This window comes from Suncus etruscus, chromosome 9 (genome assembly GCF_024139225.1).
Source record: "Suncus etruscus isolate mSunEtr1 chromosome 9, mSunEtr1.pri.cur, whole genome shotgun sequence".
Lineage (NCBI taxonomy): Eukaryota > Metazoa > Chordata > Mammalia > Eulipotyphla > Soricidae > Suncus > Suncus etruscus.
Genome location: NC_064856.1, coordinates 33,938,522 through 34,082,700, shown reverse-complemented (window position 1 = coordinate 34,082,700; position 144,179 = coordinate 33,938,522). Strand labels below are relative to the sequence as shown.

The 144,179-nt window shown below is 40.0% G+C and overlaps 2 protein-coding genes across 2 annotated transcripts in view; both read right to left on the bottom strand.

Moving 5' to 3' along the window:
* Positions 1-57,951: 57,951 nt before the first annotated feature.
* GCC2 (GRIP and coiled-coil domain containing 2) lies at positions 57,952-112,195 on the bottom strand. The gene is made up of 23 exons (XM_049780552.1): positions 112,175-112,195; positions 112,002-112,058; positions 111,086-111,170; positions 109,213-109,277; positions 102,590-102,694; positions 99,445-101,823; positions 98,605-98,674; positions 96,110-96,210; positions 95,912-96,010; positions 92,735-92,854; positions 90,379-90,543; positions 89,439-89,543; positions 87,774-87,936; positions 85,691-85,791; positions 85,530-85,607; positions 84,819-84,956; positions 79,373-79,494; positions 76,871-77,047; positions 71,234-71,448; positions 69,906-70,097; positions 67,905-68,044; positions 63,928-64,129; positions 57,952-59,443 (listed from the first exon to the last, which is right to left on the bottom strand). Exons 1-23 carry the CDS (start codon positions 112,193-112,195, stop codon positions 59,373-59,375), a joined length of 4,971 nt encoding a protein of 1,656 aa, XP_049636509.1. The 3' UTR covers positions 57,952-59,372.
* A 22,523-nt stretch (positions 112,196-134,718) lies between these two features.
* SULT1C4 (sulfotransferase family 1C member 4) overlaps positions 134,719-144,179 on the bottom strand; it is a 14,108-nt gene continuing 4,647 nt past the window's right edge. Inside the window, exons 2-7 of the mRNA XM_049781353.1 lie at positions 143,930-144,055; positions 142,384-142,481; positions 141,414-141,540; positions 141,113-141,207; positions 136,248-136,428; positions 134,719-134,882 (exon numbers count right to left, since the gene is read on the bottom strand). Of these exons, the coding sequence (XP_049637310.1) occupies positions 134,776-134,882; positions 136,248-136,428; positions 141,113-141,207; positions 141,414-141,540; positions 142,384-142,481; positions 143,930-144,055 (734 nt within the window). The 3' untranslated portion in view covers positions 134,719-134,775. The remainder of the gene's footprint in view (positions 134,883-136,247; positions 136,429-141,112; positions 141,208-141,413; positions 141,541-142,383; positions 142,482-143,929; positions 144,056-144,179) is intronic.

Below are 144,179 nucleotides of genomic sequence, written 5' to 3'. Positions count from 1 at the left end.
GGAAAGAAAACAGTCCCTCAAGTATGGTTTTGATCTCCATTCCCTCAAAATAATAAAAAAGGTCAATTAAGCCCCCTACCTAAGGGCCTGGAGAGATAGCATGGAGGCAGGGTGTTTGCCTTGCATGCTGAAGGATGGTGGTTTGGATCTCGGCATCCCATATGGTCCCCCAAGCCTGCCAGGAGCGATTTCTGAGCATGGAGCCAGGAGTAACCCCTGAGCACTGCCGGGTGTGACCCAAAAAAAAAAATATATATATATATATAAAACATATATATTTAAAGGCTGTAGAGGGGAAATCATATTTTTTTTACTATATAGATGTAATTAATGATGAAATTAAAAGTTTCAGTTGACATGTATCACTGGTACCAAAAAGTGTTAATAGAGTATTTGGGGGATTTGAAGAGAAACGGAAGCAGCTTACCTATTATGTATAATTATTTTGCTCCTGAACTTTATTATTACCTGGTAGTTCTGAAGGATCACTCCTGGCTCTATGCTCAGGGCTCATACGTAGTGCCATATGTAATAGTGAGATGGAACCAGGGTCAGCTGTATGCAAGGTAAGGGCTTTAACACTTGTACTATTTCTTTGCCCATCTTCTGAATTTTAAATATATTGTCTATTCAAAAACAGAGAGGATTATAGAGACGATACAGAAAAGCTCTTGCCCTAGCATACAGCAAGCTCAGGGTCAGTCCCTGGTACTACATTATCCCCGGAAGAGTGATACCTGAAAACAGAGCTAGAAAAAAATCTTGGCTCAAGTGTTTGGAACCTCACAACTTGGATGCAAAAATCATGCGCTCCAGTCCACTTAACTATCTCTACAACCCCTCATCCACATTTTTCAACACAGCAATAAAACAATCTGACTGAAATACAGCACATTGCTTTAATTTTGTCCACAGAAAAGCGTTCTGAACCCAATTTAAAATAATATAGGTTTTAGATTATTTTTACAAAAGGAATGGTTAGTACACAGAAATGATCAAATGCCAATATGTTCAGTCTATTGACTAATTATTAGAAATAGTAGCTGATGTTTAGAACCAAACACGTGTGAAATGTCACATTTAATTTTCATTTCTATTTTTCCTTTTTTTGGTTTTTGGGTCACACCCAGCAGCGCTCAGGGGTTACTCCTGGCTCTATGCTCAGAAATCATTCCTGGCAGGATCGGAGGACCATATGGGATGCCAGGATTCGAACCACCATCTTTCTGCATGCAAGGCAAATGCCCTACCTCCATGCTATCTCTCCAGCCCTGATTTTCGTTTCAATTTTATGAGGCTTCATCATTATAATCCCCACTTGCAATTTTCTTTTTGTGGAGAGTCACCATTTGGTGATGTTTGGAGCTAACACAATGTCAGCATGCAGTGCCAGGGGCTCTCAATGTAAAAGCTTTTATTTGGGATTTGGGGGGCAGCATCCAGCCATGCTTGAGGCTACTCTGGTTCCATGATCTAGGCCGGGGACCAAGCTGGAACGTCTGTATGCAAAGCATGAGTTCCAATCCTTTAAGCCACCCCCCTGGAACATTACCACTGTGCAGTTTTGAAGCAATTAAATGTTGTTTTGGGGTCACACCTGGGACTCAGAGACTTCTTTTGATGATGCAATCTCTGGGTTTGCTTGGGGAGCCATGCAATGTCATGGACTGAAACCAGACCTCCTGCATTCAAAGCATCAGATAATCTAGCCCACAGAGCTATCTTTCTGATCATGGTTCACAATCAATGAATGATTCTTAAGGCGCCAGGGAAATGGTTCAAAGGGCTGGAGTAAATATTGTCCAGGAGAGAGGTTCAGTTCAATTTCTAACACCACAGGGGTTCTAGGAGTAAGCCCCAGCACCAACCAAGTATCAAAAAAGGGAAAGTATGGGGTCTATATTATTCTATGTTCTGTTTTCACAACTTTTCTCTGAACCCCAAAATACTTTCTCCAAATATTATCAAAAGGTCCACTCTAAATAAGGGTCAGAAACAGTACAAGGCACTTGCAATGCATTCAGCAACTTTAGCTTCTCATTTCTAACCATGGTAAAAAATCCCAAGCATTGCATATGGTCCCCAGAGTACCATAAGAGTCATTTCTAAGCACAGAATCATAAATAGCCTCACAGCAATTTTGGGAGTAGTTACAAAATCTTTCCCCCTGACAAAAATAAAATAAATAAATAAATAAATAAATAAATAAATAAAAGAGGGCTTATTATATACCATGGTAGAACTCCTATGAACACTTTGCATGTGTTTATTAAATTTCATTTTGTGATGATCCAGTGAAGTAATGTTAGTAACCCATTTTAATAATAAAACTATTATTAGTTTTATGAGGAACTTGTCCTTCCTCATCAGCCAACGATAAGACAAAATCAGAAAACATGTCACCCTTTGATCTGTGCAAAAGCCAAGATCGCTATATACAGATGACTGGCTGTTACAACCAGGACTGGACAGTACGCATCCAGGGACCAACAACAACAGCAGCAACAAAAAGCTCTAGCCTAGTTTTTGGTCTACAATCTGTACGGATCTTCCGGAAACATAACGAAAGACTTTATCCCAGGCTCCAACATAATGACCAAGACCATTAATTACAAAAGATGGATTAAAACGACACTGAAGAAGCAAAACTGCTAGAACCACAAAGAAAGACTTCATCATAAGCTCCATTCCTTGAGCTGCACTGTCACCAAGAGCTCTAGATAAAGAGATCTGATTTTATCACCCAAGACAAAGCAGAAGTCTTCCATACATCACGAAAGCACCGAGGGGAGAGTAAATGATCATGCAAGGAGTCTATAGTTAATCCCGTGACAGTATACTTCAGGGGTGGAGAAACCATGTATCTCCTAGGCCAAGGGAATTCCCTCTATAATATCCCCAATAGTTACTGTGCCTATGCAGGGGGAAAAAGAAAAAAAAAAAGCACAAAACAATCATTTCCCACATATTTATTTATCGATTGATCGATTTTTTTTGACATCTTTATTTTGGTGTAGATATTAAAGTTGTTGTCTCCAATACTATTTTATTTTATTTTATCTTTTCTTTCTCTTTCTTTTTGCACTCCGGCATGATTTGATTTCAGAACCGAGACTATTGTGTGGTGCTTGTTTTTATTGCTGTAGTGCTCACTGGATATTTAATTTGATATTTCTTTCTGTATTGTTGTAATGTTTCAATTACCTTTTCACATTCTCTCTCAAACTGAGGTTGAAAGCCTCTAGAAGGACTCTGCCCATTTTCAGCGTATTTGACTTTTTTTTTCTTATTTTGTACCCCAATCTATTGCTTTTCTTTCCTTCAAACAAAACCACATAACTCAATTTATCTAGCTCTGTCTCTTAAATAGAGGGGGAAACAAGGGAGGGTACCAGGACTAAACAGATATATGATCACTAATAGTAAGCTAGACAAAGAGGGGACCACCTACTCTAGCAGCCCGGGGGGTGATGGTGGGGTATATGGATTGCAGAAAGGGAACTGGGATGGGGGAGGACAAATTTGGTGATGGGTATTCCCCTGATTAAGTGTTAATATGTACCTAAAATACTACTGTGAAAGATATGTAACCCATTATGATCAAAATAAAAATTAAAAAAGAAAAGGAAACAAAACTATTAAGTTTAATTATGTTAGAAACCAACATTATAACTTATTATGTGATTAAGTAAGAATCTGAAACCTTGGGGTTGGAGAGACAGCAAAGTGGGAGGGCATTTGCCTTGCATGTGACTGACCAGGGAGGGATCTGGTTCGACTCCCCAGCATCCCATATGGTCCCTCAGCCTGCCAGGGGTTATTTCTGAATGCAAAGCCAGGAGTGACCCCTGAGTGAAACTGGGTGTGGCCCAAAAACCAATCAATCAATTAATAAATAAATAAAGTTTAAAAAATTATCTGAAACCAAGTCCTAGTCTTAGTTTTAATCACACTTTTATTTATTTTTTATTTTTTTTTGGTTTTTGGGCCACACCCAGTGATGCTCAGAGGTTACTCCTGGCTATGCGCTCAGAAGTTGCTCCTGGCTTGGGGGACCATATGGGAAACCAGGGGATCGAACCGAGGTCCATCCAAGGCTAGCGCAGGCAAGGCAGGCACCTTACCTCTAGCGCCACCGCCCGGCCCCCACACTTCTATTTTTTAATTTATACTGAGATACTCATAGTGACAGCATATTGGGATGAATGTTTCAGTATTAAGGCTCAGTGATGTTAGGGATCAACGGGGCCATCTGACAGTGCTTGTGATTCAACAGGGACCTGGCAGTGTTAAGGGAAACTACAGTTCAAAATCTGGGTTTGCACATCTCTCTGTATATTGCCAGAAAATGAATTTTCTTCTCAGCAACATAAGAGAGCGTATGGTTAAAAAATATTTAAAATTTGAATAAAACTAAACACAATGTAGTATCCCAGATTTAAGGATGGAAAGAAAAATATATAATGTAAGATATTAGTGAGAAACATAATGTAAGATATTAGTAAGAGAAAATTCTCTATCTCATTACTTCTGAAATAAACATTATTTAATAATAAAGTTTATTTTAGAAATTCAAAACTAAAAATCTGCATAAAAACAGAACTAGTAGGGTTGAGCCATAGGACAGCAGGTAGGGTGTTTTCCTTGCATGCAACCAAGCTGGGTTTTATCCCTAGAACCCCATATGGTCTCCTGAGTACTTCCATGAGTGATTTCTGAGCACATAGCCAGGAGTAACCACTGAAGCACTGCAGGGTGTGTCCCAAAACAAACAAACAAATAACTAGCATCTAAAATAATAATGAGAAATATAACGAAAAATACAGGGGAGGTGTTGGTTTTGTTTTCACCTTAAACAAAACTGACTTCAAGTCTCTTTCCTTGGCTTCTTTACATGTCAAAGACTCAGCTGGGTGGGATTAATTCTAAAATAGGCCTCTTTGTCTACCACCACCACACTCACATGGGGGTGGGTGGGTGGTGGGTCACAGAATGGTGGTCTTTTTCTTTTTTTTTTTTTTTTTTGGTTTTTTTGGGCCACACCCGGTAACGCTCAGGGGTTACTCCTGGCTATGTGCTCAGAAGTTGCTCCTGGCTTGGGGGACCATATGGGACACCGGGGGATCGAACCGAGGTCCATCCAAGGCTAGCGCTGGCAAGGCAGGCACCTTACCTTTAGCGCCACCGCCCGGCCCCAGAATGGTGGTCTTGATGTTTAATAAAAATTGCGGTTTGGGGGCTAGAGAAATAGCACAGAGGTAGGGTGTTTACCTTGCACGCTGCTGACATGCAAGGACGAACTTGGGTTAGATTCCCGGCATCTCATATGGTTCACCAATCCTGCCAGGAGCAATTTCTGAGAGTAGAGCCAGGAGTAACCCCTGAGTGTCACCCAGTGTGACAACCCCCCCCCCAAAAAAAGGCAAACAAAAACCATGGTTTGGGCAGGCATCTTTCTTTCCCTCTCCTCTTTTTCCCTCCCTTTCTCTCTCCTTCTTGCTCCAAGAGGTTGAAAGCTCCTGACCACATGAATTTCCCCTCTCAAACTTATTCTGGTTTATTTCCCATGGCAACCTCTGCTCCAGATCCATTTTTTTTAGGGTTGTATTATGGTGTGTGGAGCCCCACATTGAGAAAACTTCCTCAAAAGGAACTTAAGGAACATAATAAATCAAAGGTATTCCTTGAGACTTTAGGAACTAAGGGATAGACTGACACTTCCCATGTGGGAGCCTCAACTTCAACCCCCAGCACTGTATTTTCTCTTCAAACATCATTGAGTATAAGCTCCCTTCTAAAAAGTGCAGGCTTTATTTAGATCTTTTATCAAAAAAATCAACTGTAGAAAGATAGGAAGAAAAAAAGGGAATTTGATTGCAGACTAAAAATTAGATAATATCAAATAATTATCAATTTTTGGTGTGATACTAACATTGTAAAGAACACATAAATATAATGAATGAATAAAATGTGCACAAAAGTGATGTAGAGCAAATTTAGAAAACTGACTTTCATCATGGAGAAAAAAACTAGAAAATAGAAATTAATTGGAAAAGGAAAATGGACAAGCTGTGTATGTGATTAATTTATATGCATATAATCATATATGTATATGTACTGATCTTCTTTCTTTTCTTTTCTTTTTTTTTTTTTTTTTTTTGGTTTTTGGGTCACGCCCAGCAACGCTCAGGGGTTACTCCTGGCTCTATGCTCAGAAATCGCTCCTGGCAGGCTCAGGGGACCATATAGGATGCCGTAATTCGAACCACCGACCTTCTGCATACAAGACAAACACCTTACCTCCATGCTATATCTCTGGCCCCTAATCTTATTTCTTAAGCTAGATGCTAGATATTTGGTAGCCCCCATAAAATACATATATACATATATACACATACATACACACAACATACATGAAATAAAGATAAGACATTACTTTGGTGCTTTGTAAGTCTACAAGGTTTAAAGCACTGTCTGCCATCGTGTGGCTCCTAAAGATATTGCACACTTAAGACACTCCTAAAGATACACAAACTTTTCAGAACATTAAGGCACTGCTAATTTTCAGGTATCCTATGTCACGAATGTAACCCCAGTAAGACTGAGATGAGAACTTAAGTACCCTAAACAAAAAACAAAAACCATAAGGACAGGTTTGATTCCTGGCACCATGGTCTCCTGAGCCCTATCAGTCCCATCCTTGAGCACAGAGCCATGAACAAGCCCTGAATACTGCCTAGCATGGCTCCAAAACCAAATAACAAACACGTTTTCATATAGACATAAAGTTAAAAGTTAAATGGTAGGGGAAAATGCTAAGTTTGTGTCTAAACAAAGAGTTTAGAGAGTTCAGCTTTTTAAAATTATGGAGATGGTAGCATAATATTGATGCACTTAACATCACTGAAAGACATGCCAAAATATATTTAAGATGGTAAATTTTGTTCTGTTTTGGGGCTATACCTGGTGGTGCTTAGGGACTACCCCCAGCTCAGTGCTTGAAGAGAGTAAAATTTCAGGGATGAAGCAGTGACTCCCGCATGCAAAGCATGTATTCCATCCTTTTGAGCTATCGCCCCAGCTCATTTTAAATGAAAGTATAATGGAAATAAACTGAAAGAAATTAAGTGGGACAAAAAGAACAAATTAAAATTATAAGAAGGAGGAAAATGATGGGGAAATTCCAAGAACATTTTAATACTTTTCTTTGCTGGAACAGAGGTCTGAAACTATTATTTATCTTATTCCAGGAAGAGTAATAGTCAGTGGAAATTACCACACAGGAAAGGTTAATTTCATTGCAATTCCCTGATGCAGACACTACAACTGCTATTCTGAAAAAGACATTAGGCATTTGGGAGGAAAAATTCTTTGGCAATGACATATGTTATATATACAACAAGAGCTGTGGTTTCCATACTTAATGACTAATAGATTTACCAAGCCACATGGTTCCCCTGCCCAAATATAGTAGCTTGTAATAGTCAACACCAACAATATTTTTCCTGTGGATATTATTTGCTGTGGTGACAGAGGTCACCATAAAGTCAGTATGACTCTACTTCTCTACATAAATGGACTTTCTATCAGCAGTCCTTGGTATGGAAGTGTCTTTCTTTCATGGCGGGTCATACCCAACAATGCTCAGACAGACAAGTCTGGTACATTGAAAAATCATTCCCAGTGATGCTCCAGGGGTCAAGCAGTACTGGAATAGAGCGCAGGGATCTAACAAGCAAAAAAAGGCACTCTTACCATTTGAGCCATCTACCTAGCCCCTCTCTACATATTTTTAATTATTATTTTATTATTTTGTTGTGGGGTCATACATAGCAGGACCAAGTGGTGACAGTGATCAAACTTGGACTTCCTGCATTCAAAGAAAGCATTAAGCTCAGAGCCACTGAGCTATCTAACCTGGTGCTCTCCTTATTGGTTTTTTTTTTTTTTCTCTCCTTGTTTAAAGAACAGATCTGCTATTTAGAGATGGTTCATTTCTTTCATAAAGTTTTCCAAGGGAGATGCTCTCTTACCCTACCACAATCCCTCTCAATGGTCTCAAAAGGCATTTTCTACCTTTGGCTTTTTTCCCTACTTTTTTAAAAAATGAATCTACCTACAATCTGTGCAGTCTAAGTTAGTAACCACTATTCAGATGTAGCATTTCATAATGTACAGTTCAAAATGAGATGTGCTTTAAGGATCAAATACATTTGGGGGCTCAAAGTGTCCTAACATGCAGAAGGTCCCAAGTTTGATCTGTGGCACCAAATTCTTCACACAATACCACAGGTATAGCTCTGGTGGCTGTTGAACATCATGGGACCTGAGAACACTGCACTGAACCTTTAGGCACACACTATCCAACTAAGCATCGTCAGAAATGGCACCCTTGGTTTGTCTCAATAGCCCTGAGGTAGGCTCTACTAAAGAAAAAACATGGGATTTGAAGTCTAGTTCACAAAAACTGTAAAGTATCTTAGTGATTTTTGTCCTTCCCAGTGTTTTTCAAGGCTCAGAGGGCAGACCATGTAGTTTGGGTGCCTCTGATACATCAATGTTTGAGGCAAAGGGAATGTGATGTCAGGCATGAAACTCAGGGTCTAAGGCATGCCAGAAATATGTAACAGTCCTTTAAGCTCACCTAAGCATCCTTAAATTTTTTTGTTTGCTTGTCTTTTTGGATAATACCCAGAGTTGCTCAGGGGCTACTCTCATCTCAGTGCTCTTGTGCTGTTTCCTTGTGTTTTCTTGTGCTGGGGAACATGAAGTACTATGAATCAAACCCCAAATCCCATTTTGCAAAGCATGTGCTCCAACCCTTTGAGCTATCATCTCAGTCCCACATTTTCTTTTTTTTTTTAGTCCCACATTTTTATAATAGTTTGGATGTGATAGTCTGGCATACTAAGTAGAATGTTTAGTAAAGTTAATTATTGTTTCTTTATTACTTGGATATTATAGAGTTTGAAACTAAGTAAATGGCTCAGTTTACAAATTTTTGGATAATACCATTTAGATAATATACTAATACCTTTTAGTTTAAAAATAAAAAGAAAAGAAGAATCCAGAGGATACTTTAATGAGGAAGTACCAAACATTCAGACAGATCCTCTCCACATATAGGGTTTTGAAAATAAATTCTTATATTTTTTTGTTTCTAATTCACAGCAAAGGGAAGTGGTATCATGAATTAGAATCATGGGGAAAATTAATTTTTGTTGCTCATTTTTGCCATACCCTTAAGTAGTATCCAAGGACTACATCAACTCAGTATTGCTAAGGAAGTACTCCCACTGGTTTAATGCTTAAAGGACTATGTAGTATAGGGTTAGGGATTCCAACATATAAAACAAGCAAGTACTTCAATCCTCTAGGTTATCTTTCCAGATATCTGAATATATTTCTTATTAACTCAGGGCAATCTTTTTTTTTTTTTTTTTTTTTTTTTTTGGTTTTTGGGCCACACCCGGCAGTGCTCAGGGATTACTCCTGGCTGTCTGCTCAGAAATAGCTCCTGGCAGGCACGGGGGACCATATGGGACACCGGGATTCGAACCAACCACCTTTGGTCCTGGATCGGCTGCTTATAAAGCAAACGCAGCTGTGCTATCTCTCCGGGTCCAGGGCAAATTTCTTGACCTATTGATTTAATCCTTTGTTTTTTTGGTTTTTGAGCCACACCCGGTTACTCCTGGCTATGCGCTCAGAAGTTGCTCCTGGCTTGGGGGACCATATGGGACGCTGGGGGATGGAACCGCGGTCCATCCTAGGCTAGTGCAGGCAAGGCAGGCACCTTACCGCTAGCGCCACTGCCCGGCCCCTAATCCTTTATGATTGGACACAACAAATAGCCATCATGGGCTGTCATAGATAAAGAACAAGAAGGAAATCATTACAACATATAGCAATATAAATGTTACTTCCCCTTATCTAGATTCTTGTAGCCTATTTAGTCATCTTGGGACTTTCCATGAAAAGTTTAGATTCCAATGTTCTTTTCCTTGCTCTTCACTCTATTTCCACAGAACTTGCCCTATATTCTGCCCATAGATGCATTATCTATTCTCAGCATTTGTCTTCCATATTCTTCCTATTTTCTCTCTGCAGATCTATATGTATTAACAAAATATTAAAAGTAATTTCAATTTGGGTTGCTGCTGATTTTCTCCTTAGAAACATGCTCAAGGGGCTGGCAAGGTGGCGCTAGAGGTAAGGTGTCTGCCTTGCAAGCGCTAGCCAAAAAAGGACTGCAGTTCGATCCCCCGGTGTCCCATATGGTCCCCCCAAGCCAGGGACAATTTCTGAGCACTTAGCCAGGAGTAACCCCTGAGCATCAAACAGGTGTAGACCGAAAAACCAAAAAAATAGAAATTAAAAAAAAAGAAAAATGCTCAATAGCTATTTCTTTTTTTTTTTTTTGGGGGGGGGGTTTTGGGTTTTTGGGCCACACCCGGCATTGCTCAGGGGTTACTCCTGGCTGTCTGCTCAGAAATAGCTCCTGGCAGGCACGGGGGACCATATGGGACACCGGGATTCGAACCAACCACCTTTGGTCCTGGATCAGCTGCTTGCAAGGCAAACACCGCTGTGCTATCTCTCTGGGCCCTCAATAGCTATTTCTTTGTCAAAATATACACATAGGGTGCTGGAGCGAGATAGCACAGTGGTAGGGCATTTGCCTTGGATGTCGCTAACCCAGGATGGACCTGTGCTCGATCCCCGCCATGGTCCCCCCAAGCCAGGAGTCATTTCTGAACATCCACATATACATAACTTTATTATGACTTTACATATTTTGAGTGTGCATACTTGTCTTTATGTATAACAAGTGTCATTCTTAAACTTTAACTTAACAAAAACAAATTAATGTTTACTTTCAGGAACAGAAAGAAAGTTCATGAGGTTGAGTACACATTTTGTTTGTAAGAAGTCCAATCCTCAGCACTGATGGTCTATCCAACACTACTAGGAGTGACCCCCATGCACAGAGCCAGGAGTATTCCCCAGCACTGCAAGTAGGAGCTCTTAACAAACCAAACAAGACAGCATTTTTATGCATGAAAGTAAACTAGCTTCTTCCTTTTTTTTTTTTTTTTTTTTTTTTTTTGGTTTTTGGGCCACACCCGGCGATGCTCAAGGGTTACTCCTGGTTGTCTGCTCAGAAATAGCTCCTGGCAGGCACGGGGGACCATATGGGACACCGGGATTTGAACCAACCACCTTTGGTCCTGGATTGGCTGCTTGCAAGGCAAACACCGCTGTGCTATCTCTCCGGGCCTGTGAACTAGCTTCTAATTCTCACTTCACCTCCAGAATCCATTGTAAGGAACCATCACTCCTGTTCTTGGTGGGGCTGGGGAATAGAGAAGGACCACCAATTTCTGCCAGATTTCCTATTTGGCATTCCGTTAGAGAAGTTGGGAGATGGTGAAACATAAAGAAAACAGAAGGAGAGAATTATTGAAGTACAAAAGAGAGGAGATTTAAGAAGGAAAGAAGAAAAAGGAGAAAGTCATAGAGTAGGCAGTGATAGATTTTGAAGAAGTTAGCAAGTTTTGGAAGTAGAGAAAAATCATAAGACTATCAGATTCTTTTTTTTTTTTTTTTTTTTTTTTGGTTTTTGGGCCACACCCGGCAGTGCTCAGGGTTTACTCCTGGCTGTCTGCTCAGCAATAGCTCCTGGCAGGCAGGGGGAACCATATGGGACACCGGGATTCGAACCAACCACCTTTGGTCCTGGATTGGCTGCTTGCAAGGCAAACGCCTCTGTGCTATCTCTCTGGGCCCCGACTATCAGATTCTTAATAAATCTTAGTTTCTATCCTTTGTTCTAATAATTGTTGGTTTAATTCTTGTAGAAGCCACACCCAGGGATGTGGGTTACAAGCAATAGATCTGTGTGACATAGCAGCTGCTGGCTGTGCCAAAGAACAAACTTTGGCCAATCTTTGGCCTGCATACTCGAGCAGGAGGCCACTTATGTGGCCACAAGATAATCTGTTACCCACATAAACTCTCTTGAGACCTCCCTGACAGTGACACAGGAAATCAGCGCAAAAACTCACCACACCTTGTGGGTGAAGACTAATCCTGCAAGCCCAGTCAGTACTAATTCCAAATATAACCTGTCTGAAAGAGTTCAGAGTAAAATACTCAGGATGTTCAATGAGCTGAAAGAAACAATAGAATGTTCTGCCAATGAAACACAAGAGGACACGAGAACAGAAATGAGAAAACTACAAACAGAAATTTCAGAACTGAAAAAAAATTTTTTTTTTCGTTTTTGGGCCACACCCAGCAGTGCTCAGGGGATACTCCTGGCTGTCTGCTCAGAAATAGCTCCTGGCAGGCATGGGGGACCATATGGGACACCGGGATTCGAACCAACCACCTTTGGTCCTGGATTGGCTGCTTGCAAGGCAAACACCGCTGTGCTATCTCTCCGTGCCCAGAAAACTGAAAAATTTTATAAGTGAAATGAAAAATTCTTTGGAAGGTCTCACCAACAGAGCAACAGCTGTGAGCTTAAAATCAGTGAGCTTAAAGATGAAGTTCAGAAAACCTCCAGACAATAACAGAAAACACAAGAGGACCTGAGAACAGAAATGAGAAAACTACAAACAGAAATGTCAGAACTGAAAAATTTTATTAGTAAAATGAAAAATTCATTGAAGGGTCTTGCCAACAGAACAACTGCTGAGGACCAAATCAGTGAGATCAAAGATGAAGTGTAGAAAACCTCCAGACAACAATAGAAGATGGGGGTGGAAGGGAAAATAGAGCCTGAAAATAAATGAACAGGTGATGAAAAAAATTCCTCAAAATAAATACACATATGGCAATACAATGTTGAGTAGATTCAACTGAAACAATGTAAGAATCATTGGGGTTCCAGATTCCTATAACCTTCCAAAGCTGAAACAAAATTATTTTGAATACCTGAACAGAACTATCCCTAATAAGGCTATAGAAATGTAATCCAAGCCTTTCCAAAAACAAAAGCCCAGGCCCAGGGAATACATTCAGATCTTTAAAGAAGATCTGCTAATCATTCTCTAGCTCTTCCAGGAAGCTGAAGAAACAAAAACACTCCCACAGTTTCTATGAAAATAACATAACATCACCCTATACTCAAAACAGAGACCATACACACACACACACACACACACACACACACACAGAACTACAGACCAATATCTTTGATAAACACAGATGCAAAGATCCTCACACCACACACACACACACACACAGACACACACACACACAGAACTACAGACCAATATCTTTGATAAACACAGATGCAAAGATTCTCAACAAAATACTAGCATATAGAATATAACAATTATCAAAAAGATCATATACCATGACCAAGTCGGATTCATCCCAGGGATGTAAGGATGGTTTAACGTATGCAAATCCATCAACATAATATATCAATAAAAGGAAAAATAAAAATCATATGATCATATCAAGAGATGTAGAAAAAGCATTTGACAAGAGCCAGGCCCTTTCATAATAAAAACTCTCAACAAGATGGAAATTAAAGAACTTTCCCCAATAAAATCAAATCCATTTACCCACAGCAAACATTATACTCAATGGGAAAAAGATAAAAGACTTCCCTCTAAGATCTGGCACAAAACAAGGTTGCCAACTCTCACCACTTCTATTGCCCACTCCCGCCATTTTTATTCAAAATTATACTGTAAGCATTTGCCATAGCAATATGACAAGAAAAAGATCAGAGGGCTGGAGAGATAGCACAGCAGTAGAGCGTTCGCTTTGCATGCAGCTGATTTAGGATAAACGTGGTTCAAATCCCATATGGTTCCCCGAGCCTGCCAGGAGCAATTTCTGAGCACAGAACCAGGAGTAACCTGAGCGCCATTGGGTGTGACCCCCCAAAACTAACCCCAAAATGAAGAAAAAATCAGGGAATTGGAGCAATAGGGCATCTGACTTGCATGTGGCTGACACACATTCTATCCTTGGCATCCCATATGTTCCCTAGAGCACTACTAGGAGTGATTCATGAGCACAGACCACGAGTAACCCCTGAGCACCACTGTGTGTGCTCCCCCCACCAAATAAAATAGGAAGGAGGGAAGCAAGAAACAAAGGAAGGAAAAGGGAAAAAGAGGGCTGGAATGATAGCACAACAGTCAGGATGTTTGCCTTGTACACTCTTGACCCAGTTTCAATCCTCAGCATCCCATATGAGCCTGTCAGGAGTATTTCCTAAGTGCAGAGCCAGGAGTAACCCCTGACCACTGATGGGTGCGGCCCCAAAAGAAAATAAACAACAAAAAAAGATATTAAGGACATCAGATAAGAAAGGAAGAAGTAAAACTCTCACTATTTGCAGATGTCATAATAGGATTATTTAGAAAATCCTTGAGACTCTACAAAAATGTTTCTGGAAACAATAGATTTGTATGGCAAACAGCAGGGTACAAAATTAATATGCAAAAATCTATGGCTTCTCTGTATGAAATTTGAAAGAAAGATATTACAAAAACAATCCTATTCACAATTGTGTCTCAGAAAATCAAGTAACTTGGAATCAACTAAAGAGGTGACAATTTGGGGCCGGGAAGGTGGCGCTACAGGTTAGGTGTCTGCCTTGCAAGTGGATGGACCGCGGTTCAATCCCCCGGTGTCCCATATGGTCCCCCCAAGCCAGGGGTGATTTCTGAGCGCATAGCCAGGAGTAACCCCTGAGCTTCAAACGGGTGTGGCCCAAAAACCAAAAAAAAAAAAAAAAGAGGTGACAATTTATGTTTCATGACTATGTTTATTCATATGTATATGAAGAGATTCCTTTATATATCATCTCATTCTATACCACTGCAATATCTCAAGATTATCATATTAAATTCCCAAGAATTAAATGTAAAATACATGTTTTCATAATTTAAAGTTAACAGTATAATGTTTAAGGGACAAGATTCTCTTAGTGTGCTAATAGAAATAGATTTGGTGTATTAAAGTCTAAGGGGCCGGAGAGTTAGCATGAAGGTAGGGCATTTGCCTTTCATGCAGAGGGACAGTGGTTCAAATCCCGGCATCCCATATGGTTCCCTGAGCCTGCCAGGAGTGATTTCGGAGTAATACCTGAGTGCTGCCGGGTGTGACCCAAAAACCATTAAAAAAAAAAAAATACCATGCCTGGAGCTGGAGAGGTAGCACAGCAGCAGAGCGTTTGTTTTGCACACAGCCAATCCAGGACAGATGGTTCGATTCTGGCATCCCAGATAGTCCACTGAGCTTGTCAGGAGTGACTTCTGAGTGCAGAGCCAGTAGCAAACCTCTGATCACTGCTGGGTGTGACCCAGAAAACAAAACAAAACAAAAAAACCCACAAAAAATAACCAAAAACTACCATGCTGACTTTCAGAATTATACAGGCTAGTAAAATAATAATAACAACAACAATAAAAATAATGCAACTAAAGCTAGCCAACAATATTATTAAATTATAAACATTTATTTAAAGATCCTAAATAGGCCAGAGTTATACCATAGCAGTAAGGCATTTGCCTTGCATGCAGCTGATCGGAACAGGCTTGGATTCGATTCCCAGCATCCCATATGGTCCCGCAAGCCTGCCACAAGTGTTTTCTGAGCTCAGAGCTAGAAGTAACCAGAAAGATAGCATAGAGGTAAGCCATTTGCCTTGCATTCAGAAGGACAATGGTTCGAATCCAAGCATCCCATATGGTCCCGTGAGCTTGCCAGGAGCAATTTCTGAGCTTAGATCCAGGAGTAACCCCTGACTGCTGCTGGGTGTGACCCAAAAACCAAAAACCAAAAACCAAAAAAAAAAAAAAAAAAAAAGTAACCCCTGAGCACTGCTGGGTATGGCCCAAAAACCAATGTATATTGGTTTATTTATATTTTTATATATATATATATATATATATCCTAGACAGAATTTGGGCTGGAAAGTATTTCATGTATAAAAATCCCCAAAAAAGCCTTTCTAAGAAACTAAGTTTCTATAAGATCAGAAATTAAATAACATGAAACAGGAAAGTTGTCGCTGTTTTGTAAACTTAAAGAGTATAGCCAGGGGCTGGTGAGGTGACGCTAGAGGTAAGGTGTCTGCCTTGCAAGCGCTAGCCAAGGAAGGACCACGGTTCAATCCCCTGGCGTCCAATATGGTCCCCCCAAGCCAGGGGCAATTTCTGAGTGCTTAGCCAGGAATAACCCCTGAGCATCAAAACGGGTGTGCCCCCCCCAAAAAAAAAAGAGTATAGTCAGACTCGTTTTCTATCCACTTTTTTCCAGACTCATGAAGTTTTTAATAAATTTTTAGTAACTAAATACACATCAATAGGAAATAAGAACCACAATGATAATCATTTGTAAAAGCAAGAAAAAAGGAGGTGGCGGGTTGTCTACCAAGTTGTAATCATGGACCTAGGGATACCTGTTGCATAGGGTCCAGTACTGCTGGGGGACAGTATAGTGATGGGACGCAACACTGTTGGGGGGCAAGGAATCAAACCCAGAGACTCCACTTGTCAGGTATATGAGTTCTGCTCTCTAACACAGGAGCATTTAAGCTTTTTTTTTTTTTTAATTATTATTACTTTTGGATCCATTTCAATGAAATTAACTTTTTTAAATATCTTTATTTAACACCATGATTACAAGCATGTTTGTAGTTTAATTTTAGTTATAAACATATAAAGAACACCCCCTTCACCAGTGCAACGTTCCCCCCACCAATGCTTTGTATTTTTTGGTTTGATATTGCCAGGATTAAGTCCAAGGCTTCTTCACATATGCAAGGAAAGCAAGCACTTCACCACTAAACTATAGCTTAGCCCTGATAAATTTTCAATTAGCATGACTAACAGGCCGTAGTCCTTTTCTATTGTGTTGTATATGTAGTCTTATACAAACATTGCTTAGATTTACTTTTACAAAACCAAGAGCCAGAGAGGTAGTACAGGGTTTAAGGTATTTGCAGACAGGGAACCCCAGTTTGGTTCCTGGCACCACATGGTCCCTAGAGTACAGAGCCAGCAGTGAGCCATCCACCCTGCAAAAAAACAAAACAAAACAAAATGGGGCCTGAACAATGGCACAGTGGTAAGGCTTTTGCCTTTCATGCAGCAGACCTGTGACAGATCTGCGACGGACCCACGTTCGATCCCCAAACATAGGGACATCCCATATGGTCCCTAAGCCTGCCAGGAGGACTTCTGAGCACCGAGCCAGGAGTGACCTCCGAGCACTGCTGGTGCAGCCCCCAAACCAAAAGCAAACAAGCCAACAAATAAAAAAACTAACACCCAAAAGATAGGTCATAAAGAAAACAACCCTTCAGTACATATAATCTAGGTTAATGTATTCATTTCTTAGACTTCTCGCACTTTTTTTTTTTTTTTTAATTTCTGGGTTTGGGGCCATACCAGTGTTCAGGAGTTACTCTTAGAAGAGCTGGGGGACCATATGGAAAGCCAGGGATCGTCAGACAAGTAGAAGGCAAACAACCTACTTACCCTCTATACTATCACTCTGAACCAATTTCTCTTGAACTTCGACTCCTTGGTTTTAATTACTCCACCCTCCAAAAGTAAATAAATATTACAGATATTTTACCTGGTCTGTTTCCGTGTTTCCTTCTCTTAACTGAAGAATAAAGTCATTCTCTTAAGGAGAACTTGGGAAGTCAGTTTCACATCACAATGTATTATCTTTAAAAGAGTCTGCTTCCTATACTGTACAGAACTTCCTCATCTTAACTTTGTATCTGTTGCCTTAAACTATATTTAAACCAACTAAACTAAGTTGAGGCTTTTTTCATCCACTGTAGTCAGATCATGTGACATGGAGTATTGCACGATAATGCCACAGTTTTGAAGCAATAACCCCAAAATGTCATAACTCATATCCTGTTGAGTATATATTTATAAATTAAGAAATAAATCTACACATTTATTAAATATATTTGTAATTTTCAGAAAAAGTAGAAAAATGAAATATTACCAATAGCATAGAAAAAGGTGAACTTTCATAAAACCATAGCCTCTATCCTTTTAGATTTTGAAAATAGTCACATGTTTATAATAATAGAATTTGACTTCCAAGTCTCTTCTGAATGCTTTACCAGTGCAGTGTTGAGCAGTTAATCTGTATTTTATCTTTTGGTGTCATGACCTACCTTAGAGACAGACATTCAAGTTGATTGAGCATAGTCTGATGCCCCAAACAGTGCAGAAGAGGAACACGGTAGATAACTGCTGAGGCCTCATCGACCTACCTGAGTTACATTCTAGGAAACCTTGATTCCAAGTTTTCAGTGAAATAATGATACACATATCTTAGTTAAAAGAGGAAGAACTCATAGTCTTTCTCTTCCATAAATGATGATTCAAGATGCTCTGACTCACTGTAAATGCAAACATCCTAAGTCAATTTCCTTATAATAGAACAGTAATTTAAAATTTTTAATTAAATTAAAATTTTAATGGCACACACATCTTTGGTTAAAATAGAGGAAGAACTCAAGAGGAATAGATAGTCTTTCTCTTGGGCAGGAGTGATAGCACAGAAGTAAGGCATTTGCTCTGCACACAGCTGATCCAGGATAGATGGTGGTTCAAATCCCGGCATCCAATATGGTCTCCTGAGCCTGTCAGGAGCAACTTCTAAGTGCAGCATCGCCGGGTGTGACCCCCACAAAAAGTCTTTCTCTTCCATAATAATTCAGTAATTCATATAATTCAAGTTGCTCTGACTCACTGATATTGCAAACGTCCTAAAAAATTTATTTTAATTATAAAAATTTAATTTAATACATGAATAAATAAATCAGTTTAAATTGTTTAATTCAAATTTAATTAAAATTAAAAAATTTTTAAATATAATTTTAGACACTGACTTATGAATAAAAGCATTTTTTAGTTTTCTTTTCTTTTTTTTTTTTTTTTTTTTGGTTTTTGGTTTTTGGGCCACACCTGGCGGTGCTCAGGGGTTACTCCTGGCTGTCTGCTCAGAAATAGCTCCTGGCAGGCACGGGGGACCATATGGGACACCGGGATTTGAACCAACCACCTTTGGTCCTGGATTGGCTGCTTGCAAGGCAAATGCCGCTGTGCTATCTCTCCAGGCCCCATTTTTTAGTTTTCAGTATTTGGGGTTGACCTTTAAAATTAAGAAAACAATTTATGGGCCGGAGAGATAGCACAGCGTTAGGGCATTTGCCTGCAAGCAGCCGACCCAGGACCAAAGGTGGTTCGAATCCCAGCATCCCATATGGTCCCCCTGTGTCTGCCAGGAGTGATTTCTGAACATAGAGGCAGGAGTAACCCCTGAACGCCGCCAGGTGTGGCCAAAAAAACCCCAAAAAAGTGAAAGAAAAGAAAAGAAAGGGAAGGGAAGGAAAGGAAAGGGAAAAGGAAAAGGGAAGGGAGGGGAGGGAAGGGAAAGGAAAGAAAAAGGAAAAGGGAAGGGAAGGGAAGGGAAGGAAAAGGAAAAGGGAAGGGAAAGGAAATGAAAAGGAAAAGGGAAAGGAAAGGGAAGGGAAGGAAAAGGAAAAGGAAAAGGGAAGGGAAGAGAAAGGGAAGGGAAAGAAAAGGAAGGAAAAGGAAAAGGAAGGGAAGGGAAGGAAAGGGAAAGGGAGGGGCAGGGCAGAAAGAAAGAAAGAAAGAAAGAAAGAAAGAAAGAAAGAAAGAAAGAAAGAAAGAAAGGAAGGAAGGAAGGAAGGAAGGAAGGAAGGAAGGAAGGAAGGAAGGAAGGAAGGAAGGAAGGAAGGAAGGAAGGAAGGAAAGAAAGAAAGAAGAAAGAAAGAAAGAAAGAAAGAAAGAAGAAAGAAAGAAAGAAAGAAAGAAAGAAAGAAAGAAAGAAAGAAAGAAAGAAATAAAGAAAGAAAGAAAGAAAGAAAGAAATAAAAAAAGAGAAAGAATGAAAGAAGAAAGAAAGAAAGAAAGAAAGAAAGAAAGAAAGAAAGAAAGAAAGAAAGAGAAAGAAAGAGAAAGAAAAAGGAAGAAGGAAGGAAGGAAATAAAGAAAGAAGGAAGGAAGGAAGGAAGGAAGGAAGGAAGAAAGAAAGAAAGAAAGAAAGAAAGAAAGAAAGAAAGAAAAAAAGAAAGAAAGAAAGAAAGAAAGAAAGAAAGAAAGAAGGAAGGAAGGAAGGAAGGAAAGAAAGAAAGAAGGAAAGAAGGAAGAAAGAAAATTTATTAACTTTGCTTGGTATAGCAACACTACATTGAATACTAGCATTTAAAAGACAGTGACAGCACTCCCGGACGTGGTACCATCTTCCTCGAATCCTCCGCACCATGCGAGCTAAGTGGAGGAATAAGCGAATGCGTAGGCTAACGCGCAAAAGAGGAACGGTGAGGCAGAGGTCCAAGTAAACTTCCAGACTTGTGCACCATGGAGGCCACAGGTAGCAGAAGCAAGGAAGGACCGATGGAGGCCGGGGATGTTGGTACAACAACTAATCAGCATGGGCTCTCGAACTCGCTGGATCTGAAAATCTGTCATAGGATCACCGCCACTTCCTTTTGAGACAAACCCTCCAAAACTGTCCCTTGGCGGTCTTTTGCCCCTACCTAACATCCTAGACTAGTTCTGTTCTTGACTGGCTAAATATAACATACACAATAAATCATCCCATCTTGCCTGAAGATAAAACAAACAAAAACAGTGACAGCAAAAAGAGCAGGGATCAAAATGCCCCAGGTGGCCTTCCATTTTTCAGAGAACACATTTAGTACCTAGAAGCAATCTAGTTCCTTTAAAACAAAACAAAGACACAGTTCAATATAAAAGTCTAAAAATTTTAGAGAGGCTTTGCCTTCATATTGCATTCTGAAAATCCAACCATCAAAACTAGTTTTCAACTTCTCACACAATCCTTAATTCAGGAAAATTCCAGCCAATAATTTTCTGGGCTTGATTTAATTTCTTTTGAGAACTGAGAGTGGAATATGGAAGGAAGTTTAAAGTACAAAGGTCCTCTGTGGTTGAAAAAAATCCCTCTTCCTTTCTCACCAGAGTCAGTCTTAAGGCACACACTGAAAATCCTGGAGATTAGCCAGGACTTCTTTTGGGAGAAGGAAAATAAAACAGAAGCCATCTGAGCTAGAGTCCCGGGTCCAGAAAGAAAGTTCTGTTGTTGAAGTTAAAATCAAAAAGAGGAAAATATCTAAAATGCTCTTCTATTACAATTCCATGCTTTGTTTTGTTTTGGTTTGGTTTTTGGGCCACACTCGGCGGTGCTCAGGGGTTACTCCTGGCTGTCTGCTCAGAAATAGCTCCTGGCAAGGGGGACCATATGGGACACCGGGATTTGAACCAACCATCTTAGGTCCTAGATCGGCTGCTTGCAAGGCAAACACCGCTGTGCTATCTCTCCGGGCCCAATTCCATGTATTTTGAAGGCTGTAAACTGAGTGTTATGACAAAGCATATATATAAGTTTAGGCAGGCCAATCAAGAGTCCACTATTCTCACTCCGAGACCTGTCATCATCCCTCTCCTCTCCAATTTTTTCTCATTATAAACTCACTTCACTTTTACTCATTATAACACATGGAGGGCAGAGGGAGGCTCTTAAAAACCTTAGAAGGCTTTTTTTAAATCCTTATCTTATATTTGGCATTTATTTCCTGATCCCTCTGCTTCCAGACCATCACAGTTGTTTCTTTCTTTCATTTCATTTCATTTCCTTTTTTTTTTTTTTTTTTTTGGTTTTTGGGCCATTTCCGGTGACACTCAGGGTTTACTCCTGGCTATGTGCTCAGAAATTGCTCCTGGCTTGGGGAATCATATGGGACGCTGGGGGATCGAACCGTGGTCCGTTCTAGGCTAGAGCGGACAAGGCATACACCTTACTGCTTGCACCACTGCTCCAGCCCCAACAGTTGTTCCTTTCTAATTATACCATTCTTGGTTGTCTTCTCTGTAGAAATCATCTTCCTTTCACTATCTTTAATGTATGACAATTCCCATTTCTCACCCTGCTACCCTGCTCCCATTTGATGACCTTATCTCTCATGGCTGTTTCGTCCATGCTAGTAACATTGATCTGATCTTTTATTTATTTATTTATTTTTTATTTTTATTTTTGGGTCACACCTGGCTGTGTTCAAGGGTTACTCCCAGCTCTGTGCTCAGAAATCGCTCCTGGCAGGCTCAGGGGACCATATGGAATGCTGGGATTTGAACCACCGTCTGTCCTGGATTGGCTGTGTACAAGGCAAATGCTGTATCGCTGTGTTATCTCTCCAGCCTTCTGCTCTTATTTTTGAAAACTTCAGATGGGAAACTTCACAGACAGCCTTCTCAACAAGTGGTATTAGGACAACTGGTCAGCCACATGCAAAAAAGCGAAATCAGATGCCTAACTAACAACAAGCACAAAGGTCAAACCCAAATGGATTAAAGACCTTGATATGGGGCTGGCGAGGTGGTGCTAGAGGTAAGGTGTCTGCCTTGCAAGCACTAGCCAAGGAAGGACCGCGGTTCGATCTCCTCCCCCCCCCCCCCCGCATCCCATATGGTTCCCCCCAAGCCAGGGGCAGTTTCTGAGCACTTAGCCAGGAGTAACCCCTGAGCATGAAACGGGTGTGGACCAAAAAACAACAACAACAAAAATAAATAAATAAATAAATAAAGACCTTGATATTAGACCCAAAACCATAAGGTATATAGAACAGTACATAAATAAAACACTCCATGACATTGAAACTAAAGGCATCTTCAAGGAGGAAATAACACTCTCCAAACAAGTGAAAGCAGAGATAAACAGATGGGACTATATTAAGCTGAGAAGCTTCTTCACCACACAGGAAATAGTGACTCGGATACAAAGGCCACCCACAGAATGGGAGAAACTATTCACCCAATACCCATCAGATAAGGGGCTAATATATATACAGTACTGACAGAACTTAATAAGAAGGGCCCGGTGAGATAGCACAGCAGCGTTTGCCTTGCAAGCAGCCAATCCAGGACCAAAGGTGGTTGGTTCGAATCCCGGTGTCCCATATGGTCCCCCGAGCCTGCCAGGAGCTATTTCTGAGCAGACAGCCAGGAGTAACCCCTGAGCAATGCCGGGTGTGGCCCAAAAACCAAGAAAAAAAAAAGAACTTAATAAGAAAAAAAACACCTAACCCATCAAAAAATGAGAAGAACACTTTCTCAAAGAAGAAATACAAATGGTCAAAAGACACATGAAAAAATGCTCCACATCACTAATTATCAAGGAGATGCAAATCATAACAACAATGAGGTACCATCTCATGCCACAGAGACTGGCACACATCACAAAGAACAAGAACAACCAATGCTGGATGGGATGTGGCGAGAAAGGAACTCTTATTCACTGCTGGTGGGAATGCCATTTAGTCCAGCCTTCAAGTAAAATAATATGGAGATTTCTCAAAAATCTGAAAATTGAGTTCCCCTATGATCCAGCTATTCCACTCCTAGGAATATATGCTACAAACACAAAAACACAATACAAAATGCCTTCCTACCTATATTCACTGCAGTGCTATTTACAATAGCCAGAATCTGGAAACAACCCAGATGCCTGATAGCAGATGAGTGGCTAAAGAAACCATGGTACATATACACAATGGAATATTATGCAACTGTCAGGAGAGATGAAGTTATGAAATTTTCCTATACATGGATGGACATGTATAATCTAATCTGCTGAGTGAAATAAGTCAAAGGAAGAGAGACACGGAATAGTCTCACTCATCTATGGGTTTTAAGAAAGATAAAAGACATTATTATAATAATACCCAGAGACAATAGAGATGAGGGCTGGAAGGACGGCTCATGATATGAAGCTCACCACAAAGAGTGGTGAGTGCAGTTAGAGAAATAACTAAACTAACAACTATCATGATAATGTTAATAAGTGAGAGAAGCAAAATGCCTGTCCTGAATGCAAGCAGGGGATGGGGAAGGAGGGAAATGGGGACATTGTGGGAATGTTGCACTGGTGAGGGGGTATTCTTTTTATTACTGAAATCCAACTACAATCATGTTTATTATCATGATGCTTAAATATAGTATTAAAAAAAAGCATATAACCCTCTATTACCTGTCCCAACTAAATGCCCAAATCCTCCTCTCTTGAAACTCCTTATCATTCACTTTATGCAAGCCAGCAGCAATACATCCACACCACCAAGACCTCAGTTCAGCATTGTAGCATATACTGAAACTGTAGGAGAACTTGTCCCAGTTTTGTTTGTTTTTCAGTCTTGTTTAACTGAAGTGCAGCATTGGATTTTCAACTATTTTTATCTGAATCTGGCAATCTTCTTCAGGACACCTTTACCTCAGGCTAAAAGAGCCTCTTTCTCTCACTTCCTTCACTGAAGTAGATGGTTTCTAAACTGATATAATTTGTGCTAGCATCTACACTAGGCATTTAATCAAGTTTAACTATACTGTATATGTAGGAAAGGAACTGCTATCCTCTTTATAAAAAGAAATAAATACAAAAACAAGGACCTCATCCAGTGATGGGTAATATGTGACATAAGGGAGACATAGTGCTGGGCAGGCAGGTTCATGGGTGAGCAAAACCAGAACTTTGCAACTTGGGGGGATATTTAGTGTTGAGGATCAAACTCAGAAACTCAAGAGCTTAATCCATGCTAGCCATTTTCCTGGTCCATCTTTGTCATTATTATTTAAAAGCAAAATGATGTGCAGAGAGAGGTTACATAACTTTTCAAAAGTCATCTAAAGAGAAGTCAAAGAAGGGAACTTAAAATGCAAAAGCACACTGGTTCAATTACAATCCTTTATTCAGAAGCAAAATTTTTTTCAGAGTTAAGCTTGGTGGGAACAAAGAATCTGTCTAAGTTTTGACTGGCATCCAAAAGCACAATGAGCTATTTGGCGCACAGAAGATGTTTAATAAATATTTAAAAAAATTATTTTCATCTGTATGGTGAGCTGGACTGGGTTTTTGTTCTCCAGCAGATGGAGCTATATATCTGTATTAGCTCCACTGAAAGCTTGATCTCCCTGATAGTACTACCTTTTTTTCAAGCTTTTTTGATGGCTAAGCTTCTTTGTTTTCCTTGATAAAGCCTTCTTTGTTTCTCTTGAAATAATAGAATCAGGATAAATGTTTTATATAGTTATTCTCTGAATGGATACAGATTTTTATTGAAACTAGGTCAACCTCATTGCATAATTTCTCACAGGTCTTTCTTTTTTTTTTTTTTTTTGGTTTTTGGGCCACACCTGGTGGTGCTCAGGGGCTACTTCTGGCTGTCTGCTCAGAAATAGCTCCTGGCAGGCACGGGGGACCATATGGGACACCGGGATTCGAACCAACCACCTTTGGTCCTGGATTGGCTGCTTGCAAGGCAAACACCGCTGTGCTATCTCTCCGGGCCCACAGGTCTTTCTTTTACACATTTTGGAGTATTTTCACCTCCTCTATTGTCCTTATGCCACATCAAGTTTAACTCTACCTCCCTCCCACCTCCACAACCCCTAGACCTCCCCCACCACTTGGTATATGCTTACCACATATGAATGAGATACAGTATTTTTCTTTCTCTTTTATTACTTAATACAACATCCTCCTAACTATATCCACATTGCAACAAAAGGCAAAAAATTCATCTCTTCTTGCTGAGTTGTATATATGCTTTATTTTAGGGGAGTGGGGGAGGATGGGCTCAGGAAAACTAGAACCTCTCCTAACTGGGCCAGCAGTTCAATGCAACATACTGAGTCTAAAGTGTTGCTCATGCCCAGTGGTGCTGGAGACTTCTGACCATTCCAGCAGAGCTTGGAGAACTTTAGGACTGTACCTAGACATGGTCAGGGTACCATGTAGTACCTGGGATCAAACCAGGATTGGCTGCATGCAAGATGTGATATGTCTTAAACCCAGTACTATTTTACCTCTCTAGCCCCTAAACCACAATTTATTTATCTGTGATCTCGACTACATTTGAACATAAGTGTGTATATCTCTTCAAGTTAAATGCTTTTGTGTTGGGACCGAAGAGATAGCATGGAGGTACGGCATTTGCCTTTCATGCAGAAGGATGGTGGTTCGAATCCTGGCATCCCATATGGTTCCCCGTGCCTGCCTGGGACGATTTCTGAGCATAGAACCAGGAGTAACCCCTGAGTGCTTCCAGGTGTGACCCAAAAGCCAAAAAAAAAAAAAAAAATGCTTTTGTGTTCTTGAAATAGATACGAAAGAATAAAACAGCTGGATAAGATGGGAGCTCTTTCTTTAATTCTTTGAGAAATATATATACTGTTTTGCATAACAAAAAAGTGAAAACAACCTATGTTGGAAAAGAGTTAAAAAAAAACTTTGGGGGGCCGGAGAGATAGCATGGAGGTAAGGCGTTTGCCTCTCATGCAAAAGGTCATCGGTTCGAATCCCGGCGTCCCATATGGTCCCCCGTGCTCGCCAGGAGCGACTTCTGAGCATGGAGCCAGGAGTAACTCCTGAGCACTGCTGGGTGAGACCCAAAAACCAAAAAAAAAAAAAAACAAAAACAAAAAAAAACAAACTTTGGGGCCGGGCGGTGGCGCTAGAGGTAAGGTGCCTGCCTTGCCTGTGCTAGCCTTGGATGGACAGCGGTTTGATCCCCCGGTTTCCCATATGGTCCCCCAAGCCAGGAGCGACTTCTGAGCGCATAGCCAGGAGTAACCCCTGAGCGTCACCGGGTGTGGCCCCCCCCCCAAAAAAAACTTTACTCACTGTTGTTAATGAGGAAAATAATTTAATTCAATCAATATGTGAATTTTTCTTTTCTTTTCTCAAATATTGATATAATTAAAAAGCAATGAGTCTGAGTTTCAAAGACCCATATCGGAACTCTGGGTCAGAGATGGTGCTCAGTGGCAGAGAACATGCTTTCATATATGCAAAGCTCCGGATTTGACCCACAGTACACACACACACACACACACACACACACACACACACACACACACACACACACACACACACAAAACAAAACAAAAAAATACTTTAAAAATAAAAACCGAGGGGCCGGAGAGATAGCATGGAGGTAAGGCATTTGCATGCAGAAGGATGGTGGTTTGAATCCCGGCATTCCATATGGTCCCCTGTGCCTGCCAGGGGTGATTTCTGAGCATAGAGCCAAGAGTAACCCTTAAGCACTGCCGGGTGTGACCCACCCCCAAATAAAAACCAAAAAAGCCAGATCTGAACTCAGGCAAATTATGTCTGTTATTTTGTGGTTTTAAACAAATTATCTTGAATCGATCCATCCATAATATATACTTTAAAAAGTTATCTGAAATTAGATGAAAATTGCTCAGAAAAAAATGACACTCAAAGATCTCCCTAATTGTATCCTAGAGATTATATTATCATCATTCATGTAGCAAATACCAATCAAAGTCTTAAAGGCCTTGTACTACCTCTAAGTGCTTAACCCAGAATCCACATTTATTCCTCATAGAAAGGGAAACAGGAAGGAGTGTAATCTCTACTTTATTTAAAGATCATGAATTACATAGTTGACATAGTTGATCATAATACCTTTATTTCTAAGTGGGAACAAAATTATTAAAAAAGAAGATGGGGGTCGGAGAGATAGCACAGGGGTAAGGCATTTGCCTTGCATGCAGAAGGATGGCGGTTCGAATCCCGGCATCCCATATGGTCCCCCAAGTCTGCCGGGGACAATTTCTGAGCATAGAGCCAGAAGTAGCCCCTGAGCGCTGCCGGGTATGACCCAAAAACAAAAACAAAAAAAGAAGATGGGGCTGGAGAGATAGAACAGCGGTAGGGCATTTGCCTTGCAAGCAGCCAATTCAGGACAGACAGTGGCTCGAACCCCGGCATCCTATATGGTTCCCCATGCCTACCAGGGGCAATTTCTGAGTGCAGAGCCAGGAGTAACCCCCCCTCAAAAAATAGAAGAACAACAAGAAGAAGAGGGGCTAGAGCGATAGCACGGTGGGTATGGTATTTGCCTTGCATGTGGGTTCAATGCCCAGAATCCCATATGCTCCCCTGAGCACCACCAGAAATGACCCCTGAATGTACAACCAGGAATAGTTCCTGAGCACCACCCAGTATGGCCCCCAAACAAACAAACAAACAAACAACACAACACAACAAGAAGATAAACCCACAAAAAGGAAAAGAAAAAGAAGAAAGAGGGCCGGAAAGATAGCATGGAGGCAAGGCATTTATTTGCCTTGCATGCAGGAGGGCGGTGGTTCGAATCCCGGCATCCCATATGGTCCCAGAGCCTGCCAGGAGCAATTTCTGATTGTAGAGCCAGGAGTAAACCCTTAGTGCTTCTGGGTGTGACCCCCCAAAAAATAAATAAAAAGGTCTTGTTGGCAACTTATAAAAAAAAAAAGAAAAGAAAAGAAAAAGAAGAAAGTACAGTGAGAAGAAAATTTGTGAAAATTATTATATCTTGCAATGAAGTCATGTAGTCATTGTCAAAGATTTTTTAAGCTCTTATCATTCTGTTACTTCTTTTGTTTCCGAATATTTAGTGAATTCAATACAAGTGGCATCTAAATTGGCATTCTTCTACAGGAATTACAGTATTAAAAAATTCTGAATGGTTGCTGCACAGTCCAGAAATTCTAATCATTGTTGCTGATACTACAGTTTTTGTGGGGTGTGTTTTTGGCTGCCAAGCCTTCTGAAAATATAAGAAGGTGGGATGTAAGGGAGGAGGTAGGGTACTCATACTCAATCCAAAAAAATCTATGTGATGTCAGCCCATATACCAGCATACCTGGAGTTTTGGTCAGGTTGTGTCTCTGCAGATAGCCATAGAAAAGTGATGAAGCAGGGCCATTGTCAAAGCAGCGACTATGGATGATGGGGACAGATGGCATGGCTTCAGCAGGATGAGAACTTGGTCCTCTTTCCACCAAGATTGCCAACTTTAAGCTGTGGAGCCAGTGTACCCATAATTTATCATGGCTTGATTTATATCTATTTTGAGAACAGAGTGGGTCTATGAAGCTAGATAAAGCAGACACATGGTGACTCCATTCATGAGGTGTAGTCCATTCTAAATTTTTATAACAACCATTTTATCCAAATTTTTCTAAAAATTCTCCATTTGTATTTTGACTTTCATCCCATTTGTCCAGTTAATCTCTAGTTAAGCTTCCCCCTGAGAAAACATGATGACAGTTTGAAGAAAAGAAAACTTCCTTTCTCAAAGTCTTCAAGACCAGAGTTCCCATTCCCCTCTTAATCACTCTTATTCACTGCAGCCTTCACATTCCAGAATCTATTATTATAACTTCCTTCACTAATGCAACTTTTCTCAAGTAGGGGTCATATGGTCCCCTGTGGGCTCACAGGTTATTTTAAAAGAACCACAGATGAAAATAGCACAAATGGGAGACCATAGCATGAGAGTAGGGGGCTGGCCAGTAGGATGGGGAAAGAGGAGTAGGCACAGGAAATAAGAAATGTCAGAGGAGGTCAAGGGTAAAAAGTTTAGAAACTGTCCTAAATGACAAAATATCTCAGAAAGAGATGTGTTTATTTTAACATCAGAAGAGCTAAAGCTTAGAGAACTCTTAAGTTTGGTTTCACACTCCCCAAATGTTCTTTGTAGGATTAAAAAAAATAATAATAATAACTTTGATTTTTGAGGGATGCTGGAACTTTTCCTTTTGTCAAAATCAATAAAGCTATATATTAAAATTTAGCATCATTTTCAACATTTCACCAGTTTTTTTCTGTTACCACTAATATTACTAAAGGAACAAAAACTGGAAAACCCAAGACTTCAGTAGTGAAAAAAAAAGTAGCTTTTATAGCTAAACATTCTATTATACAGCATAAAGTTACAATAAACAAAAAATCTGTAGATAAAATATCTAAATATCAGGCATCAAAAAAAGAGTTTTAATGCTAGAGTATTTGAAAAAAAGAACACCTATTAAGTCTAGCTTTTAAATTATTTTATTTGGATGGAGTTGTTTTTTTTTTTTGGGAGGCACAACAATGATGCTCAAGGACTACACCTGAATCTGGGCTCAGGGTTCACTCCTGGGCTCAAGTGACCATATGGAGTGACAGGAATCGAACCCTGGATAGCCACATGCAGTGCAAGAGTATACCAACTGTATTATCTCTCTGGTCCACCATTCAGTTATTTTAGCTTTGCACCCACTTCAGAATTATGCCATTGTAATTTTGTTGTATTTATTTATTTAAATTATACCTTTATTTAAATATCATAACAAACGTGATTGTAGTTTGCATTTCAGTCATAAAAAAAGAACATCTCCCTTCACCAGTGCTTCATTCCCACCAATGCCTCCTATCTCCCTCCTCCCCCAGCCCCTGCCTGTCTTCGAGACAGGCATTTTACTTCTCTCTCTCATTAACATTGTCATGGTAGTTGTTAGTGTAGTTATTTCTCTAACTGCACTCACTCCTCTTTATGGAAAAAAGTATCGTTGTAATTTTGGACCAACTTTTAAAAATAGGTAACCTAGCATCATATACCATATCTTCAAATACATTTTTACTATAATCCAGTCATATAAATATATCCAATTATCTGGAATGTATTAAGACAACTTTCTAGATGTCCATTGTCATAAACTTTCTTAAAATCAATTTAAAAAGAGAAAACTGGCCTATCGAGGTAACTCAATAAACTGGAGCATGTTTAGCATGCAGAGGGCTCAGATTTAATTCTAGTCATTAAGTGGCCACTTAAGCATATCCAGGAGCAATTTCTGAGCACTAAGCCTTGAGTTGACCCTGAGTACCACTGGATATGATCCAAAAATGAAAGGGAAGAGGGGAAAGGAGCAAGGGGAGAGAAGAAGGAAAGTGAGGGCAAGATAGGGAAGGAGGAAGAGAGGAAGAGAGGGAGAGAAGGAGCGAAGGAGAGAGGAATGGAGGGAGGGAGGGAGGGAAAGAGGAAGGAAGGAAGGAAGGAAGGAAGGAAGGAAGGAAGGAAGGAAGGAAGGAAGGAAGGAAGGAAGGAAGGAAGGAAGGAAGGAAGGAAAGAAGGAAGGAAGGGAGGGAGGGAGGGAGGGAGGAAGGGAGGAAGGAAGGAAGTGAGGGAGGAAGGAAGGGAGGGAGAAAGGAAGAGAGGGAAGAAGGAAGGGAGGGAGGAAGGGAGGGAGGGAGGGAGGGAGAGAGGGAAGGAAGGGAGGGAGGGAGAGAGGGAAGGAAGGAAGGAAGGAAGGAAGGAAGGAAGGGAGGGAGGGAGGGAGAGAGGGAAGGGAGGGAGGAAGGGAGGGAGGGAAGGAAGGAGGGAGGAAGGGAGGGAGGGAGGGAATGAAGGGAGGGAGGGAGGGAGAGAGGGAAGGAAGGAGGGAAGAAGGGAGGGAGGAAACAAGGAAGGAAGGAAACAAGGAAGGAAGGAAGGAAAGGAGGGAGGAATGGACCTGTCTCTAGCTAGGCTTACAATTAAGTTTATTTTAAAAATATCACTCTCCACATGCTGAAAATCTGCTCTTTTGATGGATGAATTATTTTATCTCAGAATCTAATAAGGGAGCTGGAGAGATAGCATGGAGGTAGGGCATTTGCCTTGCATGCAGGATGGTGGTTCGATTCCTGGCATCCCATATGGTCCCCCGAGCCTACCAAGAGTGATTTCTGAGCGTTGAGCGCTGCTGGGTGTGACCCAAAAACCAAAAAACCAAAAAAACAAAAACCTAGTAAGAACTACTCTATATTCACTAAAATAATGTTTCTCAACATTTTCTTACTATGATTCCCTTCCTATAGTACCCCATTTATACAATGTTCACCTATGATCCCCTTGGATTTTCCTGGAGATCCACAGGTTGACATATATTCCCTTGTTTAGAAACACTGTCTAAAACACACTTCACTTTGACAAAATTTACATGTATTCCAAAGAATCACTCTGATAGCGGTCCACTTAGCCCCAGTTAAATTGATATATTCTATTGTGGTCAATAATTGTAATATTCTGGATACTTTTCTCAAACCTTCTCAGAACAAGAAAAATTTGAGTAGTAATATAACATTTATTTTATTCCAGAATTTTTCTTTTTTTTTTTTTGGTTTTTGGGCCACACCCAGCGGTGCTCAGGGGTTACTCCTGGCTGCCTGCTCAGAAATAGCTCCTGGCAGGCACGGGGGACCATATGGGACACCTGGATTCGAACCAACCACCTTTGGTCCTGGATCGGCTGCTTGCAAGGCAAACGACGCTGTGCTAACTCTCCGGGCCCTATTCCAGAATTTTTCATTACAATACAGACAGAATAGGGACCAGAGAGATAGCACAGCGGCATTTGCCTTGCAAGCATCTGATCCAGGACCAAGGTGGTTGGTTCGAATCCGGGTGTCCCATATGGTCCCCCCTGCCTGCCAGGAGTTATTTCTGAGCAGACAGCCAGGAGTAACCCCTGAGCAATGCCGGGTGTGGTCCAAAAACCAAAACCAAAACAAAACAAAACAATACAGACAAAATACATTCAACAAATCTGAATAATCGGGCAAAAATTTTGCCCACATATTTTTTTTTTAGCTTCTAGGGCATGCAAATGACAAATTATACTAACAGGAGGTTTAAGTCAAAATGTCAAGTTCCCATCTGAATTATATCTGGCTGCTTTTTCATCTGTTTCTCAAATCCCAGGACTAAGATAACTACTATATCCAAGAAAAATTCTGGCAACTTGGAGACAGCAAGCTAACCTGTGTAGAATTTTTTTTGTGTGTACTTTAATTGAATCACCATGAGACAGAATTACAAAGTTGTTCATAATTAAATTTCTGTCATAAAACACCCATCCCTTCACCAATGCACATTTCCCAGTTTCCCCTCCTACCCTTCTGCCTGCCCTCTCCCCTGCAGACATTTTTTTCTTCTCTTCCCTTTCTTATGGCAGACATTTTTTCTTCTCTCTTCCCTTTTCTCCCTGTTCCCCTCTCAATTCTCTTCTCTCTTCTTCTCTCTCCTCCCCCCTTTTTTTCTTTTTTAAATACTGTAGTTTGCAATACTGTTACAAAAGGAGTATCATGCATATCACTTTTTTTTTTTTTTTTTGGTTTTTGGGCCACACCCGTTTAACGCTCAGGGGTTACTCCTGGCTATGTGCTCAGAAATCGCCCCTGGCTTGGGGGGACCATATGGGACGCCGGGGGATCGAACCGCGGTCCTTCCTTGGCTAGCGCTTGCAAGGCAGACACCTTACCTCCAGCGCCACCTACCCGGCCCCGATGCATGCATATCACTTTATCTCCTTTTAGGACCCAGTTCTTACCCAGTGATCATTTCCAACTATCATTGTCATAGTGGTTTCTTCTCTAGCCTAACTGTATTCCCTCAATTTGTGGTATCAAAGTAATCTCTGATTACCCTGGAATTTCTGTAGTACCTGCTGTAACACCCCCTTTTCATTTCAGATTCAGCTCATTCAAGTTCTCTTTCTTTGTGGGTCTTCCTAATGGTTTATCAAACTTGTTTATTTTTCAAAGAACCAACTCTTGCTGTCATTATCTTCTGAATTTTTGGTGGGAGGGTGTTGTGTGGAAAGTTTCTTACAATCAGGTTCTCAGGGCTAAAAAAAAGGCAATCTCAAGGGTGAAGGAAAAAAACATAACTGACTAATGTAGCCATCATTCTTCTTATTTAATTAAAATTAGAATTCTAAATCAAATATTCTCTTTCCTCAGCCATATAAATTTAATTACAGTAAGGTCTGGGAAACAACATAGTGAAAGGAGAAAATTATAATTTAAGTACAAGCATCATTAAAGAATTTTTGTTTACTGTTAAAAAGACATCATTAAGGGCCAGAGACAGAACAGTGGGTATGGTGTTTGCCTTGCACACAGCCAACTGGGGATGGATCTGGGTATGATCCTCGGCATCCCAAATAATCCCCCGGACCTGCCAAGAGCAATTCCTGAGCAGAGCCAGGAATCACTGGGTACAGTTGGGCGTGTTCCCCAAAAAGACATCATCTATCTGATTTTCATCATCTATGTTTTTCAGATGCTTTATAAATTCATAAAAATGTATTTTGCACTTGAGAAATTTTGTGGGGTTTTTTTGTTTTTGTTTTTTTTGGGCCACACCCAGTGACACTCGGGGTTAATCCTGGCTATGTGCTCAGAAATTGCTCCTGGTTTGGGGAGACCATATGGGACGCCTGCGGATCTAACTGTGGTCTGTCCTAGGCTAGCGCCAGAGGCAGACGCCTTACCACTCTGCGCCATTGCTCTAGCCACAGTTTTGTGGGGGTTTTTAATATCACTGAACAACATCTCAAACTCTACATGTTATTTAGTACAGTAAACTCAGAATTGAACTGCCATATGACCCAGCAATCCCAGTTTTGGGTTCCTATCCCCTGAACAAAAAACCACTCATCCAAAAGGGTGTATGCACACTGCTATTCATTGCAGCACCCAGTACAATAGCTAAGAGTTGGAATCCGGGCCCGGAGAGATAGCACAGCGGTGTTTGCCTTGCAAGCAGCTGATCCAGGACCAAAGGTGGTTGGTTCGAATCCCGGTGTCCCATATGGTCCCCCGTGCCTGCCAGGAACTATTTCTGAGCAGACAGCCAGGAGTTACCCCTGAGCACCGCTGGTGTGGCCCAAAAACCAAAAACCAAAAAAAAAAAAAAAAAAGAGTTGGAATCCACCTAGATTACATGTTCATTCCTGACATTAAAGTGTACCTCATAATGGAATAAATATAACAACTTGGGGTCGGCGAGGTGGCGCTAGAGGTAAGGTGTCTGACTTGCAAGCGCTAGCCAAGGAAGGACCACGGTTCGATCCCCGGCGTCCCATATGGTCCCCCCAAGCCAGGGGCAATTTCTGAGCGCTTAGCCAGTAGTAACCCCTGAGCATCCAACAGTGTGGCCTGAAAAACCAAAAAAAAAAACAAAAACAAACCAACAACAGGGGCCGGGCGGTGGCGCTAAAGGTAAGGTGCCTGCCTTCCCTGTGCTAGCCTTGGACGGACCGCGGTTCGATCCCCCGGTGTCCCATATGGTTCCCCAGGCCAGGAGCAACTTCTGAGCACATAGCCAGGAGTAACCCCTGAGCGTTACCGGGTGTGCCCCCCCCAAAAAAAAACAAACAAAAAAACAAAAAACAACAACAACAACAACAACAAAACTTAACTGTTTGGATCAGTCCTTTTGACTTCATAGTGAAAATTTTAGGTTTTGCTGGGTCTGTTTTTTCTTGGCAGTGTATTTGGACCAATTCCAGTTGTGCTCATGGCTTAGGGAATCTATGCTCACACCTGGTGGGAATTGAGGGACCATATATAGTGCTAGGGATCAAACAGTGCTTATTCTGGTATAAGGAAAGTACCTTAATCCCCAAACCATGACTAAAGTCCAACAAAGCTTCTTAAACTTCTTAAAATCACAACCTTTTATTGCCCAATAAATTTCTTGTGATTGTAGGTATTCAGTTATGTATAAGAAACCAAACATATACAGATTATAAATTAGAACTATTTAAAAACAAGCTTTTAAAATTGGGGGGAACCTCAACATTTAGTTACAAGGCTCCTTATATGGTACAACCCGCAGCACCTGAGTCAACAAAACCAACAAAAGCTATAAGTAAAATATCAAAGAAAAAATATTCTGAATAGAGTTAAAATATTAGCATTGTTAAAATGATTATCCTAAGATAAAGATAAGTAACTGAACAACTAAAATCATACATTGGATTATCGGTTTATAATGTTATCAAAATTTTATTCTCTTTTGAAATTGTTTTGGAGGTTTTTTTTTTTTTTTTTTTTTTTGGTGGGGGGTACACTTGGTGGTGCTCAAGGCTTTCCCCTGACTCTGAACTCAGAGATCACTCCAGGCAGATTTGGGAGACCATATAGGATGCTTGGCATTGAACCTGAGTTGGTTGTGTGCAAGGCCTACCCACACTGTACTATCACTCCAATTCCCTCATTGTACCTTTTTAAGAACATATAAGAAACAGGACTAAAGTTTGGACCCACAAATCTTCCTTAATAGCCAAAACAATTCTGAGAAAAGAGAGGGACAGTATCATATTCCCCAACTTAAACCCACAACATTATAGTAATAAAACAGTAATATATATAACATAATATAGCAATAAAATAAATAAAAACAGACACTGTACAGAGGCACAGAATTAAAAATTCAGAAACAAGCTTTTAGATATGTGGAGAGTTAAGACAAAGAACTAAGAGTATTAGTGGAGAAAGACTGGTCACCAACAAATGATGGTGGTGAAAGTGGATAGCCATATGCAAAACAGTGATTGGATCCCTATTTTATACCATGCACAAAATTTAATTCAAAATGAAAAGGTTTAGATATTAGACCTAAATCCATAATATTAATATGTTAAATAGAAATATTTTATGAAGAAAAGTTTCCTGCTTTTGTGCCTAAACTAGTTAAAAAGAATTTCTTCCCTAATTTCAGAAGGTGTAGTCTTCTTTTTTTTTTTTTTTTTTTTTTTTTTTTTTGGTTTTTGGGCCACACCCTGTGACACTCAGGGGTTACTCCTGGCTATGTGCTCAGAAGTTGCTCCTGGCTTCTTGGGGGACCATATGGGACGCCGGGGGATCGAACCGCGGTCCGTCCTAGGCTAGCGCAGGCAAGGCAGGCACCTTACCTCCAGCGCCACCGCCCGGCCCCAGGTGTAGTCTTCTTAAAGACAAAGATCTTTAAGCAATTTAATGTTCAGTGGTTTTGTGCTGGGAAGTCGCTCAAAGACCTGGAGTACATGCCTGGTGTGTGGCACTGACAGCTCCTAGTAACCCTGGGTCCAAGCATTGAACCATTAGATTGGCACAGCCAAGAGTGCTGGGAGTGTCTCCCAGGCCCCTAAAATAATTAGTGTCTTAGCACAATAACGCAATATAGTTCACAAGATATCTTGCCAACCTTTAATCTGTGTAACCGGAGCTTTTGAAAAATGCTTTTAAGAGCACTTGTTTTAGGATTAAATTTTAATAGAATGTAAAAATCTCAGCCTTCTGATTCCGGGCTGTGGAGATAAATCAAAGGTCTAGAATACTTGCTTTGGAAATAGGAAATAGGAAACCCAGTTCTGATTCCCAGAACTGCATTATTTACCAAGCCCTACTAGGAGCTACTTCCAAACATTTCTGAGAGTAAACAACAAATTGTACTGGTTTGTTCAAAAATAATATATGGAGGGCCAGTGCGGTGGTGCAAGGAGTAAGACATCTGCCTTGTCCACACTAGCCTAGGATGGACCCGGAGTCCCATATGGTTCCCCAAGCTAGAAGCGATTTCTGAGCACGAAGCCAGGAGTAACCCCTGAGTGTCACCGGGTGTGGCCCAAAAACTAAAATAAAAAATTTTATGGAAAGGGACTAGAAAACATGGCAGGTAGGATGCTTGCTTTGCACATGGCCAATCTGGGTTCAATCCCTGGCACCACATATGGTCCCCCAAGTATCACCAGGTATGGTCCAAAAAAGTCCCATGATAAGGCATTCTATTATTTTGAAAAAAGGGGTATTATGACCAAAGTATGCTTTAGAAAAATCTGAAACCAACCAACATGGATGACATAGAGTTAAGTGGAAAGACTCACAGGAACAGAGACCATATTTTATTCGAATCTCCTAAGCTACACCTGCTCTATGATTTACACATAAAAATATTTGTTGGGCTGGAAAAGATAGTACAGGAAGTATGGCAGCTGATTTGCATGTAGGTGCTTCAGTAACAATCTTGGTTCGATCTTCTGGCACCATATATAATACCTGGAATACCATGAAGTAAGATCCATGGGCAGAGCCAGGAGTAGTGCCTGATCACCACCAAGTGTGCCCCCCCAAAATCTGTTAAATCTAGAAACTAGAAAAGAAAAATCAGTTCCAACAAGGGTTTGTTTTCTGTTTTGTTTTTTTTTTTTTGGTTTTTGGGCCACACCCGGCAGTGCTCAGGAGTCACTCCTGGCTGTCTGTTCAGAAATAGCTCCTGGCAAGCATGGGGGACCATATGGGACACCGGGATTTGAACCAACCACCTTTGGTCCTGGATTGGCTGCTTGCAAGGCAAATGCTGCTGTGCTATCTCTCCGGGCCTGGGTTTGTTTTGTTTTGTTTTGTTTGGGCCACACCTGGCAGTGCTGTGGGTTACTCCTGGCTCTGCACTCAGTAACTTAGGGGTTACTCTGGCAGGCTTTGGGGACTATTATGAGATGCCAGGGATGGAACCTGGGTCTTCTAGGGTCGGCCATGTGTAAGGCAAATGCCCTGCTGCTGTGCTACTGCTCCGGCCCCTAACAGAGTTTTTTTTTTTTAATTTGATAACCATGATCCCTCTTTTCCTATCATTAAGATAGATTCCAAATAGGAAATAAGGGGCCAGAGAGACAGCACAGTAGTAGGGCATTTGCCTTGCATGCAGCCAATCCAGGACAGATAGTGGTTAGAATCCCAGCATCCCATAAGGTCCTCTGAGCCTGCCTGGGCCGGGGGCGAATTCTGAGAATAGAGCAAGGAGTAACCCGAGCACTGCTGGGTGTGACCTAAAAACCAAAAGGAAAAAAAAAGGCTCCAAATGGGAAATAAACACACACACACACACACACACACACACACACACACACACACACACACACAAGGAAACATACTATTTTCAATATAAAATAATATATAATCTGTTTAAGCAATTGGTAATATTTATCATTTAACCAATATAACAGTAAAGACTCTCAGTAGAAAGGAAACCTTCCTACTGAAACAGACGGCACTAGAGGAGACAGAAGACATGGAGAAGATCAGAATCAGGTCTCTGAGTAAGAAGAAGAATAATCATGAGTCTAGGGGAATATCATGAGGCCTTCGAGTCCTTGCCTTGAAACCATACAGTCATAAGTTCAAATCACTTGTGACTCATATGTATGATCCCAGCAACTATGCTGCATGCGATAGCAGGTGGTTTCTGGTTGCCACACAGGCAGGTGCTTGTGAGAACAACAAAGTGTTGTGTCCTAGGGAACACCTAAATGTCTGTTGACATTAAAAATCAACCCTGGGGGGGCCGGGAAGGTGGCGCTGGAGATAAGGTGTCTGCCTTGTAAGCGCTACCAAGGAACGGCGGTTCGATCCCCCAGCGTCCCATATGGTCCCCCCAAGCCAGGGGCGATTTCTGAGCACATAGCCAGGAGTAACCCCTGAGCGTCAAACGGGTGTGGCCCAAAAACCAAAAAAAAAAAAAAAATCAACCCTGGGGCCAAAGAGATAGCACAACAGCAGGGTGTTTGCCTTCCACACAGCAGATACAGGAGGGACCTCCAATATGGTCCCCCAAGCCAGGAGTGGATTTCTGAGCGCATAGCCAAGGAGTAACCTCTGAGCCTCGATGGGTGTGGCCCCCCAAACCAAAAACAAACAAACAAACAAAAAAACAACCTCAACCCTTAGCAACCTTCTTCCCTTTTCACAAAGAGCATGCTCCTCAGAGCCTGATTTATCTGCAGCTTCTCTACTCCTATGTTAAATGTCATCATAGATTCATTCGGTTCCAAAGTATGTTGTACTATTAAAAAGGGAAAAAAAACAACAACAGTAAAATTCTTGTCTTCCTCCAGTGTGCTCCAGTGTTGAAAATTCTGATCTTTAAAAAAGAATGAAAGAGGGCCTGGAGAGAGAACACAGCGGTGTTTGCCTTGCAAGCAGCTGATCCAGGACCAAAGGTGGTTGGTTCGAATCCTGATGTCCCATATGGTCCCCCGTGACTGCCAGGAGCTATTTCTGAGCAGACAGCCAGGAGTAACCCCTGAGCACCGCCGGGTGTGGCCCAAAAACCAAAAAAAAAAAAAAAAAAAAGAATGAAAGAAATAACATGACAATGGGAATGAAGGGTAATAAAATCTTCACTACTGGAAAAAGACAGTATGTGGAAACAGTTGGTACAGTTTTTGCCTCTCAAGTATCTTAAAATGAAACCTTTTGAAGAAAACATGGCAACAGCCCAGTATGTAATACAGATGGTATTCCTGTGGGTGGGAAACCACAGTTTAAAGAAAAGCATGATGGGACAGGGCAGGGAGAGTAGAAAAGAAATTTTAAAAGCAAAATTACAAGAAATAGTATGATGGCAAATAGTTGGAGTTTTTTCTCCCTTTAAGTGCCAATCTAGTTAAGAATATAATCTAGGGGGGCCCGGAGAGATAGCACAGCGGTGTTTACCTTGCAAGCAGCCGATCCAGGACCAAAGGTGCTTGGTTCGAATCCCTGTGTCCCATATGGTTCCCAGTGCCTGCCAGGAGCTATTTCTGAGCAGACGGCCAGGAGTAACCCTGAGCAACGCCGGGTGGGGCCCAAAAACAAAAAACAAAAACAAAAAAAGAATATAATCTAGGGACCAGAGAGATAGCATGGAGGTAAGGCTTTTGCCTTTCATGCAGAAGGTCGGTGGTTCGGATCCCAGCATCCCATATTGTCCCCTGAGCCTGCCAGGAGTGATTTCTGAGCAAAGAGCCAGGAGTAACCCCTGAGCGCTGCCAGGTGTGACCCAAAAACCAAAAAAATATATAAATAAATAAATTAAAAACGCTGAAAAATCATTAAACACCTTAAATTTAATGGCTTTTTAATTGTTTAATAATAATAATAATAATAATAATAATAATAATAATAAGGGCCGGAGTGGTGGCAAGGAGCGGTAAAAAGTATCTACCTTGCCGGCACTAGCCTAGGATGGACCATGGTTTGATTCCCTGACGTCCCAAATGGTCCCCCAAGCCAGGAGTGATTTCTGAGCGCATAGCCAGGAGTAACCCCTGAGCGTCACCAGGTGTGGCCCAAAAAACCAACAACAATAAAAAATAATAATAGAAAGAGACAGCACAGAGACTTAAGCTATGATGAATTCTATTTCCATCTAAGCACTACAGATGGGCCCCTGAGCACAGGTCCAAGATTAAGTCTTAGAGCATTGCAGGGTATGGCCCACTCCCCCCGCCCCCAAAAAAGTGATATTAACAATTGCTATTTAGTGCTACTGTGTCATGATATTTGTTAACATTTGGAAAAACTGCTTCTCTAAATCAGTAGTTTCCAAATGAAATAATGGGTGGGGGGAATAATGCATTCAAACTGAGACTAATGAATTAAAAAAAAATTAGGGGGCCAGAGAGATAACACCGCAATAGGGCATTTACCTTGCACTCAGCTGATCCAGGAGAAATGGTCGTTCGAATCCCGGGCATCCTATATGGTCCCCCATGTCAGGAGCAATTTCTGAGCGCAGAGCCAGGAGTAACCCCTGGACTCCACTGGGTGTGACACAAACCCTCCTCCACAAAAATTAGGGGCAGTGCCGGGGATTAAACTCTGAACATCCAGGCCGCGCGGTGGCGCTGGAGGCAAGGTGCCTGCCTTGCCTGCGCTAGCCTAGGACGGACCTCCGTTCGATCCCCCGGCGTCCCATATGGTCCCCCAAGAAGCCAGGAGCAACTTCTGAGCGCATAGCCAGGAGTAACCCCTGAGCGTCACAGGGTGTGGCCCAAAAACCAAAAACAAAACAAAACAAAACAAAAAACCTCTGAACATCCTCATATCCGAAAAGCAATGCATTACTACTGAGCTACCTCTCTGGCCCCACCTAAAGAATTTGTGTGTATGTATTTTTAGGCCACTTGGGGAGATGCTCAGGGGCTACTTCCTCAAGAGGACCATATGCAACAGCGGAGAATAGAACCTGGGTCTTTCGGACACATATAAGACAAACACCCTACATGTTGTACTATTGTTCAGGCCCTAATAAAATTTAATGTAATGGATGTGACAAGTTCATTGCACACCCAAACTAATCTTGAAAGAAATTAATTACCATTCAATCTAGTTTGGGGATAGTGAGAATACCCATAATTACCTGCAAATACTTTAAGACATTCCTCCTTCAAGTACATAACTATTTTTTTTTAATTTTTCTTTTGGGGCCACACCCTGCTGGGCTGGACCTTACTTCAGGCTATGTGTTAAGGGCACACTCTGATACCAGGTGGTTTGCATTTAAGGCAAGATCTTTCACCGCTGTAATGTCCCTCCGACCTCTACCAGTATTTAGACCACATTTTCTTCTCACCAATAGTTCTAAAACACAATCAGTATGAGTGCAAAAGACAAGAAAATCCAGTTATCTAGTAGGTAATACTAGAAAATATTTAGAAGCATTCCATTTAAAGGTATGTCAGCACGGATTTACTGCATGCAAATTTTAAACCGTCTTAGTGTCTATGTATAAAGGTAGTTTCTACGTCTAAGTTTCTATGTCTAAGTTAAATATATAGGCATAACCATTAGAAGCCACTCTTTGTCTCTTTAAAATGGGAGCTGGTCTGCTACATGACAGCTGCTAGAATTCAAAGGCAGAGTCAACACTCGGTGTTAAGTTTTCTGCTACTGGGTGGGAGCCGCCCTTCGAGCCCCCAAAAGACTGGGCTGATAGCAGCTGCGATTCTGTGATCTGGATCTGGAAGGCGCCCGCGAACCAGCGCGGATGCTGGGCTGGGCTGGGCTGGGCCGGGCCGGGCCCGGACACGCGGCCACTTAGAGAACAGACTAAGGCCGCGTTGCCGACGAGGCCGCTGCACGCCCACGGCCGGCTCCCGGGCCTGGCCCAGCCGGCGACTCGCAGCGCCCGGGCCGGCCTGCAGAGGTGCGGCCTTACCTGTTGGTCATCCCTGCAGCCACGCCCAGCATCTCTCCGCAGGAGGCCGGTCCAGTCCCGCCGGCCCTCCGCTCCACGCCGCGCTCCGGTCACAGCCGCCTCCGCGCTCAGTCGCCCAGCGGCCGGCAGCTGGCGAGCGGCGAACGGGCAGGAAGGGAAGGCGGGCGAGCGGGCCCCGGAGCGCCACCGCCTCTTCCCCGGATCCGGCCCAAGGCGGGGCGGGGCCCGCCGGAGGAAGCAGCCGGACCGCCCCCGACACCCTCCCGCTTCCTGCCGCCAGGCCCCGGGCCTTTGGGACCTGCCCGGCTTGCCCGGCCTGCCCTGACCCTCTCCGCACCCGGAGCTCCCCGAGCCCACCTAGCCCGGGAAGCTTGGCCCTAGAGAGGCCGGGCAGGTTCCCCTTCCCCGGGCCCAGCGCCTGGGGTTAGGTTCGGCTAAGCTCAGAGATCTGCTAATGTCACCAAGCTTTTTGACCCATTGGGGCCCATTCCCTTTTGGAGAAAGATCTTGTAGAGCATTTTTTAAAATAATTATCTTTATTTAGACACCGTGATTACAAATATGATTATAGTTGTATGATTACAGTCATGTAAAGAACACCCCCCCTTCACCAGTGCAACATTCCCACCACCAATTTCCAGATCTCCCTCCTCCCCACTCCCACACCTCTATTGGAGACAGGCTTTCTACTTCCCTCATTCATTCACATTGTTAGGATAGTTTTCAGTGTAGTCATCTCTCCAACTGCACTCATCACTCTATGTGATGAGCTTCATGTCATGAGCTGCACCTACCGGCCCTCATCTCTATTGTCTCTGAGATACTGTTAAAAATGTCTTTAATTTTTCTTAAAGCCCATAGATGAGTGAAACCATTCTGCATCTTTCTCTCTCCCTCTGACTTACTTCACTTAACATAATAGATTCCATGTACATCCATGTATAGGAAAATTTCATGACTTCATGTAGAGCATTCTTTAGAAGGTGGCCATCAGGGCCCGGAGAGATAGCACAGCGGCCTTTGCCTTGCAAGCAGCCAATCCAGGACCAAAGGTGGTTGGTTCGAATCCCGGTGTCCCATATGGTCCCCCGTGCCTGCCAGGAGCTATTTCTGAGCAGACAGCCAGGAGTAACCCCTGAGCACCGCCCGGTGTGGCCCAAAAACCAAAAGAAGGTAGCCATCAGTTAGTTGCTGGTTGGTATTGTTTGGTTTGGTTTGGTAGTTACAGGATTTTTGCTTGTTGGGCTTTATTTTTTTATTTTATTTTATTTTATTTTTTTGGTCTTCTTCCAGCAGAACCACACAACTTAAATCATCTTGTTCTACCTCATGAATTGAAGGGGAAAATAAAAATGAATGGTACCAGGACCATATGAACAGAGTGGAAATAAAAAAAAAAAGATAAGACTTAAACACCAAACCCAATGTCAACAATAGAATCGATACCCTCCCTATCTACAACCTATACACAGAGGGGAACAATTACACTGTTTTTTGTTTGTTTGTTATTTTGTTGTTGTTTTACTGTTGTTTATTGGGTTTTTTTGTTATGAGGTTTTGTTTTTTTCTGTTTTCTGTCTTCTTCCAGCAGAACTACATAACTTGAATCATCTTGTTCTGCCTCATGAGTTGAGGGGGAAAATAAAAATGAATGCTACCAGAACCAAACAGCCATATAAACATTGAGTGGAAATAAAAATGATCAGACTTAAACACCAAACCCAAAGTTAACAACAACAGAATCGATTCCCTATCTACAACAAGCTATACACAGAGGGGAGCAGATACACTATCACTCCAGGGGGCAAAGGAGGGAGAGATGGGACACAGGTAGGGAAAAGAGGGTGAAGGGAGGACAATCCTGGTGGTGGGAATGCCCCTGATTCATTACTGTGAGGGGCCAGAGAGATAGCATGGAGGTAAGGTGTTTGCCTTTCATGCAGAGGGATGATGGTTCGAATCCCAGCATCCCATATGGTCCCCAGTGCCTGCCAGGGGTGATTTCTGAACACATAGCCAGGAGTAACCCCTGAGTACTGCCGGGTGTGGCCCAAAAACCTATATATATATATTACCGTGAAAGATTTGTTATTCACTATTCACTTTTGGGTCAATAAAAATTATTAAAAAAAAAAAAAAGAAGAAGAAGATGGTCATCAGTTAGTTAATTGCACACTTCCAGGAAGAAGTGTTTGCGTTTGTGACTCTAGAATGCCCAGTGCAGAACTGACACATTTGAGGGTTCTCGTTAATATTTTCATGTACTTATAAATTGTTTCAAGAAAAAGAAGGTGAGTCTTTTGGGGAGGGCACATCCGGTGGCTCTCAGGGGTTACTCCTGGTTCTGTGTTCAGAAATAACTCCCGACTGGCTCAGAACCATATGGGATGGCCAGGATTGAACCCGGGTTGGTAAGTGCAAGACATACGCTCTACCCGTTGTGGTATTACACTGACCCTCATGAGGTTCTTTTGTTTGTTTATATACACTCTACATAATTTTCTTCTTATTTTTTGTCACTTCTGGATTCCCAAAACCTTAAATTAAAACAACCTTTAATATCAGTTATTAAACTCAGACATAAACTGTCTCTTCCAGTACATGTAATTTAAAATTTTTTTAAATTTAAAGGGGCTGGAGGGGTGGCACAAAGTGGCATGGCATCTGCCTTGCTGGTGCTAGCCTAGGATGAACTACAGTTCGATCCCCGGCATCCCATATGTTCCCCCAAGCCAGGAGCAATTTCTGAGTTCATAGCCTGGAGTAACCCCTGAGTGTCACTGGGTGTGGCCCAAAACAAAACAAAACAAAAAAACAAAAACCAAAAAACATTTTTTTAAATTAAAGAACAGTGGTTTACAAAGCTACTGATAGCTGAATTTTAGGCATGTATTTCAACATCAGTCCTACTAACAATGTCAACTCCCATCAGCAATATTCCCATTCTCCACTACCACCCACAGCCCAACCAAACTCCCTCTCTCCTTGTCTGCCACCTTGGCAGACACATTTTTAAAGTTTAGTAATTTCAGTTTAGATTTCCTTATATTTTCAGAGTTGTTTATTTTTTGTTTTTGGGTCACACCCGGCAGCATTCAGGTTACTCCTGGCTCTATGCTCAGAAATTGCTCCTGGCAAGCTCACGGGACCATATGGGATGCCGGGATTCAAATCACTGACCTTCTGCATGCAAAGCATATGCCTTACCTCCATGCTATCTCTCCAGCCCCAAAGTCTAAATCTAATAGATTTTTTTCCTTTTTTTTTTTTTTTTGGTTTTTGGGTCATACCTGGCAGCAATCAGGAGTTCTTCCTGGCTCTACGCTCAGAAATCGCTCCTGGCAGGCTCAGGGAACTATATGGGATGCCGGGACTCGAACCACCGTCCTTCTGCATGCAAGGCAAACACCTTACCTCCATGCTATCTCTCTGGCCCCCTAACACAATTATTTTGCATGTCACAGATAAGTGAAGTAATCCTATATTTGTCTTTCATCTTCGGGCTTACTTCACTCAACATGATCTCTTCCAATTCCAGTAAGGTTGCAGCAAATTGCATAATTTCACAGTTCCTTTTGTGTGTGTGTGTGTGTGGTTTTTGGGTCATACCCGGCGGTGCTCAGGGGTTATTCCTGGCTCCCGGCTCAGAAATTGCTCCTGGCAGGCACAGGGGACCATATGGGATGCCAGGATTCGAACCAATGACCTTCTGCATGAAAGGCAAACGCCTTACCTCCATGCCATCTCTCCGGCCTCTCACCGTTCTTTTTTTAAGCATCTTGGTTACAAAATTGTTCATAATTTAGTTACAGTCATAGAATATACACCAACTTTCACCAGTGCACTTTTCCTGCCACCAGTGTCCCCAGTTTCTCTCCCATCCACCCACCCTCGGCTTTCTCTGGGGCAATATTTTGCTTATATTTCTTTTTCTTTTTTGATAATTGGTTTGTACTATTGTTAATAAAGAGGTACCATGCATTTCACTTTGTCCCCTTTCAGCACCCAGTTTTTTTCCAGTGATCAATTCCAATTATCATTGTCATAGTGAACTCTAACTGTACTCACTGCTCTTTGTGTCAAGCTTCCTACCATGGATTAGTCCTCCTGGACCTCATTTCTATTGTTCTTGGTATTATTACCATACTGTTTTATTTTTCATATGTCCCACAAGTGAGTGAAATTATTCTATGCCTATCCCTTTTCCTCTGATTCATTTCACTAAGCATAGTAATCTCCATATTCATCCATGTATAGGCAAATTTCATGACTTCATTTTTTTACCCCCCCCCACTTCATTTTTCTTAAAAGCTGCATAATATTCCATTGTGTAGATGCACCAGTTACTTTAGTCACTCATTTGTTTTTGGGCACATGGGTTTTTTCCAGATTCTAACTTTTATAAATAGTGCTGTGACAAATATAGAACTGTGTGGTGATTTTGGGGACCTTAGAGTTTTCTTAGGTGTGGTATTGCTAGATCATTTGGGAGCTCAATTTCTAATTTTTTAGAGTAATATCCATATTGTTTTCCAAAAAGGCTGGTCTAGTTGGCATTCCTACCAGCAGTAAATGAGCATTTCTTTCTCCCTGCATCCATACCAGCACTGACTGTTCTTGTTTCTTGTGATGTGTGCCAGTTTCTGTGGTGAGATTGTATCACATTGTTTTGATTTGCATCTCCCTGATGATTAGTGACGTGGCGCATTTTTTCATGTGTCTTTTGGTCATCTGTATTTCTTCTTTTTCTTTTTTTTTTCGGGGGGGTGGGGGCACACCCGGTGATGCTCAGGGGTTACTCCTAGCTATGAGCTCAGAAATAGCTCCTGCCTTGGGGAACCATATGGGATGCTGGAGAATCAATCTGCTGTTCATCCTAGGTTAGCATGTGCAAGACAAACGCCCTACTACTTGCACCACTGCCTTGGCCCATCCTCTTTGATTTCTTGAAGCAGTATATTGTAGTTTTCTTTGTATAGGTCTTTGACCTCTTTAGTTGATTAGGTAATTGATTTTCTGAGGGCACAATTGTGAATGGTATTGCTTTGTTAATGTCTCCTTTTCTTTCCTTATTTGTAAATAGAAAAGCCATATTTTAATTTTTGTTTTCTGTTGTTGTTTTTGGTTTGTGGACCACACCGAGTGATGCTCAGGGGCTACTGCTTGCTATGCACTCAGAAATTGCTCCTAGCTTGGAGGACCATATGGGATGCCGGGGATCAAACCAAGTTCATCCTGGGTCAGCTGCCTGCAAGGCAAATGCTCTACTGCTGTGCTATCACTCCAGCCCCCAAACCATGTATTTTTGCATATTAATTTTGTAGCCTGACACTTTGCTATACAAATAGTTTCTAAAAGCTTTTTGGTAGTCTTTAGTCTTTTTTTTCCTTTTTTTTTTTTTTTTTTGGCTACACCCAGTGACACTCAGGGGTTATTCTTGGCTGTGCGCTCAGAAATCACTCCTGGGGCCGGGAAGGTGGCGCTACAGGTTAGGTGTCTGCCTTGCAAGCGGATGGACCGTGGTTCGATCCCCTGGTGTCCCATATGGCCCCCCAAGCCAGGGGCGATTTCTGAGCGCATAGCCAGGAGTAACCCCTGAGCGTCAAATGGGTGTGGCCCAAAAACAAAAAAACAAAAACAAACAAAGAAATCACTCCTGCACTATTGCTCTGGTCCCTCTTTAGGCTTTTCTAAATATAGTATCATATAATCTGTAAACAATAAGAGTTTGACTCTTAGAGGAGACTTTTTAGTTTTTTTCCCCACTGAACATATTTGCCATGAGTTTGTGGTAAATATCCTTGACTATATTGAGAAAAGTTCCTTCAATTACCATCTTGTTGAGAGTTTTTATCATGAACGGGTGTTAGACCTTGTAAATCAGACCTCTTTCTAATACCATGCACAAATCAAATTAAAATAGATTAGACCTATTTTCATGTGCCTTTTAACACCAGAAACATAGAAACAGAGTAAAGCTATGAAGAACTCTCAATGATTTTGTGAGGTGATAAAGGCATCTTCAATGAGGAAACATCATTAATCAAGCAAGTGGAAGCAAATATTAACAAATGAGACTACACAAAATTATGAAACTTCTGCTTCTCAAAGGAAACAATCACCTGGATACAAAGAGCATCCAGAGAATGGGAAAAATTATCCATTCAACACCAGACTGATATAGAGTTAATATCTAAGATGTATGCATTGGAGAGCTTAAAAAAAAATCTAGGGACCAAAGTGGTGGCACAGGGAGTAAGGTGTCTGCTTTGCGTGTGCTAGTCTAGGACAGACCGTGGTTCAGTCTCTCAGAGTCTCATATGGTTCCCCTAGCCAGGAGCGATTTCTGAGCACATAACCAGGAATAACCCCTGAGCATCACCAGGTGTGGCTCAAAAAACAAAACAAACAAACAAACAAAAAAAAATCGGGGGCCAGGCGGTGGCGCTAAAGGTAAGGTGCCTGCCTTGCCTGCACTAGCCTTGGACGGACCGTGGTTAGATCCCCCGGTGTCCCATATGGTCCCCCAAGCCAGGAGCAACTTCTGAGCACATAGCCAGGAGTAACCCCTGAGCGTTACCGGGTGTGGCCCAAAAAACCAAAAAAAAAAAAAAAATCCAGCCTATCAAAAAATATGAACAGAAATTTCAAAGAAGTAATGACAGCACACATGTTTCCAGTTCATGTATGTGGTGACTGTGTGCATGTATATATTGCCTGTCTCTCCTTTCTTTTTCTTTTTTTTTTTTTTTTTTTTGGTTTTTGGGCCACACCCGGTAACGCTCAGGGGTTACTCCTGGCTATGCGCTCAGAAGTCGCTCCTGGCTTGGGGGACCATATGGGACGCCGGGGGATCGAACCGCGGTCCGTCCAAGGCTAGCGCAGGCAAGGCAGGCACCTTACCTCTTGCGCCACCGCCCGGCCCCTGTCTCTCCTTTCTTGATATGGACTTTCATATTGAATTCTGGCATGTGTACTGAGGCTGGCTCTCTGTACCTTTGAAGGACCCTGTACTCTCTTGAGCTCTTAAGCACATTACTCTTTTTTATCCTCTTCCTCCCCTGCCTCAGTACCTCTGAATAAAACACATTTTTACTTGAGAGAGAGAGAGAGAGAGAGAGAGAGAGAGAGAGAGAGAGAGAGAGAGAGAGAGAGAGATACAGATAGTTAAAAGGCACATGAAAAAAATGCTTTATATCATTAATCATCAGGGGGATGCAAACTGAAAGGTCAATGAGGTATCATCTCATAACATAGAGACTAGCACTCATCAAAAAAAACAAGAACAACCAGTGCTGGTGAAGAAACGAACCTTTATTCACTGCTGGTTGAATATTCTGACTAGGTCAAAGCTTTGTGAAAAACAATATGGACAATTCTCAAAAATTAGAAATTAGGCATCCATTTTACCCAGCAATACTATTCCTGGGAATATATCCCAGGAACCTTAAACAAACAAACAAACAAACAAAAACCAAGGGACCGGAGAGATGGCATGGAGATAGGGCATTTGCCTTGCATGTAGAAGGATGCTGGTCCAAATCCCAGCATTTCATATGGTCCCCCAAGCCTGCCAGGAGCGATTTCTGAGCATAGAACTAGGAGTAACCTCTGAATGCTGCCAGTGTGACCCCAAAACCAAAACCAAACAGACAAAACCCCACATAAAACAGCACAATGCGGGCCTGGAGAGATAGCACATCGGCGTTTGCCTTTGCAAGCAGCCGATCCAGGACCTAAGGTGGTTGGTTCGAATCCCGGTGTCCCATATGGTCCCCCGTGCCTGCCAGGAGCTATTTCTGAGCAGACAGCCAGGAGTAACCCCTGAGCAATGCCGGGTGTGGCCCAAAAAAAAAAAAAAAAAAAAAAAAAGAAAAAAAGAAAAAAAAAAAAACCAGCACAATGCAGAAAAGGCATCTGATTCCCATGTTCATTGCAGTCCTATTGACGATAGACAGAATCTGGAAACAGCCCAATGATGGTAATGGTACAATGTGAATGTACACAATGCTGTGGAATCTTTCATTTTAAATAATTTAAATGGCATTGTTTTTGCTTATGTGTATTTTACCACAATTAGGAATGATGGTAACACCTTTAGTGCAGAAACACTGAAAAAGACGTAAGTGAAAAAAAGCCAAGAATGATACTAATTATTAGATGCCATAGTTAAAAAATGCAGATCAAGGGCCCGGAGAGATAGCACAGTGGTGTTTGCCTTGCAAGTAGCCGATCCAGGACCTAAGGTGGTTAGTTCGAATCCCGGTGTCCCATATGGTCCGCCGTGCCTGCCAGGAGCTATTTCTGAGCAGACAGCCAGGAGTAACCCCTGAGCACCGCCGGGTGTGGCCCAAAAACCAAAAAAAAAAAAAAAAAAACCAAAAAAACAAAAACAAAAAATGCAGATCAAAATAATATAGGTATATTCTTTTTTTTTTTTTTTGTGGTTTTTGGGTCACACCCGGCAGTGCTCAGGGGCCACTCCTGGCTCCATGCTCAGAAATTGCTCCCGGCAGGCACGGGGGACCATATGGGACGCCGGGATTCGAACCGATGACCTTCTGCATGAAAGGCAAACGCCTTACCTCCATGCTATCTCTCCGGCCCCAATATAGGTATATTCTTTAAAAAAAATTTAGGGGCCGGGCGGTGGCGCTGGAGGTAAGGTGCCTGCCTTGCCTGCGCTAGCCTAGGACGGACCGCGGTTCGATCCCCCGGCGTCCCATATGGTCCCCCAAGAAGCCAGGAGCAACTTCTGAGCGCATAGCCAGGAGTAACCCCTGAGCGTCACAGGGTGTGGCCCAAAAACCAAAAAAAAAAAAAATTTATTGACTGATTGGTTTCTGGGCCACACCCAGTGGTGCTCAGGGGTTACTCCTGGCTCTGCACTAAGAAATCACCCCTGGCAGGCTGGGGGACCATATGGGATGACAGGAATCGAACTGGGTCCCTCCTGGATTGGCCACATGCAAGGCAAACGCCCTGTTGCTGTGCTACCTCTCCAGCCTATGTCTTCACATAGGGAAAACGTTTTCTACCACTTGAGCTACATTACTAGTCCCTATTTAAAGTTTTTCTGGTGGAGGAGCTCTGGGTTACTTTTGGCTCTGATCAAACCATTGGCTGAATCACAAGCTTAATCCCTGAACTATCTCTCTGGTATACTTAATCTAATTTTAAAAATGACTTACTGTAAACTTTCGTACCTAAGTATTCAAATGCATCTTTTAAAAACAATATTTACCATGAAATCACAATTTTATACCTTGTAGAAACAAAAGATTTCAATGTTATATAATATCCAGATCATTCAAATTACCCATATTGACACAAAAATGCCTTTTACAACTAGTTGGTTTAAATCAGAATCTATTAAGAAGCATTATTGTATCCTACTGATGTAACGCTAATAAAGTTAAAAAAATTAAGTACAGTACATGGTTTCTTCCTTCCTACTCCCCTTTCCTATCTCTTTCTCTCCCTTCCCTTGAAACTTTACATTGCACTATAAAATACTTAAGGGGCTGGAGTTTATAATACAGCAGGTACAGAGCTTGCATTACACATCACCAATCCAAGTTCAATCCCTGGCACTCCCATATGGTTCCCTGAGCACAGCATGAGTGATGCCTGAGGATAGAGCCATGAGGAAGCCGTGTGCATAGCTGAGTGTGACCCAACAACCAAAGGAAAAAAATTAAAATTTGAATATATTTCCCTTCCCTTTCTTTTTTCTCATAAGTATGTGGGGGTGGGTCTCACACTTGAGTGAGTTGTGGTGCTTGTTGGTTGGGGTTGTGCATGTAAGCTCTATGAGTTGCTCTATGTAGCATGATTAAAACTGTAATGTAGCATTTGGGATGAGGCTGGAGATACTTGTTGAAAGACATATTAACTATTGAGTCCTAGATGGAGGTGGATGACGGTGAAATGGAGGAACAAAGAGAGAGGCCTTTCTCTGCCAGCCTGGGCCACACGCCTGCAACCCCTTCCTTCCAGCTGGCGGGTCTTAGGGTGGAGGCGAGGAAATGATCCATGGACAGTCAGGTTTCAGAAGACATGAAGCTTTATTAATAATACACCACATGTGGCTTCTATCATAATCTTTTAAGCAGCATATTTCAGCTGCCCAACATCTCCAACCTGTTTCTTATCTCCCATGCTGCCTATTCCAGCCTTGCTGACCCACCTCAATCCCCTTTTATGGCCCTCCTGCAATCCTTTCCAAAGTAAGCAAAACAGAAAGTTGGGGGAGGGGAGTAACAATACCAAACTCAACTTCACACTTTAAGACTGGTCTTTCACTGATCTTTCTCAATCTTCTACCAGATCTTGAACCATTGGAAAGACCTAGTCAGTTCTTTACATTTATCTGATTATTGAATGTGCCCTTTAATTCTTTCTTTTCTTTTCATTATATTAGACTTTTAATCTAATCTAAAGGTTGGAATACTTTTATATAAAGGAGTTTTTTGGGAACAACAATTCTTCAGTTAATGTTCTTTTTTTTTTTTTTTTTTTTTTTTTGGTTTTTGGGTCTCACCCGGCAATGCTCAGGGGTTACTCCTGGCTCCATGCTCAGAAATTGCTCCTGGCAAGCACGGGGGACCATATGGGACGCCGGGATTCGAACTGATGACCTTTTGCATGAAAGGCAAACGCCTTACCTCCATGCTATCTCTCCGGCCCTAATGTTCTTTCTTAAGGCACATGTCTAATGTAGATACTAAAATGTCTAGTAATTCTAAGATCACAGGACTAAGTTCTATTGATTCGAATCTGCCTTCAGTCCATTACTACCCAATTTTGATTATCATAGTAATGATAAGTTAAAGTCAGAATTGGGAAGATTCCCCATATTTTAGGGTCACATTGAAAAATGCTCAGGCTTTTTCCTGGCTCTGTGCCCATAAATCACTTTTGTTGGTGCTTGTGGTGGTGTCAAATATTGAGTTGGGACAAGCAGATGAAAGGCAAGTACTTTAATCCCTATACTGTCTTCAGCCCTTCAATGTTTATTTACCCATATACATTTTAGCTGTTATATTCCAAGAATTAGAAAAAAATTCTGATGGGAATTACCCTGAATCTGTACAGTGCTTGGGTAGAACGGTTATTTTTGTTGTTGTTTTTGGGGGGGGCCACACCCGTTTGATGCTCAGGGGTTACTCCTGGCTAAGCGCTCAGAAATTGCCCCTGGCTTGGGGGGACCATATGGGACGCCGGGGGATTGAACCGCGGTCCTTCCGTGGTTAGCGCTTGCAAGGCAGGCTCCTTACCTCTAGCGCCACCTCACCGGCCCCAGAATGGTTATTTTTTTTTTTTTTGTTTTGGTTTTTGGGCCACACCCGTTTGACGCTCAGGGGTTACTCCTGGCTATGTGCTCAGAAATCGCCCCTGGCTTGGGGGGACCATATGGGACGCCGGGGGATCGAACCGCGGTCCTTCCTTGGCTAGCGCTTGCAAGGCAGACACCTTACCTCCAGCGCCACCTACCCGGCCCCAGAATGGTTATTTTTAATGTTATCTAATCTATGAAGAAGTAATGAGTTTCCATTTTGTGGTTGGCATGAATTTGATTTAAAAGTGATTTATACTGGGGTCGGGCAGTGGTGCTAGAGGTAAGGTGTCTTGCCTTGCCTGCGCTAGCCTTGGACGGACCGAGGTTCGATCCCCCAGTGTCCCATATGGTCCCCCAAGCCAGGAGTGACTTCTGAGCGCATAGCCAGGAGTAACCCCCGAGCATCACTGGGTGTGGCCCAAAAACCAAAAAAAAAAAAAAAAGTGATTTATACTTCCCTTGTATATGTTACTTGTTTTTATTCCATTATGACTTTTATTCCAGATATAACTGTGAATGGTATTTAAAAAATTCCTTGTCCAGGGTCGGAGAGATAGCACAGCATAGGGCGTTTGCCTTGCATGTGGCCAACCCAAGACACAGTGGTTCAATTCCAGGTATCCCATATAGTCCCCCAAGCCTGCCAGGGGCAATTTCTGAGTGCAGAGCCAGGAGTAACCCCTGAGCGCCACGGGGTGTGACCCAAAAACAAAAAAAAATTTTTTCCTTTGTCCTACCTTATTCTTTGCTTATAGAAATGCAACAAATTGGGGAACCAACCACCTTTGGTCCTGGATCGGCTGCTTGCAAGGCAAACACCGCTGTGCTATCTCTCCGTGCCCCACTTTTTTCTTTAAAAAATTTTTTTATTGGTCCTCTCTCTCTCACTCCACATGGTAAGGAAACAGACAGTTATCTTGGAGATTCCTGTACCCAGAATCAGGCCATGAGAACATTCGTCACCATGTGGACTACTGGACTTCATGCATTTTGTACACTCTGGAGACAGGTGAAAAATCACAGCATTTTTGCAGTGCCAGGATACCCCTACAACGATCTGAAAATTAAAAGGCAGGAACTAGGGGCCGGAGTGGTGGTGCAAGTGGTGGTGCATTTGCCTTGCACATGCTAACCTCAGACAGACTGCAGTTCGATCCCTGGCATCCCATATGGTCCCCCAAGCCAGGAGCGATTTCTGAGTGCATAACCAGGAGTAGCCCTGAGCATTGCTGGGTGTGGTCCAAAACCAACCAATCAACCAACCAAACAAAAAACAAAAAGGGAGGAACTAGACTATACCTGTATGACCCACTGAATTAGCTTGACAAATTAATGGAAATAGTCCAAATCAAAGAGCCATGAACAGTAAATCTGTCAGTGACCTGATAGCACATCAAGTCAGTATTCAGATCAGGCATATACAAGCTCCACTGTCAGCACTTACAAAACCTTAAGAACAATGAAAAAACCAAGAAATTCATCTCTGTTAGTGGACAGAGAGAGAATTCCAAGTTAGTTTGCAAATTCATTAAAACTTGTATGAGAACTTCAAATCAACACTTCAAGTGATGACAATGAAAATTAAGCAATCACTAGAAGAGAAATTAAATTAACTTAAAGAAGTTAATCAAAGTATGAAAGAATCAATACAAATGGAATTTAAGGGCCCAAAGAAGACAATAATGAGCCAAGCAATGAAATTTATATTGTGGAGAAACAAATCAATGAATTTGAAGACAACTTATCAGTCACAATGAAGCAGCAAAAGTGAAGTAAAAGAATGAAAAAGAATCTATCTATTGAGCATCAGTAAGAGGGATAACCTCTGAATTATAAGAATACTAGAAGAGGAAAAAGAGAAAGGTGAAGAATGACTGGTGGAAGACAGCTTCTCTAATTTTTGGAGGGAATCTTCTGTACAAATTTAAGAGGCCCAAAGAGTACCAAACAAAATAGACTCAAACAAAATACCACCAAAACACAGTTATCAAAATGGCAAGAACCAAATAGAGACAGACAACTTAAAGTATCAGGAGAGAAATACCTTAACTACAAGGAACATAAGAATCAAGATAGACCAGACCTGCCACATGTCTCATGCAAGTAAGAGAGTATAATGAGATTTTCAAAGTACTGAATGAAACAATCTTTCAAAAAAATGAAAAGAAATGATCTGGAGCTGGAGTGATGGTGCAGCAGTAGAGCGTTTGCATGTGGCTGACCCAGGACAAACCACAATTCAATCCTCTGGCATCCATGTAAATCCCCCAAGCCAGGAGTGATTTCTGAGCGCATAGCAAGAAGTAACCCCTAAACTTCATCGGGTATGACTCAAAATAAAAAAAAATAGAGGGCCAAAATAGCATGGAGGTAGGGCATTTGCCTTGCATGCAGAAGGAGGGTGGCTTGAATCCTGGCATCCCATATGGTCCCGAGCCTGCCAGGGGTGATTTCTGAGCTTGGAGGTAGGAGTAACCCGTGAGGTCTGTGGGATGTGACACCAAAACAAAAATAAATAAAAGAAATGATCTTTCAACCTAGAGGCCAAAACCCTGAAAAACTATCATTTAGATTTGAGGGAGGGATAAAGCCACTTTCCAATTTAAAAAAAATCCAGAAAACCAGCACTACATACTATTTGTCTCAACTTAACCAACCCAGTAAGAATTAAAGGCCACCTAAAAAAGGGAATAGCCAAATGCAAAAACAGCTAAGCTCCATACACTAAAAAATAAATAAATAAATAAAATGACAAGAGTCCTTTCTAATCACTAGTTTCTCTTAATGTTAATGAATTAAACTCTCCCAACTAGAAGGCACAGACTGGATAGATTAGAAAATATTATCTTTTAGGGCTGGAGAGATAGCACAGTGGCATTGTTTGCCTTACAAACTGCAGACCCAGGACACACCTGGGTTCGATTCCCCGGGATCCCATATGGTCCCCGAGCCTGCCAGGAGCGATTTCTGAGCAGAGAACCAGGAGTAATCCCTGAGCGCCACTGGGTGTGACCCAAAAACAAAAACAACGAAAATATTATCAAATATTATCTATCAATTTACTGCTTACAGAAAACATAACTAAACTCACAGGATAAACACAGACTCAAGAGTAAAAAGATAAAAAACAATCATATAAGACAATAGTAGCAAAACACCCTCCCTCAAATACCCTAAACATCTGGGACAACATATTTGGCATAACAGACCAAATAGAATTTTAATCTAAAGAAAGCAATTAAAGCTAGGAAAGGACACTACTTATTAAGGAAACAGTAAGTTCAGACTGTTTAAGATCACGAAGTATCGCTTTTGGGATGAGAGTGATAGTACAGTGGAGTAGGGTGCTTGCCTTGCATGAGGCTGATCGAAGTTTGATCACTGGCACCCATATGGTCCCTTAAGCATACCAGGAATGATCCTGAGCACAGAGCCAGGAGTAACCCCTGAGGAATATCTGTATTTTTATTAAAGTTTGTTTAAATTTTCAAGTCTTCATTAGAGCATGAGCTCATTGTATACAGTGATTCCGAGATGTTCAAAGGCTGTCTCAGCTGGAAGACAGATATCACAAGTTTGGTGCCATGTTTTAAGACATTATATATCAAAGTTTAATCTGTATTCTTTCAAACACCTGATAATCTAGATATCAACTTAATTATAGATAGTAGCAAATGAATTTGAAGTTTACACATAGACCAATTTCAACCCCATGGAGATAGTGTCAAATAGAAAAAGTAGGCATAAAAATGTATTATAGTTAATTTAATTGAAATACTAAAATATTTCCTCATTACTAAAACCATAAAATATTCATTTTGTAGTCAAAGTAATGTATCATGCAAAAATGGTTTTGTTATTCCTTTCCTAAGTAAAGATGATTTTTTTCTCAAGACAAGGTTATATAGATCACAAAAAGACATAATGAGAACAATGAAAATTTAAAAATACTATTACTTACAATGTATTTTACTGATATACTCATATTCCAGTTTATACAGTAAAAAAGCTAAACAAAGTCAGCCCTAATAGATCCATTTTCATTAATACATTCACAAGTTAGGTCTCATCTTTTAAAAGAGGAGGACAGATAAATGTATGGGACATTTTTAAAAGAATAAACAAACACATCAGCAGCAAATTCAATTAAACTAAACATTAAATTAAACTGAACATTAGTTCGCCATCTGAGCCTCAAAAACTAGAATTGGGAATACTTAAGAGAACTTCAGAGTATATATATACTGTACATGATTTTCTAACAAAAATTGAAAATAGAATAATCAAATTTATGATTTAAAGTACACCATTTTGATCTACTCAATAAAATATAGAGATTTTCAATGCCACCATTTCTTCTAGTTACTCCAAAAAACTGTTAACATGTAGCATTGATTTCTAAAGATATTTTTCTGGAGTACCTTCTGATGGAAAGCTTATGATACAATAAATGCTGAAACATAGGAAGCACCAGTTTCACATTTAGATACAATGCTGAGTAAGAGAGTCTGCAGATTTTCATTTGAAGAGAGAATTCTTAAAAACAGAATCAGGCTCAGAAATACCTGAATTTGCACCAGAGATGCAGGCCAGTAGCTAGAGAGTATGCTTCATATGTTTGAGGCCCTGCGTTTCATCCCCAGCACCACACACAAGTAGTTTATTCCTAAGAAGAGCCTAAAAGGATACCATGAAAGTATTCCAGACATTGGGAGTCCCATCTGTTCAGACAGAGTTACACATGACAATACTAGGTCTTCTAAAATTATACTGAGTTTTGAGATACTCTGAAGAGTTCATTTTAAAGTAAACAGTTATATTTGAACTTAGTTTCAAACATCTGCAGCATATTTATAGTCCCTAAATGTCAGCTTTAGCAGTAATATTATTTTTCTTCATAGGATAACAAAAATGTAATATTTATTACAATGTAACTGCATGTCTGACCTTGTAATAATATTATGCGATTATTTTAAAGCCCAATTTTTAGATGGTGAATACCAGAAGTTAGTTTAACTTAAAAACTTATATATTTCACAGAAGGTGGAGCCTGAGATTCTGGAGGAGGGAGTAAATGCATTCTTGGTGTTTTCACTTCTAGCAGCATGCTTGGGAGATTAGAGAAAGGACTGTGGATTAGATCAACACTTCAGACTGTTAAACTTTTACTTCAACTGGAGAGCTTTTACTGTACCTGACATATGTATGCACAAATATATATATGAATATATACATGTTATAGATGTGACTGTATATATATATATATATATATAGGAAAAAAGTGTCAGTCATAGATGTGAACCATTTTTTTTTTGCCAAATGGATTCTATTTGATTCAATAAATAATGTTCTTTCATAAATCTATCGAAGTCCAGACCAGCTATGCAAATAGGATGTCCATCCAGAGGAACGAGACGCATTTTCTTCTTCTCCTTTGGAAAATTAAGCAAAAATAGTATTAATCATTAATTTTACCCATACTGCACTTTGATGTTCAAATATTTTTTCCAAGCTTTCAGAATGCATTGTCCTTCTTTATTAGACAATTTTATTTATTTTTGTTTTTAATTGAAACACTGTGAGATACAAAATTATTCATGACCAAGGTTCAGTCATACAATGCCCAGAACCAATTCCTTCACCAGTGCACATTTCTCTGACACCAATGTCCCCAGTTTATTTCCCTTCTGCCTGCATCTATGGAAGAAATCTCTCTCCTCTCCTCCCTCTGTCTCTCTGTCTTCCTCACTTTCTCTTCCCTCCCTCTCTCACTCTTCCCTCTTCCTCTTCTAAACTCTGTAGACTGCAATGTGGTTACTGAAGGACGATCACACATATCACTTTCTCTCCTTTCAGCACCTAGTTCTTAACCAGAATGATAATTTCCAACCTCTATTTATTTATTTATTTATTTTTGAGCCACACCTGGTGGCGCTCAGGAGTTACTCCTAGCTCTGTGCTCAGAAATCACTCCTAGCAGGCTCAGGGGACCATATGGGATGCAGGGGATTGAACCCAGGTCAGCAGCGTGCAAGGCAAATGCCCTACCTACCAGCTGTGTTATGGCTCTGGTTCCTCATTTTCAACTATTATTGCCATAGTGGTCCCTTCTCTGCCCTAACTATACTCCCTTGCTCTTGTGGAAAGCTTCCTATCATGGACCAGTCCTCCTGACCCTCGATTCTATTATATTAGACAATTTAAAAATAAAGTTTACAGCATGGGGATTGTTGAACTTGTTCTTATGGCCCCAATATGTGTTGATAACACCACGTGGCATTGTTCCTTGTTTGCATAGGCACATTAAAATGGAAAAATACTATACATACAAATAAGATCTTATCTTTATAGAGATTGGAACACACAAATCTTGTAGTGCAATGGGACCTAACACCCTGAACATTGACATAATGACCTGGCACAGGCCTCAGAAGAATGGGCATTCTCCATTAACCCCTGAAACAGGGAAGCCATCCACGAAACATCCAAGTTTGTCTATAATATCACCTGGAAGCAATCCTATACCAGGGAGACTCTACCGCTGTCTGACATTGACCTGCTCAAAAGAGACTTTCCTTAACACTGAGAAGACTTAAGAACATTAATGATCTGCTTACAGGACAGGGCTCTGCATTGCCCTTTAATTGTAAGGTGAAACTAGAGGACGCTCCACATCCTGATTTCAATGTAGGATATGCAGATTCCAGGATCTTTAATACAGAAACATGATACCAACAACAGAGACTGTGTGAAAAATAAAAGTGTGTTGGCACTACAGACAACGTCTTGGATTGGACAAACTAGCTTCCCTAGAGCCTAGAGTTGGTCTTATGCCAGAAAACTTCAGGGGTAGGGTCTCCTTGTATTTAGGCCAAGGTTTTTCCTTTCCAAGTCCCCCATATTTTGGTGGGCCGATGCAAACAATAATTGCCACTCTAACACCGTTTTTTTTTTTTTTTTTTTGGTTTTTGGGCCACACCCGTTTGACGCTCAGGGGTTACTCCTGGCTATGTGCTCAGAAATCGCCCCTGGCTTGGGGGGACCATATGGGACGCCGGGGGATCGAACCGCGGTCCTTCCTTGGCTAGCGCTTGCAAGGCAGACACCTTACCTCCAGCGCCACCTACCCGGCCCCTCTAACACCGTTTTTACTGTGCTCCTTTGACTCTAACCCTAAAAAAAAAAAAAAAACCACTTAAAATTTTGAGGTTAGGAGCTGGAGAGATAGCATGGAGGTAAGGCGTTTGCCTTTCATGCAGAAGGACCGAGGTTCGAATCCCGGCATCCCATATGGTCCCCTGTGCCTGCCAGGGGCGATTTCTGAGCATAGAGCCAGAAGTAACCCCTGAGCGCTGCCGGGTGTGACCCAAAAACCAAAAAAAAAAAATTTTTTTGAGGTTAATTTAAACTAATATGCATGTGCAAGGAAATGTAAAAAAATACTATGCCTTTAATGTTTAAGGAGTTACATAAGTTTTATGGCTTTACATTGCTTTGTGTGCTGCTAAGAAATATTATAATGTATTACAATCTGCGGACGTGAGGGACAAAGTAATTGTACATGGGTTCTGTTTTATTTATCTTAATGTTCTTTGGCTGAAAGTACAAAGTTAAGATATCAGCAAAGAGACTTCTTCTGAGAATTTTGTTTATGGGTGATTGTCCTTCCTCTGTAACTTTACCTTGTCCTCTTTCTTTGCATCTTTGTTCTCATTATTAAAAATAAAAAGTAAAAAAAAAAATAAAGTTTACACACAAAAGGATAATTAAATAAAACAAAAAATTATTTTAAAAAGACCACAGATTAGAATCTTAAGCTAACATATTTAGAAAAAAAATCTCAAAACTAAATCAATTAACAACTTAGACTTTTTTTTTGGATTTTGGGCCACACCCGGTGACACTCAGGGGTTACCCCTGGCTATGTGCTCAGAAATCACTCCTGGCTTGGGGGACCATATGGGACGTCAGGGGATCGAACCATGGTTCGTCCTAGGCTAGCACAGGCAAGGCAGACACCTTACAGCTTGCACCACTGCTCCGGCCCCAATAGAGTCATTTAAAAATAAAATTCACTGAAATTATTTCAGTAACACATGGTATGCCAGGGATCAAACCCAGGTTGGCTGCATCCAAGGCAAATGCTCTACTTAAAAGTTTTTTAAAGTTAGCCTTTCCCTAACTCCTAAGCAACCAGTGATGTTTTCAATATCTTTTTTCTCAAATTGACTAGCATATAGTTCTTTGAGCTGAGTTTTTGTGGGGCCACACTCAATGGTGCTCAGGGGTTACACCTGTCTCTGTGCTCATAAATTGCTCCTGGCAGGTTCTGGGGATCATACGGAATGCCAGGGATAAAAACCAGGTCAGTGGTATGCAAGGCAAATGCCCTACCTGCTGTGCTATTGCTCTGGTCTTGAGTTGGCTTTTTTCACTCAGTACAAGGCATATGAGATCTATCTTATTGTTGGGGTTTTCAGTAGTTCAATGCTTTTTATTGCAGAGTGCTATTCCATGTGAGATTGCATGATTTTATTAATTTGCCAGTGAAGGATAGGCTTTATATTTTAGTTTTTGGGCCATATCAGGTAATGCTCATGGATTACTTCTAGCCCTGTACTCAGGAAATCACTCCTGGTAGGTTGGGGGGACATATTGAAATGCTGCAGATAAGAGTCCAGGTCTGCAACATGCAAAGGAAGAATCTTACCTGTTATACTATAGCTCCAGCCCCAACTGTTTTTTTTTTTTTTTCTTTCTGTTTTTGTCAATGCTTGAGGAACCCTATGAGATTCTGGGGATAGAACCCAGATTGGCTGCTTGTTAAGTGCCTTACTTGCTATACTATCTCCAGCCTCTTATATTTTATTTTAAATAAAGTCACCATAAATGTCTATGTACTCTTTTTTGTTTGTTTGTTTTGTTTCTTGGGTTTTAGGATCACACCTGGCAGTGCTCAGGAATCACTCCTGGTGGTTTAGGGGACCATATGATATGCTGGATATCAAACCTGGATTAGCCACATGCAAAGCAATCACCTTTCCCACTGTTCTAGCTTTCTGCCTCCCCCACCAGGTTTTCTTTATAAACACAGAACTTAAAACATTTTATTTTATTTTATTTTATTTATTTTATTTATTTTATTTCTACAGTTTGTTGCTATGATGACCAAGGGTCACATACTTGGCTCTGGTTCTGGTGATCATACACTGTTACGATGTCAGGAATTACCAGTGTCAGAGTTAATAGTAATATAGTACATGATGAAGGTAGAGATGAAGAGCAAATACTCAGCTTCAAAACAGGTACTGTACCACTAGCCTGGTATACAGGGTTTCAGTTTAAAAATTGTATTTGAGGGCCCGGAGAGATAGCACAGCGGTGTTTGCCTTGCAAGCAGCCGATCCAGGACCAAAGGTGGTTGGTTCGAATCCCGGTGTCCCATATGGTCCCCCGTGCCTGCCAGGAGCTATTTCTGAGCAGACAGCCAGGAGTACCCCTGAGCATCGCCGGGTGTGGCCCAAAAAAACAAAAACAAAAACAAAACAAAAAAAAAAGTATTTGAGATATGATACAATTTTTTCCTTTAAAATATTTTAGTATTTTTTGTTTGTTTGTTTCATTTGGCCATGTCTGGTGATGCTCAGCAATTACTCTTGGCTCTACACTCAGAAATTACTCCTGGAGGTGCTTGGGGGGATGTGGGGATGTGGGGAATCAAACTTGGGTCAGCTGCATGCAGGGAAAATGTCCTCCATGCTGTACTACTGCTCCAGTTCAGTGATTAAATAAAATGTTCATAAGGCTTGTGTAACATGTGAACAAAATTTTCCTGGAATGGGACTGTTATACATGTGTATGTTTATCAATATGCTTTAATTATGCAAACCGAAGTCTAAAATTTTCCTTAGCCTACCTTGAGCTATTGCGACCAGCTTTCCTTTTTCTTCTGGGCTGAGCTGCAGCATTGTATCGATAACAGGAAGAAGCCGCTCCCTTTCACTACCGGGTTTCAGGAAAATAAACTGTAGTAAAACATTCTTCAAGTATTCCAGGTTAGCTACCGACTTCTCCCGTTCTTGATTTCTTTCTAGTCTTCTTATTTCACTTTTAAGAAGCTGGTTTTAGGGAAATGTTTAAAAGAAGATTTTAAGAGTTTTTATACATGGTTGACTGAATACATGAATTTCTTATCTTATCTTAGAAATGCCCCCAAAATGAGAGTGATAGACTGAGAAAATAAAAGTACATAAAAGAGACCAATAAGGGGCCGGAGAGATAGCATGGAGGTAAGGCGTTTGCCTTTCATGCAGAAGGTCATCGGTTCGAATCCCGGCATCCCATATGGTCCCCCGAGCCTGCCAGGAGCGATTTCTGAGCATGAAGCCAGGAGTAACCCCTGAGCGCTGCTGGGTGTGACCCAAAAACAAAAACAAAACAAAAAAAAAGAGACCAATAAATTCCTAGAAGGGCATAGCAGATGAAATAGAGATGACTTGGTTCAGAAGCTTACCAAGTACTACTACAATCAAAAAGTGAGAATGTATTCCACAAAAATACATAAAAGCTCCTGCCTTAGGAGTACAATATATCATCATGGCAACTGGGTCTGGAAACTGAGGACTGAAGTATCTATAGGTTGGTTTCATGATACTTTTACTTTCTAGAGAAATGTAACCTGGTGTTTTTAAGTCTGGAATAATAAATCAGGTTGAAGCAAACTCAAAGGCTCTGCTTCCAGAAACTTAGGTATTTAAGATATCTATAGTAAACTATGTTTATATGATTAACCATAAGAGGTCTGTGTAGTCCAGGATGAAGTGAAAAGGCAGGAATGTAAGACCATCTAAAATACTACCAGGAAAGGGGCTGGTGAGGTGACGCTAGAGGTAAGATGTCTGCCTTGCAAGCGCTGGCCAAGGAAGGATCATGGTTCGATCCCCCGGCATCCCATATGGTCCCCCAAGCCAGGGGCAATTTCTGAGCACTTAGCCAGAGTAACCACTGAGCATCAAACGGGTGTGGCCCAAAAACCAAAAAAAAAAAAATAAAATAAAAAAATAAAATAAAATAAAATACTACCAGGAAAATGGAGTAAAAGATAGCAATTAAACAATTCTTGCATTGAAACAACAAAAGTGATCATCACATTTCAGCATTTTATGTTAATTCATCATTTATGTTAATTCAGGAAAATTAGAAAATTCTATCCTAAAGTAAATATAGAGGTTCTTAAAAATAAATGACAATAAGACCTAAAAAATGAGAATATAAATTTGCGGAAATGTGATCTTTGATTTTTTTGTTTGTTTGTTTTTGGTCACACCCAGCGGTGCTCAGGGGTCCAGGCTCTGTGCTGAGAAATCGCACCCGGCAGGTATAGGAGACCATACAGGATACCATCTGTCCTGGATCGGATGCGTGCAAGGCACACACCCTACTGCTGTGCTATCTCTCCGGCCCTGGAAATGTGATATTTGAAATCACTTCAGTTTACTAGTGATTTATTAGATATGATTAATTCTATTATGTGGGGTGAAATGCTATTACATAGAATAACCAGGGATATAGCCTGGCCTGTGGACTGACCACAAACATACCTGATTCACTGGGCCTGTATTTTCAAGCATTGTAGGGCACAACCTCCAAGCACAATCAAGAACACTGAATACTTAATTATTCAGTGATAAGATATTATAAAATATACAATTTATACTAAAAAACCAAAACTCAGTGTTTAAAGAATTGAGAGGCAAAAGAGAGAATGAGAGCATAGCAGTGTTTGCCTTATATGTGGATGATCCGGATTCAATCCCCAGCACCGCATATGGTCCCCCAAGCACAGTCAGGAATGATCACTGAGCAGAGCCAGGAATAAGCCATAAGCAGAGCCAGGTATGGACCCCAAATCAAAACAGAGCAAAGAAAATTAATTTGAGAAAGACAACTGGGATGCTTACAAAGAGATAAAATTGATTTATATGGGAACAGAATTAAAAAAACATGTGTTTAGGGCCCGGAGAGATAGCACAGCGACGTTTGCCTTGCAAGCAGCTGATCCAGGACCAAAGGTGGTTGGTTCGAATCCCGGTGTCTCATATGGTCCCCCGTGCCTGCCAGGAGCTATTTCTGAGCAGACAGCCAGGAGTAACCCCTGAGCATCGCCGGGTGTGGCCCAAAAACCAAACACAAACAAACAAACAACAAAAAAAAAAACATGCGTTTTTCAGACTAAATGAATTAAAATTTGCTCCATTAATTTATCAATTTTAATTATCCCATCCAGTAATTATGAAAATTACATATAATTATGTGGAAAAATTCCTAGGGCCTGAATAATGTCTTGCAATAAGGGGTATGACCACATTCCAAGAGGTAATCTCTCAGTGAAAGAGGGTTTCTCACCTACATAATTAATTGTACCATAATATATCTATCACTGCAAGTTTCTGGTGTAAAACTTAAATAAAGCTCCCATGTCACTATTAGTTCCTATATTACTATTGTTTATAAATATTTCTGTGTCATACATATTAGCCAAATGAACTAGAAACCTCATAGTTATCTTTAGAATTATTATTATTTGGTTTTTGAGTCACACCTAGCAATGCTTGTGGGACCACATGGAATGCCAGGGATTGAACCTGGAATTGGCCTTGTGCAAGGCAAATACCCTAACTCTATACTATCACTGTGCCCCCCCAAATAATATTTTTGCAGTGTTGGGGGTTCAACCTAGGATCTCACCTATGAGATAAGTCGGATATGTGAAACATATCCCTGGTCCCCCATTTAATTTTTGGAGGGTGGTGGTGGTATGGTGCCAGCATTTAGAGGGTTCAGCAGCTACACTATTGCTGATACTTGGTCAACTGGCTAGATAGCTCAAGTGGTGGTAATTGGGCTCAGTGGATAGGGAATAAAAGCAATTAAATGAATTTGGATAATTTAAGTTTTAATTAATTATTTAAATGTGGGCCCGGAGAGATAGCACAGCGGCGTTTGCCTTGCAAGCAGCCGACCCAGGACCAAAAGGTGGTTGGTTCGAATCCCGGTGTCCCATATGGTCCCCCGAGCCTGCCAGGAGCTATTTCTGAGCAGACAGCCAGGAGTAACCCCTGAGCAATGCCGGGTGTGGCCCCCCCCCAAAAAAAAAGTGAAATAATTTCTTTCTTTCTTTCTTTTTTTTGGGGGGGTCACACCCAGCAGCGCTCAGGGGTTACTCCTGGCTCTATGCTCAGAAATCGCTCCCGGCAGGCTCGGGGGACCATATGGGATGCTGAGATTCGAATCAATAACCTTTTGCACGAAAGATACCTCTATGCTATCTCTCCAGCCCGGAATAATTAATTTCTAAATATATTGGTTTATTTATTTGTTTTTTGGTTTTGGAGCCACACCTGGAGGCCTCAGGGGTTGTTACCTCCTGGCTCTGCGTGCAGAAATCACTCCTGGCAAGCCCGGGGGACCATATAGGATGTCAGGGATTGAACCCAAATTATCCTGGGTCAGCTCTGTGCAAGGCCAACAACGTACCTGCTGTGCTCCGGCTCCCTATATACGGTATATTGTTTTTTAAAAGCAATTATTATGGAACAAAGGGTTAATACAGGGTTACCTTAATGCTACTGTCCCCAGTACAAAAGTCAAGCACCACAAATAGTCCTCCAAGCACCACCAGCGATGTTCAAGACCAGAGTCAGGAACAGTTTCTAAGCACTGCTGTGTGTGTCCCTGTGCCCCTACAAATGAATTTATCTCAACTTCAGGAAAACAATGTCATAAGGAAGATATTATAAGCGTGTGATATATAAAAATTTTAATTTTAAATGTGTGTATGTCACAAATTGAGTTGTACCAATTATTTTCTTGGTGGCAGTTTGTTGATCTTACCTTAATTTGCTCCATGAGTATTGCATTGGTTGCTTCTGTTTCCCGAAGCAGGCTGTTCAAGTGATCAGCACTTTTTGTGGTGGAACTAAGCTTTTGAACCAATTCTTCTTTGGTGAGTTCAGCCTGCCACAGAGGAGGCTCTGCAAAATATTGTTCCAAATGTTCGTTTTCAAAATTGTATGTTACAGATGATATTCTAAACCATCTAAGAATAAATATTATCTATTTTTTATTCTTTAATTTAGATATCATCTAAGAATAGATATTTTATCTGTAATATCACACAGATCTGTTTTTCTCAATTCTTCAACATTTAAGTGTTGTTACATGCTGAACAAGATAGAATTTCTGTTTTAAGGAGTATAATAAACATCTTCCATATATTTATTTGTGAAATCTGTTAGACTTATTAGGTAATCTTATTAGTCTCATTGTAAGAATTCATGTCATTTTACTAATCAATGAGTGAAATCTTTTTTGGTGGCTCCAACCTACGGTCTAGTACATGTGAGAAATAATATACTCTCACTTATCATATTTTTCATACCATAAGATGAGCTCCATGCCCCCCACTCCCAAGTATGTCTTATGGAGCGAATGCCTCCTAGAGCTGAAGCCTGAGTGCAGGGGAGGAGAACAACTAAAAACTATGTGCGTCTTATGGTCAAGTGTATCTTACAGAGCAAAAACATATGGTAACTATAACTGTAGCCCAATGTATATTTACATTTACTGATTTATTATTTGGGGCTTTCAAGTATTTTGTAAGACAGGGTAAAAAAAACTTGTGTAGCTGAGAATAACTTTTAGCAAAAAATTTTGGTAGAAATCCAAGCCTAATTTTGAAATCTGTTGCTGCTCAATAATGATGCTTCCATCTCACCAATATTAACTGCTCAAAGGAAATAGGATTGCAGCTCCACCTATATTATAATCAGTGCAAATACTGCTTAATCTACAAAGATGAAGAGAGTTTTTCTCTGAAGTATGAACATTCTTCTTTTTTTTTCTTTTTCTTTTTTTTGGTTTTTGGGTTACACCTGGCAGCACTCAGGGGTTACTTCTGGCTCTGCGCTCAGAAACCACTCCTGGCAGGCACAGGGGACCACACGAGAACTGCCATCTGTCCTGGATCGACTATGTGCAAGGCAAACGCTCTACCACTGTGCTATCTCTCCGGCCCTCTGAAGTATGAACATTAAGAATAAGGGCTCTGGGGCCCGAAGAGATAGCACAGTGCTAAGGCGTTTGCCTTGCATGCAGAAGGACATTGGTTCGAATGTCCCCCCGGCATCCTATATGGTCCCCCGAGCCGGGGGGTGGGGGGTATTTCTGAGTGTAGAGCCAGGAATAATCCCTGAGAGTTGCCGGGTGTGACCCAAAAACAAAAAAACAAACAAACCCAACTCCCACAAAGACAATAGCAATGAGGTCAGGTTCATGGCAGGAAGCTTGAGGGGGTGAGGTGGGGTAGGGTGGGATGGTGCTGGGTTGGAGAGGAGTACAGCTAGGCAGAGAAGGGACCATTATGACAATACAATGATAGTTGAAAATGAACACTCTGTACAAGAACTGGGTGCTGAAAGTAGATAAAGTAATCTGATGTTCCCTTTTAATAATAGAATTGCAAACCACAGTGCCAAAAATGGGGAAGGAGGAAGAGAGTGCAAAACAAGGGTATCTGCCTCTTAAGGTAGGTTGGGAGGGAAACTGGGGACATCAGTAACAGTACACTGGTGAAGTGTACCCTGAGTTATGGAATGTTGTATGAGTGAAACAACCAACACATTTGTAACTGTGTATCTCATGGTGATTCAATTAAAAAATTATTTCATATTGCAGGATCATTTTTCATCTGAAAGGAATAATTGTGAGAGGAACAAATATTGAAAAAAAACTATTCTATTGGAGACATTAAAAAATAAACATGTAAAACTCAATGCAATATTAATTAGACAGGAGAGCAGAATTAAATAAAACATTTAAAAGATAGATATCTACCAAGTTTGGTTTCTGGAGAATTAAGAAGCTGTTCTAACGTTTGCGTGTGAGTGCCAGCGGAAGATACGGACTCAGTATCAGTTGTCTCCATCCCTTCTCCCTCCTCCCGGGTTATGGTGTGCATGTCCAGAAAGGGAAGGTCTGTATTTCTTCTTTCTCGAAGGTTCTTCAAAGGCTGGTGAGAAGCTGGGCCTATACAATTTTTTAAAAGTGTGAGACTAATCAAACTGATGGCTCAACATTAATAGAATACATATAATAAAAACACATCAAACATTAAATTAAAATGAACACATGACATAGAAGAGAATTTAAATAATTATGAGGTTTAATCAATGGTGTCTAAAGCATTTATAAAAAGTCCTCAGAATTTGACTATTCAACTTTTAATTTTAGCATAAGCTAAAAGATAAACTATTAGATAACGTAAAGCTCAAACAGTTATTTATCTTGTCACGCTGGGGGATCAAACCACAGTCTGTCCTAGGCTAGCTGGGGCAAGGCCTTACCCCTTGCGCCACTGCACCGGCCCCAATATTGTGTCTCTTTTGACTTTTATTTGGTTGTTGTTTTTGGGATCACACCTGGTGGCACTCAGGGGTTACTCCTGGCTGGTTCTGCACTCAGAAATAATTCCTGACAGGCTTGGCAGACCACATGGGCTGCTGGGGATAGAACCCGAGGATGGCCCCGTGAAAGGTAAATGCCCTACCCATTGTACTATGGTCTGGTCCCTCAGCATATATTCTTACTAATCACTACTGTTAATACTGGAATTTGAACATAAAAATCTTAGACATATGACTGAAACCCAACTACAATCGTATTTGTAATCAAGGTGTTTAAATAAAGATATTAATTAAAAAAGAAAAAAATCTTAGACATAAAACTGAATCTGAGTGAATATCAGTTAGAAAAAGGAAATCATATGAAACTAACAGTTATATGAAAATCAATATCCCAAGAAGTTATAACCAAGTATAAGCAAGAAGGGTTTAAATATCTACTCAGTAAACAAGTCCAAAATTCATTAACCACAGGATTAATACTGATTGTCACCCAGTAAGATTTCTATTTTTGCTTTTATGCTACTCCTGACAGTGCTTGACAATTACTCCTAGCTCGATGGTGGGGTTGCTCCAGCTGTGCCTCTAGGGTGCAAAACATGAGCTCAGCCAATTACACTATATTCCTCCAGCTTTTTGAGAGAATTTCTCAAAATTTCTATTTCATAAATTAGTTAAAAATATAATTAAATGTTATTTAATTAATAACCACCACAAGGACACAAACAGCCAATATTTCCATGCATGCATACATATACATACTTCTTATGGTTGATTCATTCTTATGGTAAAGCTGAGTTTCCACTTTGGTGAGTTGCTGTTGTAAAGTTTCCATAGTTTTCCTGTGTTCTTCCTGCAAACGTCGTACTTGATCTCGGAAGTTGTTGTGAAGGACCTCATTTTGGGATTTCAGCTGGCTCACAGTCTGTGCATGATCAGATTTCAACATCATATTCTCTGACTGTAGTGAGCACAACCTGAAGAGTAAGAGAGATTTACTTCTTCTTCTTCTTTTTTTTTTGTTTTTGGGTCACACCCGGCAGCACTCAGGGGTTACTCCTGGGTCCATGCTCAGAAATCACTCCTGGCAGGCTCCGGGGACCATATAGGATGCCGGGATTCGAACCAATGACCTTCTGCATGAAAGGCAAATGCCTTATCTCCATGCTATCTCTCCAGCCCAAGAGAGATTTACTTCTTATGAGAGCAGTCAACTTTAGGTAATGACTTAGTCTTTTTTGACATATATTTAGCAGATGTCTCAGAGTGAATTCCTGAATTCACTATAGAATTCACGGAAACTTGGGGTTGGAAAGATAGCATGGAGGAAAGGCATTTGCCTTGCCTCAGAAGGCCGGTGGTTTGAATCCCGGCATCCCATATGGTCCCTTGAGCCTGCCAGGAGCGATTTCTGAGCATAGAGCAAGGAGTAACCCGAGCGCTGCCGGGTGTGACCCAAAAAAATAAAACAAACAAAAAAAGAATTCATGGAAACATCTGCTGAAAGTATGAGTAAACTTCTCTCCTATATAAAACTACCATAGTATTAATGATGTAACAACCTAAAAAAAGGCACTTGTTATTACTTAATCAAAATTATTTTCTGCGTTTCACAGTTCAGAAAAAGAGGTTTAGATGGCAGCTGTGTGGCTTAAACTTCCTTCACATTTTATTTAAAAAACAATGTTACTGGGCCCGGAGAGATAGCACAGCGGCATTTGCCTTGCAAGCAGCCGATCTAGGACCAAAGGTGGTTGGTTCGAATCTCGGTGTCTCAAATGGTCCCCTGTGCCTGCAAGGAGCTATTTCTGAGCAGACAGCCAGAAGTAACCCCTGAGCACCGTCGGGTGTGGCCCAAAAACCAAAAACCGAAAAAAAAAAAAAAAAAACCAAAAAAACAACAATGTTATTGAACTAAAACTGTAGAACATAAATAAAATTATAGGATCAATACACCTTTTTTCTACTACCCTAAAGACTTGATAAAGAAAATTCTTTTTTTTTCTTTTTTTTTTTTTTGGTTTTTGGGTCTCACCCGGCAGTGCTCAGGAGTTACTCCTGGCACCATGCTCAGTAGTCGCTCCTGGCGAGCACGGGGGACCATATGGGACGCCGGGATTCGAACCAATGACCTTTTGCATGAGAGGCAAACGCCTTACCTCCATGCTATCTCTCCGGCCCCGAAAATTCTTTTTTATTTACAAAGACTATAACGAACTCATTTAAAGGCAACTAATATAAAACTATGAAAACACTAAAACTTAAGTTTACTATAATTTTCCCCAAATCTTGCTGCAAATCACTAAAGTTCTCTGTTAAAATCACCTAAGGACATTGAATTAGAATTTCCAAAGATAATTCTAAGAATGGTCTACTTTTACCAGTTTTCATGCAATTTAAAATTAAATTTATTATTATTTTTCAGTGAACTGAAAGATTTTATGGAAATTTACAGAAATATGAGGGGAGAGACCAAGAGAAACATGAATTCAAGAGCTGACATAATGGTGCTGAGGAGATAGTAGAGAGGCTAAAGGCACTTGGCTTGTATGCTGCTAACCCAGTTGAATCCTATACATTGCATATGGTACCAACAGCACCATCAGGAGTAATCTCTGACAGTATTAAGAATTGAACACTGGGGCCCACAGAGATAGCACGGCGGCGTTTGCCTTGCAAGCAGCCAATCCAGCACCAAAGGTGGTTGGTTCGAATCCCGATGTCCCATAGGGTCCCCCGTGCCTGCCAGGAGCTATTTCTGAGCAGACAGCCAGGAGTAACCCCTGAGCAATGCCGGGTGTGGCCCAAAAACCAAAAAAAAAAAAAAAAAAAAAAAAAAAGAATTGAACACTGATAAGTATAGCTCCCTCCAAACCAAACCAAACCAAACTAACCACAAAGTTCCCCAAACCACAAAATGTTCCAGGGCTGATCCCATCTCTGTGTTCAACAGTGAACTCAGGTCACTTGTAGGACCATCTACAGTGCCAGAAATTTGAACCAGGGTTATGGCTGCTGTAGCAGTATTGCAGAGCATATGCCTTATCTCTTATATTACTTCAACATTTTTTCTAAGGATGCTAACAGCTATATTTTAAATTACTTATTATTATTATTCAGTTATTGTTTTGGGGTCACACCCGGCAGCGTTCAGGGGTTACTCCTGGCTCTACGCTCAGAATTCACTCCTGGCAGGCTTGGGGTGACCTAATGGGATGCCAGGATTTGAACCACCAACCTTCTGCATGCAAGGCAAATGCCTTACCTCCATGCTATCTCTCTGGCCCCCGATTATTTATTATTATTATTATTATTATTATTATTATTATTATTAGCCTTGGGGGGGGGCTAAACCTAGCAGCTCCCAGGACTTATTACTGGCTTTGAACTCAGGTACCATTCCTAATGGAGTTCAGGGGACAATATGGGATGCTGGTAATTAAACCTGGGTCAAATGTGTGCAAGTTAAGTGTTCTACCCACTATACTCTATCACCAGCTCCTGACACCTATAATTCAAAGCTGAGCAAGACTTCTGACTTTATCTACTTGGGAACTAGAGGCGTAAATCTTCAAGCCCCACCTGAAACCAATACCGTTTGGTTAAAGTTCACCACTTTGGGCCCGGAGAGATAGCACAGCAGCGTTTGCCTTGCAAGCAGCCGATCCAGGACCAAAGGTGGTTGGTTCGAATCCCAGTGTCCCACATGGTCCCCCATGCCTGCCAGGAGCTATTTCTGAGCAGATAGCCAGGAGTAACCCCTGAGCACCGCTGGGTGTGGACCAAAAACCAAAAACCAAAAAAAAAAAAAAAAAAAGTTCACCACTTTGTTAGAGTTGTTACATGTGTGTTTAATCATATTTACTGGGTTCTCTGTGCAACGAAGACATTAGGTAGCCAGAATATTCCTATTAATCATTTTTACAATTTCATAATAAGAAAATACAAGTACTAAATTATTTTAAAAAGCGACTATTTAAAGAAAAGACCATTTCTTCATTTTGGGGCACTGATAATGTTATTTGGTTTTTGAGATTCTGATTGACTAGAAGACTACTAAAGACATTTCAAATTGCTTAAAGGTACCATTTGTGTTATCTGAGTTAGCAATATAGTTTGCAATAACATCAGGAATAAAAATGAGATAACTGATGTAAATATCACATAAGCATCACTTGTTTTTTTTTTGTTTTTGTTTTTGGGTCACACCTGGCAGTGCTCAGGGGTTACTCCTGGCTCTATGCTCAGAAATCGCTCCTGGCAGGCTCAGGGGACCATATGGGATGCCGGGATTCTAACCACTGACCTTCTGCATGCAAGGCAAACGCCTTACCTCCATACTATCTCTCCGGCCCCAACATTACTTGTATAAGCTAATTTCATGGTATACCCTTGTGACAGGTAATCAGAAAACAGGTGGGTCTTTTTGAAACTTCAAATTAACATAATTAACATAAAAATTATACTAATAGGAAACTGAAAAGTCAAAAAATGATTAGTATAAAATTAGTTGTAATGTATGTTTCTAATGTTCACTTAAAATATTAACAGAAGTACAAAATATGAGAAATTGAAGACATTTATAACACTAAATTATGTATTCTTTTTCAATAAGCATTATTGTTTTCTTTTTCTTTTTATTGGTTTTTGGTCCACACCTGGTAGCACTCAGGGGTTACTCCTGGCAGGCTCAGGGGACCATATGAAATGATGGGAATAGAACCCAGGTCATCCTGGGTTGGCCTTGTACAAGGCAAACGTCTTTTTTTTTTTTTTTTTTTGGTTTTTGGGCCACACCCGTTTGACGCTCAGGGGTTACTCCTGGCTATGTGCTCAGAAATCGCCCCTGGCTTGGGGGGACCATATGGGACGCCGGGGGATCGAACCGAGGTCCGTTCCTTGGCTAGCGCTTGTAAGGCAGACACCTTACCTCTAGCGCCACCTTCCCGGCCCCATAAGGCAAACGTCTTACCACTGTGCTATTGCTCTGGCCGTTTTCTTTTTTTAATGTTTTCTCTAGAGAGAAAGGATGACTATAATTGGAAGCCTACATTAGAAAGTTAAATTTTTTTCCTTTATTATTTTTACGCCTCCTTTAAAAAAAATTTTTTTTTTGTTTTTTTTTTTTTGTTTTTTCGGGCCACACCCGTTTGATGCTCAGGGGTTACTCCTGGCTAAGCGCTCAGAAATTGCCCCTGGCTTGGGGGCACTATATGGGACGCCGGGGGATCGAACCGTGGTCCTGATCCTTGGCTAGCGCTTGCAAGGCAGGCACCTTACCTCTAGCGCCACCTTGCCGGCCCCTAAAATTTTTTTTTAATTTAATTAAAGAATTATGGTTTACAAAATTATTGATAGTTGAGAGTTTTAGGCATTTATTATTTCAACACCAATCCAACACCAGTCTTTAAAAAGAAATATCTCAGGGACTGGAGAGATAGCATGGAGGTAGAGCATTTGCCTTGCATGCAGAAGGACTATGGTTCAAATCCTGGCATCATATGGTCCCCAGAGCCTGCCAGGAGTAACACCTGAGCGCTGCTAGGTGTGACCCAAAAACCAAAAAAAAAAAAAAAAGAGAAATATCTAAGGTCAAAAGAAGTGCCAGAACAATAGCACAGCGGCGTTTGCCTTGCAAGTAGCCGATCCAGGACCAAAGGTGGTTGGTTCGAATCCCGGTATCCCATATGGTCCCCCGTGCCTGCCAGGAGCTATTTCTGAGCAGACAGCCAGGAGTAACCCCTGAGCAACGCCGAGTGTGGCCCAAAAACCAAAAAAAAAAAAAGAACAATAGCACAGCAGGTAGGGCGTTTGCCTTGCACATGGTCAACCTGGTTCAATCCCCCTAGCATCTCATATAGGGTCCCAAGACTGTCAGGAGTAATTTTTTTTTTAACTTTACTGATTGATTGGTTGGTTGTTGGGCCATACCCAGTGATGCTCGGGGGTGCTCCTGGCTTTACACTCAGAAATGGCCCTTGGCAGGCTGCAGGACCATATGGATGCCAGGAATTGAAGCAGGAATCAAACTGGGTCCCTCTTGGGTCGGCCACATGCAAGACAATGCCCTACCGATGTGCTATCTCTCCGGGCCCTGTCAGGAGTAATTTTTGAGCACAGAGCCAGCCAGAAGTAACCCTAGTGCCACTGGGTGTGGCCCCAAACCAAAAAAACAAAACAAAACAAAACACCCACCTCTCCCCAAAAGATCAAGAGAGACACAATATTGAACAAATAATAAAAAACTAAGGACAAGAAATCCAAAGGGAGGGGCTTTAAGGTAGAAACATGAAATCACAAAGTCTTTAGAAATACCTCTTTCTTATTTTTAAGGAGCAACACAATATTCCAAAGAAATACTATGCTATTAGGTACAAACATTGTCAGTGCTGCTCTTACTTTTCCCGTAGTTCTGCCTCTTTGGACACAGTTTCTTGTAGCATCTTGTTGTGTCTTTCTAGCAGAGTATCATGTTCTGATTGTAGAGTTTGAAGTTCAGAAACACTGATCTGTAAGTTATTTTGGGTATCTTGCAACTTGATTTTTAGTTGGTCAATCAGCATTTCCAAATGTTCTCTAAAACAGAAATATAGTTTGAAGAGGTTATTTGTGACTCCAAATAGATTTTAATTTCACCATTTAATCTTTCAATTCTCTGGTTATTACCACTGATGATATTCAGTAAGGAAATAAAATATGAATTCTGAGATAAGGATTAAACATAAAAACATTGTAGTCAAATTTTAGGTTTCAGGCATTCTATATTAAATGTCTATAATGTCTATATGATAGACATACTATAAATTGTAATTATGTATAATTTTATATATTACATGCATGTACTTAAATTATAAAGATCTCAAATTACAAATTTTATGCTCAAATAGAGTAGACTGTTAAATGGTAATAAAATACTTGTTTTATATTATAGAACATGGTATTAGAATAAAAAAATAGCTGTTAACCATTAGAGATTGAGTTATGTGAAATTAAGAAAAACAGCTAGAACTCCTAATTTTTGCCATAACAATATAATAGTTTCATTTAAAATATAATGTTTAAGAGTAGACAAAATGCCAAATATGTTATAATAGTTTAAAAGCCAAATTATGCATAAAAATGAATCCTACAAATGTTGACCTATTTATTTAAATCTGACAATTTGTTTTGTTTTGTTTTGTTCTTTGGGTCACACGGTGATGCTTAGAGGTTATTCCTGGCCATGAGCTCAGAAATCGCTCCTGGCTTGGGGGGCCATATGGGACGCCCGGGGATTGAACTGCATTCAAGGCAAATGCCTAGGTCAGCCACGTTCAAGGCAAATGCCCTAACACTGTGTTACCGCTCTGGCCCCTAAATCTGACAATATTTAACTTCATCTTAGAGTTAAGCAACTCATCTTTCTTTTTTTTTGGTTTTTGGGCCACACCCAGCGGTGCTCAGGGGTTACTCCTGGCTGTCTGCTCAGAAATAGCTCCTGGCAGGCATGGGGGGACCATATGGGATGCCGGGATTCGAACCAACCACCTTAGGTCCTACATCGGCTGCTGTTTGCAAGGCAAACACCGCTGCACTATCTCTCCGGCCCCTAAGCAACTCACCTTAAAAAAAAATTCACTATTTTTGACTCAGTTCCCAAAGTTAATAGTTACATAGGTGTAAACAGAAAAATGGCAAGATATTTAGTCAACAAATATTTAGATATTTAGTCACATATATTTAGTACACATAATATACTTTCAACAGAGAATCTGTAAGAATAGAAAGAATAAAAACATATCCGGGGTCGGAGAGATAGCACAGAGACGTTTGCCTTGCAAGCAGCCGATCCAGGACCAAAGGTGGTTGGTTCGAATCCCGGTGTCCCATAAGGTCCCCTGTGCCTGCCAGGAGCTATTTCTGAGCAGATAGCCAGGAGTAACCCCTGAGCATTGCCGGTTGTGGCCCAAAAACAAACAAAACAAAAACATTATATCCTTGCTATAGATTTTCCTACCTCTTCTTCCTAGTTGAATTCTAGTAATTTACAAAAGTTATTTGTGTAGTAGTTTTATGCATGTTTTAATAGAGTTGGGGGTGTTGGGTGGGCTGCAACCCATAGTACTCGGCTTATTTCTGAAAATGTTCAGTAAAGCGCATACAGTACAGGGGATCAAACTGGGTTTAGCATCATGCAAAAGCAACTAATCTCTCTGGCCTTGTACATTAAACAATGTATTATTAAATAAAAAAGTTGGGGTTGGCAACATGCAAAGCATAGTGCTGTAATTCTTCTATGATTTCTTTGGCCCCATAAGTAACAATATATAACTTATTACTAAGAAGTACTAAACAACATACCATTGAAAGAGTAATTGACATGGTTAAAAAATATTTTAATGTAGTTGAGGTATTGTGAAAATGAACATAAAAATAAAAAATCTAGTTCAAAACTCAAACAAGCATTAATTTAAAACCTTTAAGAAACAAGTAAAATGTTCTTAAGTAACTTCTGTGTTAAGTTCATCAAGGCTTTATTCTCAAACTTTCAAAATTAAAAAACTAATCATAATGTAACTTGTCTTTATTTTAAAAGACATTTAATGTTTTTAATCTCCATTATTAATAGGTGCTAATTCAAGATGAAAATATTTAGGTTCATCTCAAAGACTCCTGCTCATGTCACACCTTTTGGGCTTTTTTTTTTTTTTTTTTTTTACCTTTTGGGCTTTTTAGTGGTGCTCTTGTGAGTGGTATTTCCTTCTTGCTATCTAAATCAATAGTGAATGTAAGAAACTGCTCTTGTTGGTAATTATATGTACTATTCTACAGACAATGTAAATAAAGGTGGAATTTTCAGTGTACTTGATAATTTGTCCTGTGGGGGAAAGTCCTGTATATTTCTTTTAATAAAGACTTTACCTTTCTTGTTTAGCTCCCTCGGTTTCAGCCTGAGACACAGATTTAATTTTCTGTTGTTTTAGAACATTATGAACTCGGACTTTGTAGTTCTCAAACTCAGAGGTTATAGCAGCTTGTTCTGCCTATAACATTTAAAAGAGAAAAGAAAAAAATTTTTTCCTATTGGAACATTATCCTATTTTCTTTTCAGAGATTACTGATGAAGATGAAAACCTGTTTCTGAAAATGAGAGTCAGGCAATGTTTTTAGCTTCCTTTGCTAAAAATTAGTTCCATTAGCCTGCAGAAAAAATTCAATGTCAGCATATGAGAGGACAATCTCATGTGCTTAATCTATCTCCTAACTAACTTATTAATAATAACTATCTTATTCCTTAAATCCCAAACATGAGCAATGCAGTTTTGATTGTTTTGGTTTTTGTAAATCACTCAGCCACATTCAGATTTTTTTTTGGGGGGCCACACCCGTTTGACGCTCAGGGGTTACTCCTGAGCTATGCGCTCAGAAATCGCCCCTGGCTTGGGGGGACCATATGGGACGCCGGGGGATTGAACCTCGGTCTGGTCCGTCCTACGCTAGCGCTTGCAAGGCAGACACCTTACCTCTAGCGCCACCTTCCCGGCCCCTACATTCAGATTTTACTCCTAGCTCTGTATTCAGAAATCACTCCTGGCAGGCTCAGGGGACCATATGGGATGCCAGGAATTAAACCCAGTTTAGCCATATGCAAGGCAAATGGCTTCCCTGCTGTAGCCCCTGTAAAAGATGTTTCTAGTTATGTTTTCTGCTATCATAAATTAATTTATCATTATACATTTTTATAATGCAACTATTTGTCTTGGGATTGTTAGAAAGGTTTTAGGAAACTGTAGCAAGCTGCTGTGCAACCCCAGTTGCATATGAAAAGATCTGGGGAATCAGCCTGCTTCTCCATAAGGCCCAGCAGGTGGAACCATCTGAGCAAAAAACTTTACCTCATGGCATAATGCAACTGCTTAATGCACTTCTCCTAAACATTCCCTATACAACACAATGACTCTCAGGACTGGAGTAAAGAACTAAACACCAAGTAATAATAAATTGGGTTGGATAGCTTCACCAATGAATGAAGATAGTAGCAACCAGCTAGGCCCCTCAGAGAGCTTTCTGGTGTTAGAGGTGTACAAACAGTGAATAGAAGAAACTTACCCCCAGTCTGTTAAGCACCATAGAATCCCACCACTCTTTAATGAGCAAAGGCAGTTAGTTATCCTGAAGACTCTACCAATAATAACCAACTATATAACCTCTCAGAGAAAGACTAAAGAAAGGTTGAAAGTGTTTAAGGAGCTCAAAAAACAATGGACAAAGAAACACAGGATAATATGAGAGCAGAAATGAGAAAACCATAAATAGAAATGGCAGAAATAAAGAATTTGATAGGTGAAACAAAAAATTCACTGTAAGACCTTAGAAACAGAGTAACAATGGCTGAGAACAAAATCAATGAGCTCCAAAATGAGTCAGAAACTCTGAGAAGAAAAAAGCCTCAATATCCACAAAGTGGGTTTCAAGAAGCATGTACCCTCAGCACCCAGGAATTAGGAAGTTTGCCATGAAGGAAAACGGCACCCAAGATGTTTGTATTGACACCAGACTCACCAAAACTGGGCCAAGGAATAAGGAATATCCCACATTTGTCCAGAAAACATAATGAAGATGAAGATTCATCAAACTTATACACTGATTTACCTATATACCTGTCACTATTTAAAAAATCTGCAGTTAATGTGGATGAGAACTAAACTCATGACACTATATAGAAATAAAATCAAACAAACAGAACAAGAGTAAGAAGAATCACCAGTGTCTTGGAGGGCCAATTATGACAATCGGCCAAGAAGACAATTATGATGAAGAAACAAAGTGCAACAAAAACCATCATTTAGAAGTTTTCAATATTGAGGTGTAGAAGTACCCAGCCAGACTTACTAGATTAGATGTAAAGTGTACCAGATAAAAAAAAGACAAAAAAAAAAAGAGAGACAAGTAAAAATACTCTAAGACACACCTTAGTCAGAATGACAATAGGGATAGAAACAGAATATGAAAGCAGCAAGATCAAACAAAAAATTATAAACAAAAAAGACTTTATGATTTATAGCAGATTTATCAAAAGACACCCTGCATGCTCGAAGATGATGATGTAGTTAAAAACACAATGAAATCAATGCCTCATCAGAATTAATGTCTCACCAATACTTTACTCAGCCAGACTCATCCAGATATGAAGGAAAAATACAGAGCTGCAGGGTAAACAACAGTTCAGGAACTTGAAAGACTCAATCAATTTAGTAAAAAGGGACTTAAACAAATTAGTCATTGTGAAATTAATTGCCAAGTTATTAATTAATGATTGGGTTTCAGGACTACAATGTTTCAATAATGATCCCTTCACTAGTATAAATGGGAATTCTTTAATACAAGACAAACATGCCAAATACAAAAAGTGGCAGAAAATTCCATAATAATATTCTCATTCAATATTGACAATCTAAATGCACCAATTAAAAATCACAGAATTACTGAATAGATTTCAAAACTGAATCCAACCATCGGCCTATAAGAAACACATCTAAGGAGTCAAAGAGATAGTACAGTATGTAGGGAATCTGCCTTGTACGTGGCCAACCAGGATTCATCCCCATCATCTGATATGGTTCCCTGAGTACTGCCATGAGTAATTCCTGAGTGCAGAGCCAGGAGTAACCTCTGAGCACCACTAGATGTGATCCAAAATGAAAGCAAAACCAAAAATAAGCAAAAAGAAATAACTGAAGAATTAGGACAAAAATAAAACTCAAAGCCAAAGATTAAAAGATAATTCTTCAAGCAAACAACTCCCTTAAGGCCAGGGACATTGAGATAGCATAGCTCTAGGGCATTTGCCTTGCATGGCTGACCTGGGAGGGACCTGGTTTGATTCCTGGCATCCCATATGGTTCCCTGGCCTGCCAGGGACGATTTCTGAGTGCAGAGCCAGGAGTAACCCCAAAAAACCAATCAATCAAATCAATCAATAAAGTTTAAAAAGAAAGGCCAGGGAGACTATATGTGTATGTGTATGTATATATATATATATATATATATACACACACACACACACACACATATACATACATACATATATGTGTGTGATATAATATGTGTATCAGGCAACATAGGCTTCAGGTATAAAAAAGTTGTAGGAAACAAAGATGTCTATTTCTTTGCTTTTTTGTTTTTGGAACACACTCCAGTGATGCTCAGGGATCACTCCTGGTTCTTCACTTAGGAATTACTCCTGGTGGTGCTCAGAGGATCATATGGGATGCCAAGGATCAAACCCGGGTTGGGTGTGTGCAAGGCAAATGCCCTGCCCACTGTTCTATCACTCTAGCAAAGATAGAGCAAGGTAAGGTTCATGCACTACTCTCCTTACCACTCCCATCCCTCCAGTACACACAGAGTCAAACAAACAAGCCCTAGGAATTGATCTTCCATATGAGCTAGCAATTCTACTTCTTTGAATATATTTAGAGTCCCAAAACACAAAACAGAAAGTCCATTTACACTGCAAAATCTGGAAACAACCCTAGTGCCTAAAAACAAATGACTGGATAAACTATGGTATATATTCACAATGGAACACTAGTTAGCTCTAAGAAATAATGAGGTCATGCATTTTGCTGATTATTTGGATGAATCTGGAGAACATCAGGCCAAGTAAAATTAGAAGAGAGGGACACAGCATGATCTCTCTCTCTCTTAACTGGCATATAGGGGGAGTAACATAGGGAAATAAGAACTGTCCAAAGGTAACAGAAATATTGAAAATGAAACATGGTCTTCAGTAGGAAGATTTCCACTGGTAATGGTGGTGGGGTGGTGGGGGAGGAAGGCGAACAAGTCAGTGAAAGAAACACCAAGTGCAGGGAACAAGTTACTCTGTAGGACTTGGCGCTTTAAGGAAGTAAAGTGATTGCATAATATCCTATCAGCAACAGCATTGCAAATTGAGGTGCTAAAAGAATAAAGTGCTGCCATAGAGGCAGGCTGGGTGTGGGAGGAAAACTGGGAACACTAGTGGAGGGAAGTGGACACCGGTGAAGAGATTTGTGTTGGAACATTGTACTCTCTTGAAACACAACCATGAGTAGTTTTGTATTTCATGGTGACCCAGTAAACAAAAACTTAAAAAAAAATTTCACTTATGAAATTTTCTTCTAAAACAACTACAATAATAATTCAAATACACTAAGCAACTGGAATTACCATATTTGCCAGTATATAAGACGACTGGGCGTATAAGACGACCCCTTAATTTTGCAGTTAAAACAGGTTTAGGCCTATATTCGCTGTATCAGACAGAACATTCTTGTACTGCAACTGTATGTACCACAGTGAGCCAATCACAACAAGCAAAGGTTCAGAGGTTATACTGTAATAGACTTCCTCTCTGACTCTGACCAATCTAAGCAGGCTTTTTACAGTGTAGATTCGGGTCCAGAACATTGTCTAATTTGCATGCATAAAAAGCCTGCTTGGATTGGCTGAGTTACAGAGGCGGTCTGAGCAGCCTTGCAGTGATTGGTGCAGAATCGAGTTGGAAAATACATTTTGTGGCAATATTCAGACAATTTCATTTAGCGGCATATTGAAACATTTTTCGGGATATACTTGGCGTATAAGACAACCCCCGATTTTCAGTTGACTTTTCTTTGTTTCAAAAGTCGTCTTATACGCCGGAAAATAGTACCATATTGTACCAATTTTCAAGAGTGGAAAAAACTTAAATTCTTCATCTGACTTTTCCTAAAATGATCTGTAAACTCTACCAAAGCCATTTTTCCAAGATCACTTTAAATAAAGGTGCATCTCTGGATAACCAATGTATTGTTTGTTTTGTATGTTAAAGAAAAGTGAGCAGGTGATCACTGTTATTATATTAGACATTATTTTATAATAATTTGGCACTCAAAAAGAACTGAACACTTTAGAATACTTTTTGTTTTTGGTGCTTTCCTCTGCTGATGGGGGGCACTAGGGCTTTATTTAGGGTGCAAGAAGACTTAAGTACTGTTAGAGATTAAACCTGGGTCTTGTGCTTGCCAGGCACGCACTCAACCCTCAGGTATCTATCTCCCTGGTCTTCTATTATATATTTCTAAAGTACTTTCCTTCTTACAGTCAGGAACTGCAAAGAAATCTGAAATAACTACACATGTCTTTCCTTTTAGCAGGAAGTTATCCAACTGACAGGGATGGGATAGGTTCAGGTTAAGGGTCAGATGAAAAGAACCAAGTAATCATATAATAAATGCTCTTAGGTAACAAGAAAATACTAAATATAAGAAAATAGCTCTCAAGTAAGCTACTAGCTATTTGATAACATCAGTGATATGCTGCTTCTATACGAAGAATGCACCTTGGCAGTGCGACACTCCTCCTGAAGACTTGCCACCTTTTGCTGATATGCACCCAGTGTCCGTTGGTGCTGATCTGCAGAAGTCTTGAGGTGCTCGTGAAGTTTATGTTTCTCTGATGTTAGTTCAGCCAGTTGAATCTGGTGGCAAAATATTTCAGTTAGGGTCTGGTAAATTAAATAATCAATAGCTAAACAGACTTTCCTTGAAATAGAAACCTAAATAGAATTTCCTTAAATAAAAATCAGTAAAAAAAAAACATGAGAAAATTCCAGACTATGTATTTAGTTCAATTATTACATGAGAGTATACAAGATATCAAATTGTATATAATGGAATATGTACATATAAATATAATTATATAAAATTATTTTTAAGCTGACTGTGGTACAATACAATTTTTAAAGCTTAGGGGTTTGGGCCCTAATTATTTTGTTTTAAACTGTTAGTATACATTAAGTAAAATCCTTAACTGTACTTGTATATGCAAAGTTATTTTTTGTCTTAAAACATAAAATAGGGGCCATAGAGATAGCATGGAAGTAGGGCATGCAGAAGGATGGTGGTTCGAGTCCCGGCATCCCATATGGTTCCCCGAGCCTGCCAGGAGTGATTTCTGAGTGTAAAGCCAGGAGGAACCCCTGAGCGCTGGTGTGACCCAAAAACCAAAAACAAACAAACAAACAAAAACACACACACAAAATAAATCTTACTTTGTAGACTTCTACTTGCTGCAGGCTTGCCTCCAGCTCACCCTTTAAAGATGCTTGAAGTATCAAGTGATCAGTTTCCTAAATAATGATATGTTAAATTTTAAAAGTTGTCCATATACATACTCTACGTATTAAAATATGAAAGTGAGAAATAAACATACAGCTTGCTTTGAATCTGCCAGTTCCTTTTTGGTTTTCACAAGTAGTTGCTTGATTTTGGCATTTTTTTCTTCATATTGTTGCATAGAAGATTGTAGTGAAACTAATATAAGAAATAATTTTAGAAAACAATTTTTAAGAATGATTTTAAATAAATTATGGGTATTTTTCTTGTAATAATCCATCCTTCAAAAGTAACTTGTTTTATTTTTTACTATGGAATTTTTCAAGTATAAAAGGAATAGTAACAACTCAATAAATCCTGCTTTTATTGTACTAGCTTTAATAAGTACCACATACATAGGCAAGCTTACTTCATCCAGAAGTCAGAGTCATAGGCCAATTCTGGTTGCTGTCTGTTTTAGAAATAGTTTTATTAGAAAACAGAGAGGCTCATTGACATAGTTTATAGCTGCTTTTGTGCAAGAAAAATAAACCTGACTAATGGACACATGACCTCCCAAATCTGAACTTTTTTTTTTTTTTTTTTTGGTTTTTGGGCCACACCCGTTTGACGCTCAGGGGTTACTCCTGGCTATGAGCTCAGAAATCGCCCCTGGCTTGGGGAGACCATATGGGACGCTGGGGGATAGAACCGCAGTCCGTCCTACGCTAGCGCTTGTAAGGCAGACACCTTACCTCTAGCGCCACCTTCCCGGCCCTCAAATCTGAACTTTTATTGTCTTGACTTTTATACAAAAAGTTTCCAACCATTACCTATTTCCTTATGCTCCACTGTGATATATATATGTAGTGTGTGTGTATGTATGTGTGTGTGTATGGTGGGTGGTATATAGGTAATGCTATAATTTTTAAAGGAAATTTACTTGTCTGTCAATATTCTTAACACATATCTTTAAAATAAAGATATATATTTATCAAATTCATATAAAGGAGTGGGATTTTTTTTTTTTTTTTTACTTTTGGGTACACCCAGCGGCACTCAGAGGGTAACTCAGAAACCGCTCCTGGCAGGCTTGGGGGGCAATATGGGATGTGGGGATTCGAACCCAGTCCATCCTGAATTGACTGCGTGCAAGGCAAATGCCCTACTGCTGTACTATATATCTGTCCCAAGAGCAGATTTTTAAAAATACTGTGTACTGGGTACAGACTCCTGGGAGCCCTTATGTCTCTGATGTCTCTCTGACATACTGTGCTAGGCACTACTTAATCTAAATTAAAATTGGGGTCAACACCAGTCACAATTTTTTTATTTTTTATTTTTGGTTGCGGGAACCTCGAAATAATGCATAGGAGGTAATGGAGGCAGCTGAGGGTCACTGCAGTATTTGGCCAGCTAGGATGAACAGTTTCATGCTTGTGATTAGAGATGTAATGCTAGAGGACAGCAAAGCTACCCCAATCATACTCAGTGGCCTCCAGAGTGACATCTAGGGTGCAGGGGGGCCATAAAGTACCAGGAATATAATTTAGGTCCATGATTATGCAAGGCATGCACTCCACAACTTTGAGCTATCTCAAGTCATCGATACTTTGGTGTATGTAATCTATCGTTTGAAATCCTTTGCACTAATCATTTCCCTTAATTAGTTATCAGTCGTAAGGTGGCATTCCTGAATCAACATCTCATCCAATTTATTCCAATGTATCAAGCTTTCTTTCAGCTAAATGATTAAAAAAATCAGAGATTAATTAATAGGACTTATTCATATAGAGTATGTTTTCTAAATCCAAAGTGAGAAACTAAATCAAAGATATCTGATAGTTCCCTTATTTTAGAAATTAAATACCACACTTGACAATAATCTCTGAATTAAAGAAATCCAAAAAAAATAAAAGAAATATTTCAGTTAAAATATAAAAGAGGTGCTGGATATATAGTACAGTGGTACTTGCATGAGCAGTACCCACAGCAGATTCCCAGCATCCTACATGGTTTCCTGAGCCTAATAGGAGTGTTCCTAAACACAGAGTCAGGAAAAGGCTGAGCACTGCCAGATGTGGCTCCCAAACAAAAAAATAAATAAAATAAAAGAAAAAAACCTAAAGAAAGTTAAAAAAATATTTTTGTCTTCTTCCCTGTATTCTAAAATTATTGTAAATTAGAATTATTTTACTCACTCATTTCTTCTTGCAGTGTTTCTTGTTTTTGTTTTTGAATTTTTATTTCTTGTTCCAAATCTTCTATCTTGCTGTTTTTATTAGTTAAATTTTGATTTAGTTCTTTCATCAGACGTTCATAGTCAGCTATTTCCATATTCATCAGTGTAGTTTGTTGAGCATCCTGCACACAGATTAATAAAAATCCATATAAACTGGAAAGATAGCTCATAGAATCAGTGTGCGTGATTGTTGGAAGTCTTTGGATTCAATGACTAGCATTACACAGTCCCTAATGCTGCTGAGTGAGGTATAGCTCTAAGCATGGCAGGGTGTGGTAAAAGAAATAAAACCAAACCAACAAACAATTTTATATAATACCAGATCAGTTATTTATTTATTTTTGCGTAGGGGAGGAAAAAGAGAAGGAACTCTGAGTAGTAGTACACAGGAGGCCAGGAGGCACCTCTTAGTAACTCTAGGCCAATAGAGATACATTGCTGCTGGGTGGAGCCACAACAGCAGAGGGAGGTAAGGAGCATACCAAAGGTATTCCTGTGGAGCGTGGGTCATTTCTATTACAAGGCATGTCCTAACTCTCCAGTAATTATATTTGGTAAAGTTTTAAAATGCCACAAAATAAAGCTCTCATTTCACTTTATAAATATGCTTTTCTAAGCTTCTTAGTAATATGGAAACTTTACATGTCAAAGAAGAAATCAGAATTTCAATTTATTTTAGTTTATAATTTTTATTTTTTTTTTTGGTTTTTGGGTCACACCCAGCAGTGCTCAGGGGTTACTCCTTGCTCTAGGCTCAGAAATCACCCCTGGCAGGCACAGGGAACCATATGGGATGCCGAGATTCAAGCCACCGTTCTTCTGCATGAAAAGCAAATGCCTTAAATCCATGCTATCTCTCAGGCCCTCTTTTAGTTTATAATTTTATAAATAAAACGTTATTCAATAGATGAACCACATATGGTCCTTCAAGAACTGCCAGGAGTAAGTACTGAGCATGCTGGAATTGGCCCCCAAAAAGCAAATTAAATTGCTAAAATATAAGTTTCAATGTTTTATTATTTAAATTTTCAACTTGTCACATACCAATAACATATCAAAACTATATAATTTGATATATAACTTATCAAAATCTTATAATTTCTGAACCTAAAATCTTCAGGAAAAAGATACTCAAGATAATTAAAAAAATTTTTATTTTATTTTTTATTTTTATTTTTTTTTGGTTTTTGGGCCATACCCGGCGGTACTCAGGGGTTACTCCTGGCTGTCTGCTCAGAAATAGCTCCTGGCAGGCATGGGGGACCATATGGGACACCGGGATTTGAACCAACTACCTTTGGTCCTGGATCGGCTGCTTGCAAGGCAAACGCCACTGTGCTATCTCTTTGGGTCCAAAAGATTTTATTTTTGGGTTTTGGGTTACACTCGGCAGCGCTCAGGAGTTTACTCCTGGCTCTGGGCTCAGAAATCTCTCCTGGCAGGCTTGGGGGACCTTATGGGATGCTGGGAATCTAATCACTGTCAGTCCTGGGTCTGCTGAGTGCAAGGCAAATGCCCTAGTACTATGCTATTTCTCTGGCACCTTATAATTAAAAATTTTAATATTAATGAAAGGATTTTAAAATTGTTTCTACAAATAATCTTGTCTTAAAATTTTTTTTACCTTTCTAACAATCTCTAATTCTTGCATGGTTTTCTGAAGTTGCTTCTTTTCTTTTTGAAGCTGGAGCTGAAGGTCTTCAAGTTCACTTATAGAAATGGCATGCTCCTAAAATTAAAAAATAACCCCCAAAATAACAAACATTACTATAAAATAAATCGCATTCTTTTTTTTTTTTTGGTTTTTGGGCCACACCCGTTTGACGCTCAGGGGTTACTCCTGGCTATGTGCTCAGAAGTCGCCCCTGGCTTGGGGGGACCATATGGGACACCGGGGGATCGAACCGCGGTCCTTCCTTGGCTAGCGCTTGCAAGGCAGACACCTTACCTCCAGCGCCACCTACCCGGCCCCATAAATCGCATTCTTAACTACGAGTCCATAGGTACAAAGGTTGAAAATCACTTGTCTATCACCTTGGCTGTAACTGCCAAAGAAAGCTGTTATAACCTTGAACTGCATGCACGTCAGGTGCTAATTTAATTAATCCACAGGTGTAAAATGGTTGAAAAATATTTATTTATTTTATTTTTTTATTTTTTTTTTTTTCGGTTTTTGGGCCACACCCGGCGTTGCTCAGGGGTTACTCCTGGCTGTCTGCTCAGAAATAGCTCCTGGCAGGCACAGGGAACCATATGGGACACCGGGATTCGAACCAACCACCTTTGGTCCTGGATCGGTTGCTTGCTAGGCAAACACCGCCGTGCTATCTCTCCGGGCCCTTGAAAAATATTTAAACAAATGACATAATAAAATATCAATAATTTGAAAAATTTATAATTAACATATATACCCCCAAATCATACCCTAGGTTCTCAAATGCATAGTTGACATACATTCAAGAATTCAAGAACACTACCTTCACAAATGCTACATATTTGTCTTTTCATTTAAATAATATGTGGTAGAAACATATTAAACAAATTAGTTACAGAGGCATTTTTACCTTTATTTTCTGTTCTTTCTGAAGTTTTTCAGCTTCTAACTCTTTGTCTACCACTGCTTTGGCTCTCTGAACTTCTAAAATCTGTACTTCTAGTAACTTGACATTAGACTGTAATGTCTCAACACGAGCTAGGAGATCTTCATTATCAGAATTTAGTTTTTCACACTAGAATGACAAAAGATTAATTACTGAATAGGTAGAAAATGTATACAGGAGAAGAAATATAAAATAATAGAGAATGAAGTAACAGTACAGTGGGTTTGCCTTTATGTGGCTAACCTGGGTTTGATTCCCAGTATCCAAGGAACCATGAACCTTCCAGGAGTAATTCCTGAATATAGAGCTAGGATTAACCCCTGAGCAATGGTAGGTGTGGCCTAAAAAAATCAAAAGGAAAAAGAAAAAAACAAAAAAAAAGATTTCATAGTATTTGTATATTTTGAAATAAAAAAAAAATCACAGGGACAGGGAAGACTACATTCTGGTTTTAATCCCTAGCACCACCACATGATCTTGAGGACCAGTAGAAGAGAGTGGGGCAATGAGTCAGAAGTATTTCCTGTGAAATTAGTGGTGGAAAATGTGCACTGGTGAAGGGTGTTATACATTGTATGACTGAAACTTAATTATGAACAACTTTGTATCTGTGGGAAAAGAGCCCAACTGTATTATGACAACCTTTTATATATATTTCTTTGTTTTGTTTCTTGTTTCTTTTTTTTTGTTTCTTTTTGGGCCACACCCGGTGACACTTGGTTCCTCCTGGCTAGGCGCTCAGAAACTGCTCTTGGCTTGGGGGGGCCATATGGGACACTAGGGATAGAACCCAGGTCTGTCCTGGGTCAGCCACATGCAAGGCAAATGCCCTACCACTGCGCTATTGCGCTGGCCCCTATGACAACCTTCTAATTAGTGTTTAAGTAAATTTTTAAAAAAAGAAAAAAAAAAAGAATCCTGGGCCGGAGAGATAGCATGGAGGTAAGGCATTTGCCTTGCATGCAGAAGGTCGATGGTTCAAATCCCGGCATCCCATATGGTCCCTTGAGCCTGCCAGGAGTGATTTCTGAACAGAGGGCCAGGAGTAACCCCTGAGCAATGCCAGGTGTGACCCAAAAGCCAAAAACCAAAAAAAAGAATCCTTTGAGCAATGCTGAGTTTTTTCAATCTCCTTTCACACTCCACCAAAAACTTTATTCCACAGAATGTCAATGTTACATTAAAGGAAAACTAGATAGTACAGATATTAAGGTGCTTGCCTTATATCATCACTATTGATATAAGTAATCTAACAGTAATATGACAGTGCAGTAGAGGAAGCAGCAGAAATGAAATACAGGGCCCGGAGAGATAGCACAGCGGCTTTTGCCTTGCAAGCAGCCGATCCAGGACCAAAGGTGGTTGGTTCAAATCCCGGTGTCCCAGATGGTCCCCCGTGCCTGCCAGGAGCTATTTCTGAGCAGACAGCCAGGAGTAACCCCTGAGCATCGCCAGGTGTGGCCCAAAAAACCAAAAAAAAAAAAAAAAAAGAAAAAAAAAAGAAAATACAGGGGCCGGACAGATGGTATGGAGGTAGGGCATTTGTCTTGCATAGAAGGATGGTGGTTCAAATCCTGGCATCCCATATGGTCGCCTGAGCCTGCCAGGAGTAATTTCTTTTTTGGTTTTTGGGCCACACTGGTGACGCTTAGGGGTTACTCCTGGCTATAAGCTCAGAAGTCGCTCCTGGCTTGGGGGACCTTATGGGATGCTGGGGAATCGAACCGCGGTCTGTCCTAGGCTAGAGCTGGCAAGGCAGACACCTTACCTCTAGTGCCACCATGCCGGCCCCCAGGAGCGATTTCTGGGCATAGAGCCAAGAGTAACCCCTGAGTGCTGCTGGGTGTGACACCCCCCCCCCCAAAAAAAAAGAAATGAAAATACAAACCCAGGCCAGTACATGATTCACATGTAATAGAATGTGAATTAAAACTACACTGCAAAACAAAATAAAAAGCAAAGTCTTCAGCAGGGAATTAGATTAGAATAAGACAGGAGTAAGCTAGTTGTTAGCAACAATATTAGGAAAAAGAAAAATTTCATCCCCTCCCCAAATCAAAATGGAAAATGACTTACTATAGTTTTATTTATTTATTTATTTTAGGGGGAAATGGAAGAGGGATGGCTCTGAATTAGTGCTAAGCAGGCCCAAGGTCCCAGTGGCAACTGGGTCAACCAGACCAATTGTTCAGAGCAAAGGCACATAAGTATATGTGCTTAAAACTAATCTGAGTTGGTAGCATGCTAGGCATGTACCCCAATCACTGTACTAATTATTGGACCCTTTATAATTCATGTCTGCATATAAATTTAAAGTTACCTGGAGTGTTAAATCCTTCAACTGTCTTGTAAGGTCTTCTATACGATATTCACAATTATTAGCACGTTCTTTTTCCACATCCAACTGTTCAGACTGCTTATCATATTCCAATAGGAGATTCTTTAATAAAACAAAAGGATTTAACTTTTGCAGATTATTATATACTACTAAGTCAGACTGTATCGTTAGTTAAGCTACCTTGAGTTATATTATTTGTCCAAGTTCATCATATGACAGAATAACTAACATTATGTAATAGAATTTGAGTAATTCTGATGACTTTTACTATGGGCAAGAAGATTTCTCCTATCTACCCTCTTATTAACCCCATGCACACACTACATTATAGCATTCTCACTAGAGTTGCTACATTTGTTCCAACTGATGACCCAGGAAGTTCATAGTTTACATTAGGTTCACTCTTTTGGGGCAGTGTTCAGGGATCGTTCCTGAAGTTGCTTGAGGAAACACATGCAATGTTTCACCAATACCAGCCTTAGATTTTTGGGGTGGTTTTATTTTATTTTATTTTTTTTTTGGTTTTTGGGCCACACCCGGTAATGCTCAGGGGTTACTCCTGGCTATGTGCTCAGAAGTTGCTCCTGGCTTGGGGGACCATATGGGACACCGGGGGATCGAACCGCGGTCCGTCCAAGGGTAGCGCAGGCAAGGCAGGCACCTTACCTTTAGCGCCACCGCCCGGCCCCTGGGGTGGTTTTCTGGGGGAAGGAAGAAGAAAAAATACTGGCAGTGATTGGGCCACTTCTCACAGTTCTCAGATACATATCTTTTTTTTTTTTTTAATCTCTGTGCCACATTCCAGTGATGCTAAGGGTTACACTCTTGGTTCTGTGCTCAGGGATCACCCTGGCACAAAGGATTTAAACAGGTTCAGCCTTGTTCAAGGAAAGTGTCTTAACTACCCAGTATGCTCTGTCCCATCTTAACATTTCTTGAAAAACATTTTTTTTTTTTTTTTGGCTTTTTGGGTCACAGTCGGCGGCATTCAGGGGTTATTCCTGGCTCTGTGCTCAAAATCAGCCAAAGGCACAGGGCCATACGGGGGTACCAGGATTCAAACCACCATCCATCCTGGGTCGGCTGCATGCAAGGCAAACTCTACTGATGTTCTATCTCTCCGGCCCCAAAGACATTTTTTAAATTTAGTTACTGAAAAGTTAAGGTTATTCATGATTTGGTTTCAGGCATACATTTCACCAATTCCTTTAGCAGCATCCACATCTCTCCAAAGTGTCACACACCTCCCCACGCCTTTGCCTCTCATCCACCAAGAGGCACTTTTAAAAATATGTTTTTGCACAATAGTTTATAATACTGCTGCGGACAGGATTTCATGTGTAATACTTTATCATATTTCAGTACCACCACTTCCTCCCAATACTCTGACTCTTCTTTTTTCATTTATAAAGATTAATTTTATAAGATGCACAATTCCAGGCTGGTGTTTTTCTTCTCTCAACACTTTAAATATTCCAGGGCTAGAGAAATAGTAGAGCAGATAGGGTGCTTGCCTTGCACAGAGCAGACTGGGGCTGGATTGCCAGGATCCCTTATGGTCCTCCAAGCACTGCCATAAGTAATTCCTAAGTGGAGAGCAAAGCCAGGTTGCTATAGTTAAGGTGGTTTTCCTGTAAGGCTTTTTCTCAATAATTTTTTCTTCTAGTTTTATTTAAAAGTGATAGGCACCTAAGTGCTTTTGTTTCTTATCTGTTATACTTTGAGCTTTCTAGGTAAGTGGTTTGGGGAAACTACAATCGATGGGGGAAAATTCTTAGCTCGTAAAGTGTCAGTTTGGTTGTATTTTCAATTTTTAGTGCTTTACCATTTTTATTCTAGGTGTAGAAGGAATTGTTTAGGCCACACCCTGTAGCCTAACGTGCTATTACTAGATTTATGCTCAGAAGTAACCCCTAGAAGTGCTTATGGACCATATGTAGGGAACTGAGCCAGGGTCAGATGCATGCAAGAGAAGGAAGTTGCACGCCTTATACTATTCTTGTACCCCCTCATACTATCCTGCCCTATTGGTTTGGCCCTAACTCTTGTATTTTTTTAATAGTAAATTGTTATTTTATCTAGGTAGACATTATTCAAGTTTATTTACATAGCCAGAACAGTATCAAATAATAAGTCATAATAGCCATCTTTTGCCACCAATTTTATTAGGAAATTTCCAAACAGAATTTTATTATTATTATTATTATTTGGTTTTTGGGCCACACCCAGCAGTGCTCAGGGTTTATTGCTGGCTCTGCATTCAGAAATTGTTCCCCGCAAGCTCACAGACCCATATGGGATGCCGGGTGGTTGGGTTGGCTGCATGTAAGGCAAACAGCCTTCCGCTGTACTGTGCTCTCATTCAAGCCCCCAGAATTTTATTTTATTTATTTATTTTTTGGTTTTTGGGCCACACCCAGTGATGCTCAGGGGTTACTCCTGGCTATGCACTCAGAAATCGCTCCTCGCTTGGGGGACCATATCGGACCCCGGGATCAAACCAAGGTCCATCCTGGGTCAGGGTCAGCAGTGTGCAAGGCAAATGCTCTACCGCTGTGCTATCACTCCACACACACACACCCCCAAACTTTATTTTGGAAGATCAACAGGTTGAAAGTTCTATTTAGAATAAATAAACTTTGGTTATTTCTAGATACACTATCAGTTAGGATATTATAAATCACAGTGCCTAAAAGAAAAAGTGCCACCTATAAAGTCGGCTGGAGGGGAGAAGAAAACTGAGGACACTGTTGGAGGGAAGTAGACATTGGCAAAGGCACTGCTGCTGGAACATTGCATGCCTGAAATCCAATCATGAGTTTTTTAATTTGTAATTTTGTAAATGATGGTGATTTAATGAAAGAAAAACTATTACTTAAAATCTTGATACTAGGGATCAGAAATAGTTCAAAGGGTGTGGGGAAATGTTTTGCATGTGGGAGGCCTGAGTTTAATGCCAGATGGCCCTTAGCACTACTAGGAATATCTTCTTAAGCACCAAGTTATGGCAGTTCCTAAGCACCACTGTAGCCCTCAAAATTACTAAACCATATTAATTATTTATGATAATTATTTATGAAAAAGGTCTTTACACTTCTTAGAAGTTATAAATATAATTTATACTTTACAGATGTAAGTGAAATAAAATTTTTTTTTTACCTTATAGCTTTCTGCTCCTTGAATGAGTTCTTTCATGGATGAAGACAATTGATCCCTTTCTGATCGAACAGATTCAAGTTCTTCTTGTAGTGCCAGAGCCTATTTTTATATACATACAATAAAAAGCTTGTAAACACAAAACCACTTGCTTTTCTAAAATGTAAAGATCTTGCATCTTGCATTTTCAAGTAACCTTACCTCTTTCCTGCTAGAATCTAGTTCTTTTTTTGCCTTCACAGCAACCAGTTTGATCTTACTTATTTTCTCTTCTTTCTTTTTGGATTCTTCTTCCAAATATTCTGAAAATATAAAAGGATTATCTGTGATTATATATGAACTTAAAGAGAAAAGAAAAAAAAATTAACTTACTTTGATCTAGAGATTGAATTATTAACTAGAACAAAATATGCAATTTAAAATTAAGATAAAATATACAGCAGATGGGCTGGAGAGATAGCATAAAAGTAGGGAGTTTGCCTTGCATGCAGGTTCAAATCCCAGCATCCCATATGGTCCCGAGTCTGGCAGGAGCAATTTCTGAGCATAGAGTCAGGGGTAACCCATGAGTGCTGCCACCGGGTGTGACCCAAAAAACCAGCAGAAAACAATGCTTTTCATGAGGGATGGAGCAAAGGGGCAACACCTGGCAGTGCTTAGCTTGGCATTCCAGAATCACTCCTGGCAGTAATGTTCTTTATATCCCACACATGACCAGGAATAATCCCTGAGCAGAGAGAGCCAGGAGTAAGCTCCGAATACTGCTAGGTGTTCCCCAAAGCCCCTCATATAAGTAAACAAAAATACTGAATTCTGAACATTTTGCATTATTATACTCAGGAGACCATATGTGATGCTAAGAATCAAACTCAGGTCAGCCACATGCAAGGAAAATGCTTTGCTGCTATCCCCTCCTAAAGAATCATAACTTCTAGTGGATAAAAAGCTGGCTCAATTGCTGAAGCACATCTTTTGCATGTGTGGGTCAAGTTTGATCCACAGAACTGGATGGTTCCTTAAGCACTCCCTGGGAAGTAATCCTGAGTACTGTACTGGGAATAGGCCGTGAGCATTACTAGGTATGCCTCCCCCAATTAATAAAATTTATTTTCATTTTGATTTGTAAGCCACAGGTAATGAGAGGTATTCAAGAACTATTTCCAAGTTGGCGATCGAGGATCACTCCAGAAGGTGGTTGGGAGACTAGGTACCAACAATCATATACTCCATGCCTCCAGCATGTTCTTCCTTTATGCTATTCTCTACTACTCTCATCTTTTTACTATGCTTACTATGTGGCTTATTCCATGTAGTCTCAAATTTCATAACTTGTATGTGCCCTAATCTCTAGCCTTTAGAGTTATATTCCTGGTCCCTCAATCTCCTAGCTCTTAATGCAGCTATTATAGCTACTATAATTTTGTCTTATTTTGTTTTGGGGTCACACCTGGCATTACCTAGGGGAATACAATTATTCTTAAAAATTTTGTTTGTTTTCTTTTTTGGGCCACACCTCGTGGTGCTCGTGCTACTCCTGGTTCTGCACTCAAAAATCACTCCTGGCTTGGGGGACTATATGGGATGTTGGGGATTGAACCTGCGTTCAACCTGGGTCAGCCGCATGCAAGGCAAATGCCCTACCTATGTGCTACAATTCTGGCTCCTGATTCTTAAAATTGAAGTTAGCTACCTACAAGGAAAAAATACCTTAACTCCTATCTCTTTGTCCCCAAGCTATATGAATTTTATCTCTCACTTACTTTCTCCCCTTAATTTCAGGTTTACATATTTAGCTCCCTACTTGTTATGTCCAATTAAATCGATATGTAAGTATCTAAAATTGAGATCTCAAATAAGCTTACATCTGTGTGGTAAAAGAACATAGGCTTAAACTGAAAGACACCAAATGGAATGGGAAAACTTATTTGCAATCAACATATCAGATAAAGGGTTAATATTAAAACCCAAGAGATACACAATAGTCACAAAGATCATCATAATCAACAATAGCAACAAAACAGACATAAAAAATGGGGATAGGAAATGAACAGACACTTTTTATGAGCCCACCAGGAGTGACTTCTGAGTGCAGAGCCAGGAGAACCACCAAGTGTGGCCCCAAATCCAAAATAAAAATAGAATCTCCTAAAAAAAAAAAAAAAAAAAAAAAGGGAGGGGGGATAAAAAAAGGAAAAAAATAAAGCTAGAGACAGCTAGTTTACTATGTTTTAAACAATTCATTATATGGCTACTATTTTCCAAACAACATTTTATTTATTTCTTTTTTTTGGGGGGGGGCACACCCAGTAACGCTCAGGGGTTACTCCTGGCTACGCGCTCAGAAGTCGCTCCTGGCTAGGGGGACATTATGGGACACCGGGGGATCGAACCGCGGTCTGTCCTAGGCTAGCGCTGGCAAGGCAGACACCTTACCTCTAGCGCCACCGCGCTGGCCCCAATATTAATTTCTTTTGCCATATCCAGAGGTGCTCAAGGACTACTCCCAGTTGGTTCTGTTCTCAGGGGGGTGGGTTGGGTTGGGAGACATGTGGTACCAAAGACTGAATCTGTGCTTCTGACATGTAAAGCATTTACTCAGTTTGTTGAGCTACCTCTCCGGCTCGCCAATCTATTTTTACACTAAAGAATCTGTTTATGTTACTGTAACAATGTATACAAAAAAAATCACTGATTACCTATTCTTTCTTCCAGTTCTTTTACTGAAGAAGGCTGATCATTTTCTACAGATGATTTCTGTATGGAATTCTATGTTTTAGAGGAAAAACAGATCACTTCAATCCCACAAAAAACTTATAATCATGTGAAACATGAAAAAAAATCATGAGCATAAAGTGCAATTTGGTAGTCTTTTTCTTTTTTGGCTAGGTTTGGTAATATTTATCTTAACATAAATATAGCATTTACTATAAAGACTAGTAGTATTCAAGACCAATATGAACATATCAAATATATATCACATATCATAATTTGTCATACTTCCCTAATTTGTGTGGAAAACCGAAATTTTGGCTAAATATATTTAAGTTTTTGGCAATTTGGCAATTTTCAGGGGTTACTCCTGGCTCTGAGGCCAGGAATTATTCCTGACAGTATTTGGGGGACCATGTGGGATGCTGAAAATAGAATCTGGGTTGAGCATATACCTGCTGCTATACTACCATTCTGGTCCCAAAATTTTGGTTAAATTTAAACACCACCTAACTTCCATTTGTTTTATTCAATATTAAGCAATGTATTATGTATATTATTTAAAAAAATCAACATTTTTCATGCTTAGCTTAAGTTTTACTGGTAAGTAGTTATAAAATTTTGACCAACACATTTAGCTTCATTTAAATACAAAATTATGTAAAGTCAAATGGTCATGAAAATGTTTAATGCCCTTCTTAGAAACTTGGCATTTGACCTTAAATGTTAAAAACTTACCAATGATGTCAAAATATAAAATATGTTAATATATATTTTCAAGCCTAAGAGTAGGACTAAGAATTTGCTTAATTCCAAATTAATAGTACCTTTAATAATATCAACTCTGCTCTCACATCTTGTAACTCATTCTCTTTCTGTTCTAGTAATGGCTTTAGGCTTTCTAATTCCTTCCTTAAAGGTTCTTCTTTTTCATTATTTTCATTTTCCCTACGTATTTTTTCAGGAACACCGGCAAATTGAAATAAAAGTTCTTGGTTTTCAAGCCTTGTTTTTTCATTAGCAGTCTTCATTTCTAGCAGCTCAGACTGCAGGATTTCTTTCTCTGATAGGATTCCTTCCAATTCTTTTCTTCTGAGTACTTTCTCTTGTTCATAGTCTCTCAGTGAAGATCTAAGTTCCTCACACTGAACTACATTTTCCTCCTCAAGACACTTAATTTTTTCCTCTAATTCTAAAATTCTTTTATCATATTGAAAAGCCAAATTTTTTTTTTCCTCACTTAATTTAGCTAAGGATTCACCTATAACTTTCAGGACACTAGCAACATCTTGTTTCTCATTTTCTTCTGGAACTTTTAATTTAATTTGTTTTAGAAACTCATCCAACTGAGTTTTGATAAGTAACTTCTCATTTTCAAAAAGTTTATTTAAATTATCTCGTTGTTCAATTGCTAATTCAAGTTTCTTTTCTAATTCAGAAATTTGTGAGAGGAGGGCTTCCAAGTCCTTATTCAGTTGGTTTTCTTCTGAGCTTAATCTATTAATTTCCTCAGAAAGAAATTTCTTTTCAGATGACAGTACTGCCTGGTCTTCAGAGAGAATTTTTAACTGCATCATAAGCTCATCTACTTTTTGATTATTTTGATCCTTATCTTCATGCTTTTCAGTTAACTCATTTATCTTTCTTTCTAGTTCGCTGTTGTATTGAGTAGTCTGCTCTACTTTCTCCCTAAGTTCTAAATTCAATCTTTCTTCCCTTTCACATTTTTTATGAAGGTCATCTATTTCTACAAGAGAACTTTCCATTTTACTTATAAAATCATCTTTTTCCTCAGTAAGAGAACTTATCTTTGCTTCAAATTCTTTTAATATGGCATCTCTTTGACTGAGGCTAACTAAATATACTTCATTTTTTTCCTGAAGGTCCTTAATTACATTTTCAAGTTCTGGTGCAAATTCCTGCTGTGATAACTTTTCATTTTCTTTCTGGAGACGATTCACAGTTTCAAGAAGAGCATCTTTTTCAGTATAAGCAGTTCTGAGTTTTTGTTGAAGTTCACTAACATCAGATGCTTGCTGCTGTTTCATTGACTCAAACTCTTGACTTATTTTTCCAGCAGATTCCCCTAGTTCTGTTTGTAAAATCTCCATCATCTCTCGCAAGCTCTCATAATTTAAAATTGCTTCTTGCTTCTCTTGCTGTAGATTTTCACACTGTTCTTTAAAACCTCGTATTTCAAACATTAATGCTAACTTTTCTTTTTCTGAATCTGACAAAAAAGTCTCATTTAGTTCTGACATTTCTTTATGATGTTCTTTCTTAAGATGCTCTATTTCTTTGTTATGCTGCTCTATAGTATGGCAAAATTGCTTATTTGAATCTTCTAGCTGAGATTTTAACCTTTCAATTACACAGCCTTGTTCTTCTTTAGATAATAATAATTCATTAATTTTAAACTCCAAGTCTTCCCGTTCATGAAAAAAATCATCCTTTATTTGCTGAGCATCAATTTCAAGTTTTAATTTAAGATTAGTCATGTATGTTAACTCATCTTTTAGAATACTATGCTGAGATTCCAGTTCTTTTAAAGTGTCTTCTAAGACTCTGATTTTGTTATTTACTTCTTGTTCATCTCCTTGTAAGAGCAAAGAACACAACTGATTTTCTTGGTTTGTAATTGAGTCCCCTAAGTTTTCCAATTCACATTCATTTTTCTCCTGAATATTCCTCTCTTCACTTTCCTCACATTGTTGGACTAAGTGGTCTCCATGAACTACCGTGTGTTCTGCATTTGATACCCTATTTTGACACATCAATTCTTTCAATTCTTCCTGGTGTGTAGACTTCAATTGTAAAAGTTCTTCTTGCAAATGATTAATATCTTTTTGGTAATGCTGAGAATTGGCTTCAATAACTTCTTGAAGATGAATAATTTCTAGCTCCTTTTCATTTGTGGCAGCTTCCAATTGTTTTTGCAGATTTAAAATTTGCTCCTCAAAGGCTGATTTAATTTTTTCAATCTCTTCTTGCAGTTCTTTAACATTATCTTCAGAGTCACTCTGAAATTTAAGTTGTTCTAAAAGCTCTAGCTGTTTTTTTGTTGCTTCTTCTAGTTCCTTTTGCAAATTAGCTTTATCTTCACTGACTGCCATTAATTCATTTTTTAAATTCTCTGTTTCTTTCACATAGTTTCTTTTTGATTGTTCAAACTCTTCGTGCAAATCTTCCACCTTAGTTACAGAATTCTATTTAAAAAGAAAAGAGAAAATTAATTTAAATGAGAGAACTCTCCACTCCTTAGAAAATCATTTTCACTAGACAGAAAAATAAATGAGTAAATGTTAATATAGAGAAATAATACTGAGATTTCAAGCATTTTATTTAGGCTCTGACTACTATAAGTATGGTAGTAAAAATAACAGTTATAACATACTTTTCCAAGTATAGCTAAAAGCTTAGGAAAACTGATTTTAATTTTCTTTTGTAATAAATTAAGTATAGCTCTAGCATAGACTAAATAAAAGCGTTTTTTGAGAAAAGCAGCCCTTATTCAACAGGCTGAATATACTAGACCTGAACATAGAATGGCAGTTAAGAGCATGGATTATAACCAACTGACATAAAATATTTTTCTATTTTTCATTTATAAAGATTTACATTATAGTTATAAAAAAGAGAAAACAACTCAATGGTGCTTTGGGCCACATCAGATGATGCGTGGGATTACTCTTGGCTCAGCACTCAGGAATTACTTCTGGTAGGTTTGGAGGACTATATGGGATGCCAAGGATCGAACTCAGGTTGGAAGTGTGCAAGTCAAACACCCTATCCAATCTATTATTGCTCTGGCCCCTAAAACAACAAAATGGTAATTCTACAAGTATTGTTGATTATTTTTTCTTTTTAAATATGCCATTTTATTTATAAAACATTAAATTAAAATTTTTTGATTTGCTAAAATTCACGGTAAGTTATATAAGTTAGTAACATTTAAGAAAAGTACTGTCTTGCCTCAATCTCTTGCTTCATTATAGTATTTTCCTTCTTCAGAGAAAGACACTGCTGCTCACTCTCAGCTTTTTCCAGAAGAACAGCATCCAGACGTTCAGTGAGGGCCTGTTTTGGTACATGATGATTTGTTTTCCTGAGTTAATGGTGATAAGACCATACATGTAATTATCTCCTTATTTTTCAAAGCATGCTAAAGTAAGAACAAAAGATTTAGAAAGATACAGAAGAAAACTGAGGAAAAGAAAAAGGTACTTGAGAAATCTCAATACTTTTTTAGAAAATTGAAAGTGAATGAATGAGGGTTAGGGGAATTAGAAAAACAAACAATTATTTGTTTCTCTATTATATTATAAATATTATAAATAATATTATTATTTAGACACAGTCTAAAGGACTACATGTGGAAACACTTATGGGAAGCTGGTAAAAAAAAACTACAGAAAATAAATACTTTGGAATTGGAGGTTCCTGATGTCATAGATTATCACACTTACTGTGTGGGAGCTACAAAACTAGACACTTAACTATAAGGTCTGAAGAACTGGTAAGGATAGGTAAGAAGGAGCAATAACATGGTGGGTGCTTGCCTGCAAACAGTCAAACTAGGTTTGATTTCCAGCATCCCATATAGTGCCCAAAAACTACCAGGAGTGATATGCATCATTCCAGAGAACCACCAGGAGAAATCCCTGAGTGCAAAACCAGGAGTAACCCTTGAGCACTGCCAGGTGTGATGCAAAAATAAAACCAAAACAAAACAGAAAAAAAGTAAGTCAAGAGTCAGTCATGTTTCACTTCCCTAAGATACAGGTTTAAACTGTAGAAATGAAGTGAGAAAATTAATAAAACAAAGCAAGATTAAGAAGCCCTGAGCAATAAAAAATGTTAACAAAATAGACAACCACTAGCAAGACTATTAACATAAAGTCACAAATACCTTTTTTGTTTGTTTGTTTTTTCGGCCACACTTGTTTGATGCTCAGGGATTACTCCTGGCTAAGCGCTCAGAAATTGCCGCTGGTTTTGGGGGGACCATATGGGATGCCAGGGGATTGAACCTTGGCCCTTCCTTGGCTAGCGCTTGCAAGACAGACACCTTACCTCTAGCGCCACCTCACAGGCCCCTTTTTCTTTGTATTTATTTATTTTTTCACAAATATTATGAATAAGAGAAATCTATCATGTCAGAAATTACAGAAATACTACGAATAGTTGATAATTAAAAACTATGGGAATGGATTAAAAACTCCTAGAAAACAGTTTCATTAATTCAAGATAAAAATTAAAACATAATACATAATTGGGGCCGGGGCAGTGGCACTAGTGGTAAGGCATCTGCCTTGCAAGAGCTAACCTAGGATGGACTGCTGTTCGATCCCCCGGTGTCCCAAATGGACCCCCAAGCCAGGAGCAATCATTTCTCAGAGCATAGCTAGGAGTATCCCGAGCGTCACCGGATGTGGTCCAAAAACCAAAGACAAAACAAAACAAAAACATAATATATAATATATAATTTAAAAATCAACCTATAGGTTTAAAATTGCATATTAAACACACACACACACACACACACACAACCCTACCAGATAAAACAGGCAGCTTTTAGAGTTCTATAATATTCTCAAAGGATAAATATTTTATTATAATACAACATATAAGGGCCCGGAGAGATAGCACAGAGGCGTTTGCCTTGCAAGCAGCCGATCCAGGACCAAAGGTGGTTGGTTCAAATCCCGGTGTCCCATATGGTCCCCCGTGCCTGCCAGGAGCTATTTCTGAGCAGACAGCCAGGAGTAACCCCTGAGCAATGCCGGGTGTGGCCCAAAAACCAAAAAAAAAAACAAAAAAAAACCAATACAACATATAAAATACTGGGGTCGCTAGGGGAGAGCATAAGGGGTGCTGGGACCAATTATTTTAATTTTTAAATGTAGAACTCATTGTGAGATACAGCTCAATTTTAATCTGCTCTAACTGGGATTTAATAACTAAATGTCTAAAATGGATAAATCCAACAATAGAAAAATAAACACATTGTATAGTAATGGAGATAATGTTTGTATTATTCAGAATTTTCATCAATAATTTAGCACTTAAAAAAAGGCTGTTTGGGGGGCCGGAGCCATTGTCCAGTGTGGTAGGGCGTTTGCCTTGCACATGGCTGATCTAGGATGGACCTTGCTTTGAGCCCCTGGTGTCCTATATGGTCCCCCAAGTGAGGAGCAATTTCTTTTCTTTCTTTCTTTTATTTTGATGTACATGGAATCTATTATGCTGAGTGAAATAAGTCGGAGGGAGAGAGATAGACACAGAATAGTCTCACTTATATATGGGTTTTAAGAAAAATAAAAGACACTTTTGTAATAATCCTCAGAGGCAAAGAGAGGAGGGCTGGGAGGTCCAGCTCACAACATGAGGCTCATCACAAAGAGTGGTGAGTGCAGTTAGAGAGATAACTACACTGAGAACTATCATAACAATGTGAATGAATGAGGGAAGCAGAAAGCCTGTCTAGAGTACAGGTGGGGGTGGGGTGGGGAGGAGGGAGATTTGGGACATTGGTGGTGGGAATGTTGCACTGGTGAAGGGGAGTGTTCTTTACATGACTGAAATCCAACTGCAAATATATTTGTAATTAAGGTGTTTAAATAAAGATATTAATAATTAAAAAAGGAGCGATTTCTGAGCGCATAGCCAGGAGTAACCTCTGAGCGTCACTGAGTGCGGCCCAAAACCCAACACCCCTCCCCCCAAAAAAAGATGTTTTGGGCCAAGTGATAGCATAAGGGGTAGGCCATTTGCCTAGCATGTGGCTGACCTAGGTTGGACCCCAGCATTCCTTATGTCCAGAACCTGCCAGGAGTGACTCCTGAGCGAAGAACCAGGAGTAATCCCAGAACAGCACCAGGTTTGACCCCATCCTCCCTCCAAAAGAAACCTGTTTGAGGAAGTTACTCTCTCTTGAATACCTATCTTTCTCCCTCCCCTCATTTCTCAAATAAATCTAATCACACTATTCCTCTCCTTCTAAAATTCTTTTCAAGTGAGGGAAGGAAAAGGACCTGAAAAAACAAATAGGATTTAGGACATACTTTCTTTTCCTAAAAGGGTAGCTCCTCACTCAAACTTGAGTTTCATAGCTCCCTGAGCAAAGATAATTTTCCACACTATGTGTGTCACAAGTGTGACATTGGTGCATTTTGATGGCTATTGTATGAAACTGGTACAATCTGAGGTTTTTACTGTGCAGGTGTGCATATCAAACTATTAGTTCTGGGGCTGGGAAGGTGGCGCTAGAGGTAGGGTGTCTGCCTTGCAAGCGCTAGCGTAGGATGGACCGCAGTTCGATCCCCTGGCATCCCATATGGTCCCCCCAAGCCAGGGGCAATTTCTGAGCACATAGCCAGGAGTAACCCCTGAGTGTCAAATGGGTGTGGCCCAAAAACCAAAAAAAAAAAAAACAAAACAAAACAAAACAAAAAAACAACTATTAGTTCTAAATTTACCCCTTGTAACTAAAGCGGCAGAGGAAATCAAGCTTCTGGTCCTACCTTCATCAGACAAACTAGACTGAGTTTCAGAAAGATAGAAGAACTTTAATGAGGAATTAGAAGAACTGGAATATAAAGGGTTCTTGATCCTTAAAAAGAATGCACAAACATTCATATATTCTCTAGTGCAAAAGGAACATTTCAGGACAGATCCTGTACTACTGGGGCCTAATTCAAATATAAATAAATTTACAAATATGGAAATCATGACAAGTATCTTATCAAAACACAATGCTCTAAAGGTAGAAATTAACCACACAAAAAAGATGGGTATGAAACTGGAGAGATGTACAACAGAAAAGGTGCTTGTGTTGTATGCATCTGACCTTGGTTTGCTCCTCTCCATCCTATATGGTTCCCTAAACACCTCCTCAAAAGTAATTCTTGAGCAGAATTACAAGTAAATCCTACGTGTTGCTGGATGTGATCCATCACTCCCTTCACCCCAAAGAGCCAGAGTGATAATACAGCAGGTAGGGCATTTGCCAACTGGGGTTTGACCCCCCAGCATCCCATATGGTCCCCCAAGCCTGCCAGGAGTGATTTCTGAGCGCAGAGCCAAGAGTAATACCTGGGTACTGACAGGTGTGGTCCCAAAACCAAAATAAATAATAATTTTATCTTTTAACGTCAGGCCATTGTAAACCGATTGAGTATTTAAAATAAAATACTTCTTGGAACAAAAATATATAAAAATGATATATGATTGTTAACAGGTATTTTCAATTTTGACTAGTTCCTTGACAAGATTTTTTTTTGTTTTTTTGTTTTTGGGTCAAACCCAACAGCGCTCAGGGATCACTCCTGGCTCTATGTTTAGAAATTGCTCCTGGCAGGCTCAGGGGACCATATGGGATGCCGGGATTTGAACCACCATACTTCTGCATGCAAGGCAAATGCCCTACCTCCATGCTATCTCTCCGACCTCTTGACAAGATGGTTTTTTTTTTTTTTTGGTTTTTCGAACCAAGGTCGGGATCTTTCCTTGGCTAGCGCTTGCAAGGCAGACACATTACCTCTAGCGCCACCTCGCTGGCCCCTCTTGACAAGATTTTTAAGACATAAGAGGTACACTCTACCTAAATGAATGGATTAAACAAAAAAGTAAGACTGAAGTAACTGGACTTTGATTTTTTTGTTTGTTTTTCGAGCCACACCCGTTTGATGCTCAGGGGTTACTCCTGGCTAAGCGCTCAGAAATCGCCCCTGGCTTGGGGGGACCATATGGGATGCCAAGGGATCCAACTGCGGTCCGTTCCTTAGCTAGCGCTTGCAAGGCAGACACCTTACCTCTAGCGCCACCTCGCCGGCCCCACCTTTGATTTTTTTTAAATATCTAGTTTATTCTTAATAAAGTTGTTAAAATGAATCAGTGAATTCTGAATATAAAAGTATTTGGCCTTTCATGTTCTAATATCAAAACATATCTACTTTGGGCTGGAGAGATAGTACAACAGGTAAGGTGCTTACTTAGTACACAGCCAACCCAGAATTAATCCTTGGCACCACATCATAGGGTCCCCTGCTCATGAACAGGAGTAATCCCTAAGTGCAGAGCCAGGGGTAAGCCCTGAACACATAAAGTGTGTCTTCTCCCTGCCACCCCAAACCTAAATAGTAAATAATTTTAGCTAAATAATGAAAACAGTGCATGGTGTCCATAGGGAGTTAAATATACCTTGCTGTATTCCCTTTTTGAGTACCACAGTTCACAAATTGTGAACCTCCTAAAAAGAAAGCAAAATAGTATAATCAAAGAATACACAGCAAGGCTTAACTAATAGAAAAGAAGAAAAAAAGTTAATTTCAGAGCTTCGAGAGGCAAAGAAAATTTTTAAAGATAGGCTAAGATTGGGGAGTACAGAGGTTTGGGAACATTCTTTGCATGCTGTTGATCCAGCTTTGATCCCCAGTATATGGTTTGTGCACAGCCCCACACCCCTAAGCATTGTTGGATGTAATACTGGAGATATCCAAGCACTGTGGCCTACTTAATCTAGCACTGATGGACAAGCAGCACCACATTCTTGGCTCAGAGAATTAGAAGCACCTAGCATCACACTGGAGGTCCTCTTCCACCGAAGAAACAAATGAAGAAAAAGAGAGAGAGAAAAAAGAGGGGGCCGGAGCAATAGCACATGGAAGGGCATTTGTCTTGTACATGGCCAGCCCAAGACTAACCCGGGTTCAATCCCCAGCATTCCATATGGTCCCCTGAGTCTTCCTGGAGCTATTTCTGAGTGCAGAGCCAGAAGTAACCCCTGAACATGACTAGGTGTGGCCCAAACTGCCCCCACAAAAAAGATTAAAAAAAGTCAGATAACATAAGGGAAATAAAAAGTATTGTTAGTATTAAGGGCATGTAAGAAAAAGACAAAGCAACTTAGGTTATTAAACAGGGAACTAGACAACAACAGTACTGTTATCTGCAAGCAGCATACAGTTAAAAGTCTAGTTAGGAACAAGTAAAACATAACACACTTAACATAAAAATTAAGGAAATGAAAGAGGAGAGTTGAATCATCTCGAAAATGGAAAGTTCTAAAAAGTATGGAAATCTCTTAAAGGAGATTTGGTTATGCTGAGTATGAACAGAGGGCGAGAGAACTTAATAAAGATCCCATCTCATTCCCCCAGTCTTAAGTCCCAGGGCTATATATGTATGTATGTATATGTATACACACACACACACACACACATATATATATACACACACACCTATATATATATACCTCAATAGATAATCTGGCAATTATCAAAGTCCTATGCATGACTGAGTTTTCTAAGTAGAAGAACTAGAATGAGTCAAGAACCACAATTAAACAACATGTGGGATGAAAAGACAACACCCATCTCACTACAGAAGCTACTGGTCATTTAACCAGTATTTACAGTACTTCTTACAGAAAGGTAAAATATTTAACCAAGTGTAGAGAGGAACTGGGTAAACAGGGAAAGAAAATCAGATAGCACTTTGGCAAGCTGAAAACACTCAAGGAAATGTGGCTTAACATCAGCTATTTTCTTAAGCAAATAAAAATTAAAAAGCAATATTAACAACTGTTTCATTACCTTAATAATATCATCAGATCCTCCAATAGGTTTCAATTTGAGATCTTCAACTTCTTTTTCTAATTCTTAAAAAAAAATTCATTCAGAAATGAAGTACTAAATGTAAGTACATTCTCTTTAAAAAGTACATTTCATAAAAAAAGTTATCATAAATTAAAATATATCTAATAGGCACATATCTGAGAAAGTTTATTATTTTTCTTTTTGGATTACACCAGGTAGTGTTTGAGGGCTATACTCTGGATGCTCAGAGAACCAAATCTAGGACTTCTGCAAATAAATCAACTAGGTATTAAACTCATCCCGGTCCCTTGAGAAAGTATTTTCACCTATAATTAGTTTTTGTTTATGTATTTATTTAAGAGGGTCCTACCACCCATAGTCTTTAGCCAACTGGGACAGGGTTTCAATACACCAGCCCAAGGATGTGAATTTGTTCAGGTTGTTATGCTGAGGATATTCAAGCAACCCAGAGTACAACATCCATGCTTGGAGAGCCTTCCTGGCTGCTTCTGATGATGTAAAGAAGACCACATAGTACCATGAAATGAACCTGGTTTGGGTGTAAGAAAGCATGCACTCTGACCATTGTACTATCTCCTTTAAAATATTCTATTATAGACTCCAGACTCATAAAACACAATTATGACCTTTTCTGGTAAAAAGTAAATATTGTCTAAAAACTAGGTAGTTAAAAACTGGTAAGTTGGGGCTGGAGAGATAGGACAGCGGTGTTTGCCTTGCAAGCAGCCGATCCAGGACCTAAGGTGGTTGGTTCGAATCCTGGCATCCCATATGGTCACCCGAGCCTGCCAGGAGCGATTACTAAGCAGATAGCCAGGAGTAGCCCCTGAACAACCCCCCCCCCCAAAAAAAGAACAACAACAAAAAAAAACCCAGGAAAACGGAAAAAAAAAAAAAAAAAAAAAAAAAAAACTGGTAAGTCATTGGAAATACAAGAATTCACCCACACGTATACTAAAAAAATGACACTAAGATCTTTATCTTTTTGGATATAAAGACTAGAAAATTGAATAATGAAATCAACATTAGCAAATAAATATACTTAAAATTCTCAGAGTAGAAATCTTTTATTTGAGGTCTCTTTACTTCTTTAGATTCATGACCTTGTATTGCTAACATTTCAATGAACTACTCTAGAAAAAAAAGCAAAACTTTACTGAGAACAACATATAATCTGAAAGGGGAAAAACAGTTAACAAGATGAGGGTGAGGGGGAGAGTAGTAATTGCAGTAATTGCAATAATTGCAATTGCAGTAATCCCAATTCAATTCGGTGAGTGGTTCAATATGAAGGTATGAAGGGTGAGGTGGGAAGAGAATGTAATGCTCGAGTCACATGACCATCTAGCTATGTGGGTTTTTTTTCAGGCTGCACCCAGTTATGATCAGAGACCTAGTGGTGACAGGGATACAATCTAAATTAGTCTCATGAAAGGCATGCGTCTTAACCCCTATACTATCTCTTTGGCCCTAGTAGATTCCTTTTTTAAGATTCTCTTCATTTTAATAAAAAAAAAGTAACACAGCTTAGATATAATTTTTTTTTTTTTTTTGTGCTTTTTGGGTCACACCCGGCAGTGCTCAGGAGTTATTCCTGGCTCCAGGCTCAGAAATTGCTCCTGGCAGGCAAGGGGGACCATATGGGGTGTCGGGATTCGAACCGATGACCTCCTGTATGAAGGGCAAATGCCTTACCTCCATGCTATCTCTCCGGCCCCAGATATAATTTTTAAAACACTGTTGGAAAATAATTAGAATATGGAAGCATCCTTTCCAACTGAATCCAAAAAACACTGAACAACACATCTAAATTGTAATTATGGTCAAAATGAGTATTTTCAATCACTACCTGTACATCTTGATTTAGTTTTTTGTAGCAGCATCATTTGCTTCTTGGCAAACTTGATAAGATCTTCCCTGGGCAAGGTTTCCATCTGAAAAATGTGATGATATAACTACATTGTTTAAATTAATATTTCTACTATATCACATAAAGAAAATACCTACTAAATATTAAAACATCCAATTTAAATGTGAGACTGCCAACCAAATACCACATCATTAGTTAGCAACAACTATGAAGTGTAAAGCAATAGTCTGTTCAAGATGAAGACCCTTCCTTTATAGGTTCTGATTTCTTGTAAAATTAAGGAACTGCGTGAAGTTCCTTAAAGTTGTGAAATTAATACTCTAGTTAAGCCTGAAATAAATGTTGGCCATCTGAGAAGCTTAAGTATTCTTAAGCCATGATAAGTCAGGTGAAATATAGGCTCTTAATAGAAAACTCAGGAAATAGAAACTTCGATAGGCCCTTTTTTTTTTTTTCTCTGTAAAACAGGCATAGCAACATATCTATGTCATGGCTACCAGGAAGCTTAAATATGCCCAGTGTTTAACCAAGAGCCACAAACTCAGCATGCAAATAATTGTTCTGTTAGAATCCCCGAATACAACACATAGCCCAGGGTCAAAAAACAAAACACCAAACTTTTACATTGCCTCCCAATCAGGTCACTGCTGTCACTCTACAAATTCCCATAAATCACAGGGCTCCCTGGAAGGAAATGGGGAGGCTCTCTTAGCAGGGGTAGGAAGGAAACAAAAAGTCAACTGTTCCAAGTGAGCCAACTTCAAAGAAGAAAGAAAAAAATGGTGCCAGGGTAAATCAAAACCCATTCCTCGGAAAGGGATCAACAACCCCTTCTCCATTTCATCACCCTTCCTGAGTCTCAGTAGAACGTGGGGTCGTCTCGTAGTCTCTTTACCTTCGATTTCCCGGTCCCAGGGGGGGCCGACACAGAGGCCCCGACCTGAACAGGATCCTGCAAAACAAACAAACAAACGCCTGGTGGTCAGAACACTTTCTAGGCCCAATCGAAACCCGTGGGAGCCCTGGAGGGAAATCTCCTGCCGTGGATCAAGCAAGAGGAGCTGCCACTTGACATGAAGGGAAAGACATCAGGGTCGGTCGTGGTGGGCCAGTGTGAGGGAGCGACTGGGCAGCGTCGGCTCAGAGATGAGGAGGATGGGTCCAACCCCGCGTCCCAACCCGCGATATGGGAACAAGGAACAGGGAGGCGGCGGGCGCCCATCGCCAGTCCCGTTTGGTTACCTCCATGGCTCCAACACATCCGCCGACTCCCCCGGAGCCGCGCACTTCCGGCTACAGGCTCCGGCGTCGGGTCACCCGCGGGGCAAAGGTCACTCGTCTTGGCCCCGCCCACAGCGTCTCCATGGCTACGACCCGGTAGCGATTCCGCTTCCGCTTCCGCTTCTCTATCCCGAAGGTTGGTTCTCCTCATTGAGCCCTTATCCCGCCGTGTTCCGCCATCTTCGGAACCTCAAACCATTCTGTCACCGAGATAAGGGGTGGGTGGAAGTACCAATGTTCACCTCCAGGCGTATCCTGGTATCCGAGCATCCAGATCTCCGTTCGTATTCTGTTATGACCAGCATGTCACTCTTCGGCCACGTTTTGCCATGACTGTAAAAATCATGATGTGATGTAGTAGAAATATCCGTTTCATTAATATTACATTAATATTAATTAATGCAGTTATTGTAATTTTATATCTTTCAGCTGCAAACCTTGCCCAGGTTTGCCAAGAAGCAAATGATGCGAATACAGAAAACTAAATCAAGATGTACAGGAAGGGATTGAAAAGGGATGAGACTACAAATTGGGGGTGGGGCAAGAGTCCATACTTTATGCCCTTCAGTTTCCTCTTTCCAACACACATTTTTTGTTCTGGCGAAGGGAAGTATGGGAGGTGGAGCACACCCCACCCACGGGCTTGCTCTGCCAATCTATGAATGAGGTTTCATAGAACCCTGGTCTCACTCTTGGCAAAGCATGGACTCCAGCCCTGCAGTGAGCCTTTCACTCGCTCTATTAGCTAGCATTTCTTTGGTTGACAGATACGATGCCTGTAAATGTGTTCCTTATTGATCGAGGAGCACGTTTATCCATGAATGAGGAGCCTTTCCTGAAGCAGACATCTAGTTTCTCTGGAAGCCACGAGAAACACTGGGGCCTTCCATGCTGATGGTTAAGAATTAAAGATAGATAGTTCAAAAAGTTAGGGCAGAGTTGGAAGGAGATACCAGCACTGAGTGGAAAGTAAGGGAACCTCACTTAAAATTATTGTTGTTGTTATCATCATCGTCATTATCATCAGGTTTTTGGGCCACACCCAGTGACACTCAGCACTTACTCCTGGCTCTGTGCTCAGAAATCACTCCAGGCTTGGTGGACCATATGGAATGCTGAGGATTGAACCCTGGTCCGCACCCTGTTGGCCACGTGCAAGGCAAATGCCCTACAGCTGTGCAATCACTTCGGCCCCCTAAAATAATTTTTTGAATCACCATGAGATAGAGTTAAAAGTTATTGAGGTTGAGTTTCAAACAATATTCCAATACTCATCCTTCACCAGAGATCATTTCCCACCACCACTGTCCCCAATTTTCTTCCCCAGACACTTTACTTCTTTCTCCCTCCACCCTCCTACCTTTTTCCTTTCAAGGCACTATGGTTTGCAATACTATTATTAAAAGTATCGTATTTATCACTTTTCTCCTTTCAGCACCCTGTTCTTGCCTGGAGTGATAATTTCCAACTATCATTGCCATAGTATGACTCGCATTCTGTAGGCATAGCTATTGAATTTGCTGTGCAATCACCAAAGTGGCTTTTTATTATTTTGTTTGGCACTATAGAAGCCATTCTGTATGCTTAATTGTTGCTTTATTACTTCCCTTTTTATTATTTTTACAATAAATGCTAAGTTAAGGAATGTAATTCGACATGCCCAAAGGGATTAAGACAGCATATAATATGTATGCTGTAATCAATAAATGTTAGTTAATTATTACTAAGTAAAAAATACTATGCAATAGAGACTAAGTATTATAGAGATTATGGTGGTTTCTGTAATATGTGTAATTCCCCATCTTTGAAATGTGTTCATAGTTCATGACCCAAGACAATTAGGCTTGGGGCTTATGGTTAGAATTCTAGTTAGTGATAGTTCTTTCTTTGGATATATACAAACATAGAAATATAGCCCTGGTTGCTATTACTACTATGATGGAAGGCAGCCTAAATAAATTATAGTAAAAAAAAAGACTCAAGCCTATTGCTAAAGAACAAACCTGGATCAATTTGTGAGTCAACAAATAAACTTTAGGGGCTGGACAGATATCATGGAGGTAGGATGTTTACCTTGCATGTAGAAGGAAGGTGGTTTGAATTCTGGCATCTCATATGGTCTATATGGTCCCCTGAGCCTGCCAGGAGCGATTTCTGAGTGTGGAACCAGGAGTAACTCCTGAGCGCTGCTGGGTCTGACCCAAAAACCAAAAAACAAAAAAACAAAAAAAAAACAAAAACAAAAAAACAAAACCCAACAACAACAATACAACAACAAACCCAACCAAATAAACTTTAATAAGTTTAATAATTTTAATAAGGGAGATTGCTATCGTATATAAATATAGCAATGAAGCACTGTGTATCTTTTTTTTTGTTTGTTTTTTTTGGCCACACCCGGCATTGCTCAGGGGTTACTCCTGGCTGTCTGCTCAGAAATAGCTCCTGGCAAGCACGGGGGACCATATGGGACACCGGGATTTGAACCAACCACCTTTGGTCCTGGATCGGCTGCTTGCAAGGCTAACGCAGCTGTGCTATCTCTCCGGGCCTAGGCACCGTGTATCTTAAGGAGAAAAGTTTGACAACTTGAGGAGGAAAATATGAATACAGTGTTTAAAGTTACAGTTTACAGTTAGATTTTATAGTTTTAGAGTTAAAACTTAAAGTGAATTAATTCATGTCTAGAGAACCAATCTGACAACTTTTTAGAAAATTAGTATATATAAAAACCAGGAATAATTTAAAGGTTTCTATTGAATCAAATATCTTTTTAGTTTTTACTAGATTAGTTTTTTTTTTAGAGAGTAAAAACAAACTTGTATTCATAAAATATGAGCATACAAATATTTGCAAGTAGATAAAAAATATAAGAAACATCAGAACAGTAATATGGTTTTTCCATATTTTCCCCGGGAAACTGAGAATCTAAATTATTATCTACATTCCCTTTTGACTTTGTACTCTCTTATTGTACTTGATTTTTGTCTACTGCATGTGGGATTTTCTTTTTTTTTTATATAATTTTTATTTTGATCATAGTGGCTTACATATTGTTGACACTAATATTCTAGGTACATATTTACATAAAATCAGGGGGGATTCCCATCCCTAAATTGTCCTCCCTACACCTCCGTTTTTGTCCTACCTCCCATTTCCTCTTCCCTCCCCCCTAGGGTGGCTAGAATATGTGATCCCCTCTGTATTTGACCTACTACTTAGTAGTCTTGCATCAGTTTGGTCTTGGTGCCTCCCTTATTTCCCCCTCTAAGTGGGGGCAGGGCTAGCAGTTCAAGTTGGGTGGTTTTGCCTGAAAAAGAGAAAATGAGTAAACTGGGGTAAGAGTCTAATACCCCAAAAATGGGCAGAATCCTTCTAGGGGTTCTCCTCATCGATTTGGGAAATGAAGGAGAAAAAGAAGGTGAAACACCCCATCAGTACCAAAAGAAGTGTCAAATATCCAGTGAGGGGCCCGGAGAGATAGCTCAGCGGTGTTTGCCTTGCAAGCAGCCGATCCAGGACCAAAGGTGGTTGGTTCGAATCCCGGTGTCCCATATAGTCCCCCGTGCCTGCCAGGAGCTATTTCTGAGCAGTCAGCCAGGAGTAACCCCTGAGCACCGCCGGCTGTGGCCCAAAAACCAAAAAAAAAAAAAAAAAAAATATCCAGTGAGGTCTCCAGTTACATCGATAAGCACCACAAAAAACTGATAAAAAAAATACAAACAAAAACAAACAAACATATAAACCAAAAAAACTCGCCGTGGTCTTGAAATAAGAAACATGGTTTAGCACATAACGAAAGAAAAGAAAGGAAGAGAAAAAAAATAATTGGGGACAACAATTTCAATAATCACATCCAAACCGAGAAATCGACCAAAATAGGTAGGTAAATAAAAATAATAATAACAATAATAAATGAAGGTAATATATATATGTGTATATAAAAAATATCCAAGGATTTGTGCTTTTTGCATTTTTGTTTTTTCCCTCTGCCCTGGCACAGTAAATATTGGGGTCATTCGAAACGGAATTCACTTGCCCTATGAGATATGGGGATTCTCCGTCCTTGGAGTATACTGTCATGGGATCAGTTCTAGTCTTTGCTCAGGATCATTACTCTCCCGGTGGTGTTTTTTTTTGTTTGTTTTGTTTTGTTTTGTTTTGTTTTTGTGTGGAAGACTTCTGCTTTGTCCAGGGTGATACATTCAGAGCTCTGTGTTTAGTGGTCTCAGTATCTGTACAGATCCTGAGGTGGGCCTTATGGTGAAGTCAGTCTTTGTGAATCTAGAGGTTCTGTTGCCTCAGTGCCATTAGAATCCATCTTCTGTGGTTGGTGATCTTGGTCTTTGTACTGAACCTAGGATGGCATCTAGGATAGTGTCTTTCTTTGTGCTTCCAGAAGCCCCTTTCCGTTACAGTTGTCTCTGCCGGACCTTTGGAACTGGGGATCATGCTTATTGTGCCGGTCTTAGTTCAAAGCCTAGACTAGGACTTTTTAATTGGTCCCAAGATGTTTACAGTCTGGTCGTGGTTCTAGCAGCCAGTCCTCTGTAAATCACGATCTTGGCTTTTGGACCTACCAAAGGGTGCCACGTCTTCTGGTTTTGTCTTGTCATTAGCTGGTAAGGTAGGTTAAACTGCTCTAAGGTCAAGTTGTTCACGTTTTCTTCATTGTCGGGATATCATGTTAGCGCTGGCCCTTGTTGTTGACCCTGCAGTATTGAGGCCATCCCAGATGGAGTTTGTTTCTTGCAGCTGTTGTGAAGAGCTGTGCCGTTTCTATGCCTGGGCACCAGGATTCAAGGCAGGATGAATGGAATCTGATCACCTGAGGTCTAAGTTGGTTCCACATGACATATTTTCAAGGTAGGAGATATCCCTGTATTGTAAACAACTATGAGTTCCTATCTCTAGTAGGTAAGAGCTCTTGGTTTTTTTTTTTTTTTTATGTAAGATTTCCCCTTTATTTAGTGTGCCTTTGCAGGGGGAAGTGGTGCTCCATTATATTGTTGGTGTATTTGGGGTGGACAGAGTGGATAACAGAAATAGGTCTCATACCCAAAAACGATTAAAAAAAAAAAAGTGCATGTGCCCACAAATGTATATGTAGGGCAAACATTTAAAAAAAAAAAAAAGAAAAAAGAAATATAATGAGTTAGTGAAGTTTTTAAAGGACCAAAGTGGTGCAAAAGACTACTTTACAATTGGGGGAGAACAGGTAAAGAGGTGGTGTATTACAGGTCTTATGCCTATGTTGGAAGTACTGTTTTTCCCCTTGTCTTTTGGATTTTTCTTGTGGTGTGTGGGTTCCCAGGCATCTTCCAATTACACCCCCTGACCTTCTTCAGATTGGTAAAAATTTGCGGCAGGGAGGTCTTGGAAGAGTTCTTGCATTGGGGATACTATTGGACCTAAGTCCAGTTTCCAGAAACAGTCCACGTTATGGGGAGTTGGTAGGGAGGGTCTCGCAGCATGAGTCCACAGGGGAGTTGGCTGTCTTTTCTTGCAGGAGATGAGGTGTGGTTTCGGCTGGGTGTCCCCTCCCCTGGGTGCTGGGTACTGGTTCGTTGGGTAGGAGGTCGATCTTGATGCCTAAAAGATTAAGGACTGAGGGTGGAGAGTTTTATTATGGTGGGAGAGCTGGATGGGCTTGAGGGGTGAAGGGATAGTTGGATTTCCGGGGGGGGGGGGGAGAAAGGGAGGGGTATGAGGGTAGAGAAAAGAGAAAATACCGTAGAAAGAAACGGGGAAGAGAAAGGGAAAAAAGTAAAGAGAAGAATAGAAGAGAAAAAGAAAAAAGAAAAGAAGAAAAAATAAAAAAAAATAAAGTAGTGAGAAGAAAGGAGAGAATAACAAGGGAATGTTGGTTTGGCTGAATGTGTTCGATGGCTAGAGCCTGTAGTTTAGGTCTGTACGTCGCAGGTACTGCTTTGGTGGTCTGACTGGTCACGTGGTTCAATTCCTAAAAGAAGGTTTAACCTAGAAATAAAGTGTATGTTAAAGAGTTTTCTCGTGGCCATCTCGTAGTGCAAGCAAGGTACGGTATCTCGTGTGGTATCCCGAGTTGCCGTCTTAGTTTGTCCGCCCTTTGTATCTAAGGGCACCTGTGGGCAGAAAAGCTGAGAGGTTATTTAAAGTATAGTAAGGTAAAGGGATTAAAACGTAGTGTTATGGTATGTTGCCATCGCATTCCGTGATTTCCTGTGGTGTTCTATACTTGTGTTCCTGTTAACGATCTCTAAGGGATTATTGTGGACCTTTGTTGTAGGAGTCTGATTACATACCTCTCTATGTTGCTGTTTTCTTTGTGGTATAATGTGCAGTCAAGAGTTTGCGTTATTCCTTCTTCATGTATTTTGGACACTGCTCCCATGTATATGTTGACTATTACATTGTTTAGAGTTTCTACCCTGTTAAACCCTGTTATATGATTGTTAGGTATTAGTTATGTATAAAATATATGTTCTAGGTGTTTCAGAATAGTGCTACCATTCTGTGTTTATCTTTTGTCTTCTGACTTACTTCGTTTAACATAACATGATCTAGGTCCATCCAGGTTGCTGCAAAGTCTGTGATTGTATCATTTCTAACTGCCATGTAATATTCCATTGTGTATATGTACCACATCTTAATGATCCATTCATCTGTTGTTGGACATCTAGGTTGGTTCCAAGATTTGGCTATTATACTGAGTGCTGCGATAAATAGTGGGGTGCATACGTATTTTGGAATAAATGTCCTTCCATCTTGTGGGTATATGCCTAGGAGAGCAATTGCGGGGTCAAATGGCAGCTCGATTCTGAGTTCTTTGAGCACTCTCCAGACTTTCCTCCATAGGTGTTGGACTAGGGGGCATTCCCACCAGCAGTGGATGAGAGTTCCTTTCATACCGCATCCCCGCCAACAAAGGTTGTTTCCGTCAATTTTGATGTGAGCCATCCTCACTGGTGTAAGGTGGTATCTCATTGTTGTCTTGATTTGGATCTCCCTGATGATGAGTGAAGGTGAGCATGTTTTGATGTGTTTGTTGGCCATCCTTCTGTCTTCCTCAGAGAAGTGTCTATTCATTTCATCTCCCCATTTTTTTATAGCTTTGTTTGGTTTTGGGGGGCTCAGCTTTCTGAGTGCTTTGTATGTTCTAGATATCAGCCCTTTATCTGATATGTCGAGTGAAAAAATTTTTTCCCATTCTGTTGGCTGTCTTCTTGCGTTAAGTAGGGTTTCTTTTGCCATGCAGAAGCTTTTTAGTTTGATGTAGTCCCATTTGTTTATATTTGATGCTAACGTTCTTGCCATTGGTGCTCCATTCTCAAAGACCTTTTTGATATATAGGTCTTCGAGTGTTCTGCCTATTTTATTCTCGATAAACTTTATGGATTCGGGTCTGATTTCAAGGTCTTTGATCCATTTTGAGTTGATTTTTGTATAAGGAGTAAGGTATGGGTTGATTTTCACTTTCGTACATGTGGTTTTCCAGTTGTACCAACACCATTTGTTGAATAGGCTTTCTTTGTTCCATTTCAGATTCTTGCCTCTTTTATCAAATATTAGTTGGCTATATACCTGGGGGTTTATGTCTGGGAATTCTGTTCTGACCCACTGGTCTGAGGTCCTGTCTCTGTTCCAGTACCATGCTGTTTTGATTACTATGGCTTTATAATATAGTTTCAAGTTAGGTAAGGAGATGCCTCCCAGCTTCTTGTTTTTCAGTATTTGTTTGGCTATCCTGGGTCTTTTGTGGTTCCAGATGAATTTTGTGAATGATTGTTCTAATTCTTTGAAGAATTGTGTCTGGATTTGGACAGGGATTGCATTAAATCTATATAGGAGTTTGGGTAGGATAGTCATTTTGATTATGTTAATTCTACCTATCCATGAGCATGGGATGTTCTTCCATTTCATTAGATCGCCTTCAATTTCTTTCTGAAGTATTTTGAAGTTTCCCTGGTATAGGTCTTTCACTTCTCTTGTAAGGTTGATTCCTAGATACTTGATATTTTTTGATGCTATCTTAAATGGAATTGTATTTTTAATCTCTCTCTCCTCAGCTTCATTGTTTGTATATAGAAACGCTACTGTCTTTTGTGTATTGACCTTGTAACCAGCCACTTTGCTGTATTGGTTAATTGTTTCTAGGAGTTTTACTGTGGACTCTTTAGGATTTTCGATGTATATCATCATATCATCGGCAAATAGAGATAGCTTGTGTTCCTCTTTCCCAATTTGAATTCCTTTGATTTCCTTCTCTTTTCGGATTGCTATTGCTAGGACTTCTAAGGTTATATTGAATAAGAGTGGAGAGAGTGGACAGCCTTGCCTAGTTCCTGATCTTAGTGGGAATGGTTCTAGTTTCTCACCATTGAGTATAATGTTGGCTGTAGGCTTTTCATATATAGCTGTAACTATCTTGAGGAAGGTTCCTTCTAGTCCTATTTTGCTGAGTGTCTTTAACATGAAAGGATGTTGGATTTTGTCAAATGCCTTCTCTGCATCGATTGATATGATCATGTGGTTTTTGTCTTTCATGTTGTTGATGTGGTGTATAATGTTGATTGATTTGCGTATGTTAAACCAACCTTGCATTCCTGGAATGAATCCCACTTGATCGTGATGTATGATCTTCTTGATGAAGTGCTGGATTCGGTTTGCTAAGATTTTATTGAGTATCTTTGCATCTATGTTCATTAGTGAGATTGGTTTGTAGTTTTCTTTTTTGGTAGTGTCTTTGCCTTCTTTGGGAATGAGTGTGATATTAGCCTTATAAAAGGAGTTGGGGAGGATTCCTGTTTTTTCTATGGTTTGGAAGAGCCTATGGAAAAGTGGTAGTAACTCTTCTTGAAATGTTTGATAGAATTCACCTGTAAATCCATCTGGGCCTGGGCTTTTGTTCTTAGGGAGTTTTTTAATTATATCTTCAATTTCCTCTGAGGTGATTGGTCTATTTAGGATCTCTAGATCTTCTTTTTCCAGTCTTGGAAGAGGGTGTTTTTCCAAGAATCTATCGATTTCTACTGGGTTCTCTAGCCTAGTTGAGTATAGATGTTCATAATATGATCTCATGATATGTTGTATTTCTTGGGGTTCTGTTGCAATATCTCCCCTTTCATTTGTGATCCTACTGATTTGGGTGTTTTCTCTCTTTTTTTTGGTGAGTTTTGCCAATGGTTTGTCTATCTTGTTTATTTTTTCGAAAAACCAACTCCTGGTCTCATTGATTTTTTGTATTGTTTTCTTAGTTTCTATGTTGTTTATTTCTGCTCTAGTTTTTATTATTTCTTGCCTTCTGGATGTGGTTGGATTTCTCTGTTGCTGTTGTTCCAATTCTTTGAGGTGATCTTTTAAACTGTTGGTTTTGTTATTTTCCTGTTTCTTGACATAGGCCTGTATTGCTATGAGTTTCCCCCTAATTACTGCTTTTGCTGTGTCCCATAAATTTTGACATGTTGTCTCTTCATTGTCATTTGTCTCAAGGAATCTTTTTATTTTTTCCTTGAGTTGTTCTTTGACCCAGCTGTTGTTGAGCAGCATGTTGTTTAATCTCCAGGTATTAGTTTTTCTCTATTGCTTCTTCTTGACATCAATTTTGAGCTCTGTTGCATAGTGATCTGAGAGGGTACTTCTAATGATCCTTACCTTTGTGGTCTTATATAGGTTGGCTTTGTATCCTAAGACATGGTCTATTCTGGAGAAGGTTCCATGTGGGCTTGAGAAGAATGTGTATTCTGCTTTCTGGGGGTGGAGGGCTCTATATAAGTCTATTAGCCCTAAATCTTCTAATTTTTCATTCACAGCTCTTATTTCTTTGCTATTTTTCTGTTTGGTGGATCTGTCCAGTGGTGATAGTGGAGTGTTGAGGTCCCCTGCTATTATCACATTTCCCTTCATGTGCTTCTCCAGGTTTGCCAGTAGTTGCCTCACATATTTTGCTGATTCTACATTAGGTGCATAGATATTGACCAGGGTTAGTGTTTCTTGATCTAATGTTCCCCTGATCAGTAAGTAGTGACCCTCTTTGTCTCTGACCACTTTCTTGAGGTTGAATGCAATTTGGTCTGATATGAGAATGGCTGTCCCTGCTCTTTTTTGTTTTCCATTGGCCTGGATAATTACTTTCCATCCTTTGATTCTTAGCCTATGCTTATCCTGTAGCTGTAGGTGTGTTTCTTGTAGACAGCAGAAGTCCGGTTTATTTTTCCTAATCCAGTTCTCTACTATGTGTCTTTTAATTGGAGAGTTTAGTCCATTAACATTTAGGGAGATTATTGAGAGAGAGGACTGTTGTGTAGTTGTGTTGTGTAGGGTGGCTTTTGTTACAATCGGGGGTTTGGATTGTGTAATTCATCTCTGAGTAGGTCGTTTAGGATCGGCTTTGTTTGGACAAATAGCTCTAGTTCGGTCTTGTTTGAAAATGTTTTCAGTCTGTTCTCCCATATGAATGATAATTTTGCCGGATATTGGACTCTAGGTTGGAAGTTTCTTTCATTCAGTCGTTTAAATATGTCATTCCACTGTCTCCTTGCTTGGATTATTTCGATTGGGAGATCTAGTTTGATTCTTATGTCCCTACCTTTGTACTTGAGGTTTTTTTTCTCTCTTATTGCCTTAAGAAGTTCCTCTTTCTCTTTGTTTTTTGCCATTTGGATTACTATATGTCTTGGTGTAGGTTTATTAGGATCTATTTTACTAGGAACTCTCTTGATTTCCTGGATTTGCCCTGAAGTTTCATTCCAAAGGGTGGGGAAGTTCTCTGCTATTATCTCTCTGACTACTTGTTCTTCTCCTTTCCCTATTTCCTCCCCTTCTGGTATACCCACGATTCTTAGATTGTTTCTTTTGTCCTTGTTCATTAGGTACTGGACTTTTCCTTCCAGTGCTTTGCCTTTTATTTCTTTGTTGGTTTCTTGGTCATTTTTTGTTTGCAGTTTTCCTTCGAGTTCTTCGATGTGTTTCTCCAACTCTGTGTTTCTGCTAGTAAGGCTTGTTACTTTGTCTGTTAATTCCTTCACTTCTTTTTGTATGGACTCTCTCATACTCTTTAACATTTCTTCTTTAATTTGGGTGATTTGTTCCTCCATAGATGTTTTATACTCGGTAGCTAAAGTTTCTCTCATTTCTTTAATTAGTTCTTGCGTTTCCTTCCTCATTGCTGCTTTTAGGTCGCTTTCCCACAGATTGTGCATTTTGGCGGACTTGGAAACTTGTAAAGGTTTGTCTCCGTATCTTCAGATCTTAGGGTTCTCTTTGATTTACCCATATTTCCTTGTGTTTATTGCTGTGCTTTAGAGTGCTGTTTCTTCCAATTTCAGCCTGTTTTGATCCCCTGTGGGGTGGGAATGGGTCCCCTCCCTGAGGGTGGATCTAGTGGTACTGTTGGGTGGGCTTGTTGCGGTTTGGCTCCTCTTGTGCTCTTTCTGTGGTCTGAATCGTTGTTTTGCCTTATTGTTGCCAGCTATTTCTGGGAGGCAGGAGATTCTCGACGGGGGACGGGGCCCTTTCACGCTGTCCGCGTGGCTGTGTGGAACTTCCCTACCTTCCCGTGGGCAAAGGAGCCCCAGCAGGAGCAGGGCAGCCGTTCGCGGGGTCGGATTGGGTGGGCGGACCTTCCCTACCTTCCCGGGGACATGGGAACCCCAGCAGGAGCGAAGCAGCCGTTCGCGCGGTCGGGGGTGCGCGGGCGGGGCTTCCTTACCTTCCCGGGGGCAAGGGGACCCCAGCCGGAGGAAGGGAGCCGTTCGCGAGGTCGGGGCGGGCGGGCGGAGCTTCCTTACCCTGCCGGGGGCTAGGAGGCCGGAGGAAGGGAGCCGTTTGCGCGGTCGGGGCGGGCGGGCGGAGCCTCCTTACCCTGCCGGGGGCTAGGGGACTCCAGCCGGAGGAAGGGAGCCGTTCGCGCGGTCGGGGCGGGCGGGCGGAGCCTCCTTACCTTGCTGGGGGCTAGGGGACTCCAGCTGGAGGAAGGGAGCCATTCGCGCGGTCGGGCGGGCGGGCGGAGCCTCCTTACCCTGCCAGGGGCTAGGGGACCCCAGCCGGAGGAAGGGAGCCGTTCGAGCGGTCGGGGCGGGCGGGCGGGCGGAGCCTCCTTACCCTGCAGGGGGCTAGGGGACTCCAGCCGGAGGAAGGGAGCCATTCACGCGGTCGGGGCGGGCGGGCGGAGCCTCCTTACCCTGCCTTACTAGATTAGTTTTTACAATTTGTTTTGCTTTTTATTTTGTAGGACCCAGGGCTTACTAATGACTACATTTACAGAATTACTCTTGTTTAGACTTTGGAAACTATATGCGGTGCCTGAGATCGAATCTGGTTAGTCCAGTGCAAGTGTTCTATCCACTGTATTATTGCACCATCCTGAGTGATTTACAGTTTTACAATATTGTCAATGATAGGGTTTTATGAAATAACATTCTAACAATTCACCCCTCACCAGTCCCCACCACTTTCTCAACAACCCTTCTTAATGTCACTGCTAGGGTAAAAGCAGTTCTATAAATCAGTTCTTAGATTATTGCTGTTTTTGATGTTTGTTATATGAAGCAGCTATTATTTAGGAAAGAGTGAATATTTGTTACATAATATTGGATAACATTCAATACTGAGCAACTTAGAAGAAAGGAGAACTTTCTGTTGACCTATTGCCATCAATTGTATATAGTAGGCTCTCTATTAGTTGATGTTGAAAATGATCAAAGGGAATATAGTTTAAGATAGCTAGTTTCTCTCCCCATACTTGGAGTAAGATTATAATCATAAATTTATTTTGTTAATATAAGGCGTTTTACAGATTTTCCCCTGTCCATAGGGGATCCAGTCTATGATCAGGTATTAAATTTAATTGTAACTTATTTTTAAGAATCCTTCTTATCTAGAATATCTATAGGCTGTCTTTTATAAAAATGACATTGTGGTCAGTTTTCAGATACTTTTATTTTGTCAACAAACAAAATATATAAAATAAGCTCATAGATACAAAGAATATGTTGATGATTGTCACAGTTGGGGCTAAAGGGAGATAAAATGAGTTAAAGTGATTACAAGGTACAAACTTCTAGTTATAAAAAAAGTAAATCGTTGAGATACAATGTATAACATAATGAACATAGATAAACGTTTTATTGCATATTTGAATATTGCTAGAGGAATTGATCTTAAAAGTACTCATCACTCGAACAAAATTGTTCTCTTTTTGTTTGTTTGTTTTTGGTTTTTGGCCACACCCAGTGATGCTCAGGGGTTACTCCTGGCTATGTGCTCAGAAATTGCTCCTGGCTTTGGGGACCATATGGGATGCTGGGGGATCGAACCGTGCTCCATCCTAGGTTAGCTCACACAAGGCAGATGCCTTTCGGCCTGCACCACCATTCCAGCCCCAAAATTATTCTTTTTAACAATGTTTAGTAGTGAGTGTTAGCCAAATTTATTGTAGGATTATTTTGTAATGTATTAAATTCTAAGTTACTTTAATTATTATTATGTTATATGTAATTATATTTTTAAGAAGAATTAAAAATGAGACTATTAAAAATATAATGCTCTGGAAGTAGGGCATTTGCCTTGCATGCAGAAGGTTGGTAGTTCAAATCCTGGCATTCCATATGGCCCCCTGAGCCTGCCAGGAGTGATTTTTGAGAAGAGCCAGAGTAATGCTTGAGTGCTGCCGGATGTGATCCAAAAACCAAAATATATATATATATATATATATATATATATAAATGCTCTACAAGTTTTACTTAATTTTAAAATGTTAACATTTTTTTTTTTTTGGTTTTTGGGCCACACCCGGTAACGCTCAGGGGTTACTCTTGGCTATGTGCTCAGAAGTTGCTCCTGGCTTGGGGGACCATATGGGACACCGGGGGATCGAACCGTGGTCCGTCCAAGGCTAGCGCAGGCAAGGCAGGCACCTTACCTTTAGCGCCACCGCCCGGCCCTAAAATGTTAACATTTAAGCAAATTTTCTTTTCTGACCAGACACTGAGCAAGAAGTGCCATTCAGCTACCATCGCTGCCCTGACCTACAGTTTCAGGGATTCCCGCAGCTGCAGGGACCTCTAGAAGGACAATTTTCTTTTCTCTGTTCGTAGGGGCCACTCTGAGCACCAAGGAGCAGCAGGGACTCAACCAGGACTTTCTGCATTGGGCCTTACTGCTGCTCTTTGGGAATAATCTGAAAAAAAAAAATGGGCCCACACCATCTGATGTTCTATCCTCAGGATATGGTGACCTTTCCTGGCATGACCGTGAGCTTCTCTGTGGAGGAGTGGCCTTGCCTGGATGCCTTTCCAGAAGTTCTACAGAGATGTGATACTGGAGACCTATGAGCACCTGCAGACTGAAGGGCACTACGGGGTGAAGCCTGTACTGATCTGTTTAGAAGGAGGAGCCCTGGGGAGATGGTAGAGTGGTGTTTTTGCAGCAGAACCAAAGCCAGAAATCTATTCATGTCCCTTCTGTTCTTTGGCCTTCTCCATTCAGAACTTCCTCAGTCATCACATAAAATTTAGTCATCCCTCTAAGATTTTCCCAGAAACATTTGTAAGAAAGCACACTTGGTCAGAGTTTTTGTCCATGTGATCAGAACCAAGTGACAGCAACATTCTATCCATATAATGACAAAGTTGAATAATCAAGAAATTACATACTTGAAAATCAAAAGCACACAGAAAGCTCCATACCTTTGACTAAGAAGATAAGGCATAAAAGAATTTCAACTACCTTTTCTAGATTTTTGTAGTCAAATAGGGAGCTCTAATAAACATGAGATTGTAATGGAGAAAGAAACACAGGCCAGAAAGAAAATCCAAAGGACACAGGTAGAGTAGTTTCAGGGATAAGAATGCCAAGAATTTTAAAGAGACAAGTATGTAAGGCCTGGGCTTGGTTTCAGTTATGGATCAAATCTCATCACACACCAGAAGACTCAAATGGAAGAAGACCTGTATTTGCAGAGACTGTGGGTAAGGTTGCGGTGACAGGTTATCTCATCACACACCAGAGGACACACAAGGGAGAAGCCCCATGATTGGAGTGTGGGCTAGGCTTCAGTGACAGGTCAACTCTTATCAGACACCAGAGGACACACATGGAGAAGCTCCATGTTTTCAGGGAGTGTGGGCAAGGCTTCACAAGCCTCACATTTGCAGGGAGTGTGAGCAAGGCTTCAGTGACAGATCAACTCTCATCACACACCAGAGGGGACATACAGGAGAAGCCCCATGTTTGCAGGGAGTGTGAGCAAGGCTTCAGTGACAGGTCAACTCATCTGATACACCAGTGGACACACACAGGAGAAGTCCATGTTTGCAGGGAATGTGGATGAGGTTTCAGTCTGATGACAAGCCTCATCCATCACATACCAGGTGACTCACACAGGGAAGAAGCCCAGTGTTTACAAGGAGTGTGAGAGAGGCTTCTGTCAGAGGTCAAAACTCATTGGACACCCAGAGGATACACACAGCAGAGAAGCCCCATGCTTGCAGGGAGTGTGGGTGATGCTCCAGTCTGAGATCAACTGTCATCATACACCAGACAACATATAGGGAAGAAGCCATGTTTGCGTAAGTGTGTTGAAGCTTTAGTCAGATGTCAGTCAGATCTGATCACACACCGGAGAACACATAAGAGAGAAGTTCTATGCAGGGAGTGTGAATGAGGCTTTAGTTGGAGACCAACTCTCATCACACACCAGATGACACACACAGGGTAGCAGCCCCATGTTTTCAGCAAGTGTGGAAGAGGCTTCAATCAGGTCAATTCTCATCAGACACCAGAGGACACACACAGATTAGAAGCCTTATGTTTGAAGCAGTGGTGACTAATGTACAGTAAATAACATTTCAGCATTTACAGAGAGCAAATGCAACCACCACAAACTGCATAAAATAGCTAAGAAGGTAGCCAGCCAGGGAAGTGTACTGACATCTCCTCCCTCCTGGATGCGCCTGGGGGAACTTACAGTGCTTAGGATGGAGCTCCAGCCTCCCTCTCCAATCCATTGAGTTCGCTCTGACCTACAGAGTTACTTCTTTGCCTCAGCAATGTGAATTACAAGTCTTTCACAGTTGTATTTAAGGCTCATAATGACAGTGAAGTAGGGCCATTCCTATCACCAGTGTTGACCTCCTTTATCCATAGTTACCAGCATATCTCTCATACCTCCACTCCTAGCCCCCTGGATTGCTAACGTAACAGGTCTCTTTTGTGTATAGCTTGTTGTAGTTTGGGTCTCTTGATTCTACTGTTGTTGACTTTGGTTTGGGTATTTAGGTCTGACCATTTTTTATTTCCACTTAATGCTCTTGATACTGCTTGGCCTCTGGGTCCCATCCACTCTCCCCCACCCAATTTGTAGGAAGACATAGAAATATGAGGCAGAGCAAGATGATTCATGTTTTATGGTTCTTTAAAAAATATGGGCAGGATACCCTGTCTAGAAGCTGCAAATATAAATAAAATTAAATACAGAAAAAATGGGGAGATGTGACAAGTTTGTTTTTTTGGGGGGTCACACCTGGTGGTGCTCAGGGGTTATTCCTGGCTCTATGCTCAGAAATCGCTCCTGGCGGGCCACAGGGGACCATATGGAATGCCAGGTTTGAACCACTTCTGCATGCAAGGCAAATGTCCTACCTCCATCCTATCTCTCTAGCTCCAAGTTTTTTTTTTAATATAGGCACAGTAAATATTGGGTAAATTAGAAAAGAAATTTTTTTGGCCTAAGAGATACAAGGTGTCTCTACCCTTGAAGCATACAGTCATGAGACCAACTGCTGGCTCTAGAAATGTTAGTTGTCAAACCCCAAGTTCATTTTTTTTTGGGCCACACCCGTTTGACGCTCAGGGGTTACTCCTGAGCTATGCGTTCAGAAATCGCCCCTGGCTTGGGGGGACCATATGGGAAGCCGGGGGATCGAACCGCGGTCTGGTCCGTCCTACGCTAGCGCTTGCAAGGCAGATACCTTACCTCTAGCGCCACCTTCCCGGCCCCCCAAGTTCATTTTTTATGGTGCCAGGAAACATTCTTTCTGCTCAGTTACGGTTGTCAAAGTCAGTCCTCTTTAATTAGAGGTCTTGGTTTTGCACAGATCCTAGGATGATGCCTAGGATAGAGTCTTTATAATCCCAGGAAAAGTTCTGCTCAGTTTCAGTTGTTGTAGTCAGTTTTCAGTCATTAGTGAGCTTGGTTTTTGCACAGATCTTAGGATGAAGTGTCTTCTGATTTTATCTCACCTTTAGGTAATGAGGTAGGACAACCTGCCCTTAGATCAGTGTCCCATCCCGCGGTACTCAGTTATTCGTGAGGGCAGAAGGGACCAAGGCTGAAAGAGAATGGGTGAGAAAGAAGAGAGCGAGACAAAGCAAAATCTTGTCAAGGTCCAAATTTGCTAGGGTATAGGCAGGCTTACATATACACAAAAAGAAAGGGGGAGACAAGTTAAACTTCTATAGGCAAGTAAGCATTGTGTTTAACAGACAATGGGTAAAACATCTTGAGAGTGGGGCAAGGTGGGGGGGGGCTCTTGCAACTTTTCCAGGAACAGGCAATAACTTGTGATTATGTATCTCTTAGAACTAAAACCAGATGTAAAGGGTTACTCATTTTTAAGGCCTGACCTTCTTTATGTAGCAAATGTCTTAAACCCACAGATGTCACCACATTTCCTGGGGCATATTTTTTTTAAATAACAGACATTTATTAGAATATATAATGGCAAATTTTACACAGTGATATTTAAGGTACACAGTGACAATAAATGAAGGCCTTTCCACCAGCAGAGTTGTCCTCCCTTCACCCCTGTTCCCAAGCATATATCCCTTATCCCCCAGAATGCTAGTATAACTAAAAGAGACAAAGAGACAAAGTAATTGTACATGGATTCTGTTTTATTTATCTTAATGTTCTTTGGCTGAAAGTTCAAAGTTAAGATATCAGCAAGGGGACTTCTGATAATTATGTTATGGATGATTGTCCTTCCACTGTAACTTTACCTTGTCCTCATTCTTTGCATCTTTGTTCTCATAATTAAAAATAAAAAAATTAAAAAAAGCATATATGTTAACACTAATGTAAACCTTTTTTTTTTTTTTTTTTTTTTTTTTTTTACAGTTCCAGATATTTTTACTACTGGTTTCTTAAAGGAGCACTGTAAAAACAATGTTAGTGTGGCAATTATCATTTGCATGGGCCCACCAAAGTATGGGGGTCATGGAAAGTAAAAACTTTGGTCTAAGTACAAGGAGACCCTACCCCTGAAGTTTCCTGACATAAGACCATTTCTAGGCTCCAGGCAAACTAGTTTGTCCAATCCCGGTCATTGTCTGTAGTGCTCATACAGTTATATTTTTCACAGTTTCTGTTGTCGATCTCACGTTTCTGTATTGAAGGTTCTGGAATCTGTATATCCTACATTGAAGTCAGGATGGTGTGGAGCGGCATCTAATTTCAACTCACAATTAATGGGCAATACAGAAAGCCCTGTCCAGTACGCAGTTGTTGTTTAAGTCTTCTCAGTGTTAAGGGAAGACTCTTTTGGGTAAATCGATGTCAGAGCAGTAGTAGGGTCTTCCCTGGTAGAGGATTGCTTCCAGGTGAGGTCATAAACAACGTTGGATGTTTCATGGATGGCTTCCCTGGTTCAGGGGTGACTGGAAAATACCCAAACCTCTGAGGCCTGTGCCAGGTCATCATGTCAATATTCAGGGTTTGTAAGGTTCCATTGCATCACAAGATTTGTGTGTTCCTATCTCTATTAGATAAGAACTCATTTGTATGTATGTATTTTATTTATATTTGTATGTATTTTCCATTTTAATGTGCCCATGAAAACAAGGAATAATGCCACCTGGCATTATCAGCGCATAAGGGGGCCACAAGAACAATTCCAACAATCCCCGTGACCTGGTTCAAACATAAGCATTAAACTGAGGGACTCTTTCACCAAAATTTCTTATTGAACCGTTCACAGCGAGATTGGTGCCTATGGGGATGCTAGAATAAGTCCAACAATCCAATTGACTTGGTTCTTATATAAACGTTAAATGGAGGGACACTTCTACAAACTTCCTTATTTAACAAATAACAAAGGGAAGGAAAGATAGAGAGGGATTCTTTCACCAAAATACCTTATTGAACAGTTCACAAAGAGGAGAAAAGATAAAAAGTGGGGAAAATAAACAATCTAACTTAAGACAGTGGACTCAATTGTCACCGTTCATGGGAATTAATCAGAAACCTACTATGGTAGCAACCACAGTTACACAATGAAAGAAGGAAGAGGCCAAGAGGCCGCTGAGAGCAAACAAGTAGGAAAAGAGTACTGGCCTCTTCCCAGCCTGAGAGTCCATCTTCTCATTTTTATTTTGAAAATATATGGTACCCCCACCCGAAGTGGTCTCTTCCCAAACAGAGAGTCAATCCTCCCATTTTTATTTTAAATATATATGGTACCCCTGCGCGGTTTTTTAAATGGAGACCAATGAGAAGAAAAAAGAAAATACCAGTGAAAGTCATGACGTAATGTCTCAACATACACCAGTACTGCATCGGCCTGCTATGCACCCCATGTGTCCCCCACTTAGTGTCAGGAAAGAAAAGGGGAAAGCCTGAGGACCACGATAGAGTCCACCTGGGCCGGCAACCAGGGAAGGCCTGGAGTAGGGGGGGAAATAGGGGAATGGCTGGAGGCCTGCCAAACCTCCCAGCAACCCCCAAGCTAGGGAGAATGCCATCCAGCATGGGAAGAAAAAAAAGAAAAAATAGAAAAGAGAATAAAGAGAAAAATATATAAAAAGAAGAAAAAGAAAACAAAAAAGAGAATAAAGAGAAAAAATGTATAAAAAGAAGAAAAAGAAAACAAAAAAAAACAATAAAGGAAAGAGGGCTGGTGTGGCAAGGTTTTGTGCTTTTTTTTTTTTTTTTTTTTGCATAAGCACAGTATGTATTGTGGAAATCAGAAAGGGAATTCCTGTGGCCTAACAGATACAGGGTTTCTCCACCCTTGAAGCATTCTGCCATGGGAACAACTACAGGCTCCATACTTGCTCATTTTCACATCCTAAGGTCTTTTTTTGGTGCCAGGAAACTTTCCGTTCGGTTGTGAATGATAATATCAGGCCTCTGTAGCTATAGATTTTGGTATTTGCACAGGTCATAGGACAAAGGCTAGGACAGAGTCTTTATAGTTCTAAAGTTCTGTTCCATCACTGTTGTTGTAATCAGTCTTCTGTAATTAATGGTCTTGGTTTTTGCTCAGATCCTAGGACAAAGCCTAGGATGGAGTCTTTCATTATGGTTCCAGAAGTTCTGCTCAGTTGCAGTTGTCATAGTCAGACCTCTGGAATTAGAAATCTTGTTTTTTTTGTACAAATCCTCAGCCAAAGCCTAGGCTTGGCTCTTTCTTACTGGTCCTAGGATGAGTTTTGCCCAGTCATGGTTGTCAAAGTCAGTTTTCTGTAGTTAGTGTTCTTGGGTTTTGCACAGAGCAAAGGACAATGTGTCTTCTGATTTTATCTTACCATTAGGTGATGAGATATGGGGATATATATATTAATCTTAATCACAAAAGAATTGCCAAATGTAGAGGCTTTCAGAAGAACAAAAAATCTATTCAGTTTGCAGGGATTATGAGAGGAATTGGAATTGGAATTACACTGGTTGTTGAAGCAAATTTTAAATATGCAGAAAAAAAGAAAAAAGAAATTCTTGTGAAGACATGAAGAAAATAAAACTAGTAGGGATAGAAACCTTTAAGATGTGATCAGAACTCAGTGAGTAGGCTAATTTGCAGACGTATGCAAGATTTGGAAGGTGAATGAAACTGAAGAGATTATTTGAAAGATAATATCACATATATACATATATATGTGCTTTAGAATTCATGACTTTGAAGAGTCTGGAATTTATTTTTCAGGCAGTGAAAATTTAGAATCTTTGAAGGACTTTGAATGAAAAGAATGAGATAGTCATGGGTGCCAGAGTGATAAGATGCTTGCCTTGCATGTGGATTCTATTACTGGTATCTCATAAGGTCCCTTGAGCACTGCCAGGAGTGATTCCTGAATGCGGAGTTAGTAGTAACCACTTAACACTTAACACTGTTTTGTGGCCTCAAAACAAAATGAAAACAAAAAGAGATATAGAGTTTTGTTTTAGGGAATAAACTTAGTTGATATGTAATGAGCCAAAAAACAAATTATGAAGTGTAAACTAGTCTAGGGAGGAGGTAAAAGGATTCTGAACAAGAAAAATGCAATAGAAATGATGATTTAGGAGGGAAAACTACAAATATTGCTTATGTATTAGAAGGAGATAAGTCAAGAGGTTTAGCCTAGGATTGTAGTTTATTACTGACTGGGGTTAGGAGAGTGAATTTAATTAAATATATGGGCTATAATAAGAGAAGAAGGGGAATATATGACAGTAAGAACCATAAAATGGATTAGAGGTTTGTGTGGAGATAAGAGTTGCATCATTATTACTTGGATACCAAGAACTTGCTGGAGGAGGCTTGCTCTTCAAGCCTATTTACTCCCTTGAGTAGGTATCTTGCTTGTCTGTTTCTTTGCTTACTTATTTCCACTCAGGGGAAGCCTTTGCTCTCCCTGGAGCATGTAGTTATCCATCTTTACCCAGACAATCTTTCTGAATAATTTAACTTACTTGCTTCACCAACACACCCACAAAATTACTGGGAAAATAGTCATTATTAAATATTTAATCACCCTTTCAGTATTTAGGATCAAAGCAATAGTAATGTGGGTAAGGCGCTTGTCTTGCACACAGTCAACTCAGGTTTGATCCCCAGCATCCCATATGGTACCCTGAGAATATCCAAGGGTGATTTCTGAATGCAGAGCCAGGAGTAATGGCTGTGCACTGCCAGGGGTGGCCTGAAAAAGAATATATATGTGCATTTTTAAATATGCTGACAAGAAAATTATCACAAACTAAGTATAAGGATAGTAACAATGATAATATTGATTATACCTATTAATTTATTGAACCTTCATCTGCTCACATCGCCAATTTACTCCCCCTCTCCATCTTGTTTCTGTAACCTCTATTGTTTTTAGATCAAATAAACACTTGGTATAAGAACCAGAATTCAATATGTATTCCAATTAATAATCATTTATTGTTTATTATCTTGTACATTGCATAATGAATTAAAAGTTTAGGTTTTTCTGGGGCCAAAGTGATATCACAGCAGTAGGGCATTTGCCTTGCACGTGGTCAACCAAGGAAGGACCTGGGAATCAATTCTTGGTATCCCATATCCCCCAAGTCTGCCTGGAGCGATTTTTGAGCACAGAGCCAGGAGCAACTCTTGAGCACTGCCAGGTGTGGCCCAAAAACCAAAACAAAAAAAAAAAAACATTAGGTTTTCTTCTTATTAGAGTTAGAATTGGAAAGTTAGATTCGTGTCAGCCATTTTCTTTTTGTAATCCTCATCAAATATCTCATTCTGAGCCACAGTAAAGTGATTCTTCCAGTCTCCAGTTGTCCCTGAAATAGTCAAGCGAGAGAGTCAGTAACCATTGAAAAAATTTGGGCTTTTCTATTCTCCTGTTTTATGGTTTCTAGCCAATCTTCCAGGAAAGGCTGGTTATACTCTCAGAAATCTCTCCTGGATTGGGGGACCTTATGAGACACCGGGGAATTGAACCACGGTTCGATCTAGGTCAGCCATATGCAAGGCAAACGCCCTACTGCTGTGCCACCACTCTGGCCCCAAGGGAGTTTCTTTTCTAATTGTGAATCATAGATAGTTAATGGGAAAATGAAACAGTCACATTAAAATATCTGGCCTGAAGAGCCTGATATCTTAGCAGTTACCAATTGCTGTCAAGCTGTGTAGATGAACCAAAAGGGTCTATTTTAGGGAGAATTTGAGGTACACTTTTACGAAAGAAAAAAAAAATACACTTAGTTGTAATCTCATTTCCTTCCTCAGATATATTTTTTTTTACTTCATAGTGCTTGTCATTCTTATTTTGTGCAGCAGTTATTATTTATGCCTTGAATAGAACTTTATAAAAGATGGATTTTTGTGTATTTTGTTCACTTCTATGAAAATTCTATAAAATTTTCTATAAAACTGCTGCATAGTAGTTATCCAATTAGCCTTCTCAGTGGATAAATCTAATAGAGCCCTCTCTAAATGGGTTTTAATCCACCTAACTTCATTCTATGTGTTTTTCTCTTATTTGCCTGAATTCTGGAGTAAATATGAGATGAACTATAGAATTTAGACACCAAACTATTTTACATTTGTGGCTAAACAGTCTTTGGTTACTTAAATACCTCTTTTCCCAGTATTTTTACCTCTTATTTTTCTTAGCTATAGAAAAAATATTCACAAAATTAAAATAATGTTGATTTTTCTTTCTGGGCTTTTACTATTTTCTTTCTCCCTCCATTTTTCCCCTTCTCTTCCTTTCTTTTTTCTTTCCCTTTTCTTCCCTTCTTTATTTCTCCCACACCTGCTATTCTTAGGGCTTGCTTCTGGTTCTCTATTCAGGTATCGCCCCTGGTGGCGGTGCTGAATATTACACTGGAGTTGGCAAGGCAAAATGTTTTTTTTTTGTTTTTTGTTTTTGTTTTTTTGTTTGTTTGTTTGTTTTTTTTTGGTCACACCCGGCAGTGCTCAGGGATTTTTCCTGGCTCCGTGCTCAGAAATTGCTCCTGGCAGGCATGGGGACCATATGGGACGCCGGGATTCGAACCGATGACCTTCTGCATGAAAGGTAAACACCTTACCTCCATGCTATCTCTCCGGCCCCAAGGCAAAATGTTTAATCTTTATATTATCTCTTGTGTATCAGTACTGGACCATTTAAAACTACTGCAACCAAAAGAAAATATACAAACCTTTTCTCATAAAAGGAGAAACAGAATGGTTCATGATTTCAGTAGGCATCGATGTGTAGTTTGCCATTGGATTCTTCTTCATGACATCAAAGGCAGTGTGATAGACAATTTTATCTAGAGTTTTATCATCCAAGTCTTTTCCAATAAAATTTGCCAGCTTCTTGATTTCATGCTTTGGATTCTATAATTAGATTAACAAGAAAAAGGCATATTTGATGCAAAATAATTAGTTAAAAGTAGAAAATGACAAAGAACATGAAAACTGGGCTACAGAACTGAGTTTACCATAGGAGGGAAGAAGGGATGGTGAGGGTGGAGGTAGACAACATGAAATTGAGTTAATGGTGAAAGGAAGCATACACTCTGGTGGAGAGTGTGTGTTGGAATATGGCATTTATGAAACCCTAACAACTAGCAATACTGCAAATCACAATGTCTTAAAAACCAAAATATTGATGAAAAGATTATAAAAATAAAACAAAAATAGATGAGAAAAAATGAAATAAACTGATGACAGTAATCAGTAGTATGACATTAATTAAAAACTTTGAAAATCTTGGGGCCGGAGAGATAGCATTGAGGTAAGGCGTTTGCCTTGCAATCAGAAGGACGGCAGTTCAAATCCTGGCATCCCATATGGTCCCCTGAGCTTGCCAGGAGCAAATTCTGAGCATAGAGCCAGAAGTAACCCCTGAGCACTACTGAGTGTGACCCAAAAGCAAACAACAACAACAATAACAAGTACAAACAAACAAAAATTTGAAAATCTTATGTATGAGGTCGGAAAGCTAGCATAGCAGTAGGACATTTGCCTTGCATGCAGCCAACTGAGGATGAATAGTGGTTTGAATTACAGCATTCCATATGGTCCCCTGAGACTGTCAGGAGTGATTTCGAGTGCAGAGCCAGGAGTAACCCCTGAGTGCCTCCAGGTGTGAACCTCCCCCCCAAATCTTATGCACGGTTCATTTTCTAAAAAGGACTCATTTTAAAAATTAAATTGGAATTATTAAGCTTTCTTGCTCTTAACATTGAATCATCAACAGAGTAGTGTTGGGAAAGATTTACTACATAGTAATATGGAGTTGACTTGGTCAAATTGTTTCTAAACATCCTGCTAAAGTCAGTTAGGGGAATACCATTTCATGTCCAGGCATAGCCTCTTCATATTGCTCTGATACAAACTTACAGGCAAATATTACTTACATGGAGTTTTGTTATACTAAGTTTAATAGCAGCCTTTTTTCCTATGGTCTCCTTAGTTTTCACATATATGCATAAATAGCAAACTATACCCTTATATAACTCTCTATCATAATATTTTTAATGAAATGTTTATATCTGGGATTTTGTCATTAGCTAACTTTTTGTGATTAGATAATTATCTCTGAACTAAAATAATATATATATATAATGTTTCCCTTAGTATATGGGTGATTAGAGTCTCCTTTGTACATTTTCCTGTCATTTACTATCTTAGCATTTTTACATTAAGTAAACACAGGAGAAGAAATTTTCATACTGTAAATTTCCTATGTAAATAAACTTTACTCATGGTTCTGAGGAAAGTAGAGATATAACAATTAGTCTGATTTTTGTTTTGGTGCTACAGATATCAATGCTCAGGGTTTACGCTTGGCTGTGATCTCAGGAATTATTCGTGGTGGTGGTTCAGGGTCCATATGGGATTCTAGGGAGCAAATTTGGATTAGCCATTGTGCACTTCCCATTGGCCTTCCCACTGTGCTATCTCTTTGCTATCCCTAAACTTATCTGTTTTTAGAAAGAATTTGAATCTAAAACAAAAAACAGGGACTAGACAGAGTATAGGGTACGTGTCTTGCCTTTTATACAGTCACCCTGGGTTTGATCTCCTGCAGCACATATGGTCCCTTGAGCATCACAAGGTATGATTTCTGAGTACAGAGTAATTCCTAAGCTCTGCTGAAGATGGCAATAACTCAATATAATAACTAAAACATCAATAAAATCCAAAATTCATAGATACCGAGTCATCAGATATGGGAATTGAAGAAGGTAAAAAAAATGAGTAAAGGAGGTCAAAACTTCATGAACTAAACAAGTCTAGTTCATATTATGAACTAAACAAATCATGGGAATGCAATATGAAGCACAGTGAAAATCATTAGTGATACCAGATTGCATCTTTAAAGGTTTCTAAGAGAGTTGTTTTAAAAGTTCTCATATTAAAAAAAAATTTGTAACTCTAACTGTAGAATTCACTAGCCTAATTGTGGGTATCATTTCACAGTATATAAAAATATCAAATAATTATGCTATACATTTGAAACTAAAATGTAGTATCTATTATATCTTAATAAAAACTAGTAAGTGACTTTTACTCTTGACATTTTATAGAATTAATAATTCAATATTGACTGAATCTACATACACCTAAATCTACAAATACAACCAAATCTTTTGGGAATCAGTTAAACCCACACTGACTCAGCAGACTTAGCATGAACTTTGAGATAGACTTAGTCTGTGAAGTACCTTTGGAGAACCAAAGATTTCAATTATAAATTCAGAAACAGAGTCCATAATTCTTTATGCATTTCTATATTTATAGTCACATAGGTCACTGAATAGTTAATTATTAAAGAATAATAATTAACTAATGATAACTAGTAGTTAACCACTAACATATTACTCAATATATTACTATTTCTTACTTATGGAAACCTATTAAATCTTTAAGGAGTTAAATGTCATCTGAATCTATAAAGCACACTGAGGAAAGCAGAATGCTTCAAGATCTAGGCCCTAAAAAAGTTTTCAACAATAGAATGACAATGTCAAAAGTTACGGAATCAAAACTAAACAATGAAACTTCATCAAATAAAAGGTTTGTGTATGTAAAAGAAACATGGGCTAAAACTAAAAGATATCTGAGTGGAAAAAAATATTTGCACTTAACACATCAGATAAAAGCTTGATATCAGGATACACAATGTACTCAAAAAGCGGAATGGGGTGGGCATCTAAAAACCCATCAAAATATGGGAAAAAGAAATGAACCAAGACTTCTCTGAAGAAGACCAACAAATGGCCAACAGGAACCTGTAAAATATTTATCATCACTTATAATTAAAAAAATTAAAATCATTATGACAATAAGATATTATCTTACACCAGTGAGAATGGCACATATCAAAAATACTGCGAACAGTATGTGTTGGTGGGGGTGTGATGAAAAAGTAAGTATCATCCACTGTGGGAATGTTGTCTGACTCAACCCCTATGGAAAACAGTATGGGGAATTCTCAGTAAACTCAGAATTTAGCTGCCATGACTCATCAATTGCACTTTTGGGTATCTATCACCAGGACAGAAAAACATTCATTCTAAATGATGCCACTATAAGATGCCACTTACTATATGCACACCACTATTCATTGCAGCTCTCAGTAGACTAGTTAGGATTTGGAATCAACCTGAATGGATCATAAAAATGTGCTGAATATACACAATAAAATACTACATAACTCTAAAGAATGATGTAATAATGCAACTCGTTGCAACATGGATGGTTCTGGAAGATATATTAAATGAGTAAGCCAAAAGAAGGATAAACCAGGATAATAACACTGATGTGTGGTATTTAGAATAACTGCATGAGGCAATGCAATGGTTTAAAGGGTGTTACCTAGATTACCTTTTGCCCCAAAGTATAATAAGGAGAAGGAAAGAGAGTGGAAGGAGAGAAAGGCAGATGTAAAATAACAGGGGGTTTGGGTTAAGGTAAATTGGTGGTTTTAGGAAAAGACAGAGCTAAATATCCAAATCACAGAGTGAACAACACTGAAATCTTGAGATCCAAACCTTAACCAAACTTAAAAAGAGTGCCTGTGAAGATGTTAGGCTGGGAAGGGGAGGTATGGGAAGATATCTAGAAATGTAAGTGAAGGGAGTTTGACATTGGTAGTAGGATTGGTGCTGAAACATTGTATGTCTAAAACATAACTATGAATAACTTTGTAAATCACAGTGCTTTCATTTTAAAAGTTTAATTAAAGAAGTTAAGGGTTTTCATGAGTAATTGTCATTAAACTAATTAATAAAAAACAATGAAAGCTATTTCTAAAAACTATGGTGTTCATCATAGGAGTGCTATAATAATTACTGATTTTAAAACTGTACCAAACATATATAACTATAAAATATTTTATGCATAAAAAGAATTTTATAAAATAATTTAAGGAAAATAGTTTTATTTTGTTGTATTTGTCTATCAGAAAATTATGCATTGCTGTACTCCAGTTTACCTGGAAGTTACAGATAAGAATGTGATATAGGGGCTGGAGAGATAGCATGGAGGTAAGGTGTTTGCCTTTCATGCAGAAGGTCATCGGTTCAAATCCCGGCATCCCATATGGTCCCCTGTGCCTGCCAGGAACAATTTCTGAGCATGGAGCCAGGAGTAACCCCTGAGCATTGCTGGGGTTACCAGCAATTTTTGGGTGACCCAAAAACCACAAACAAAACAAAACAAAAGAATGTGATACATCCCCTGTGTATATGGTACATGGACAGATATAGAAAATTAAATACAACAGTTTTATATTTTCTGTTTTAATTTGTGGATCCCCACTGGGGCCCATACTTTATAATTTAAGTGTTATATATGGTAAAATGAAAACATGTTAGGGGGCCGGAGAGATAACATGGAGGTAAGGCATTTGCATTGCATGCAGAAGGTTGGTGGTTTGAATCCTGGCATCCCACATGGTCCCCCGAGCCTGCCAGGAGCGATTTCTGAGTGTAGAGCCAGGAGTAACCCCTGAGCGCTGCCGAGTGTGACCCAAAAACCAAAAAAAAAGGAAACATGTTAGATAGCTTACCTTTTTCATATCCTCATAGAAGAGGTAGAGAATGTTGTGTTGGTCTTTGGCTTTCCACCATCCTTTCACATGGTCATACCAAGATCCCCAGCACACTGCAAGATTAGATAAAAATGTAACAAGTCACAGAATCCTAACAGCAAATATTCCATTGAAAACAAAATTCCTGAAGAGAGGGAGACTGTCACATTGATGGTTCTGTCAGGTTTAAGAAAAATAAAATCCTCATTGTCCTAAATAACTCATTGTAGAGTGTTAGAGAATTTTAAGAAAGGGAGGAAACAAAACTGAATTCTCTTACCTTTCCCAGTCATAAAAGTCTCAAAATACTCTTCCCAAGTTCCTGGATGAGGAAGTGTTCTATTCATCCTCTGGAAATGGTAATAAGATACCATATTGTCCTTGGCATTTCTAGCTACATAGATTATCTGGTAGGGTTGAGGTGGGGTTTGAATAAAAAGTAAAGGAGAAACAAGAACAGGTTTAGACCTCTGGAGACATTACATGCAATTTTTTATATGATACTTTTTTTTAAAATCTTGGTTTAATTTTGTTTTGTTTTGGTTTTGGACCACACCCAGCGGCTCTCCAGTTCTTTCTGGCAGGTTCTGAAGACCACATGGGATGCTGAGTAGGCTGCATGCAAGGCAAATGCCTCACTCACTTGCTATTGATCCAGCCCCAGTTTTAAACGTTTTTAATTAAGGCATCATTATTTACAAGTGCTTTTCATAATACAGTTTCAGGCATACAATGTTCTAACATCAGTTCCACTATCAAAGTCTGTTTCCATCCACCAATGCCCTAGGTTTTTTCCCACCCCCTCAGTCTGCCTCCTTGACAAGCATATTTTAAAATTTGTTCATTGTAGTTTAGGATTCATGTTTGCAGTGCTGTTGGCTCTGTGGATTAGATATATACATAAACCTCATCTTTACACCACTTATGTGCTAAGGCTTCTGCCCATTATCCCTATTATCTCCTTTCTATCTCTTCTTACTTCCCTCCTTGGTTTCTTTTCCATCCTGATTTTATTTTTGTATCTTGCATTTTCTTGTTCTGTTATTCTATATATTACAGACAAGTGAGATCATCTTGTATTTTCCTTTGTAGGAGATACAAGGACATTATGTAAATTTGAATGCTGACTATTGTAAAGATATGAACCCTTTCTTTTTTTTTTTTAACAGCAATGAAGAGTATTTAGAGAAAATTGATGTAAGAAAACATGGTTCCAATGAATACAACTCTTAATACCTTTCATACTTTACCTTACAGTTTTTCTCTAGGAAGGATGGTGGCAGCAACTGGATGGGAAGATGTGTTTTCAGAGTTCGTGGTGAGGGCATATTATTAGCCTGTTCCAACCCTGTGAAATAAATTTTTGATAATTTTCCACTATTTTTCTTTATTCACTTAAAAATGTTAGTACTTCCATTGTAATCACTAAGGAACATTTCAAGGCAATTATAAGAACATTAGAATGATATGTAGATCTTAATATGTCTAAAATATGTCAGGCCTATTAGTGCAATTTTAGTCTAGAGTAGTTTTATACTGAGCAAACAATAAACAAAACAAGAATCCGAACTTTCAAATTCTTCCTCTGTGAGATCATCATTCTTAGACTCAACTTCATGGAGAATCTAATTAGAGAATCAAACGTTTGTTTAAATAGTAATCCTACTAGATTTTTCTAACATTTCCTATTAGAAAATGTCCAATAGTTCAATGACCAGGTATAATTAAAAAATAGAGGGGCTGGAGTGATAGCAAAACAGGTAGGGCATTGGACATGATTGTCTTATGTTCAATCTCCGGCATCCCCTTAGCCCACCAGGAGTGATTTCTGAGCATAGGGGTCTCAAACTCAATTTACCTGGGGCCACAGGAGGCAAAGTCGGGGTGATCCTTGAGTGCAAAGTCAGTAGTAAGCCTTGAACATTGGGTGTGTGTGACCCAAACAACTAAAACAAAATAAGACAAAAAAAGATTCCTCTAGGGCAGGGCCACAAAATGTTGTACGGAGGGCCGCAAAGGGCCCGCGGGTTGCAAGTTTGAGACCCCTGATGCTGGGTGTGGCCCCAAAACAAAATAAATAAATAAATAAATACATAGAAAAAGGTCACAAAATCCAACAGTAGTTGTTTGGAAACCTAGAATTAAATTTTTTTTCAAAGTAATGGTATTCTTTTTATATTTAAAAAATAATTTCCCCCTTCCCTCCCTCTCCCTTCCCTTGTTGTGATGACTGTGAATTACAAAGTACTTGGTTGTTACACCTGATTGTGGTGCTTGTTGCAGGCTACACAGTTAGTTGTGGTGCTCAAGTTTTGCTTGTAGTGTTCATACCACACCTGGTTTTGAAATGCTGAGATGGCATATGGTACTGTGGTACTGATGGTCACAAATGACAGTGATACCAGGATTGCACTTAGCACATGGGGTAGCACTGGGAATCAAAATCATGGCCTTATGTCTGTAATTTAGACACTTTACTACTGAAGTTCTGTAATATTTTTTTATGCAGCATGAATTTTAAGAACCAATCTTAAATAAAAATCTTTTTTTTTTTTTTTTTTTTTTGGTTTTTGGGCCACACCCGGTGACGCTCAGGAGTTACTCCTGGCTATGCACTCAGAAGTCGCTCCTGGCTTGGGGGACCATATGGGACGCCGGGGGATCAAACCGCGGTCCGTCCTAGGCTAGTGCAGGCAAGGCAGACACCTTACCTCTAGCGCCACCGCCCGGCCCCTTAAATAAAAATCTTAAGTGTTTATGCAATACCATAGTCAACTGTGGCTACTCTATACTCACCATTGATTAAGGGTGGGATTATCAACTCGATGAAAGGAAATCGTTCATGAGTAGGAGCTCGTTGACTGTGGTCAACATTACCTTCATTTTGTATTAAGTCCACTATCTCTTGAGTCCAGGTTGTTCCTTATTTACGTGTAATATGAAGATACACAGACATTTATTAAACAATATTTCTTAAAATGAAAGTTTTTAGAAAATTCTATGTGAATTTTAGAGCTAAGTTTAAACAAAATTCAGAAAACATCAC

Coding starts and splice junctions, on each gene's coding strand:
- GCC2 (XM_049780552.1), bottom strand. CDS start 112,195: ATGTCTTTCCCTTCATGTCAA. Junction 90,544..92,734: donor TGAAGGATTTAACACTCCAG/GTAACTTTAAAT, acceptor TTGTCATTCTAG/TGTGAAAAACTAAATTCTGA. Junction 87,937..89,438: donor AATTAGAGATTGTTAGAAAG/GTAAAAAAAATT, acceptor ATCTGTGTGCAG/GATGCTCAACAAACTACACT.